The sequence below is a fragment of the Alosa alosa genome, chromosome 8 (genome assembly GCF_017589495.1).
Source record: "Alosa alosa isolate M-15738 ecotype Scorff River chromosome 8, AALO_Geno_1.1, whole genome shotgun sequence".
Lineage (NCBI taxonomy): Eukaryota > Metazoa > Chordata > Actinopteri > Clupeiformes > Clupeidae > Alosa > Alosa alosa.
Window position 1 is genome coordinate 29,202,921 of NC_063196.1, and position 140,000 is coordinate 29,342,920.

The 140,000-nt window shown below is 41.7% G+C and overlaps 2 protein-coding genes and 1 long non-coding RNA gene across 7 annotated transcripts in view; all 3 read left to right on the forward strand.

Annotated features, from left to right (window-relative positions):
• The window catches only part of LOC125298763, a 3,269-nt gene extending 2,651 nt beyond the window's left edge, over positions 1–618 (forward strand). The window contains exon 3 of the long non-coding RNA XR_007194269.1: positions 494–618. This is a non-coding gene — a long non-coding RNA (uncharacterized LOC125298763). The remainder of the gene's footprint in view (positions 1–493) is intronic.
• Positions 619–20,267: 19,649 nt separating this feature from the next.
• Positions 20,268–42,873, forward strand: LOC125299722 (prolyl endopeptidase). Of its 3 annotated transcripts, XR_007194430.1 has the most exons (18): positions 20,268–20,460; positions 21,241–21,315; positions 21,550–21,683; positions 21,784–21,914; positions 22,515–22,724; positions 23,728–23,849; positions 27,127–27,232; positions 27,584–27,775; positions 29,805–30,002; positions 30,331–30,434; positions 31,443–31,579; positions 31,869–31,963; positions 32,267–32,398; positions 32,584–32,740; positions 35,454–35,735; positions 37,380–37,507; positions 37,595–37,713; positions 42,658–42,873. XR_007194430.1 is itself a non-coding variant. In XM_048251126.1 (17 exons), the coding sequence occupies exons 1-17, from the start codon at positions 20,419–20,421 to the stop codon at positions 37,600–37,602; spliced, it is 2,253 nt and encodes a 750-aa protein (XP_048107083.1). In that variant the 5' UTR covers positions 20,268–20,418; the 3' UTR covers positions 37,603–37,760. The 3 variants fall into 3 exon arrangements, 2 of the variants coding, with proteins under 2 accessions (XP_048107083.1, XP_048107084.1); XM_048251126.1 differs by lacking the exon at positions 42,658–42,873 and having other exon boundaries at positions 37,595–37,760; XM_048251127.1 differs by lacking the exons at positions 37,380–37,507; positions 37,595–37,713; positions 42,658–42,873 and having other exon boundaries at positions 35,454–36,871.
• A 1,676-nt stretch (positions 42,874–44,549) lies between these two features.
• Positions 44,550–79,470, forward strand: lin28b (lin-28 homolog B (C. elegans)). Of its 3 annotated transcripts, XM_048250907.1 has the most exons (5): positions 44,550–44,988; positions 47,653–47,703; positions 52,244–52,434; positions 67,840–68,027; positions 77,655–79,470. In XM_048250907.1, the coding sequence occupies exons 2-5, from the start codon at positions 47,682–47,684 to the stop codon at positions 77,938–77,940; spliced, it is 687 nt and encodes a 228-aa protein (XP_048106864.1). In that variant the 5' UTR covers positions 44,550–44,988; positions 47,653–47,681; the 3' UTR covers positions 77,941–79,470. The 3 variants fall into 3 exon arrangements, with proteins under 3 accessions (XP_048106864.1, XP_048106866.1, XP_048106867.1); XM_048250909.1 differs by lacking the exon at positions 44,550–44,988 and having other exon boundaries at positions 47,483–47,703; XM_048250910.1 differs by lacking the exons at positions 44,550–44,988; positions 47,653–47,703 and adding an exon at positions 51,473–51,666.
• The last annotated feature ends 60,530 nt before the right edge of the window (positions 79,471–140,000 follow it).

Sequence of the window (140,000 nt, forward strand, 5' to 3'; positions counted from 1 at the left end):
TCCAGTTACAGCTAGAACGGTGAAGCATTGTGAAGTGCTTATTCTTTCTCTCTCTCTCCTCTCTCCCTAGTTTTTCTGTGTGTGTGTGTGTGTGTGAGAGAGAGAGAGAATGTGTACCTGCCTGAGGCCATAGATATGTAGTTTCCACACTTCCCTCCCTCTCTCTCTCTCTCTCTCTCTCTATCTCTATCTCTCTCGCTCTCATTTATTTATTTATTTTTATTTTGTGGGTTTGCGCTTCTTGACGCTTTTGTATACTGGTATAAAGTAAAATTCTGAAATCTAATCTCTCTCTCTTTCCTTCTCTCTTTCACTGTGTACATGTGTGTGTGTGGGTGGGTGTGTGCGTGTGTGTGTGTGTATGTGTATCTGATTATGACCCATTCAGTTTCTTCATTCTCAAATTCAGTGCATCTCTCTCTCTCTATCTCTCTCTCTCTCTCTCTCTCTCTCTCACTCTCTCTCTGATTTCCTCCTCTCTGAATCTCTTCAGCTGTAGGGGCATCCCCAGAACAGCAAACGTTTCCAGGCATTTCACCTGTGATGACCTACACACCAAGACTGACCTTGCTGCCTCTTAGATGGACCCTGCTGCCTCTTTCTTTTCAGTTATGAGTGCTGTTGTGAAAAATAGCAATCCTTGGGTGCGTCTCATGAAGTGAGGTTAACACCTATGACATTTCTGCACCCTCTGTGCTCATTAACAAAGACAACTTTTTTTTAACAGGCCTTTCTCTGTTTACAGCAGAAGGCTTGCTGTTGGAAATGAAACAACGTTTGTCATGTTTGTGGAAAATTGGTGTGTTTTTTTTGTAAAACTTTCCTTGTGCCCTGTGGAGGAAGAGAAGCACTGTTGTACCATGTACAGTTTTGCATTTGCATTCTGTAACTATTTCGCACAGGAGAGAATGGCGCCACCACCCTTGTGGTCTCAATGCTGTGGTTTACTAGGTCATGGTTCAGGATGAAAGATCACAGGTCACATCAGTATGCATGTCTTCAGTATGGACCCTTTCAAGAGAGTTCCATTATCAGCATCATAGTTGGCCCCACAAGACTTCCGTTTCAACATTCCATATGTTATCTTAATGCAGAGGAAGTAGATTGGGGCCCAAATAGAACGTTCAAGCATTGTTTTTGTTTTTATTGTTGAAAGGGTCTATGGACCCTTTCAAGAGAGTTCCATTATCAGCATCATAGTTGGCCCCACAAGACTTCCGTTTTAACATTCCATATGTTATCTTAATGCAGAGGAAGTAGATTGGGGCCCAAATAGAACGTTCAAGCATTGTTTTTGTTTTTATTGTTGAAAGGGTCTATAGACTGCCTCTGGATTGGGGTCCAATTCTCACTGCCTACTAGAACACGTAGGCTCACGTTTCAGGCTTTGAGGGTTGTGCTGTTTGCCCCATTTCTGTTGCATCCTCACCGACAGGGCATAGCAAACAGGGGTGGAGGGATAATAGGCTGCTGCAGTCATACCAGCCTGTGAAATATGCACTAAATATACACAGTTCAGTTGTGGTCTGGTACAAAATACGCTACAATCAACAAAAAAAAAAAAAAAAACATATTTCACCCCATATTGACTCATGTTAGTTTAGGGAACACATCTTCACCAGTAATGCATTGTTAATATGTGTATGTATTCATGCTCAACAAGGTCTGAATTAGGCATCATTGCTCATCTATCTATCTATTTTTTTTCTTTATCAAAAACATTAATGTAATGTATCAAAGCAAAATTCCAATTCACACAGTCCATTAATGTAGTACATACTGTATGTTAGCACCAAACCAACGTCAGACCAGTTGGGGTATGTAATGATAAGCCACTCTGGAACCCACAGCCTTTTCTATAGAACTGGGCCATTTAGGGGACTTCCAGTCATCCCCATCATGTTCTTCTCCACTAGTTCAGTGGAAAGTGATGAGTACTCCAGCTGACCAATGCTGACGCAGTAGCCTGCATGTTACAGAGGTCCCCTGTACCCTGTGGCCAGCTCAGGCTGTTTCCTTATTCAGGCCTCAGTTACTGTAAGCTTCATGGTTTCATTAGTAAAACCCTCATGTTATAATGCACAGGTTGTGAGGAAATTTGTGGGTCTGTGTGTGTGTGTGTGTGTGTGTGTGTGTGTGTGTGTCTCTGTGTGTGTGTGTGTGTGTGTGTGTGTGTGTATGTGTGTTCATGTGTGTGGGTGTGTGCGTGTGTGTGTGTGTGTGTGTGTCTGTTTGTTGCATGTGTGACATACTTGCCCCTTGTTCTATAGTCACTTGTCAGAGCTGGGTTATGCAAGCTATTCCATACAATGTCATGTAAAAATTGTTAGCTGTCACCACCTTTTTCAACAGAAGACAGAGAAAAGAAGCTATGTGTACAACTTATTTGCTTCATGGTAATTACATGCAGTCTGGACAAATTCTCCATACACACACACACACAGAGGTGTAGCAACCGTTCATAAATGAGCGTGATTGGCTGTCAGAACAGCATTTGAACATCTGCAGCATGGAGCCGCGCGGCGCTGTGACATTTAAAGTGCCTCTCGCTATGACACGACTCCGATTCTCTCTGGCTGTACCTCGGAACCGTCGCGTCTTTCAGGGTCAGCGGCAGGCTGCAGCAATGTCATTACAAACGGCTCAGTGACAAGACAGTCAATCAGCCCTGATGTCATGTTTTCTCTCCCTTTCTCTTTTACTGTTTTCATCCTCCTCTTCATTCATTCTTGCATTTCTCTCTCTCTATCTATCTATCTATCCCTGACATCCGCTCCAGCAGTGACATACCTGTTCTGATTGGCACCAACACACTGGACATGCTTTATGATGAGCACTGTGATCACCACACCTCCAGCCTGACTTCCCCTTTGCCTGGATACACACAGATCTTGAAGATGCTGGAACTTAGAAAGAAACAGCGAACGAGTGGACACCTTGGAACTGTGACGCTTAGAGGGAAAGAGCCCAAAGTAGTCCCCGCTGGAGGGAAAGTTCCTCTAGAGGGTCACGTGAGCACCAGCAATGTCACCGCTGAGAGATGTGCCCTAGTTGAACATCCGACCGCCTCAGCCCTGCCAGGTGGAATCTTTGTGGACACTTGCCTCATCACTTTGCCATCACAGCACCCCTCCAAGCTTCCTGTTTGGGTCAGAAATGAAACAGAGCATGACATCACACTACCTGCGAACTGCGTTATTGCTGAGCTGAGCACCCCTCTTGACATCATTTCCAGTCCTTCTCTGGAATCCAAGCAGCCTGAGACAGTCAAGTGTTGTCAGCTGTCCTACCAGCAGCCATGTTTAGCTGAGACACCTGACTTGAAGTTCGACTTCGGTGAATCTCCAGTACCAGAGTCCTGGAAGAACAGAGTCACACACAGACTGAGGCAGTTCTCTGACGTCTTTGCCCACCACGAGTTGGATTATGGCCATGCAACCAGAGTAAAACACCACCTCAAGCTCAGAGATGAAACACCCTTCAAGCAGCGGTCAAGGCCAATCCATCCCCAAGACTATGAGGCAGTCCGTAAACACCTCCGGACCCTCCTTGACGCAGAAATCATCCGGGAGTCTGAATCTCCCTTTTCCTCTCCCATTGTGGTCGTCAGGAAGAACGTCAGACTGTGTGTCGACTACAGAAAATTGAACAACCAGACCATCAAAGAAGCCTATGCACTGCCTAATGTGGAAGAGACCTTTTCCGCTCTCTCTGGGTCCCAGTGGTTCTCAGTCATGGACCTGAAGTCTGGGTACTACCAGATTGAGATGGAAGAGACTGACAAGCCCAAAACCGCCTTTGTCTGTCCATTAGGTTTCTATGACTTCAATCGTATGCCTCAGGGAATAACAAACGCCCCCTCCACCTTTCAACGGCTGATGGAGAAGTGCATGGGAGACATCAACTTGAAAGAAGTCCTTGTCTTCATTGATGACCTGATTGTGTTTTCCAAGTCTTTGGAAGAGCATGAAACCAGGCTGACCCACGTTTTGACACGGCTCAGAGACAACGGTCTGAAGTTGTCCCCAGACAAGTGTCGGTTCTTCCAGACCTCTGTACGCTACCTTGGACATGTCGTGTCAAGGGATGGAGTTCACACTGATCCAGAGAAAATCAGAGCCTTAACCACCTGGCCAGTGCCCAAGACTCTCAAAGAGCTGCAGTCTTTCCTGGGATTCTCTGGATATTACCGCCGCTTTGTCAGAGACTACTCTAAGATTGTGAAACCCCTGAATGCCCTCACCACCGGTTATCCACCCGCCCGGAAGGGACATAGGAGCAAGACTGGCGTGAAATACTTCCACCCTAAAGAGCCGTTTGCAGACCGCTGGACTCCTGCATGTCAGCAGGCCTTTGAAACCCTCATTGAGAGACTGACAACCTCCCCAGTCCTCGGATTCGCTGATCAACAGCTGCCCTATGTGCTACACAAAGCTCAAGTCTCACCTCAAAGAGAGTTACGAACTGGCTATGAAGAATGCAGAGAAGGTTGCTGTCAGAAACAAAAGACGCTTTGACAAGTCTGTCCGCGCGTCTGCTCTAGCGGAGGGAGACCGTGTCCTCGTTCGACATCTGCGGCTATGGAACAAGCACAAGCTGGCTGACCGGTGGGAGTCAAGTGTTTACAAAGTGATCAAGCAGGTGAATGACTTACCTGTCTATGTTGTCCAACCTGAGGGGACAGATGGTCCAACACGCACTATCCACAGAGACCTGCTGCTGCCTTGTGGAGTGTTGACAGATGAGGAACCTCTAGAGCAATCTGAGAAGGGAACAACACGACGACCGCGAACAAGGAACAATCCTGTTCAACGGTCAGAAAGTGAAGCTTCAGACCCTGAGAGTGATGACTCATCCTGCTCTGAAATTCCCCCGGCTCTCTATGAGACCAGATTCTCCAGAGTCTACAAGATTCCCAAGTGCTGCCATGACTCCCCAGCTGTTCACCCAGCCGGACCTGAGAAGCATGAGGGATACTTACCTGTGGAATCCCTGGATGATGCCTTACCTGTCTGTGCTGCTGCTCCTGAAGGTTCTGTCCATGCTGCCACTGCTAAGGGTCGTGTCCATGGTGCTGCCATTGCCAAGGGTCCTATCCGTGGTGCTGACGCTGCTGGAGGCCCTGTCTATGCTGCTGCTGCTGGAAGCCCTGTCACTGTCGCTGGAAGCCCTGTCTCTGCCGCTAGAAGCCCTGTCTCTGCTGCTGCCACTGGAAGCCCTGTCTCTGTTGCTGCTGCAGAAGCTGAAAGAGCAGCGATCGGTGAGAATTACTTTCCTGAGCCCGTGGGAGAGACATAGCAAATGAGTCTCAAGATGACCCCCTCTTTGGGAACTTGGAGAAAGAGCCCTCGGAAGCACCTGAGGTGCCAGATGATGAAGTGCCTTCTGAAGGTCCTCCCACCAGGAGATCTGAGAGATCACGGAGAGCTCCCAGCCGCTTTCAGTATTCCCAGCTAGGGAACCCCCTTATTTCTTTTGCCCACACCATATTAGATGGTCTTAATAGGGCCATGGTCTCTTTTAATGAGCTAGAAAATCACTCACTCCTGAGGATATAGCTTTCCGAAAGTTAGACCTGTAGACACCCATGAAGGGACTCAGGGTGATTTAAGGGGGGAGGGTGTAACCCACCTTAAAGTTTGGTTACTAAGACCATAACTTTAGTTTTAGAACAGTTTGAGTTCAATAAATATTTTAATATATAAATAGAATAAATATGAATAAATAGCAAGAAGCTGAGTTTACATGATTATATGTATTTCTTTTTTTGGTCTGCTTGAAAGTGCAGGTATTCTAAAATACTTTTATTGTGGTATAGTCATCTCCTAGGTGACGGGTTTTTTTTCACTCTCGAGACTCCACTTGAATGAAATTGATTAGACGTTACTGATAATCCTCTTAAGAAAAATAATACTCTTTATCTAACTCTAATCTAACTTTTTCTAAATCTATCTCTCATATTGAATCATTTTACCTTTCCTTATATCTATTTTTCTACGGATTGTTGAAGACCTGTGTTGTTTGAACCTCGAACTCCGGTGAGTTAAAATACTTCGCTAGCATTCTGCTAGCGAGTGATTAGCACCGTTAGCTGATAGTGCATTCAAGTCAATAGGATGATTAGCATGCTAGAAAACTGAGCTAACTAATTAAAAACCAATCGGAGATGCTTTTACTTTATTGTTCTTTTAAGTGCTGCTATTGTAATAATATTGTCTTTAAGTATGTTTTTGAGTAATAGAGAAGTTGTTAATGAATATATTGAATTACATGATTTTAAATATATGATCGTTGGTAGTAACGAACTCCTAAGAGATAGGAGACGTTAATATTAGAATGTTTAGAGGAGCGCGCACAGTAGTAGCCTGTGTGTGTGTGAGTGAGAACGGCACCTCTTCTCTCTCATTACCAGCGACGCTAACGTCGTAGTTTGTGCCTAGCTAAGTTAATAGGACTTAATTGAACTGGAATTGTAGTTCAATTGGAATTTAATGATATCTTACGGCTTTGATATTGAATATATATCCTTAATTGTATTCTCAAACTGCTGTATGCAGATTGGTTTTTATGTACACTGGAACACTGGATGGCGAGTCAGTCCCCTTGGATCGATTGAATTGTTCTACCCTTTCATACTGGATAACCAACCCCTTGAACTGCCCTTTCACACTGGATAACCAACCCCTTGAACTGCCCTTTCATACTGGATAACCAACCCCTTGGATCTGTTCCCTGGATACAGATAAGCCTTCACACATACACTGACATTGTACACTCACACCACCTTACCCGGGTATTTATTTTCTTTTGGACATTTGAGTTTTTAACTATTGATTTGATACTTTGCATTTTTAAGAGCTCTTTTATTATTTTATAGGGTTTTGTATTTATTTACTATTTATTTTCTATTTACTAATATTTCCTCTTCTTTTCTCATAGAGAAAAGATATTCTTGCATTTAATAAACCTGCATTATTTATTTATAACAGTTTACATACTGGTGTCCTTGTCAATTTACTCCCTCCTTAATGCCGAACCTAGAACTGGCCTAAACTTAACAGTAACTCATAGAAGCACCTCCTTTTACTTTAAAGTGCAATTTATTATTAAGTAGAGTAGAGGGGTGCTACATATCTATCTATACTAATGGACCATAGCTGGACCTCTCTATATGTTTTAATGCCTTAACTATGCTAAACAAATGAGTAAAAACTGATGGAGTCCAACCACTGACTTTGAGCGTTTACTGCTGACTCTTCTTCTGTCATTTCTGTGATCTGACTGGCATAACAAGCATAACGTGAGCCATGAATTACTGATTAAATCTGATTGACATAAACTCGGAAAAGGAATGAAACAATTGCACACTCATAATAGGGTTTTTTGTGTGTGCGTGAATGTGTGTGTGTGTGTGAGAGTGTGTGTGTTGCCGTGCAATGTCTCATCGGAAGAGTGTATGCAGCGGAAGTGTGTTTGGCTGATTTGGCAAGCTGCCAGTAAAGCATGCTGAATCACAGTTTCAGCGCCACAATCCAACACTGCCCCGAGTCTCCAACCCCCCCTTTGCACACTCGCCACGCACCACAAAGGACATAGAGAGAGTTAGCGGTGTGTGTGGGTGTGTGACAGACATGAAAGAGAGAGAAGGGAAACATTTGAAGTGTATTGAGTATTTAAATATGAAGTTGGCCTATATGGTATTTACTACTAAATATGTCATATTTACCTTTTTGACATCTGTTATTGAGTTGATTTGTACTGCATGTATTTGGGACCGTAGAAGCAATTCAAAGCTTCTTCACTTGACTTTGACCTATTTTGGCATTGGCCTTGACCTTTTAGTGATGACCTGCTAGTATTTTGTTAGTTGTGCTCTTTTGGAAGGAAGCGTCACCATGTACTCTAAATGCATTGAGCCTCTTAAACACATTGGATTCCTTTCTATTGCAACTGTCCATTCCTTTCTATTATGACTAGCTTATATGACTAGCTCATATATATATATATGTTGGTACACTGCAGATGTGTATTTGTTTATCATTTATTGCGTATTGTTTATTGCTTATTGTTTATTAGGATCCATATTAGCTAGGATCCTCATTAACTGGGACGTGTGTGTGTGTGTGTGTGTGCTTATGTACATCTATAATTAAATTGATTCTAGAGCTCTATCAGCAGACTCAGATCTAGAATAAGAGCTCTTACCCTGAAGGTGATGATACAGGGGCCAACCACATAACCAATTTGCATGTGTTATGATTGGATGATCATAGAAATATGCCTAGGCCCTACTGATGATTAAAGTTCTTTAGAAAACTAATGTTGGCCAATATCAATTGGAAGGTGCCAGAACCACAATACATTGAAACATTGCCCAGAAACATTGCTCAAAAAGTTGCCTTGTGTATCATCAGCGTAAGGCTAAGGAAAGGCTAGAATGACTAATGACTACACGACCGGAGACCCGAGGAGGACAGACGGACTCCCCTTTTACTGGCAATTTGCATACACACCAGTGGTCCTCCTCCCCGTTGTGTGGCCGGGTGCCTGTTTGTCATATTCTCTTGTCAGTTTGAGGCTGACCGTAGGAGTGAGTTACGTGAGCTAGTCACATGGAACCCCTAACCACACGCAGCTCTCCTGTCCTGTGGTGGCTGAGTAGATGCGGCACCATTCCTTCAGTCAGATCACATTTAGTCATTCTGCAGATACACTAATGCAATGGGGCTCTCCACAGTTGCAGAATGCAGACATATTGAGAAGCCATTCCCAGAGTCAGACAGTGACGATAAAAGTCTGATAAAATCCAAAGTGTGCTTTCACCAGAGTTACCTGGCAGGCACACTGTAGATGCTGAAGACAGATTGGGATAGTATATTTTCAAGTTAATTTAGTTTATTGTTATCATTTAGTTAATTTATGAGTTATGTGTATGTGAACATGAATATTTGAGTAGAAACAAATCCATAACGTGTTATTGAGGCCTGGTGCTCTGTGCTGTTGCACCCAGAGTAGTGTTGGGAGTGGGATATAGAGTGTCAGAGCCTGTGCTGTAATTAATACACCTTGTGTCTTGCTGGTCGGGTGTGTGTTGCAACAGAGGAGCCGGTGAGGTGGGTTGACCTGTGGTTAAGCGTATAGCTTTTGTTATGAGGACACGAACGCGCTCCACACAAACACACACACACACACACATGCAGACAGGAGATGAGCTGTCTTGTCCGGTGACATTTAGGGTTGGTTTCATAATGACACGGTTCAAATTCTCTCTCTCTCTCTCTCTCTCTCTCTCTCTCTCTCTCTCTTAATTCAATTCAATTTAAATATGCTTTATTGGCACGTCAAATCATATGATGCATTGCCAAAGCGTTCACAGGAATAATAATAATTACAAAAAAGTAAACAAACAAACATATACAAACTCTCTCCCTCCTAATTTTATCTTTTCTGTTGTTTCTTAGAGAACATTGTTCAGATTCTCTCTCTCTCTCTCTCTCTGTCTGTTGTTCTATTTTTGTCTCTTTTGCTCCAGGATTCTATTCAAAAAAAGAATTCCAATGGTCATTATCTACCTCTTTTCTCTTCTCGTCTTTCTATCCAAACAAGAGTATTGTTTGAATACACCTGAATGTATTCTTTCTTTCTTTTTACTCTTCAAACTTGTCTTTCTTTGTTGTCTTCCTCACACTCAAATGCATGTCTGTCCCTCCTCATAGAGCGACTCTCACCCATGTCATCACGTCCCACCCTCCTCTCGGCCTCTCTCTCTCTCTCTCTCAGCCTCTGTCTCTCTCGTCCTCTCTCTTGGCCCCTCTCTATCTCTCTGTCTCTCTCGACCTCTCTTGGCCTCTCTCTCTCGGCCTCTGTCTCGTGTTGAGTGCTGGATGATTATTGTTGTTTTTCAGGCTTGAAGGGCAGAGCTGAGGCTCACAAAACAGCTGTTCCTGGAAGAGGCTTCCTGAACCACCCACAGAGAGAGAAAGAGAGAGACAGTCAGAATAAGAGAGAGAGTGAGAGAGAGAGAGAGAGAGAGAGAAGGAGGTGTGAATGAACTACATCTCTATGACCTCGGGCAGGCAGCAGACCTGAGAGAGACACAGATGGAGGAAACTATAATGAGTTGGTTAAGACTGTCTGTGCAGTAGGATTGTGTGGATACGCTTGTGTATGAATGTATGATGAAATGTTCAGTTACAGTAGAATGTAGCCATGCCATGTGTACAGCTACATGTTGAAGTTATTTGGTAATAGCAATCTATACATAGATGGATATATATATGGATATATAGGATTGTGTATTTCTATATGGATATGATATGATATGATATGATATTATACAGTACTGTATGTTTATTTCTGTATATGAAGAGTTTGGTTTTGGTTCCAACATTAAAAAGTAATGTTATTTAATTGTGTATTTCAGGTAATATTGATAGAATTGCAATTCTGATGTTTTGACTGATAATAGATAAATCAAACAATATGCAATTACAGTTCTACTGAAATGTAAAATGTGGAAAACAAAATGTAAAAAAATGATTTATAAAAATGTATTAAAATGGAGGATATAGCGTTTTACCAAACTCTTCATATATTTATATATACTGTATGTTTATGTTGCAGTCAGGTGGTGCTGCCAGAGGCCAGTTGCTCAGAATTAAAGAATATATGGAATTATTCCCCTCATCTTTCCTCTCAAGCTCAATGGGGTGTGTCAGTGACTCAGTGGAAGACTCTCCACGACTCCTAGTTCTAGACTTTAAGGCAGTTATCTTCTCTGTCCTTCTCCTCATTCTCACAGCAGTGACTCCTAATTCACGAGACTTTAAGGCAGTTATCTTCTCTGTCCTTCTCATTCTCACAGCAGTGAACAGCACTGTGGGTGGGAGGGGTGACTTTTCATATTCATCTCATCGGTAACGTTATCTTCAAAGGAAGGTGTCCAGCATTTCACAGTGCCATGAAAAATTCAAGGGCAACTTTATCTGTCAGCCCTATCACTTACTGCACCCCAACAACACAGCCACCCACCCACACACCCACACACACACACACACAGACACAGTTCCAAGCCCTGGCCTTGTGTCCGTCAAATGCCATTGCCAAGGTGACAGGGAATTCATTGGCTGGTTGAGTGATGTTCTAAAATTCTGTCATGAAGTCGTACATTACTAAGATGCTGGTGTCCATGCAGTGGCATGCCTCAGAAACAGATTTGATGTCATACTCTATGCGCTCTCTCTCTCTCTCTCTCTCTCTCTCTCTCTCTCTGTCTCACACTCTCACTGTGTGTGTGTGTGTGTGTGTGTGTCTATTTTAGAATGAACACATTTCTAGATTCTGACTAATTTCTGATGTTCACACACGCTGCACAAGTGTGAAAACAGACATTTCCCAAATGCAAATGCTGCTGTGCATCCCTGTCATTTTGTTTGTAATGATCGTTATACTGTCACCCCAGGGTTATGAGATGAGGATACACAATGTGTTTCCGTCTGTTTCAAGTCAAAAAGCAACAGTCAAGAGCATTGCTACTGCTCTCTTCTTCTACACACAGTGGAAGTATGTCACACAACTTTTTTTTTGTTTTTCATTAAGAATAAAACGTCAACAAGTTGTCTTAACACTCCACAAACTCAACACTCCACAACACTGCTGCAAGCTATCGGACCCAAGGGTAGACAGCCTGTAAGCAGTCATTTTAGCTTGTAATTACAAGGCACGGAGGCAATACACACACACACACACACACACACACACACTCACACACACACAGACGCCCCCCATTTGCATATAGGAGATGTTACATACAGCAACCACAGATGTAAACAGATAACTTACAAACCAGACCCAGTCATGAAATGTATGGCATGTACTTGCAGAAGAGTTTGCATACGCTGACATACAGCAATACAATCTCAAGGCGGCAGGCAGGCAGGCACACACAAGTCAAGTCAAGTCAAGGCATGTCAGGTTTATTTGATTGATTGATTGATTGATTGTGTTTGACCCTTCGTTCGGGGGGGCAGAGCATTTATAAAGCACTTTAAAATGACAGTTGGGCGAAGTGCTATATAATCAAAAGGTCAGTACATACAAACATAATGATCAGACAATTCAAAAGCTATATAATGGAAACATTAAGGCCAGTGAGAGGAGTAAGTACTCAAGCACACACATATACACACAGACGCCCCCCATTTGCATATAGGAGATGTTACATACAGCAACCACAGATGTAAACAGATAACTTACAAACCAGACCCAGTCATGAAATGAATGGCATGTACTTGCAGAAGAGTTTGCATACGCTGACATACAGCAATACAATCTCAAGGCGGCAGGCAGGCAGGCACACACAAGTCAAGTCAAGTCAAGGCATGTCAGGTTTATTTGATTGATTGATTGTATTTGACCCTTCGTTCGGGGGCAGAGCATTTATAAAGCACTTTAAAAATGACAGTTGGCCGAAGTGCTATATAATCAAAAGGTCAGTACATACAAACATAATGATCAGACAATTCAAAAGCTATATAATGGAAACATTAAGGCCAGTGAGAGGAGTAAGTACTCAAGCACACACATATACACACAGACACACACATACACAAGCACACACACACAGACACACACACACATGCACACATATACACACAGACATACACAAGCACACACATACACACAGACACACACAGAGAAGCACACACATATACACACAGACACACACACACATACACACAGACACACACACAAGCACACGCATATACACACAGACACACACAAACACAAGCACACACATATACACTCAGACACACATGCACATGCATACACATACACAAAGGTACACACACATGCATTCACATAAATTCACACAGTTTACCAACTGTTTGGCCTTTGTTTTATATAGCCCCCCAAGTCCACAGACTGCCAAACTTAGACACAAAGAGTCTTTCATAAATACATCAATCAAAAACAGATAATACTTCAAATATTTTTTGTTGTTGTCTTTCTGACATGATGGGATAGTGGAGTGTTTATAGATCTGCTCATCCTCTGTGTGTGGGATTTACTAAGCAGCTATGAGGTCCACAAGCCTGTCATGTTTGGCAGTACACAACCCTTTACTGTCAGAGAGCTACTATTGTGTGACTGCGTGAAAAAAAACAGCATTGTGTAGACGGCCCCACAGAGTGGTCCGCACAGAGAAGAGTCTTGATGCTGTCGGCAGGTGAGGTTGTTGTGGTGCAGTGTTGTCTCCACAGTGACCGATGGGTCATCCACCACTGCAGAAACGGCCTCCACAGGATCAGAGAATGAGGTCTTCATTAGTTCAGTTCATGTTCTCCTGCAGACACACACACACACACACACACATCCACAAGCATACACATGCATTCATACATGCTCCCCCCCACACACAAACACATGCATACACATCTATTCGTACACACCCACATACGTGCACAGGCTAATACACTCGTCCATTGTTCTGTCCCTCTTGACACACAAGGGATATGAACTGGGTGTCAAAGAAAGAGAATCGGACTTGAAACACTAATTAGCTGTACATGATTATACGGTCTCGTGAGCACTAGTTATGATGTCACTCATGTCTGTTGTCAAGGTGATCTACAGTCAACCACACGACGCATGGATAAATCTATTCACAGACAAGAAAGAAAAAAAAGAAAAACATTACCTGATGTCAACAACTGGTATGAGCATATTCAGCAATGAGAATGCGTGAGTGGCGTTAAGTTTCTGTTTGGATGGAACATGACGTCAGACCTTTAGATTAAAAACATCTTGGCCTTTTCCACTTCCACTCCACTTCTCTCGTCTTCTCATCTCCTCGTCATGCTCTTCCTCTCTCTCTTCTCTCTCCTCCTCTTCCTCCCTCAACCCCCAACGCTACTCCACTTCCTCCCTCACTCCCCAACGCTACTCCACTTCCTCTGAGACTGTAATCCCGTCAGCAGGCCTTCCTCCCACCTGCCCTACCTGTCTCCACCTCTGTGACACTCTCAAACACACCTCAGGCACACTCCTTACAGACACACCGACACACACACACACACACATCATCACCCTGCAATGAGCTGTCACCACAGAGGAAGACATTGGATTGAGGGTGTGCATGTGGGGGAGGTGTGTGCTGTGCATATGTCTTAACGTGTGTGTGTGTGTGTGTCTATGTGTGTCGGTCTCTCTCACCAGCTTTACTTGCTTCTTTTACAGTAAAAAACTTAAATTCCCCATGAGTCTTTGTGCATTCTCTCCTTCCATGTCAACACTATCTTTTTACAGGAGACAGCACGCGCGGCTGTGTCTGAGTGTGTCTGAGCTGGTGTTGCGTGTGTGAGAGTGGATAACTGACAGGAGTTAATCTTCTCTTTTCAACTGACATTTGTGCAGTATGCATTTGGGAGACATAAGATGCCAGCAGAAGCACGACCTGGAGGAATAACATGACAGAAATGTGTGTGTGTGTGTGTGTGTGTGTTTTTGTGTGTGTGTGTCCCACTTCCGACAGTATCACCATTTTTATCTGGTTTGATCTCTAATGGTACACAAATACAGACACACCTGCAGCTTCCTTTCCAAAAACACAAACAGTAAATCACACACACACACACACACACACACACAGACACACACACACACATCCTCACATACCACTTACAAGAAACATAGATCATATTCTGTCATATTCTTTGTTCATTTATGCTCTCTATGTCAGACCCATCTCCCTTCCAATCCTCCACAGAGCAGGAAGCTTGAGTCCCTCATATTGTGCGTTCCTTCCCACAGCTGTGAATGAGTCGCCCACTTCCTGAGGGTAGGGTAAATGATATCAGCACCCCTTGGTCATCTATTTCCACATGCTGTAGAGTAGTTTGTGTGTGCGTGCGTGTGGGCTTAAGTCATGACTGACGGGTGCTCTTTCTAATATGGGTTGACAGAAGTCAATAGCTCAGAAACAGAACTGACATTCTTTTCGCCTGCAACCATAAAAAGGTTGGCGCAGTATTTGAAAAAACTTTGTATTGGAGGGGTAATAGTGAAATAAGTGAAAATATAGATAGATAGATACAGTAGATAGATAGATAGATAGATGGATAAATAGATGGATAAATAGATATGAACAGGTCATTATAGAACAATTCTTATCAGAAACTGTTTCTTATTTTCATACACACATCAGGCACACACACACACACACACACATGCACGCACGCATACACACACACAGACACACACAGACACACACACACACACAGAGACACACAGACACACACACACACACACACACACACACACACACACACACACACACACACACGCACAATCTTTCCTATATGCAGGAAGTGGGTTAATGAAGACAGCAGATCTATGACTCATTTGATCAAATAAATCAACAGGAAGTCCCTCATGACAATGTAGCACTAAAGAGGAGGAGGGAAGACCCTTCCAAACAGTGGACAAGAGACGACAGGCCTAGATTTACATGTCTCTTTTCTCTTTTGTCATCTTCACTTTCCCCTCCGGTATTCCTGGGAGGCGCCCTCACAGTTTCTGTTTGTTTTACTCACTGAAACTTTAAAGCTCAGGGTGAAATAAACCTCCCGTGCCTCTCTCTCTCTCTCTCTCTCTCTCTCACTCTCTCTCTCTCCCAGTCACATCGCTGCCATATTTTTAGCTTGCCTCCTGTCTGGCTGGGTGAGAGTAACAGAGAGGAGACAGTGATGTGAGGGCATCTCTCTCTAAGGGGGATGATTCACCGAGGAATGAGGAGCAGCCACATTCTGATCTGTCTGTCTGCTGCTATAAGGAAATTACAAAATATGAGCCTGTATGTGTGAAGGTTCCAAACATACAAATATACACATGCGTGTGCAGGTGCATGCTTGCTAAAATACACACATATTTACACAAAACACCACTGACACCTGATTTAGATCAAAGTCAAAGTCAAAGTCAGCTTTATTGTAAATTTATCCACATGTACTATGCAGAGTACTATCGAAAAAACATTTCTCTCTCTAACCCAGGGGTCTCAAACTCAAATGAGCTGGGGGCCAATTCTGCCAACGTCATCTGATTGGAGGGCCGGCTATTTCTGAAAATGCAATGTTCTTTTTTTCAAATACCACACAAAACTGCAAACAGAAAGTGCAAGTGTTTTTATCTAGTTTTCTAGTAGACACCTGTGCTAGCAACCTTAGCTTATAAATAAAATAATGATAAAATAAATATTAATACAAATTATAAAATAAATGAAAAACATAAAAAACAGGTATGTGTGTGTGTTTCACACCAAATAAAAATATTTCCTCTCATAACTTTTTTAAACTTGGCAAACTAGGCATCAGGGTTAAGAAAGCAACACCATTGGATTTTTATATCAAAATGTAAAAGGCCATGGCTTGAAAGTGGTCAGAGATAAAGTTATACTGTGTAAAAATCTTTGAGTAAAACAAAAGTTTATGAAGGGGGTAAATTTACCCATCTAATTTGTCACTGGATGGCAAGCACCTCAAATTATGCACCTTTCAGTAAAGACTGGATGAACATATGTAAGCAGGTTTACTTTCCTTTTTTCATATTACCCACATAACAAATTAACAGAAAAACACCTAAGATGTTGTGGTTTAGTAATAGATTACTACAATATAGGCCTACAATAAAGTATTCTGGTCAAACAGTTCCTATCTTGGGTAATCTGCAGTACCCAGAAGTTCGTGATCATATTGCGGGTGACTTTGTAGTTCTTTAGAGCCCTATTTCTACTAGCCCTGCTGTCTGTACCACATCCATTACGGACACTATCATCACGATTACCACTGCAACCTCCAAGCTATGTTGGGCAGAGGGTCGAAACAAGCATGGTATGCTTAGTGGACACCGTTGTATACACGCACCTCCATTCACAGACGCACCGTGACTATCACTGTCACAGACGATCGATCATAATCTCCAAAAGGATATTCTCCTTCAGAATTAGAATAGGTGAATAAGCTTACCTAAGACTTCATCACACGTGAACGTTTTTCAACATTTGGTGTATGCCTGGCTATTTCTGCTTAATTTCTGCTTCAATTTCTGCAACACTATGGCCTGCATCGCTTCCGCGTCATTACAAATGCACGTCTTTGTGTTTCTCGCGTGTAATACAAGTATTTCCTGAAAACTTTGCACAGCGATTTTGGGTTTGAATCAAGCTCTGGATGTCTTGCACATAGTGGAGCAGATAGGCCTACAAATGAGATTTGTCCCCGTACCTGGATCTATCGTCTATTTTAATCAGTATCGTTGTTTGTCGCAATTAATAGCCTCAAGGGCCGGATTACATTATTATTTTGTCATACGTCGCGGGCCGGAATTGGGCAGGACGCGGGCCGGGTGTTTGAGACCCCTGCTCTAACCCATGGTGCAAAAAAGATAAAGAAATACATAAGAGATAAAGAAATTACTAAAATATATAAAAATGATTACAAGAAGCAAACATGCATACAGAAACATTAAAAGGTGGTCCCTTCAAGACATTCAAAGAGTAGACAGTCAGGATTATGACAGTTCCCAAGGACTCCAGCTCCTCCTGGTTGTTTGCTGAAGGCACTGAACCACTTTGGCTTGTATTGACGCACAGCGCCCCCTGCAGGCCTCATGAGTTGAAAAGTAGCCTAAGTATAAGTATAAGTATATATACTCTTTTGATCCCGTGAGGGAAATTTGGTCTCTGCATTTATCCCAATCCGTGAATTAGTGAAACACACTCAGCACACAGTGAACACACAGTGAGGTGAAGCACACACTAATCCCGGCGCAGTGAGCTGCCTGCAACAACAAAGTCAAAGTCAAAGTCAAAGTCAAAGTCAGCTTTATTGTCAATTTCTTCACATGTTCCAGACATACAAAGAGATCGAAATTACGTTTCTCACTATCCCACGGTGAAGACAAGACATATTTGACCAATTTTAAGTCCACAGACAAACATAACATTCAAGTAAACAAAAAAGTAAGTAAATAAGTAAATAAGAGGGCACATATAATAATAATGAAAAAATAAGAGCAGCAAAATTTTGTTGAAATTGTGCATAGACAGTCAATAAAATACTAGTGCAAATACTGTAAAATACTATAAAATACTGTTTGACCTAAGTAATAAAGAAAGTGGCATAGTGGTGCAAGTTATGTAAGAGCAGCAGAAGTGTTGTGTTTTCAGGACAACAACACCAAGTTGTAAAGTGTACAAGTGTGCAAGTGTTCAAGTGTGCAGGTGGAGTAGTGCAGGCGGCCATTGTGGGTCCAATGTCCAGGATGTTATGTAGCTGAGGGTGGATGGGGAGAGGAGGGAGAGAGTTCAGCATCCTTACAGCTTGGTGTATGAAGCTGTTAGTGAGTCTGGTAGTGCGGAGCGCAGGCTTCTGTACCTCTTCCCAGAGGGCAGTAGATCAAACAGATTGTGAGCCGGGTGACTTGCATCACTCACAATTTTGGTCGCCTTGGCGGGTGAGGTGGGTGGTGTAAATGTCCTTCAGGGAGGGGAGTGAAGCACCAATGATCCTTCCAGCTGTGTTCACTATGCGCTGCAGGGCTTTCCTGTTGTATTCAGTGCAGCTTCCGCCCCACACAGCGATACAGCTGGCGCTCGGGGAGCAGTGAGGGGTTAGTGAGGTGAGGTGCCTTGCTCAAGGGCACTTTAGCCGTGCCTATTGGTCGGGGTTTGAACCGGCAACCCTCCGGTTACAGGTCCAAAGCGCTAACCAGTAGGCCACAGCTGCCCCAAACAATATAGATCAGGGGTTTTTAACCAGTGGTCCGCAGCCCACTTGTGGTCCGTGAGGGCATTGTTGGTGGTCCCTGACCATGGATTCAGTATTGTAGTTTCAATGTGGGAATCAGTGTTTTTTATTCAGTGGTGGTCCTGGGGTTGCGTAATTAGTCAGAATGGTGGTCCCTGGTTCACAATCAGTTGAAAACCCCTGATATAGATTGTCTTTCAAAGATTTACAATTTTTCTCAATTGCTTTGATGCACTTAATGAAACTTTGATTCAGTTGATCTTCTTAGCAGAGTATAAGTCATCACTTTAACTCATGTGTCACATTCTTTTTCAAATAATTTAACACAGTTTGCATACAAAGACTCCATACTCCATTGGATTAACTCTGTGAAACAAACAGAAAACATGTATTCATAGCTAATATTGCTTGCAAGCTACTTGTAATGTCAATGTGTGAATCTCCTTTGCACAATTCTTCAATTAGCAATCATTCATTGTCCATAAGAGATACCGTGTCTGTTCTGTGTTGCTATTTGTATGGATCTAAGGCACATTTAGAGAAAGTACTGTATTGCCTATTTAGTGAAGAAAACAGTAGGCATATAAAAGCTGACAAGTCTATAGGTGCTTATACTATATGTCTATTTCAATAAAAAAAAAATATGTTGTAGTTGTAGTTGAAGTTGTAGTTCATTGTAGGTCTTACATGTCAATATTGGGAGGAATGAATACCATGATTTTATATTCAATACATTGATACCAGGAAAATTAAAAAGAAATTGCACAGACATAGCAAAAATGAAGGCTGAAACTCCTCGTTTTGAACAGTGTTTTGCATTTCGTTGAGCAGTGTGTAATGATTGATTGAAAGCAAACAGTTATTTGACTACAAGTTGTGTTGTTTTGAAGGCAAACTTCAACTTCAATTTTTGCTGCATGTTTTAAAGTTTTAAATGTTTTGGGAGTGTTAGTCTTTTGCAAGCAAAATGTGTCATTTTGGCCAGAGTGATTTAGACCTGTGTGTTATAGTAGGCTAACTGTTGTCAGATGTCAGAGCTGACACAAGCATTAAAGCGATTGAAGAAAACGGCAACTCAATATTGTACATAATTAGAATTGAGAATCTTAAATTATGTGTAGGCCTATAGGCTATAAAGAGAATTTGGTAGACCAACAAAATGACATAGGACCCAAGGAGCCCCCAAAGGACCATGGGAATTATCTTTCTAGAGGTGGCAAATTTATTTTTAGTGCTTCTTTTGCGTTCCCAAATACGTTTGACTTTGCAAGGAAACGCAAAACTTTTGCGAGGGAACGCAAAAGGAGCTCTAAAAATAACTTTGTAGGCCTACCTCTAAAAAGATAATTCCCACCATGGTCCTTCGGAGGCTCCGTAGGGCCCCCTTCGCATGCAGTAACGATATTTTTCTGTAGAGGGTGCTGTCAACATTACTCCCAGATGATCCTCAAAGATGTTGTCTTTACCTAAAGTCGTTGGCTGGCGAATTCGAACTCTCATCCGTCAAAAATCGATACTGGGAGAATCACGGAGAGAAGTAATATCGAACTGTTACCATATTCCTCAGACTCGGCGTCACTGTCAGAAATCATCCAATCAGTTCCACTTAAAAATGTCTTTCCAGTATCCACAAGTATACCGTGATGAAGCAGTGGTAAGTAGCGACATCTCTTAATGCTAACTAGCCAAACTAACGTTAGCTCAGATGCCTCCATCATCATGCCGGGTATGGGTGGTAGCTATCGTTAGCATTGGTTAGCCTTGTAATGAATGGATGTTAACCCCCGGTCTTTGTCTAGCTTGAAAACATAATGACAGACGCTCACTCACTGTTCTAACGGTTCCTTAACGATTCTGAAAAGCTGACAAATATAAGACCAGCACGTAAAGGCCATTGTCCTAGTCCTGCAATGCCAAAGTTGCCACTCCCTCAATATTTGTGACAATCGTTAGTTACATGTTAACTTATTTATGCTAACGTTAATCTTACATCATATAACTAGACGTCATAGTCTGAGTGTAACACGTTAATACTATGTATTCTTCATTATTGATTTAAGGCTGTAGCGAAGGGGGAAAAAACATGAAGCCTACAGTTGCAGTGCAATGTTCAGCTGCAGTGTTTGAATAAAATGTCAGGGGTAAGCCTACTGTAACTGAAGTATGAGGGGTAGCTGTCATTAGCAAGCTAGTTGCAGTTAGCTGTTGATGATTGCAAGTGAACGTAGCCAGGTTCAGTGAGTTGTGCTGATGTTTTAAGCCAGCCTTTAGAGCCATAGGTTTGTATGATCATAGTATTTATTAATGATGAGTATTTGCCTGACTGTTGACATAAGCTTGGTATTGCCAATCAGTAAGAAAAATATGCAGTTGTCACAGTCAAGTTGATTAAGTGTTGCCCTTTGTAAATTTCCCTTGTCTAAAATCTCGTCAGGTGGATGAGTACCATGGCCAGAAGATCCCTGACCCATACAGCTGGTTGGAGGACCCAGACAGTGAAAAGACACAGGTTGGCTCAGTAGCGCCCTTTTTGGTTTACAAAAGACAGCGTTTGTACAGCAAATGTACTGCAATGCTGCTTCACTTGTGGAGTTAAATGGCGCAGGAAAAACTATTGACCTTTCATTACATCAGACTTGGATGACAGATTATATATATATATTTTACTGTTTCCAAGTATGCAAAGAACATTTTGGCGCCCCCTACTGTTGCAAGATTCTCACTCCTCTGCACGCTTTCTCAGGCCTTTGTGAATGCTCAGAATCAATTGACTGCACCATTCCTGGAGGGTTGCGAAGTCCGTGAGGTCTTCAAAGAGCGCATGACTGAGCTGTATGACTACCCCAAATACAGTTGTCCATTCAAAAGGGGCAGTCGGTAAGGAATCACTGCAAATATTACACTCCGGTGAATCTCTGTCTGGCATGGTGATGTATCCGGGGGTGTTCTAGAATGTTCTTCCTCTGGTGTTCTGCAGATACTTTCATTTCTACAACACTGGGCTCCAGAACCAGAGTGTCATGTACGTTCAGGAGACCCTGGAGGCAGAACCCACAGTGTTTCTAGACCCCAACACGTTCTCTGAGGATGGAACAGTGGCCCTGCGAGGTCAGTGATATCTCTCTCTCTTTCAGTTAAAGTGAGCTTTATTAGCATGACAAATGATTTTTCATTGCCAAAGCAAAGCAGAACATTTATACATAAGGAATAAGACTGCTTGTACAATATATGGCAAATAGATCCAAGATTAACAAACAAACTGTTGAGTGTGTGTGTGTGTGTGTGTGTGTGTCTCTCTCTCTCTCTCTCTCTCTCTCTCTCTCTCTCTCTCTCTCTGTCTCTGTCTCTGTGTAGATGATTAGTCTTTGGCCTATTAGTAGATAAGGTATTGGATAGGCAAACACTGAGGCCGGGTTTTGGTTGCACCAGTGACTGCATGGGTGTCGTCATGACATTACACTCACATTTGATTTGTTCGGACACAAAGAGTATCCTATCAGATCTAGACAAGGGCCTCTGTAGTTTTGGCTTAATGACATGAATGTGTGTGTGTGCAGGGAGGTAATTATGTCAATACATGCATTGTTTTGTGTGTGTGTCGTGTCCAGGTCCTCTGTTGTTTTGACATGGCACATGAATGTATATTTATAGTATGGGGGGTACCTACATATCTATACATGAACCTGTGTGTGCGTCTTTGTCTCTCAGGTTACGCATTCTCGGAGGAAGGTGACATGCTGGCGTACGGGATCAGCGCCAGTGGCTCGGACTGGGTGGAGATCCGCTTCCTGCGCGTGGACGGGGCCAAGCCCCTGGAGGACAAGCTGGAGCAGGTCAAGTTCAGCTGCATGGCCTGGACCCACGACGGCCGTGGCCTCTTCTACAATTCTTACCCCAAGCAGGAGGGCAAGAGCGACGGTGAGGGAGAGCAGCAGCAACCACTGACCTGACCTCTGACCTCAGGATTTTGTGTATTTTCTTGTCCTGGTCTCCTCCATAGATATAGAAAGCTAGAGACCGCATTGACTGTCGAGTTCTATTTGGTGGCATCGTAAATGCGGCCGCCATATTGCTGGGGGCAACACCTTTATTGTAGTGATGGGCAAATGAAGCTTTGGTGAACCACTAAACCACAGCAGTGTGAAGCTAGCAACACTAATGAAAAAATCCAATATGGCTGCCACATCTAGATTTTTCAACATAAAAGTCCTTACCCAAACCAGTATATGTAACCAAAAATATTGGTTTGCTAAGGACTTTTATGTTGAAAAATGTATGTGTGGCGGCCATCTTTTTGCTTTTCAGCTAGTGTCGCTATGTTCACACTCCTGTGGTTCAGTGGTTCACCAAAGCTTCATTTGCCCATCACTACTTTATTGTTTATGGGCAACATTTGCAGGCAATCAGAGACACCTGATTTCCAGTCAGAGTCACATGTTTCTCCATGGGCCTCCAGTGACTGTTGCCCCCACCAAGATGGCGGCGCTATTTACGGACGTTCTGGAGCCCAATGCGGTATCTAGCTTTCTAATATCTATGGTCTCCTCCACATGTTGATCTTCTCCTTTCTCTCTTGTGAAATTGGGTCTTTGTTCCTTTGCCCCACAAAGAATTGTTCAGTGTAAAATAGCTGACACGTTTTGATCTGATCAACAAAATAATAGTCATTTTTTTTTTTTTTTTTTGCAAGAAAATATGTTAATTAGCTTGCTTGCAAATAAAGGTAAGGGCTGTCTCTCTCCCTGTGAGGTGACAAGCAGATGTAAGCAGCATAGTAATACAAAATCCTCATACAGAATTCTCTCTCTCTCTCTCTCTCTCTCTCTCTCTCTCTCTCTCTCTCTCTCTCTCTCTCTCTCTCTCTCTCTCTCTCTCTCTCTCTCTCTCTCTCTCTCTCTCTCGTCCCCCTCCTCTGATGCAGGTACGGAGACATCCACCAACTTGCACCAGAAGCTCTACTACCACGTGCTAGGCACTCCTCAGTCTGAGGACGTGCTGTGTGCGGAGTTCCCTGACCAGCCCAAGTGGATGAGCGGAGTAGAGGTGACGGACTGACCCGCCTACACACACACACACTCAGGCCCAGGCTACACTGAGTCCACAACTGAAGTGCTCCGCTCACGTAGTGTAAAAATGTAGCCTTAGTAGACTGGTCTAATTTTTTTTTAGACCGGACACTCCACGATCACGTCTGGTGTAGCCAATTCCATTGATTATAGTGGGAGCTAATTGTTGCAGCAGACGCTATGCGAAAGGAATGCTTCAGTTTCGTGCCCGGTGTCGCCTCCCTGTTACTCCCAAACACACACCGTGCTTTTCCCCACGCCATATACTCCAGGCACACATGTGCATCAATTCTGACACAAACTATTGACATTCATGTTCTCTGAACTGTTCTTGGAGACCCTAGAGTAAGGAATCCATTGGTGTGCCTGTTGGGTACTTTGTTATGAAATTAAATTTTAGCAGCCCTTAAATGACATTTTAGCACTTCGTTTGGTCCACTAGGTGTCACTCTAATGTGCTATGTGTCAGAGCCGTATATATAGAGAGTTCAGAGAACTCAAATCATGGGCGCCATGTTTAAGACCAACGTCAGATGATTCTACAGTGTAACCTTATGGGACGGACAAATATGCTATGTTGAAATAAATCACTTATTTTCACCATTAACAGGCATATACAGTACATGTTATCAACATTTGTCGATATGGAAAAAGGCTCTTACGGAAATATTCCAGTGTATATTTACCTTCTATATCTTAACTCTTAGAACCCCCAGCTGTTTTTAGGGCATTTTCACTACCTTTATTCATAAGGATTTATTCTGGTCATTGTAAGTGCCACACACACATATTATATATTCATAATAACTCATTTCATGTGTTAGTACTAGCATTGTTAGTGTAGCATTGATTTGTAAAGAATTAAAATATAAAAAGCGTATTATAAAAATTCTTATATTTTGACATGTATCTCACCACAGCAAGCTCATAGCTCTACATGCATTTCATGTAGGGCAGACTGTCCTGAATCGGGCAATATAAATGCCATGTTGGAGGGATACTCCGGGGCTGAGCAATTTACAGAAATATGTGGTGTGTGATTTACTGAAATAAATGCCATTTTTTTATTTAGTGATGAAAAATGACCTTTCTGTGCTCCATATCTGTGACACGAACTGATCTGACCTGACTTGACCGAGGTTGCGTGTTAGCCTGCGTGTCTATGGTGTATGTACTCATAATGATTCTCAACTTTTTACTGCATTGCCATGAACAAAGTAAAGGCAAAAAAGGTGTTTCTTTGTTGAACAAATTGGGATGCAATGCAGGAATTTGCTAGGATCTCAAAACCGAGATTAGCTTTGCCATAGAGAAATACACGATAGCGTTGGATTATAAACATGCTTTGCCACAAGAACAGACAAAAATGTGGGGTAAGTCCAGCTATATGAAGTTATTATTTTGCTGTCACTTCGTCTGTTTTATAACCCAGAAGGATGTTGGTATCAAATGATAGCTCTGAGTCTCCTCTTTCATCTGACATACGTGGCATATCTATCCGATCACGGGTCCGCGAGTATTTCAAACGAGAGTAATGGGTGTGCACCGTTGGTTTGTGTACATGACGTTATTGTTTTGCAGTCACTTCGTCTGTTTTTATAAGCCAGAAGGATCGATAAACATAGTGCCAATGGATAACCCTGTGTCTCCTCCTTAATCTGATATGCTTGCCATATCTATGCGATCACGGGTTCGCGAGTAATTCAAACAAGAGTAATGGGTGCGCAGGTGAACGCAGAGAAGTATAGGCTGTAAATATGATGCAATTTGATTTAATTTCATGATTTTTTCTAATTTTTGTACTTCATCGTACAGACAAGTGTGTAGTCTCTTTGGAAAGCCCCACTTCTGCTCTATCATGCAATAAAGGTTTCATCTCGCTGCGATGAGTTCCGGAGCAATGTAACAGAAGAAAGGGTGTGTTTTTTGACGCACTTTGCGTCAATCGGGTTCTAAGGGTTAAATGGGCCTGTAAAATGCCCATTGTAGTGAGTGACCACGTCGTGTAATAAGTCTCGGAGCAATGTTTTACCTTTCAGGCCAAATGCAGAAGGGCATTCAGTGACTTCCTTGCGCTACAAACACACAATTTCTGTACTTCCAAAAACGTTGTGACAAGCAACTGAACTCTTAACAAAGGCGGTCGTATAGGTTTAGTCAGTTAGTCAGAGTTTTTCCTTCCGGATGTTTGTTTTTTTTCCAGCAATTTTGTGTCAACAATTCCCGGGACTGAAAGACCAGGGTGCATGAAACTCGGTGGGCATGTAGCCCCACAAGGATGACACTGAACCATTGTTTTTCCATTTTGATCTGCCCCCATCCCTCCACACAAACTCACACGCACTTACATACACAGGCACGTACACGTACACACACACAGGCACGCACACAAACACACACATGCTGGCAAGCAGGGACGCGCGCACACACACACACACACACACACACACACACCCCATTACCCCACACACACACACACACACACACTCACAAGCAAAAACAGACACACAGAGAAGCACACATATACACAAAAGCAAACGTGTAGGGGATGGAGTAGGAGATGGAGACAAATTAACAAGCATGATTTTTTTTTTTTTGTGGAGAGAATGTGCAGGACTGAGCGGCAGTCATATTTTGTACCGCTTTGCGGTACATATAGTAATAACTTAGTAGTAACTGAGGCAAAGTTATGTATCAATAATATTTTGTGATCTAAATCAACATAAATTACATGCCTGTGCGGTTTTCACAGTATATTACATCTGAGTTACAGATGACAATTGAAATCAGACAAGCTTAAATTCAAGTCATGACTATGGCTTGGCTAACTTCAAACTTCATTCATTTCTAAAGCAGTGTTAAAGCAGAACATCTGAGGAATGATAGTTTGTGTAGTTTGAATTATCGGACTGTTTGTGGATCCATGGACTCTATGGATTACTGGAACATTGTGAAGGGCCATAAATACCATACCGTCATAACCAAGTCTGAACTTTATTTCATTAGAATACACAAGTAACCACCCCCCCTCCCGTAGCTTTACGTATAGGCTTATTCTCTGCAAACAGAGCTAGCTGTCACCGTCTCCAGCATGCCCCAGGCTACATTAATATACAGCTGGCTTCCATGTGCTCACACAAGAGTTTGCGTCCTCACACGAAAAAGATAAAAAGATTTGCGTTGAGCACCTGAAAGTTTGTCTGGTGTATTCATGCAGTCTGTCTATCTGTGTGTGTGTGTGTGTGTGTGTGTAGGTTTCAGATGATGGCCGATATGTGCTCTTGTCCATCAGAGAGGGCTGTGACCCTGTTAACCGACTGTGGTACTGCGACCTTCAGACTGTACCCCAGGGCATTACAGGTACACACCCCCACTGTCCACTACAATCTGGCCATTCATATCGGTTCCACGTCCTCACCCAGTAGAGCAAGATGTGGGGCTCTATACCTGTTGAGCGCACATGGGCTGCTGATATGTACTGTATATTTGTAAATTGTAAATACATAATTAACATCTGTACTGTAAATGGCTTTGGAATAGACAAATAGCTTGTTATACTTATATTTTCTCTAAATTATGTCCTTAAATGACCCTAAATGAGTAAATCTTAATATAATGTTGATTGAAGCAGGTATTAGGAGTTATATTCCATTGTGATAATCGGTGGTGATGGTCCTAGTGATGTGATGTGACTTGTTTTGGCGTCGTCAGGGCTGTTGCCGTGGGTGAAGCTGATTGACAACTTTGACGCGGAGTACGAATACGTGACCAACGAGGGCACAGTATTCACCTTCAAAACCAACCTGGACGCCCCACGATACCGCCTCATCAACATCGACTTCAGCCAGCCAGCCATGAGCGCATGGAAAGAGCTCATCCCCCAGCACGACAAGGATGTCCTCGGTAAGAGAGAGAGTGTGTGTGTGTGTGTGTGTGTGTGTGTGTGCGCGTATGTGTGTGATGTGTGTGCGTGCGAATGTGTGATGATGCGTGTCTGTGTGCGTATGTGTGCGATGTGTGTGCGTGCGAATGTGTGCTTGTGCGCGTGTGTGTGTGTGTGTGTGTGTGTGCGTGTTTGTGCATATGTGTGCGATGTGTGTGCGTGCGAATGTGTGCTTGTGCATATGTGTGATGCGTGTACGTATGTGCAATGCGGGTGTGTTTGTGTGTGTGCGATGCATGTGGGTGATGCATGTGTGTGATGTATGTGTGTGTGTGATATGTGTGTGCATTACATGCACATTTTTTTTTATTTGCCATAATATTTCATTAATATGGAGCCTCTAAGGGGACATGAGCAAAAAATAAAGTTTAGCTTCATGTGCTCCCACGAAACCTTCATGTGCACTTACAAACATTCATGTGCGCACATTAAAAGGTTTTGTGTGAGCACTTGAAAGTTTCGCGTGAGCACATGAAAAGTAGGCTACTGATGCTTTGCAGGTTTTACATGGGAGACAAATGGGCCTTATTAGTCTATAAAGACTTTGTTTGTAAGTCAACATTATATTATACAGCATCATATAGTAGGCTATTAATTTAAAGCGAATTTAATGGCTCTACTTATGGGTTATGAACAATATGGATTCCTGCGCCGACAATGCGAGTGCTTTGAAACCTATTTCGCACCATTGTGAATAATGCTCCTACTACGCAGAATGCAGCCAGCTACCACAGTCAGCAACAAGCTCCAGTTCATTAGAAAGGAAAGCTGTCTGTGTTTATGAACAATTTGTTATGAGAGCCTTTGTACCACATATAATTAGGCCCTTTCCTTACACCGAGTTCAACACCCCTTGGGTCTAGTTCTCCTTGAATTAAACAAACATCCTCCTCATGTTTAATACATTTATTCTCCTTGCATTTTGTGTACATCCACCTATATGGAGTTGTCCAGATGTTTGTAACTGTTCATAAATGAAAGTAATTGCCCGATCCAAATCGGTGTATCCCATGCACCAGAACAGATTACAAGATAAATTTGTTTTAAATGTCGTATGGAAGCAATATAATGGTGACAACTTGCAAGCAAAGCAGCAATGTCCTTATAACGACGAGCTAGATTAAAATATAGTACAACTAACTCCTGTACTGTAGTCATTTCTCTAGCTGTCACTGTCTCCAGCATGCTACATTAATATACAGCCGGCAGAGTTTTGCGTCCTCACACGTTTTGTGAAAGTTTTGTGTGAGCACATGAAATTAAAAGGGCTCCATAAATTAAAGCAACAATGACAACAATTTACCAATTATGTGCTTATCAGGCAACTAGTTTTGTTATCAGCTACAAATGAATTTTGATGATGGGCCTATATGGTCATGTGAAGGATAAATAAACGCATGTGTCCTGGGTAGGACCACAACGTAAAAATGAAAGAAAACATCTCGCAGCACGACATGTTTTTGCCTTGCCTTGCACCAAGGCCACCTTAACTGCTTTAAGATCACAAAATATAAAGAAAGAAATGCTCACACCTCCAATCTGTCTGCCTGACATTTCCTGGTATGGCCTATGTACAGTTTAGACGGGGTTTAATAAATAAAAAAAAATGTATCTTTTTGATTACAGAAAGATAAAATCCAAAAAGAAAATGGTGAAATTCTTCATGAAGAACACATCTATTGGGATCTGTATCAAAGGATACTAAATAAAACATGTTTGACCCCACAGGATAAAGGACTGCAGACCAAACGACAAAATAAAATTTTGTTGTTTTCTGTAGTCTTTGGTGTGCAGATCCTTGTATATCTGTACTTATATGACCTTGCAAGCAAAAGCGTGCCTGCGTGCGCGCACACGCGTGTGTGTGTGTGTGTGTGTCTATTTGATCGATTCCAAAACATCAATCCAGTAACTTACTGTTGTCCTTGTCTCCCTACACTCTCTCACTCTTGCTCTCTCGCTCTCTCTATCTCTCTCTCTTTTTCTCAGTGTTCGCCACCTGCACCTTCTCCAGCTTCCTGTTTGTGTGTTTCCTGCACGATGTGAAGAACGTGTTGAAGATGTTCCGGCTGGCGTCGGGCGAGGAGGTGCGGACCTTCCCCCTCGATGTGGGCTCGCTCGTGGGCTTCACAGGCCGCAAGAAGGACTCGGAGATCTTTTACTACTTCACCTCTTTCCTCTCGCCAGGTACACACACACACACACACAAGCTAGATAGATAGATAGATAGATACTTTATTGCTCCCCAAGGGGAAATTCAAGGTCTCGGTAGCATACAGACATCACACACAACATGCACGTACAGCAGAAAAAGTAATATAAGTATATAAATATATAAAAAACTTGTTCAAGCTTGATTAGCAATAACAATCTGATGTTTATGCCATAGAATCATGTTCTGATCCACGGACAAGGACAAATCTGTGCACAAAATTTAAATTAAAATATTTTATCTTGTTTCTCTCACGCACACACACACACACACACACTCACACACTCTCTTCTCCTATTCTAGCCATCATCTACCACTGTGATCTCACCAAGGAGCCTCTCCAGCCCCATGTCTTTAGGGAGGTCACTGTCAAGGGCTTCGACCCCTCAGAGTACCAGACTACTCAGGTATCACCACGCACACACACACACACACACACACACACACACACACACACATTCTCACACAGTATTGCACACCTTTGTATTTCTTTTATGTCTTAAGCTGTATGTCGCTGCAATTGTGGGCCCTAATTTTTAAATGCTGGGCAAAGTTCAAAGTCAGTCTATGAGCGAAGTTCCCACACATGAACTAGCGCCATAATGTGGTGTGTGCATGAACAGTGTGCTACACTGGCTACCTATGGCGGCCCGCATCAAATTCAAGGCTCTAACACTTACCTACAAAGTAGTCTCCGGTTCTGCTCCCACCTACTTGAATGCCCTCATACAGACATACGCTAGCTCTAGGACCGGGCAAGCCCTCAGATTTAACGACGCCTAGCTCTACCACCGCACGCTCTGGCCTATCCAAACTTTTCTCATCTGTTGTTCCTCGTTGGTGGAACACACTGCCAGTTCCTACAAGGGCAGGGACATCCCTCTCCATTTTTAAAAAACTCCTGATGACCCAGCTCTTTAGAGAACATCTCCTCTCATAGCACCACTTACAACAAGTCTTTGCTGATCCTAGCACTTACCAGCCGTCTTGAACTGACACTCAACTGTTTAAAAACAGCACTTACTGATGCACTTATTCTTACTGTACTCTACAGTACTCTTACTGTAAAACTGTTACCATGTTGTTAGTCGCTTTGGTTAAAAATGCGTCAGCCAAATGTAATGTAATGAACAAGCGCCGTCATGTGGTGTGTGTGTGTGTGTGTCTGTGAACTAACACCATTGTGTGGTGTGTGCGTGAACTAACGCCATCATATGGCATGAGACAGCTTTTAGCTGAGGATCTTTCTCATGGTAATAAATATGTAAATAGATTTTGCATAGTTATTAAGCAAGCTTTAGTTAGACTTTAGACTTTGCCCAGTGTTTAAATGAGGGCTCTCTCTCTCTCTCTCTCTCTCTCTCCCCCACGCCCCTGTGTGTCTGTGCCCATGTGTCTGTGCCCATGCGTCTCAGGTGTTCTACCCCAGTAAGGATGGCACACAGGTCCCTATGTTCATTGTACATAAGAAGGGCATTAAGCTGGACGGTTCCCACCCTGCTTTCCTGTACGGTTACGGAGGCTTTAACATCTCCATCACACCCAGCTATAGGTGAGAAAGCGCACACACGCGCACACACCAGGTACACGCAGGTCACACATCAATCACACACCCACACGGTAGATCACAAAACTACCCCCTACCCACACCACCATACACACACATACACACACACACATGGAAACAACATAATTCAGAGTTGTTTTTATAATTATATATATTTTTTTAATCTTATAATAAGTGCATTGTTCTGACAATTTGCTATTCTTGGTGCAAGAGTACTAGCTGCCTCTTTCTGTTGCTGTGTGTGTGTGTGTGTGTGTGTGTGTGTGTTTTTCAGTGTGTCTCGGCTGATCTTTGTGCGCCACCTTGGGGGGGTGTTGGCGGTGGCTAACATAAGAGGAGGGGGCGAATATGGAGAGACCTGGCACAAAGGTAACACCACACACTGTATTGTTTGACCGTATGTATGTTTGCACATGCCAAAACACTAACAAAAGGTTTTTTAAATAAAGTGTTACTTTATGTATATAGAATATGGAAACTAATTTAAAACTTGGCCTTCTCCATACTTCTCTCTCCCTCCCTTTCTCTCTCTCCCTCCCTCTCTCTTCCCCTTCCTCTCTTCCTCTCTCTTCTCTCCTATTATCTCTCTCTTTCTTCTCTTTTCTTCCTCTCTCTCTTTTCTCTTCTCTTCTATTCTCTTCTTTTTTCTTCTCTCCCTCCCTCACTTGGTAGCTGGCATGTTGGGGAACAAGCAGAACGTCTTCACAGATTTCCAGTGTGCAGCCGAGTACCTGATTAAAGATGGCTACACCTCCCCCAAAAAGCTCACCATCAACGGAGGCTCCAATGGAGGACTGCTCGTGGGTAAGACAACAGAGTGTGTGTATGTGTGTGTGTGTGTGTATGTCTCTGTCTGTGTGTGGAGACACTGAAGCAACTGCTTCCAAACCGCTTGCTGTGTGTGTATACAAGGGAAATAAATACTGCACCATGGTGTACTCAAATTGCCTGTATCATGTTATTTGTGTGTGTGTGTGTGTGTGTATCAGGTGCGTGTGTGAACCAGCGGCCAGATCTGTTCGGTTGTGCCGTGGCGCAGGTGGGGGTGATGGACATGCTGAAGTTCCACAAGTTCACCATCGGCCATGCCTGGACCACCGACTTCGGCTGCTCTGAGATCAAGGAGCAGTTTGATTGGCTCATCAAGTCAGTGCAGCGCGGTGTTGGCGTACTGCGCCTAAAACTCTCGTATTTATAGAATAGATTGAATGAATAGCTTTACGTTCATCCATCCAAATTGGTTGTTTTTGGACCACACAAATATAGCCTGTGTTATGTTTAGGGCCTGAGTGCTGAAAGTGCAAGAGCCCTGTTGTTTTTGAACAGATGATCGTGTCTTCTAAGATATACTTAGAAGACTTTTTTATAATTGTATTATTATTATTATTATTATTATTATTATTATTATTATTATTATTATTATTATTAGAGTGCATGAAAATGCAATTTACTGTTATCCGATTTCTTCTTATTACAGTGCATGAAAATGCACTGTACTGTTCTTCCTAGGCTTCTTCTTCTTATTATTCTTTTTCTAACGCAATTAATGCAGCTTCAACGTTTAACGTAGAAACTTCATTAAAACTATGTTACGTAGGTCTTACTTAGGACATCTGGGCTTAACTTTTATACTTTTTAAACTATTTATTAAAAACTCCTCAAAATTTCCCTATAGACTTAACATTGGGCTGATGACCTCACAATGGGCTAATTAACTTGATTTGCACCTGTATCAACTTCCAGCTGCTCATCTAGGCCCCATCAAAGAGCCAGTTCAACTGATTAATTGATTGATTGATTGATTAAACTATTAATTAAAAACTATTAGGCCTTTATGACATCACAGCAATTAGAATCTGTGCCAGGTGGCCAGGCCACCTGCATCAACTGTCAGTTTCTTAGGCTTTAAGCATACAGTCTCCTTCTCTTAAGACTAGCCTACACATCCTGTTCAACTGTTCAGTCATTCCAACTATATTAAACCTCATCTACCTAGCAAATAATTTTACCATTTAAACTATCCACCTATATTAAACCTCATCTACCTAGCAAATAATTTAACCATTTAAACTATCCACCTATTTAACTGTTCAGTCATTCCAACTATATTAAAACTCATACCTAGCAAATAATTTAACCATTTAAACTATCCACCTATTTAACTGTTCAGTCATTCTAACTATAGTAAACCTCATCTACCTAGCAACCAATATAGTTTGTTTTTACTCTGTATGATATTTTACATCATATTTTTTGCATTTTCATGCACTGTATTTCCTTCAGGAAATGCTTTTCTAGTTATTATTCTTCTTCTAACATTTTTTCTGCGTTTAATGCGGCTTCAACCGTTTAATGTAGAAACTTCATACAAACTGCGTTACGTAGGTCTTACTTAGGACAAGTGTGGAAGGTATTTTTCATATTTGTAACTTTTATACTTTTTGAACTATTAATTAAAAACTATTAATTTTTAATAGCTAACTAAAATTTTAACTAAAATTTTCTCCATAGACTTAACATTGCCAATTATGGCATCACAATAGGGCACTTAGAATCCTATGCCAAGTGTTCCAGCCAGAGCCATATGGTTCCGGCCACCTCCAGCAACTGTCTGTCTCAGGCTTTAAGCATACAATCTGGCTCTCAGACTACAGATCCTGTTCAACTGTTTCCTCTGCCCACAACTGTTTCAAAATAAAAGTCTCCACTACAATAATTCCCTATTAAATAATTTAACCATTTAAACTATCCAACTATTTAACTGTTCAACTATTCCAACTGTCAGTTATCATCAACTATGCCTCTAACCTACTATATTAAACCACCACCTACCTAGCAACTAATTTAGCAACCATTGAAATTAAGCATCTATGTCAGTTTCCGTAGCAACCAAGATGATTATACCAGCAAACCACTGTAGTAATCCTTTATTTCTGATAGTAGCCACCATGGACACCCTAGCAACAACCTAGCAACGACTTCAAGTACCCTAGCAACAGCCTAGCAACCACATTCCATTAAATCCTAGCAACCAGCATAGCAACCACCATAACTACTCTAGCAACAGTCAGTTGTCATCAACTTTGACTCCAGTCAACTGTTTCCTCTCCCTACAACTGTTTCAAAATAAAAGTCTTCACTGCTATAATCCCCTATTAAATTATTTAACCATTTAAACTATCCAACTTTTTAACTGTTCAACTATTCCAACTGTCAGTTGTCATATCAACTATGACTCCCGTCAACTGTTTTCTCTGCCCAAAGCTGTTTCAAAATAAAAGTCCTCACTACAATAATTCCCTATGAAATATTTGAACCATTTAAACTATCCAACTATTTAACTGTTCAGCCAATCCGACTGTCGTCATCAGCTATGACTCCCGCCAATTGTGTCCTCTGCCCACAACTGTTTGGCAGCCTGGGCTTTTCAGTCAACTAGTGAGATCAACTCCCAATCTACATTCAACTTTTAAACTGGCTACTTTTAAACTATTATTAAGCTGTGCAACCACCATGTCTGTCCTAGCGTCATTTTCATGCACTCGTAATTCCCTGGAATTACATTCTCTAGTTATTATTATTATTATTATTATTATTATTATTATTATTATTATTATATAGTTATAGATAAAGAGAGTCTTTGTTGTCCACAGGGGAAATTGTAATAACCGTTGTGCAAAAGCCTCACAAGAATACATACATACATATAACAGACACATCAACTAGAATGTGTGTGTGTGTGTGTGTGTGTGTGTGTGTGTGTGCACCTGTATGTGTGAATGCACCTGTATGTGCGCGTGCGTGTGTGTGTGTGTATGTGTGTGTGTGCACCTGTATGTGTGCGTGTTTGCACTTGCAGGTACTCTCCGCTGCACAACATCCACATCCCAGAGGGCGAGGGCGTTCAGTACCCATCAGTGCTGCTGCTGACCGGTGACCACGACGACCGCGTGGTGCCGCTGCACTCACTAAAGTACATCGCCACGCTGCAGCACACCGTGGGCCGCTGGCCGGGCCAGAGCAACCCGCTGCTCATCCACGTGGACACCAAGTCCGGCCACGGCGCCGGCAAGCCCACCAGCAAGGTCATCCAGGAGGTGGCGGACACCTACGCCTTCATCGCCCGCTGCCTGGACCTCAAGTGGGTCAAGTGAGATGCCAGGGAGGTTTCTTGCTCTCCCATTCTCTTTTTCTCTCTCTCTCTCTCTCTCCCTCCCTCACTCTCTCCCTCCTTAGCTCACTCGCTTGGTGTCACCTTGTCTCGAGTTTGAGCTTCTTTCTCTCTCTGTGTCTCTCTGTGTCTCTCTCTGTGTCTCTCTCTCTCTCTCTCTCTCTCTCTCCCTCCCTCCCTCCCTCTCTCTCTCCCTCTCTCCCTCCTTAGCTCACCTGCTTGTGTTTCTCTCATTCACACGTCACAATTTTCGGGAGATTTCCTGAGATTGTGGTGCTGTTGTTTTTTTACTCTTTTCTCTTCATGTAGCTCTTCTCTTCTCTTCTTCACTTCTCTTCACTTTTTTAAAGAGATGTCTATGATGGTTCATCACCATTCTAGCGCATCTCTATTTCCTTCCCTCTCTCTCTCTCTCTCTCTCTCTCTCTCTCTCTCTCTCTCTCTCTCTCTCTCTCTCTCTCTCTCTCTCCCTCTCTGTTTCTCTTGCTCCTTGTGAGAGGATTTCTGGACACACTACTAATTGCTGGGATCCCCAGACGAACCCTGCACTCAGGCTGCCACATTCAAATGGTCAAACACTCATCTCACACACACACACACACACACACACACACACACAATCACAATCACAATCCTTGGCTGACTTCAGATGTCACAGCCATGGACCATGGATAACTCCCCTCATAGAACACACTGACACAAAGACAGACATAAAGACATACACCCTTCAGGTTTTTATTTCCCCTGTAGAAAAGGCTTTGATTCCCCAGCTGAGAAAGACAGCAGATTCTTCAGTGTTTCCCCTGCCCAGTGTGTAAGAGGACAGCATGTGCTTTCAGATTGTGTGGACAATGGCAGAGTTGCCAGTTACACGTGTGTGTGTGTGTGTGTGTGTGTGTGTGTGCGCGTGCATGTATGTGCGCGCACGTGTGTGTGTGTGTGTGATGGGAGAGAATGCGATTATTAAGTATTTGTCATATCTATACAAGGCCGATATTCATTTCTACCTCCAGTTCCGTAACACACAGATTGTTTACCTCTGAAGGGATCTTCGGTTTTTTGAACACCATGGTACCAATAAACCAGAGAAAAGTTTTTGAACAGCACCAGTCCGTGTCCAGATGTGATTATTTGACACCCGGAAAGTGTTTCATCGACATTGGCTGGGAAACATGTACATGTGACCTGCAATTGAACTTTTAGTACTCAAAATGTTTAATAATAGAAAACAAATGTATAAATCAGCTGTTGCATAGCTTTTCTTTAAAAAAAAAAAAAAAAACATCTATGGTAAAACATTTTAAAATTCATAAGTCAGTTCACCTTTTAATGTACACTACCAGTCAAAAGTTTGGAGACACTTAGACATTTCCATTCCACTCCATTATAGACATAATACCAGCTGAGATCTTTGTATTGTTTTTTTTAATCAGGGCAGCAGTTTTCAGATTACATTATGTGCTTACATAATTGCAAAAGGGCTCTCGACTGTTGTAGAAAGAAATGGCTGATCTTTAATGCAATATTAGCACCCAGTCATGCCCAATATTAGCACCCATTCATCCAATGTTGTAAAGGCACATTCTGTTTACTAATTTAATATCATTTCAAAAGGCTCACTCTGTTTCTGTTGACTGTGGCTCAACTGACTACGGCGTCCGTGAGACCCGTGGGGACCCGATTCGAGTCTGACCCGGGTCATTTCCTGATCCCGTCCCAGCTCTCTCTCCCACTTGCTTCCGGTCAGTCTTCACTGTCCTCTGTCAATAAAAAAAAGGGCAAAAAGGCCAAAACATTTGCAAGAATCTAACCTGTAGTTATTTGTTTAGGTTTCTAATAGCATGGACCAGGATCATTGGAGAAGAACCTTTGATGAAAGAATGATCAATGTTCTTTTGGGTTCCCAAGGTCATGGAAATCCTGGAAAGTTGAAATCCTATTTTTCCAGGTCTGGAAAAGTCATGAAATTCGTAATTGAGTTTTGTTCATCATTCGATTTTGTCATTTATTTATTTATTTATTTATTTATTTATTTATTTATTTATTTATTTATTTGCTTGCTTATTTGGTAGGGATAATGCTATTTAAATTGACTGACAAAATGCTGTAAATTAGCCAGAGTTAGCTGTGTGTGCTAATTTCCATCCGTTGTGCCTGGCCAGTTAGACATTTCATTCAATGTCCTTGAAAAGTATATGGAAAACTTTTCAAATGTGGTCAATGCAAATGAGTGGAAACCCTGTTTCAAGAAAAAAGTATGAGCTGAGGCGCACTTTACTGAAGACCATATCTTTCATATGGATACGGTTCCACATAGATCTTGATTCTTCAGTACCTCAAAACATTTGTTCGAATTCAAGGGTTGCCTATATAGACAGGGCAAAACCCAGAACGATCTGATTTAAGGTTACTATCAAACATTTCTCAATACATTTTTATATCACGCATAGTTAATGAGATCATTTGCATATTTGAATACATTAGCAAATATAAATGCATAATAAAGAAATGTACTGATAATATGACTGTAAATAGATAAGTTAATGGCTTTAGGCCCAAATAATATTCAAATTGTATCAAATATAACAAATGATCATACAAAAATGTGTTTTTAGATAGGATATTGCAGTTACATTAAGCAAATTAGGTAATTGTTTACCTTTTTCGTTCATGTGTGACTTCACCTTTACAAGAACATCATGGCAAAGCAATTATGGATGTTTTTACTTAATTAGTGTAAATATACACTCTATGCATTATTTTGTGAGGGCTAATTTGCATATGGGTATCATTTTATCAACTAATTTGCATGCAAGGATGGGTCTGTGAAGAAATAGGTTCTAGTTTTGAGGCTGTATTGTAACTGATCTTCCACTGTAGTCCACTGATTTTAGTAATAATAAATAGTATATAGAAATAGTATGCAGTAATATTCAAATAAGAAAAACAACATTTTACTATTCAATGTGAATTGGTAATCAACATAAATTTCTACGAAATGTACCTTTCAACCAGTATTGCCATCAGCATAATTTGCTAGCTAACGTAACGTTTGCATAGTAGGAGGCAATGGTTTACATGTCAAAGAAATCTTATGACAATTTAAAGGTTTTTGGTCATATGTGTGACTTTGTACACTGGCGCTTGTTTCATTCCTATTTTGCATTCGAGCGGCACGTTCCGGCACAAACGTTCCCTGGTGCTATTTTGGTATGGTTTTGCTTGGCAATAATGTAGTGTGTGCACAATTTGTTTAAGATGCGCTTGCTCATAATTCTTCTATTGTCTGAGATGTACGTCTTCGGACAGAGAATTAGATGCGGGAGGGACAGGGTCTGCCGACCCAGACAGACCTATCCTTCCCTCAGTGAGGAGGAATGTAGGCGTAAGCTACGGCTGACCCATCAGGCTGTGACAGATGTCTGCCATCTCCTGGCAATGCTATTTAATCGAAAACACACACAAACACGCAGTGTAATTGAACGAACATTCGGTATACTGAAGATGCACTTCAGGTGTTCGGATAGGTCAGGAGGCACTTTACTAGCCTGGAAAATCATGACCCTGGTAATCTAGAAAGATTAAGGGTCTGGCCACGAATAATGAAAATGGTCCAACTCGAGGGCCGGCACTAAGCATGCATTTGAAAATCTCACTACATGATTGGTTCCTCGCGATGCAAGGGGTAAAAGTAACATGCATCATTAATCATTGCCAGAGTGTCTCGCAGAGACAATTCAGATTGTGCTTTTGCGAGAACTCTGGATTTCCAGGGTAGCACTTTACAGTACAGTCCGAAAAAAGTCGCAGCATTCTTTGTGGCATGTTGTGTTTTCACAATGTGTTTCCATTAACCCATTTTACCCCATCGGTCACAATTGTGATGAAAAATGTACTTTATAAGCCTCTAAAACTGTAACTGGGGAATATCCCAATACTCTTTCAGTAAATATTGAAACAATAGAGTGTTTCAATGAAATGTGTGCAGTGTCATGTTTTGAGTAAATTGTCACATGACCAGAGCTGTTTACTTCCTGGTTGCACCTTGAGAAGAGGATGACGGCCTAACAGCTCCCAAATAAAAGGTTTTTAAAGTATGTTAAAATAAACATAGGACAAATATTTTTTGTACACATGGTCTTTAAGGTGTCTAGTTATGATATATACATTTATAATTATTCAAATGTCTTTGGTGTGTTTGCAGAATGAGGAAACATGTTAACGGTCACAATAGTGACCGGTGGGATAGAATGTTGTATCTAGATGCACACATACTTCTACACCTACAAACACACACACATACTCATACATACACACATACAGAGACATACACACACACTCACACACAGACACACACATACACACAGATATACACACATACACATATTCACACACACTCAGACATACACACATGCACACACACTCAGACACACACATGCACACACACACACATATTCACACACACACAAATATACACACTCACACACACAAATATACACACTCACATATATATGTATATGTGTGTGTATGTGTGTGTGTGCATGTGTGAGTGTATTTGTGTGTGTGTGTGTATCTGTGTGTGTGAGTGTGTATATCTCTGTGTGTGTGAGTGTTTGTGTCTGTGTGTGTGTTTGTGGCTGTGTGTTTATTTACCAGGAGCTTCGGCTTGTTAAAATAGAACCCTGAATGTTTATGTCTGTGCGTGCGTATATGTATACAAACATCTACACACACACATATATATATATATATATATATATATATATATATATATATATATATATATATATATACACACACACACACACATATATATATATATATATATATATATATATATATATATATATATATATATGTGTGTGTGTGTGTAGATGTTTGTATACATATACGCACGCACAGACATAAACATTCAGGGTTCTATTTTATCGAGCCGAAGCTCCTGGTAAATAAACAATGTTTACATATTTGTCATATTTATTATTGCCATTGGTCTCAGTGTTCATATCAGTTTGAAAAGTCCTGTCAGAATACCTTTATTTTAACAAAAAAGCAATTTGAGCAACCTTTAATTGAGCATACGCTTATTATCCCACTGGTCACAATTGTGACCGGTAATAAAACTCACTTTTTCATCTACTTTTCTACATTTAAAAAAAAAAAAAATTATTGATTACTTCAAAGGGTTGCTAATAACACATGATTTGCATATTTGCATGTCTGGGAAAAATTTGGGCTTAAATGGGATAATCATGGATGTACTGATGGCATAAATGAGCAAATATTAGAGGACTTAAGGAGACGTGATGTTGAACTGCATGTGCCAATGCCATTTAACCCAAATGCCCCAGCAGCAGCACGGAAGAGGAGAGCTTACCTGACAGAAGAGATGCATTGTCTATAGTGAGGTATAGTGAAACAAAGTAAACTCGGTCTAATGTTAGACTACATTGCAAAACTATCACCATGCATTCATAACCTTGTGATTCAGTGAGAGTGAGCTCAAAATATCGGAAAGTATGTCTTTGTGACATTTCTTTATTTACATGTACAAAGAAAAATGCCAGCCATGGAAACAATTGTGCCAATTTCCTCCCATGCCTATTTAACCAAACTAATTTGGGTGGTATTCTCCCATCCCCATACAATGCCACTTCTCTGTCTTTTACGGCCCTGACAAGAACGTCGGTCTCATCGGCTGTGAACCACTCCTGGTGCACCTGGCAAATCAGCCATTATAATAGCAATCCGCCATGGGACAAGTGCGCCTGTTTTTAAAGGGAATGTGAGAAGACGCTCTGATTGGTTTATTGCATGTGACGCCCAAACCACACCTATGAGTAATGCCAACCCATTTTAGATTTGCGTCGGGCACAAGAGTAATTTATCCTGGCGGTATAATATAAAATCTTGTTTTATTTCTCTAACATTTTACCACTTCCTGTATTTCCAACAGCTAAATAAGACATTTATAAAAAGTAAAATATTAATCTTATATAAGAACATCATATTTAGCATTATACTATTAAGCCTATCCCCTTTAATGGGATATTTTCTCAAGGACAATACCTGCTTTTCCTGATTTCAAAAATCATGTGGAACATATTGCTTGTTTGGATGACAGTTCTGGATTCCAATAGAGGTGGATCAGGGCTTTGACTGGGAACTATACTGTTTTTGAGCCATTCCAGCATATTGCCTTCTGCCTCAATGTGCCATTAATCCCTCTCCCAAGACAAAGTTTTACAACTCAGGAAAAAATTGCATTTTAATTCTGCTTTAATTCCAAAGAGTTTCCACCATTCCTGCAGTTGAGAAATATAACCAGCGCATGAGTTTTCCATCCATATTTCATTATGCAGAAGTTTCTTGAGACATTGGCAAGGTTAGATTTACGGGTTTTGAGAATGGGCCAGAACTCTTATTTTGGTCTCATATGACCATAAAGACCCTTACACACATCATGGGAAAACTCAAAACAATCTTTATTTACCACCTGCTGTATGGTCCAATTTTATGGATAGCTCTTAAGGGTGTGGATTTCTTCTATCACCCCAGAACATCACCCATTTTGTGAGCTGATGTGATCAGTGACAGCCCTTACTAGGATCTTCCTCAGGTTCTTGGTTTCGCTTTTCTCCGATGCATCTGAGTGCTGTGAGGCAACTGTTCATTTGGCTCAGCGGTGCAACTGATTATGGCAGAGAGAGCTTTGGCCATAAGTCCCAAACCAAGGAACTTGTTACAACTTCCTCTGTGTATAAAAACATTATTATTAATGTTCACTTTAAATCACTTATTTTGCTTTCCAAAATGTATTACACCATAAATATAACAATAAAACACTGATTGGATGTCCTTTTGTAACTGAAAATTGTGATTTTTCTTTCAGGGGGATCGAGAAGCGGCTCTATTCCTATAGCATCTTTAAAAAAACTAAAGCAAGAAATAACCATTTGAAAACAATTTCACAATTACCACTCATGCTCTGTGTTCTTTTTTAATCAGCCAAGAAATGTATCATTTATGTACTGCTCTGTTATATTTGGTTTTGGTCTGACTATAGCAGTCCAAGATGGGAAAGACAAAGTAAAACAGACAAACCTTTTATTCTCTTTATTTATTAACACTGCACAGCACAATGCAGAACTATAACTATACAATCAAGGCAATATGAGGTCTCAAATATTTTACAGTAACGGATAGGAATCAAGCCCAAACCTTTCTCCTAGCCATCCTGAAATAGCTAAACAATTACAGCCATAGGCAACAGAAACCAGTCAATCACAAAGAATACAAAAATGGCAGAAGCTCTTGTGGCAATTATAGGTAAAATACAAATAAAGGCAATTTTAGACATTAATTATAAACAATTATATTTACATTTTTCTGACATGAAATTGAAACATTGATGAGGAGAAAGAAAGTGAACTGCTGATTGAATGAAATTACAAAAGTCAGTAAGATTAGTAGAGAAAATTAAGCTCACAGAGACATGGAAATGTTAAATATATTTTGTTAAAAAGTACCTAGCACAGATTACTATAGGAAAAAGTAACGAACAACAACACTGTAGACTGTTAATTTACACATTTAAAATGGTTTTATATTGTTACTGGCAAGTGCATGGGGTCATTTAACTTTAATACATTGTAGGGTCATTCATTTCCTATTTTAATAAAAAAAAAACTGAGAAAGACAAATTGAGTGCAATTCCAAAATGCTAAAACTTTTCCTCTTGAAAATACTTTTCAGTTCAACAACAGGTAGATCTTAATCAAAAGGGGGCAAACAACCTAAATATTTAGAACAGAAAACGTATTTTAAATGAACAAAACCAAGTATGTTGAGTAAAGCAAAATAGCTATCATTTTGGTATGCTAATAATACAATATCAATTTATAAGAACCTTTAGGAACCATGAAATAAGAGGCTGATCTAATAACCCTAAAGCTTTCAGTCACTGTTGCTTACAGTAGGTTATGCATATAATTTGTGGATGTATTGACATGTATTGACAATTCTTTGTTATGTAAAGATATGTCTGAATTGGTTGATATTGTTCCACGTGGAAGCTTGTTGAAGGAGACTGATAAATGGATAATTTCTATAGGCTAGATTGAGGTGGCAGAAGACATTTGATTAGTATTCCAATTTTAAGTATTGTGACAAGACAGGTGTTATAGGCCATTGACTATTTTCTGGAAATAAAAGTGAAGGAATATTGTACATATTAAAGGAAAGTTTTATTTAAAACCTGAAGAGTATATTTCGACGGTTGCTTCTCCTCATCACCTCTAATTAAGTGTGCAAAAGTCCTCATTCATAAATAGCAATTAAAAAGAATGAAAACATTAGAAACATTTTATACAATCTCTATTTGAATGGTATAATCGGTTTGGTTGGAAGACCAATAAAGCACGAACAATACAACATATTGTTTAAGTAAATTATGGAAAAGTAGGCTATGACTAGCCATTACTATTCGGTAGGTTGACGTTGCAACCTCAGATTTGACCCGACGCTTTTGTTGCACTTGCCGTCATTTTTGTCAGAAACAGATGAGGATGTTGTTTATGAAAGATGACAACAGGCAAAAGATAACTTGTAACACCGAAAAATCACCAAAACCAAGTCTAGACACCTTAAGGTTTCTTTGTACTTTCATATAATTGAATTTAAACGGACTGGTTATCCACGTCCTCGCCTTTTATGAGCTAGGCCTACTATTTATTTCGTCAGATTTTCTTTAAACAAGGTTATACCAAACCCACAAAAGATTCACAACACTCTTGCGAAACTGTCACTCTCTGAGCCGTCTCTGATATGGCCAGGGGATGGCGCTGAAGAAGTGGATGGGGGAGGAGAGTGTGTAATGGGGGGCGTATTTTCATCTCATCTGATGTCATTAATGTTAAGCGCAGATTTTTGTAAAGAAAATTATATGGACGACGTCGGCAAAAATATCATCAACATTAGGCCCTACTAAAACAACACAAATTATTATTATCATTAGTGGTACTATTATTATAATTAGTATTAATAATAATAGTAGTAGTATCATTAAGTTGCTGCGTGAAAGCATTGCGCATGGCAACATGTGGCTGCATTGCGTTCATGCGGATGTTGCTGAAAAAAGGCCTGAAACCACAAGGCGTCTTTCTGAAAACCCAACTGTCTGAAACCGTCTTAACAACCATCTCCAAGTGATGGCGAACAGAAGGTAGGACCACTGGACCCTACAGTAGCCTATTGCCAACACCACGTAAAACAATCGCCGAGAGACCGAGGCGAAGACATTTTAAACGTCAGTCTCTGAGTTTCAGGAAACACTAGGATGAGGAGAACCTCAAAATATAAAACATTAAAGTGGGCAACAGGTCTTTACCGGGTTATTATATTTATGCTGCTTGTTTAAGAAGAAGGAAACCGCCTATTAGATGACAGATACCTTCTCCAGAAATCAGGAGATCTCATCATGGGCTTCCCCAAGCCCCAATGAAATTTCTTCTAGGCTGCTCCTGTATTTGGGTGAATTCGTTTTATATTGATAATAACGGTTTATAGAGAATGGCTTTTCTGATCCACTATGTCATAGCAACGCAGTTTAACCCCAAATATAGGCTAAACTGAACCGTACACCCTGCATCCGCTAAAATCAGTGCAGAGCCTAATCGGTGCGCGCACGGACAGCACGATTAAGAAATGGTAATACCAGATCTACCAGTCTTCCCTCTGTCGTTAAACATCTGTCGACTGATGATCATGCTACACGATCTCTCCTGTTCTTTAGTAAGACACCCCATCTAACCGAAATTGTTGGCTAGTCTCTTTGGTAATGTAGGAATTAATAAAATACATGTTGATATATGTGCCTATTATGATTTCGATTTGTTTAAAATATTTTTGAGCACTAGATAGATATAAGAAGATTTTTTGCACATAGGTAGAGACAGAGGACGGACGAGACAGAGGTATGTTGATTGTTGATAAACAAATTAGTTTACTAATATGCTTGCAGCTCTTGCATATGATAAGTCTGATTGACTGCTGATTAATTTGGGATATGAATTTGGACAGGCTTCGTGTAGGCTATTGGAAGTTGACTTCAGTTGGGTTTTGTAGTTTGCCTACCTGCAGAATATGACGTTTGTACCTAAAACAAGTCGAGCAAAATAATGTCTGTTGAAATGCATGTTGTCATACAGATGAATATATCCTTTATACTATAGCAGAAGACAGGAGTTGCTTCAGTTTCAGCAGCAGTATGGCAGAGCAGTAAGCAAGGGAACTCCATGCGCACATTGTATTGCACATTCCATGCATGCAGCAGGCATTCAAGAACAAAAAGTGTGATTTGTGTAATGGGGGCCTGCGACCCTGCAGAGCTTTGGCTAGAGATTTAGCTGACACTTTTATCCAAAGCGACTTACAAAAATGAGGAATTGAATTCAAGCTACGATGCAGAGGAGCAATAATACTACAACAGTCAATCCTAAGCTTTGGGCTACGTCTTCCCGTTAAGCAATGACTGCGAATCAGCAGCTGTTGCCATAGCCTAAACCTTTTGCAATTCAAAAGTTAGTGCTAGTATGTAAACTGTCGTTCTGATTCAAGCTCATGATGTCCACCACCAGATGGCTCTGTTTTGCAAAAGCCTGACCAGTGCAACAAAATGCAGCCCCATCATTGCATGTCTGTCATTTGAGACGCTGCGCTGCTCCTCTGGAAGTTTGGACGCTGATTTGTTACTTCGTATCAGATCTTTTCTTTCAGCGCCAGGAAACCCATGCTGTCATGGGATTAAGTGTCAGGTTGTCCGAGGGCATCATTGCGCCATCATTGCGTGTCATATTTCCTAAGCTTTCATGGTTCCAGAAGGTTAATATAAATTGATATGTAGGCCTATTTAAATTGTTGACAGACTAGCCCCAATGTATGCCAATGTCATGTTATTCTTTTATTGCATTACTGAGACACATATTCCCCTATGCTAATAGCACATTTTAATCACTCAATATCCATTCAAAACCATGAATTAAGGAATGTTACCCTACTTTTATCGAATGGGATTCTGAACAAACCCTTTGGTTAAACAAATTAAAATATATAAAATCGCAGGCAAGTAATATTCATGGCATCTGAACGTGTCAAAAGACTTAAAAACTTCAAACAAATGGACATAGCCTATGTTGTTGTCTTTTATGTCCACTGGATAGATGACATTCAACCCTTTAGTAGTCCTCTGATTAACCTTTCGTGATGATTAGCCATCTTTTCTTGATAGGTCACACAATTAAAAATGTTATGAAACTAGATGCTATATCTTCTGAGTAAGTTCTGTTGATATGTTATGCCAATTTTATATCAGCCGTGACAAAGTTTATGTCTACATATTTGTTATAGGCTACACTTAACAGCCTAGGATAAGATCACTGCTTCATCATACCATTTGACCAAATCTCTTTCATGGTCTATATGTTTGCATTTTTAAATGATATATCATCATACTTGAATTATGTTGGTCTACCCTGGTAGGTCCTGGCTTCCACTTGCCAATGTTTTTTTTTCTTCCTTAACGGTCCTTACATGAACTGTTGCGTGCCATCACCTTGCAATTTCCCACACTCACCGCTCTTGGATTACTAAACCCTAATAAAATATTAATGTTCGGAAAATTCCCTGAATCAACACTGAATAAGACCTGTATTCTGACCTTTGGGCGTCAAAAGCAGAAAAATGTCTTGAGCGCGACGTTAAAGCGCTTTGGCGCGACTCATTTCAGGTTTGTCCTGCCTACGCGTTTGTCAAATACGTCAAGCTATTTGCTTTAGCAATTTGAGTGCTGTGTCTGATGTTGACTTTGCTCTCTACATTTCAATCATAGCCTGTGGTCTGTCGGATGGATTCCTGAGGATGGCCGTCCACGTAAACGCAGGTAAATGCATTCTCTAATCATACTTTTCAATAAGCTACTTGCGATAAGTTGCACTGATGCCTCTGTCTGTAGGCTATAAAAGCAGGTCATAATAAATGAAGATCAGCTAACAGAAAAGTGCTTGTTGACTGCAGGTCTGATGAAGAGCAACAGATGAAGTACAAGGTGTCCAAGTCTAAGACTTAGACAATAACCAGTTTAAATATTTTTCTTAAACAGCAAAGTGAAATGGGAATATTATAAGGGACGGAATCGAAGATTTAAAGTATACCCTAAAAGATAATTTGACGTAGGCTAACCTGTGCGGCGGATTTGTTATTATTTAGCCGGCGTGGTTTCACTGACCACTTGCGTCTGACGTCACGAAAAAAGTGTAGCGTTCCTTGACGTCAGACAATATACAAGTATTTACTGTTTGACCTGTTGGATTTAAATAAATTAGGCTACTTTAGCTAATACATGGAAATCGATTTTATAGAGGCTTTATAGCAACGTTGCTGAACTATTTTTGTCAATCGGCGTTCGGAAACAATTATAAAGACACTGAATTGAACAGGCTTACTGATAATGTTGCAATTTCAAATACCCTGTCATTTTGTGTTTAATTAAATATAAGAAGATCAAAACTCCTTGGTTGCGTTCATTTCGTTTTCTTTTCATCTTGGGGGTTTATTTAAGGCATAATTAACCGTATGCTATGTTTTAAGAGTTAATGCAGGCTTGCAGATCAAACAGACAGAGGAGTGAATGAATATGCAACGCGGGAAACCACTCTTTGTTTGCAAGAGGCCGCATGATAACGGCATAGTCGTGTCGTTTTTCAACTTTCACTCCAGTGTCTACCACCATGTCATGATTTTCATTTCTTCTAATTAAAATTTCTAATCAGAACCATGTTTTATTGTCACCCACATCATAGCTGAATGTAGACTAATATTCTCTCAAGTAGACGTATTCATTGGTTATTTACACTTCTAAAAGTAGTTATAGATGTGGAATCATGTCTCAGTCGTGTAATCAAACGATTCAATAACATTATTAATTGAATGTATTCGTTCAAATACCTTATCTTTACAAGTCATATATCATGCAATCTCCTTTCAACCATAACCATTTGTGATTCTAGATGCAAATAAGTTATAGGCTACATTGATATAGAAAAAAAAATATTTGTACAGCCTGGCAATACCATTTTGATCATCTTAATTCATTGTTATTCTGAACATAACACAGAACCCCTCAACCAGACCTAAAACAAACTGTTGTGTCTACATAGAGGCTGCATCTCCAAAAGGGATATTGTTACATTTACATTACATTTGTAATGTAATGTTGATACATTTTCTTGTTAGTAAAAGTTAGATAATGAAACCTTTCTTAATAACTGTCTATAGACATTTTAAGAACAGTGTGAGAGAATGAAAAAATAAGGTTAATAACAATTCATTCAAAGGCTTGACAGCACCTCAAACAAAAAGCCTTCAAATCGACCTAAAATGCCAGAAGTAAAACTGAACAGAAAATTCATCAGGCCTCATTACTCATAATAACAATAACAATATAACCAATCAGCATTCCCAGACAACTAGTTAACCCCCTGCCACAAATTAAATATATGAGTTTGTTTACAATTTAAAAATGGATACAACTAATGTCTGGAATGCATGACTATAAAGCAAACGAACCTACTCACCTCAGGACACACACATTCACAGAGAGAAAGAGAGAGAGTGTCAGTGAACTCTCAGTGAAACACTGAAGGCAACAGGGTGCAGGATGCATATATCCCCCGGGGAACCCAGGGAAGTTGCATGGGGGGTTGGGAAGGTGAACTGGGGTAAGGGAGTGCACACCAAGGTTCAATAACATGGTTCCTTTCTTTCACTTTGGATGTGTAGAGTGGCCTGTAAATGTTGCTTTTGATTGCGGTTACACGGGCAGAGAGGGGAAAAACATTGCTATTGAGGCTATATATTCTCTCACATAATGATTAGCCTACCAGTAACAATTTGCACCCCAGATGGATTCTAACTCTGTTGGCTAATGCAACAAAGGGAATTGGATGTAGGCGACAATCTTTCAATCCGCGGAATGGACTGAAAATCAGACCACTCGTTGTGATTGACTGTTAATTCCCACCAATCAATTGATACACAAACACACAAATTAAGACCGTTTTAAATGAAAAGCAGTCTTGCGTATCATCACGGTGTTTTTAGGTCTATTTAAGTCTTACTGGTGTATCATATGTGAGTAACACATTCCCTCAGATTTTTTATTATTATAAAGAAAACATTTGAGGGGTCGCCTATTGGCCGCACCAGCGTACCCAGAGTCCATGCTGCTGCAGGGATCAAACAAGGACACTTGAGTGAGCGCGTGCTTAATTCCATATTGCGCTTTTCAGGGGTTTCTTGGTAGTGGCTTTGAGGTGTATTTTCAGTTTATAGTTTCGCATGGAATGCATGAATAGATAACATCTGACATAAGTGACCGGTAACCGAGCCCCGGATTCCACTTCTGCGTTAGGATAGAGTAGGGGCTATCCCCCACCCCTTTTTGCGCTCCATCTTCAAAAACAGTCCGATGGCTAGCGCGGGGGGTGGGTAGGGTTGCTGAGGGGGCATGGGGTGCTCATGAATTCCGGAGTGTGGGAGGTGGAGGCGGGGGGCTAGTAGATTCCTCCCCAACGAGTTTTCCCCCCACCGCAGATACACAAATAGGCTAAACCCCGATAGAAAGTAGCCAAACCATTACAACGAAAATTTGCCTACATGACTACGGTTTTGTCGTTAAAGCACGTGCGTGCGTGTATGCAGCAGGGTCCACTCAGGGCATGTGTTTGAACGCGTGTGGAGATGTAAAATAGGCAACGTCTTTGTGTAATGGCCAACTATTATAATGTAATTGCCCACTTTGTGAACTATTTGTCATATCTCTCCTGATTCACCGTTTTTCCAACTCTCACATGGGCCAGCCATCTCTATAGTTTTCAGTATACATTTGATGAGTTTTATCTCATATTACACATTTTGCTTACCATAGTTGAACAAGTGAAGTGGATTAATTTTGAGAGGTTTTCTTTACGCAAGCCTTTTGCAAACACACAGTTATATTTTACATCAACATGCAACATAATAATTCTAACTGATTGTTTCAAGGGTGATTTGTATCATTTAGAAAGGGTTTCACTGGAAAAGAAACACAATGTTGACTTTTCAGCATCAATGTTTTATGAGGATGTTTGTATCTCCATTACATGTTAATTGAGACACTTATGCAGTGATTTTCTCCGGAAAATTAGGTTTATGCTGAGTTGTATCGTGAACTATTTAATTATAAAGAATTGATTGTCCAAATGAACTTGCACTTTGTTCCACTGTTCAGTTTTGTAATGGAGAATGGAAAAATCTGTGATTGTTTGTTTTTTAAGATACCTTTGGAGTTCAGCTAGAGCTTCTACAAGACATTATATATGGAGGGTAATTAAAATGCAAAGGTGATTATGTTATGATGTGTGGAGTAGTGCCATCTCAAGGTGGTTGGACTTGGTTCCGTCGCTCCGGTACTCTGTTGAAGTAAGCCCAGTAGACCAGCAGAAAGAGAGCATGTCTTTGACAGAGTCACGTGTGCTATTCTGTGAACGAATGAGAGGGAAGGAGAGCGAGAGAGAGGGAGGGAGAGAAAGAAAGAGAGAGAAAGAAAGAGAGCGCACAAGGGGGAAAGGGGAGAGTGAGAGAGTGTGCCTATTGCGAGTGAGGGAGGGAGGGAATGAGTGAGGGAGAAGGAGAGAGATGACAAAATATCAAAGGAGAGAAAGCACGCAGTACCATGCGAGCTAAATTTGTGCCCGCTGGAAATCCTGATGTCGGATTTATGGTGAACAGCAGAAGCTCTTTTCGCATAGGAAGCGATTCTACTGGAACTTTGCAAGAGAGGGTCGGCGGGGAAACATGGCCGAAGGTTATTTTGCTTTTATTTGTATTTTTGAGGGTTCACTGTTCAAATCAGTTGGCACGGGAGGGGTTTATGACCGTTATTGTGTAATGCATTCATTGTTGTTTACAATCCTTGGTGATGACTCCGTGAGGGGATGTGACAGGCTGTTGTTCACGATGCTGATTCGTGGTGTAGATGAGTTAAACGTGAGCTGGGGAACGCTGCATACACCTGCCCTTTGGCTCCATAGAAAGCGGGCTAACTATGCAAGGCCATTCTAGAAGTTACACCATGGGATGTCTTTGCTTGCATGAGTAGAGCGATCAGAATAGGCGAACAAGACCAATGACTTAGTCTGAGGAACTTTATCCGCTTCATTGATATTTCATTCAGTTCTTCAACTCGCTTCTTCAAAGCATATCCATCCGATCATTCAGTCTCAAATGAACATCTGTGTTAGACAGATGCACAAGGTGGTCCGATCAACCAGTAATAAGATACCAGAGTTAGTTAGCCTACTTTTTAACATAACCGTTAGGAAAACACCTTGCAGTAAAAAAAACAGTCCCAAACTAACCGTAATCCGTTCTATGGTGTGCAGGAGGGGCGAGTAGAGGTGGCGGAGAAGTCCCTGCTACGTCGCCCGAGCAGGAAGACCGGAGCCCGGCTCCGGTCCTGACAGGATCGGGTCATTGCAAATGGTTCAACGTTCGGATGGGCTTTGGATTTATATCTATGACCAGCAGCGAAGAAGGTCCCGTTGACCCTCCGATGGATGTGTTCGTTCACCAAGTAAGTGATGTTTGGAGCAACTTCAAAAAGTATGTAGCTTACTATCCCGCGAGCTCTACCATTTGTTGGTGTGGTCGTGGTTACGTTTCATTGTAACGCGCCAAGCCTTTGAGATGGTAAATGTGAGCCTCCATTTGTTGCTATTTTAAGACTTAGGTTAGGCTACATCTTTACTAGTGGAGCCAATGACGAGGTCAATCATGTGTTAATTTGTAACATGTATTAGGCCTATCCCCATGCAGAAGTTGGTGTTTCAGTATTTCACGACATTATCTTGCACAAATTAAAGAAAACCCAAACATCTCTTCGACTGGCAGCTTGAATATGTCGAGTACCCTCGAAGCGGCACGAACACTCTTACAAGTTCCAGCGCCTTGTCTTATTCCTAGCCTACAACTGAAGTATGACAGTGTTCGTTGAGTACTTTTCTGTGCCCTCACGTACAGGGGAAGATGGCTGATGGCTGATGTTGGCAACCTCTCTCTCTCTCTCCCCCCTCCCCTCTCTCTCTCGCGCGCACACACACACACATAGGCCTACGCTACACACGTCGTAGTTATGTTCAGTTGAGATGGTTGTGAGTGAATTCACTTCTCAGCACCGTAGTCATGCAGCCGCTATAGAGTAGGCTATATCGTTTGCTGTTAGCTGAGCGATGACAGACACCCTCATGTGCATACACTAGTGTCCACGACAAGCCAGAGTTAAGTTTTTGATTATTTTTAAGCAGGCCGAATGCTAGTCATCGAGTATGGCTGGGACTAACATCTTCGTCTACTCGTAGGCCTGGAGTAGGCCTACGCTATCCCCACGAGATGTTCCGAATTCGCATTTTCTAAGAAGAAAACAAAGAGGACTACTTGTCCGTCCAACCTCTCACTGCATGTCTCTAAATCGCCATTTTTACGGTCTCATAAAGCAGCCTTTTAAGACTCATGGAAGGAGACTGAGAGGAGAGTAGGCCTACTTGAAGGCTGGCCCAATTTTCACTTTGCCTGTTTTGTTTCAACAGCATATGTGCTATAAAATCATGGACATTTTAACAAACAAGCTGCCTTCGGTACGGGGTTCCAGTATTACGCATCCGTTCCTGTGTTTCTAGACGTAAAGGAGAAGATTCCGTGAGGTAGAGAACAAGAGATCTGACAGGGCGACTGTCTGATTCGTCATAAACCAAAAATGTGGAAAAATGGAAAATTACGCGTAGGCTACTGGGTGGTCAGAAACGACATAGTAGGCCCCATGGCTTAAGGACAGAAGTTGGTAAAAGTACAACTAACGTTTCACAAGAATAATCTACAACCTTTATTTTCACGATTTTATACGTTTTCTGTGTGGTTCTGAAGTAGTATTTCAAAGTAGGTTGGCTATTTGGCAGTAACATTTAAGTAACAGATGTAGGCCTAAATATTTAACCTAAAAATGTAACTGTGGCTTTGGATAAGCACAGTAGCCTACCAGTGAAGAACTTCAGAGCAGAAGTGCAGTTGATGCGCATGCTTTTGTAAAAACACATATTGTTGTTAATGAGTTTCACATTAGGCCACTCTAATGGATTTTTTATGTGTTTTTGTACTGTAGGTGCTTTTATCCAGAAGAGTTCATTACACGAGTAATCTCATAATCTTCTGTAGGCTACAATTTCATTTAGAACCTTTGACAAAAAAGCATTTCCTGCCAGCTTCAACACAGCAGCTGGGTTGTCCCACTGTGGGTCTTCATAGCAACACACACACACACACACACACACAGATACACCTTCCAAGGAACAGTCAAAGGGTCACTCACACACATGTAGGCACAGAGCCACACGTGGAGGCGTTGTGGGCCGTCTTGGCTGGCTGGGGGAGATTGTGCGACCCTGTGCGGTGGCAGTTGGCCTGCAGATAAAGCAGTGCACTGCTGAGTGAGTTAGCATTTGTGTGTGAGAGACTGATTGGGTGTGATCCCCAGCTCAGTAAACCGGAATGTTGCTGAGCAAGAGAGAGAGAGAGAGAAAGAGTGAGTGAGATAAAGAGTGTGTGAGAGAAAGAGAGGGATAGAGACACAGGGTGAAAAAGCAATGAACAAAAAGATATATGGAGAGAGACTAAGATGGAGTGATGGAGAGAATGAGTTGACGAGGGCGAGAGCTTAAGCTTGGCTGTGTACAGTTTTCTGTGCCGTTTGCTCCACCACCAACATGAGGATGATATATGGCAGGAATACATCCCCAGTGGAATGAGGGAAGAGTAGGAAAATAGAGGTGAAGAAACAGGAGCAGAAACAGAGGGATGATGGGTTAACAATAGCGATAGTATAAGTTAAAAGATGTCAGAAGTAGACATAATAAAGGTGAGGGAGAGAGAATGAGAGAGAGAGAGAGAGAGCAATGAGGAAAAAGAAAAGTAACAAAGGCATGAGAGAGAAAAAACTGTGTGTGTGTGTGTTTTCACATGCGGAACCTAGCCTATGTGCATGAATTTTTCACCATCTTCTTCACAGTAACAAGAAATACCAACATCCTATCCATTACATGAAGTCTGAAACAATCCAAGACCAAACCAAGCCTCCCTGGTTCCAAAGCTTCTGCCAGCCTTGTTTGTGCATTCTCTTCCTTGTCCAGACCTTCCATGTTTGAGGCATGGATTGGCACATTCTGAGCAGGCCGCATACGGCACGTGGTGGTTGGTTGGTTGGTTGAGCAGCTTGTGCCCTGACTGAGAAAGCAGTGACAGATGACAAGGAGAACATGTGACTCTATGAATATGGAGATGCATTGTGTGGAGCCAGTGGCTGAGGCTAGGCAGGCTAACGGCTATGTGTATGTAGTGTTTGTCAGGCAAGCAAAGGGAGACATGGAACCCCCCAGCTGCCCCAGGTTCCTGGAGCTCATCCTTCCCCACTACTCTTTGGTGTGTGTGTGTGTGTGTAGAATGTATATGTGGAGTGACAGAGAGACTTTGTTTGTGCATGTTTGGGTCAACCTTCCTGTAAGATAAAGATAAAGTATACTTTATTGTTCCCCTGGGTTGGGGTCATCTTGGGCTACAGTCACTGCATCACAAACTTGCAACATACCACATAAAATATACACACAAACAAACAAAGAGTGCTTGTGTGTGTGTGTGTCTGTGTGTGTGTGTGTGTGTGTCTGTGTCTGTTTGTTTGTTTCCCTTGTTGAGTGATAAAGGTAAGAGGTGTGTGTGTGTGTGTGTGTGTGTGTGTGTGTGAATATGATGGAGATGGAGAGACTGAGGGAGGCAGAGTGAGAGAAGAAGGAGAGTGACAGTTGGCCACTAATTCTTTATGATGGTTGTTTGTGTTTTCTGTATTGGTTCTAGTTGTAATCTTCTGTTGGGCAGTGTCTTCTGTTTGTGTGTCTATTTCTGTTCATTTTTTTTGTTACATGATGTGTACACACACACACACACACACACACTTTGCTTGAATGTGTTTCTGTTGCAACATGTCATCTGTGTCTCTCAGTGTATGTGGATGTGTGTGAAAGGTTCAAATGAGTGTGTTTTGTGTGAGGCTAAGGTGTGTGCCTTTTATGTGTAAGCGAGTGTGTGTTTTACAAGTGTAACTTGTTTTGAGCTTGTGTGTGTGTGTGTGTGTATACATGTGTGTGTGAGAGAGAGAGAGAGTGTGTGTGTGTGTGTCTGTGTGCGTACTTGAGAGAGAGAGAGAGAGAGAGTGTGTGTGTGTGTGTGTGTGTGTGTGTGTGTGTGTGTGTGTGTGTGTGTGTGTGTGTGTGTGTGTGTGTGTGTGTGCGCACACACGTCACTGTGTGTTGTGAGGTTAAAGTGGGCCCCTAGTGAGATTAACCTCTGGGCTGTTTCACCGTTTGGCATGTGGGCTCCTCCCCTCGCTGCCTACAGATAGCCCAGTATCTGGCTTTGTCTCAGCCACATCAGGACTCCTCCTCTCTCGCCTCTCCCTGCCTGCCTCACCAGAGTGTGGGTAAGTTTGTGTGTGTGTGTGTGTGTGTGTGTGTGAGTGCAGGTAAATATAGGTAAATATAGGTGAGTGTGTGTGAGTCTGGGTGTGTGTATGTGTGAGTGTGTGTGAGAGAGAGTGTGTGTGAGTCTGGGTGTGTGTATGTGTGAGTGTGTGTGAGAGAGAGTGTGTGTGAGTGTGATTGTATGTGTGTGTGTGTGAAAGAGAGTGTGTGTGAGTGTGTGAGAGGGGTGTGGGTAAGTGTGTGTGTGTGTGTGAGTGCATGTAAGTATAGGTAAGTGTGAGTGTGTGTGAGTCTGGGTGTGTGTGTGTGTGTGTGTGTGTGTGTGTGTGAGTGTGAGTGTGTGAGAGAGAGAGAGAGAGTGAGTGTGAGTGTATGTGTGTGTGTGTGTGAAAGAGAGTGTGTGAGTGTGTGAGAGGGGTGTGTGATATAGACAAAAACAAGATAATATTTTCAGGGATTTTGTTGATTATTAGGTGGAATTGAATCCTTAACAAATAAAGTATCATATTAATCAGTTTTAATCAATGATATTAGTAGAAACAGCATATTTAGGAACACAACCAGAGGTCTCAATTTTTTTTTTCAAACTGAAGCACTCAAGTAAAATAAAAAGGCTTTTACTCAAGTAAAATTAAAAACACTTTAAAACCAGTGCAAGTATTTACCAAGGGTTAACACCTGCCTTCTGAATTGTATGTGCATACATGTGACCAAAAGTTATGAGCGCACCTAGAAAAGTTAATGTAACATGGCCTTTTTCCCCTATTCGTATTCTTTGTATTTCTTTATTATTTATTATTTACTATATTTTTTTTTTATGGGAGATGGTGCTTATGACATATGAGATATGGCCTATGAGATTGGTGACCATGAATGCTAAGAATAAACAACGTTAACAACAAAGCCTTATAATGGATGAGAGAACAATATTTAAGATAACATTCATGCTTATGAGGTTTTTATTTTCTAATTAGTAAGTGATACATTTGGTCATTATTGATCGCTATTTTAAAACATTAAGTATAAGTATAAGTATACACAATATAAGTATTATGAATCTTTCACATTATGAATGCAGACTCCAAGCAGACTCTAGAAAGTGAATGTCACTACGGGCTCATGTTGGCAATGTTAGCATTATCGTAACTTTATCATAGAAGATATATATTGCATACCCATAGTATGTGTGTGAGAGAGGGAAAGAGAGAGAGAGAGAGAGAGCAAAACAAGAAAGTCCATGGTCAGCCATGTGACTTCACAATAATAGTCAGTCAGTCATTATCAATCAAAAAAAGAGAAGCCCATATAAGGAAAAAGATAGTGTGTAATTGGGAGGTGAAGGAGCTATTTGTGAAGGTGCCTGAAAATGAGCTGGAGGCATTGGATGACTTTACTGCGTGGAGGGGGAGGGACCTCGTCTTTCACAGCGTCTCATTGGTTGGAGGCAGGTTCTCACAGAGGTGAGTGTGTGTGTGTGTGTGTGTGTGTGTGTGTGTTTGTCATTAGACTTGGGAAGGGTCTGTGTTTTTTTATTTCTGTTCTGAGAAGGCTGTAAGATTTGATGGCCTCACTCAGAATGGCATAAGTGTGTGTGGTTGTGAGAAAGTGGTTTAAAATAATCACTACTCGTAAACATTAGAAAGAGCTGTGCATTAGTTAAACAATCCCTCTGCGTTATGCGCATAAATGAGCTTAAACTTAATGTTTGTTTTTTATATTTTATTTAAGAGTAAAACTATGCTGTTCCTGTTTCTCTAATCAATTTGTTTTGATTTAAATACACCTTTTGGTTTCTGTCTGACATAAGCATTTACATAATTTACTCTTTCCATGATCAAAACATATTACTGTGGTTTGTGTAGTTAACTGTTTTTTAACACATATTTTTAAGAAACATTTAGAAAACAGGTAAAGTTTAAATCGTTAAATAATGCAAGCATATAGAAGTATCTATAATCTGTGGTACTGTGGTACTTATTTACTCATTAGTTTATATTTTCATATATTTTATACAGCATTTATATTTTGCATTTTATTGTGGACTGTCTAGTAAACAATTATTTTCAATTTGTTTAGTGAAGAATTTATACAAATTAAGTATGTAGGGTTTTGTCTTAGTAGTTAAAGATGAATGATTCATATGAATATTAAAAAGGACCATTCCCCGTTAAAATAATCCATTAAAAATGTGAGGTAAATCCACTTGTTAAAATCCACTAGTAATACTCCATAAAAGGCTTATTTAATGCATTATAATAAATTAACACATTTTTAAATCCAAATATGAATCCATCTTATTTTTCTATTCTTAAATTATTTTTTTGTTTTTATTTTACAGCAGGCGTGTGTGTGTGTGTGAGAGTGTGAGTGTGAGTGTGAGTGTGTGGCTTGTAATTGTAGAGGTTTAGCATGATGTAGTATGTCCTGGCAGATCAAATGCAGTGGCTGTCAGGTAATGACAGGCCGTGTGTGTGTGCTGTTGATTTGGAGGCACGGGGACAGGAAGTTGTCCTGGAAGCCAGGAAGCGTGTGAGGAGGGGGTGGCGTGATGGAGCGGCTCAGAAGGGCAGCTGAGCCTGAGACGGTACTACAGCATGGCGTTTGGCACTGATTTGTTCTCATGCAGACATTAAAGAACAGAAAATGTGTTATTGATTTGAGAACTAATAGGAGAACGTTGTGTGTGTGTGTGTGTGTGTGTGTGTGTTGGAGGAAGTGTGAAGCTTCTTAAAGGAGAATTCCGGTGTGATATTGACCTAAAGTGTGTTGAAACATGATACCGAGTGTGAACGTATGTCTCATAGCTCACCTCGGCTTGTCCCCTGCACTCAGAAATCTGGCGCTAGTTAGCCAATGCTACCAACACAGTGTTTCGTTGTGGTGCCTCGGGCATCGGCCTAGCCGTAGCAGCAACTGGAATCCATGCATTTTCACGGAATTATTTTTGGAATCTGATCCCTTATCATACCTGTTCGTTCGTACTCATCGCTCGACTTATCGTGACTAAATTCAAGATGGCGTCTAACGGTAACGGCCTTAAGGTACTGTCTGTATAAATCGTCTTGTAAATAAACTACCAGTGCTTTTTTCAAAAGTTGTCTATGTCTTTTTTTAAATGGCAAGGCCCTCGAAGTCTACCAATGAAGTATGGAGCTACTTTGAGCCCTCGTAAATGGTGTAAAACAGTGATTTATTTGCATGGCTAGGCCGATGCCCGAGGCACCACAACGAAACACTGTGTTGGTAGCATTGGCTAACTAGCACCAGATTTCTGAGTGCAGGGGACAAGCCGAGGTGAGCTATGAGACATACATTCACACTCGTTTTCATGTTTCAACACACTTTAGGTCAAAATCACACCGGAATTATCCTTTAAGCGTTTGATGGGGGCAGCGAGGTGAGAGGTCACTTTGCATAATGAAAATGTGTTGTGGAGGGGGGCTTGGGTGTCACGCGACGCCACTACTGCTGGTGGATCCTTTTTTCCTCCCTCTCTCTCCTCTTTCTTTCCCTCTCTCTCTTCTTTCTTTTTGTCTTTCTCGTTACTACCATCTCTCTCTCTCTCATTTGCTGTCCAATTTCAATTCTTTCTCACATGCTCATCCTCTTTTATCTTTAAGCTTAAAAGCTTTGGCAGACACATGTATCCCTGAAGCTAGTAAAGAGATAGAGCATGAGTGTGTGTGTGGGTGGGTGATGTAGGGTCTATGTCCTCTCGTCTAGTGAATTGCGGTTCCCTGTTACCAGCCATGGCCAGTGAAGAGTTTGAGAATGGGAGGTTGCCACTCTTCGAATGAGTCAAGCCTCATGCACCAGTGACTCACACACACATACTCATTCACATATTCATAGACATGGACATGCACGCACACACACACACACAGATCCAGTTGTTACATTTTTTAGTCTACATGGAGACAAGCCTAATATGTATGAGAGGGAAGTTTATGTGTGTGTGTGTGGGTATTCCACTTCTGACCCCAGGGTTGTGTGGTTGACCTGGCAAGACCTCACATCAAATGAAGGTTTTGTTCCTCAGTGTTGATCAGTAGAGAATGCTCTGTCTCTCTCTCTCTCTCTCTCTCTGTCTCAAATTCTCCTTCCCCCTGCTGGCTTTGTCATTCCCTCTATGTCTCTCTCTCTCCCTCCCTTTCCTCTCTTCCTCCTTTTTCTCTCTCCCTCCATTCCCTCCTTCTCTCCTCCTCTATTACATTCTCTCCCTTGTTCTTTTCCTCCATCTTTGTCTGCTCCTCACCATTCACTTCATCTTCTGTGGTTCCCTCCCACTTCATGCCATTTATTTGGATATTTGTGTCACTCTTCATCTTTTTGTTTCTTTCCCTCCATCCTTACTCCTTTCTTTCTTTCTTTTTTCTTTCTTTCTTTCTTTCTTTCTTTCTTTCTTATCCTTCTTTCTTTCTGTCCTCCATCTCTGATACCTGCATTATTCTAGTTATTCCGATGTCCTGATAGCCCCTCCATGTAGACTCCCTCCCCCCCTGGCAAGCAGGCAGGGTGAGGTGTGTGTATGTGTGTGTGTGTGTGTGTGTGTGTGTGTGTGTCCGTGTTATTTACTCTCTGTATCTCTCCGTCTCTCTGACCTGCCGTAACCTCAGGCAGGACATCCGTTGGGTCACAGGGACAACATGCGCCTGCCACTCCAGCTTCTGATTCACACACATGCACACACACACACACACAAAAGCAAAAGCATACGCTTTCTCTCTCTCTCACTCCTCTCTCTCTCTCTCTCTCTCTCAATCTCTCTCTCAATGCCACACACATGCACATGCTCTCTCTCGCTCTGTCTTTCTCTCTTTCTATCTCTCTCTCAGGCCATCCTTAAAAATATTTTTGTTTGCAGTAACAGCCAAAAAAAAATTAAAAATGGGGTAGGTAGGTCAATATTTTTTTTTTTTCAAGATTCAAAGTAAAAAAAAAGTAAAATTTTGGTCATGGTGATTACGTGGGAATGAATTTACACAAATGTGCATATCATTGACGTAACTGACTGGGTCTTCAACCTGTGCCTTCAGGCGCACCATTGCAAACCTCATTCTGATGCAGGTTATATAGACCAGCCTTTCTCAAACTTCTTTGACCTGAGGCCCGGTCATGGCAGACTTTTGGGTCATAGGGCTCATCTACATATCCCCAGAAAGAAGGCTACAATAGCTCTTGGCCACGTTATATTGAAATTTGACTATGCAATACTCAATGCTATACAGTGTATTATACAGTCTCTGCTCTGTTTCTAAGGAAGTTCCAAAAAAACAACGTCGTTCTATTAAGTTTCGTTAAATAAATAAATAGCCTTCCAACAGGTTGAAGCGGAGCTTTGATACCAACGTTATCGATTAGTTTCAGTTTCTCTCGCGCAGACGCGCATTGAATGAATGCTCATACCACCACTTAATTGTAGGGCTCCATGTTTAATGACATCGATAGCAGAAACGTTTGTTTTTCTTTTTTCGTCGATCCGCGGTTTCTTGATCAACTACGCAGCAAATTATCAGATGAAGCACCGGGGCTAATTTCACTCCACGACTCCGCGGACCAGCAGTCTCCATGTTGCGGAACCATATTTTGAGAGAATGCTGAATAGACCACAACCTATTTCAATACTCCGACACGGTCACCGTTAGTCTAGGGGAGGAGGGATGAGAAAAAGATCTGGCCACAGTTCTTCCAGAACTTCGTGCCAAGTAAAAGCGTTATCAGTTTGTGTGAATGAAACGAAGCGTAGGCCATAGTGTGACATGCGTAAAACCAATGGTGTAGAGATGACGCCACAGGTTTTTTTTTAAGTGAGCCACGTTTGCATGTAGGCAATTTATATTCACAATACTTGGGCCTACTAAAATAAATATTATTTTATTGCATTTGTATTGGTTGTTTAGAGTAAAAAAAAAAAAAAACAATCGGTCGGTATTAACGCAAGTTTTACAACCGGCAAGTCGGTCGGACTAAAAGGGGAAAAAAATAAATATTTGGGTCGGTTCTAAATTGACAGGGTCGGTCGGGTTACGGCAAACGAAAATATTTTTAAGGATGGCCTCGCTCACACATATTTTCACAAGCAGCCAGCCCATATTACTCCTTAAACCTGTATCCCTTTGCCTTCTTAAGAAGCCCTCATTCTTTTGATGGGCGCTGTGATGGGTTGTTCTCTTTCTTCTTGTTCGTTCCATCATGGAGACCTGGAGTGCTGGTTTTAATTTGAAGCGAGTGGGGGGAATCTCTCTCCCTCTCTCTCCACTCTCTCTCTCTTTCTCTCTGCTCTCTCTCTCTTTCTCTCTCTTTCTGCTCTCTCTCTCTCCGCACTCTCTCTCTCTCTCTGCTCTCTCTCTCCCTCTCTCCTCTCTCTCTCCACTCTCTCTCTCTCTCTCTCTGCTCTCTCTCTCTCCGCTCTCTCTCTCAATCTGTCTCTCGGCTGCAGCGTGGCAAAGGAGTTTCAGCTCCGCGCACACAGTACAACCGCACGAGGAGAGCGAGAGAGAGAGAAAGAAAGGGGAGGGGCCTGGAGGAGGGGCCAGGGAGACGAGCCCCTCTGACCTTTGACCTGGTAAAGGCAAGCGGCTGCTGTCACGGAGCGATGACGCGTCTGCTCAGGAACTTCCTGTGGACTAGTAAGAGGCCCTCTTAAGCCTGCTCCTAGATCAGTGATTAGGAGCAGGAACCCAAGATCCATTCAGATCCATGGAAATGTTCAGATCTATTCAGATCCATGGAAATGTTCAGATCTATTCAGATCCATGGGAAACATTCAGATCTATTCAGATCCATGGGAACTTTCAGATCCCTCCTGAAACATATTCTCAGTCTGACTGCTGAGAATTGTACCTTTTACTGAAGCAACTCTCAGCAGAGACAAACCGGATCAGCCAGCATTGGTTTCATTTGGTTTGGATCACTGGATTCATAATCATACTGCAAAATCTATTAATCACTATATGTGTTCCTACGAGCTTTATAATACTCTGAAACGTGTGTGTACTGTGTATCCAATTATGGCTCAATTGTTCCATAGTCATCTAATTGGTCCCAAATGTCTGGAAAGTTAGAAGGTTCTAGAAACAGAAAACGTTTTGTTTTGTGCTGCTGTGTAACCCTTTCCCCTTTTGTATCCACCAGCTCTATATGAGAGAAAGAGTTCTAGGACATGTGTGATTGTGTGGAAGTGTCTATTGGGAACTTTGCTCAGCCAGTGCAGTGTTTCCCACAAAATTCTATTTGTGGTGGTAGGTTTGCAGAGTTAACTTAAATGCAACAGTTTTTAACAAATTAGCGCAGTGTGGTTATGATGCAGATTTAAGCACAATTTATCCAGTCGACTTTTATGCGAACAATTGCAGGATTGTTAATGTTTTCTTGAAACATACATGTAGGTTTGTTGAGAGACAAGAGAGAAGGAGAGGCTGTGCAAAGGTGCACATAGCTCTACAATTAATGAATTCCATCCAATTTAAATAGTACAACATGGAAAATCATTGTGTGGTGGTCAGTGTTGATATTGTGGTGGGCTGCCACAAATAAGTCAATGTATGGGAAACACTGCAGTATGAATTTACTGTTGTATTAAATCTTAAAATGTCATTATCACTGTAATGGATATCTGTTAAGATATATGTGCTGTACAAAATGTGCTATATGGTTTGGTACAAAATATATTTGAATAAAATAGTGTTATAATTATATTGTAATCAACATTGAAGGTATATGTTAAGGTATTATATTGCTCACAATTTGTGTTTTATATTTTATATAGAAGTAGAAAGTGTGAGTTAAATTAAAGAAAAGTTTCTGAAATGAAAAATGAAAAAAATTCTGAGACATTCGCAACATTTGCCTCTCTGGTGAGAAGACAATAAGAGATCTCGTGTAGTTGGTGATGATCGTCATCATCACAGGTATGTCTAAAATGGTCTGTCGATAGGTTGATGTAACAGCCATAACTTTGTCTTTAAACTTTGTCAAAATCACCTCTTATGAACCACATTAGGTTGAATTTCGATTGAATGAAAGAAAATACATTTTAAAGCATTGAAGCATTATGCAGATTTTGTGAACAGAGCTCTTGTCGAGTCCTCCTGTGGTTTACTTTCATGGTTCACTTCCTCAGTCACTGTGCTGCCCTGTGATTGGCAGAGAGGAAAGGTTCTGTCCTTCCCCACCCCCTGCCCATCCCAAACCAAAACATCCAACATGGCTGTTGCCAAGCCCCCAGTCACAGTGGGCAGGGAAGTGAATGGGCAACATCTCCACAAGTTACTCAGTGTAAACACGAGGGAGATGTTAAGGGTTTTGGTGTTTAGTTTTTAAATTTCACCCCAAACTGGAATTATTTCAAAAGATGTGTCACAAGTTTGTTTGGACAGAAAGCTGAAAAGGCTTATGCTGCAGGGTATGCACTCGGGTTGTTTGAAGTTATGTTGCGTAACTCTTAGTGTAGCTTGTGTAATTTTAGCCCTGTGTAGATTTAGTTCAGGTTTTGCAGCATGTGACTTAAAAAGCTTGAGAAGAGTGTCAACATGTTTGATTTGAACTTCTGAGTATAGTTCAAAGACCTCCTAATTTATTTAATTGAGCAACACATTATTGTTTTTGAAAGGAAATAATTTGTTTTGAAAATATTGTACATATAAATTAATTGTTCAACAGATTGTAGAGCTTTGTTAGTTTGTTATGCTTTTCTTTTTTCAATCATTAGCTCAGATTCCCCCACAAACAAACAAACAATCAAAGAAAAGTAAATATAAAAATTGTTTTCATAGAAACGAAATTAGCTCATTTAAATTGGAGATGAAAAAGGAATTATAGATGGAAGGTATCAGTGTTGATGATATTAAGTTATTTAGGTCTGGAAATTAGCTATAATTTTGATAAGAAAAAGAATCGATAGAAATACATGATGGCTTGTGAAAGTGATAATTGGTGGTGAATTGGTGGATTAGCCTCTGCAGCTTTCTGTGTTTTTAAATGAGCTGAGTGTGTTGTTGGGCAACTCTCAAGAGACTAAAACATCACTTGTTGCACAATGTAATGTTTTTTGTGCATTCTAAATATGAATACAATTTCATCTATTTTAACAAATAGATGTGTGAATGAATCAATGAAATATTATTTCTTCAGAAATTAAATATTGATCTCCCATTTGTGTAGAATGGAAAAGGTCTTGGTGATGCGGCATTGTGTTGTTCATCTATATTTTCTGGCACATTTCATGTGATTACGTTTATAATCTTGTAATTTCATCTTTCTTATGTCATTATGCCTTTCATTATGTCCCTATGCCCTTGTCATTCACATAATCACAGAAAACACAGAATTATGGTGTTTGAATTGTTCTAATTTTTTCCATAATTGTGAAATTTAGAGGAATTATACATCAGAGAGGCTTGACTAAAAATATCAATTCAAACATCTTAAGTTCATCTTTGTAGTTTTTTTTTCTGAAGGATAATGCTGACGTTTATTCGGGTGAAAGCTACTGTTAGTTGTTCTTTTTTTGTCTTCGACTTCATTGCTTGTGTGTTTTTCTTTTTCGTTATTTTTTTTTACCTTTGTGTCTCATCTGAGCTCACAATGTGTGCTTCCATTGTTGCGTCTATTCTTGAGATCTAAAGAATGGAAGACAACGACCCACTCTCCTCCCTGTGACTCCTGGAAACCACTTCCTCTAGCTCTTTCTTTTTTCTTTAGTTTTGTTCTCTTTTCCTCCCCCTCTATCTCTTGTCTCTCGTTCCATGGATTCTTCTTTTTCTCCTTTTTACTTGCTCTTTCTTTCGCTCTCTGAATGCATACTTCTGAGAAAATAGTTTTTCCAATTCCAAATTCATACGCCTCTCACTGCTCATAGCTTCCTGTATTTGAACATGTGTGTCTAAGAGCTAACTGCTGAATAGTAAATTGTTTTTTACTGGTGGTCAATCTTAAATGCCACTTTTTAAAATGTATCTAATGGGCATAGTAAAGTCGTCTTGTGTTTTTGCAAAAATATCATAAATCATAGTCTTCCTTGAGCCTGTAGTGTGTTTGCTTTGTTCAACTGAAAATCAATGATGTTTAAACTGCAGATGATTCTGATTTGATGCTGGGGCTGACAGGAAGTGACATGTATTGGGTGTGACAAAGAGAGGTCCCTGGGCTGGGACTGATGTGTGAATGAATTGCTGAAGCATGTCATTAGCAAATTTGAACGATTATGAAAAACATTGAATCAACCAGTAATTTCCAACTGCAGTCACCGATAGTCAACATTTTTCAAGCTGGTGATGGTTATTGTCTCTGTCTCCTGCACATCTTCGGCTCTATCTTGATCCATTTGGTATCAGATATACTGGATCAGATATACTGTAAATAGCTGTACTGTCTGGCACTGCAGCCCCTATTGGCTGGGCTTTGAGTGAACTACTGGGGTCCCAATGCACTCATTGTAACTTAGATATCCTTATGGAGATACATATCATCCTTATGTACCTATAGATATATATCCTCCTTATGTACCTATAGATATATATCCTCCTTATGTACCTGATATGATCCTTATGTACCTATGGAGATAGATATCCTCCTTATATACTTATAGATAGATATCCTCCTTATGTACCTATGTAGATAGATATGATCTTTATGTACTGGTACCTATGGAGCTAGATATGATCCTTATGTACCTATGGAGATAGATGGTCATGGGATTTGGCAGACACCTTTGTCCAAAGCGATAGATGTCCTCCTTATGACCATTAGAAACTAGATTGTTTAGTTAATATCAGAAACACCAGAAATAGCAAGGTATACATGCGACCTGCAACAGCATATTAACAATGTCCATAGCCTCCACTACCTCCTCTTCTTCTTTTTCTAATAATAATAATAATAATAATAATAGCAATTCTAATAATATGATCGGAAACATTTCTTTAACTTTTGATAAGCAATCTGATGTGTTTTCTTGATGCTAATCAAAGTTAACGCCTGGTTTCTGACTGATTGGTCATAATTAAATGTTAATTTATTGTTTGGTTTTATTAGCTTTTGTTTGTGAAACAGCTATTCAGATTTTTCAAAACGATTCATTCTTTGAAGTCCTGTGTCTTGTGTGAACCTTTGATATATGTGTTGTTTGACGTATATGAAATTATGTTACATTGTATCCACTACACCAATATCAAAAGAGCTTATTACATGATTATCATCATTTGTATGTAAAACATAGGCCTATCAATTAGAGTGAGCTAATTGAAACAGAAAACACAGTTATTACTGTGTACATTAAATCATTTTTTTTCTTTCTTTCTTTCTTTCTTTCTTACTTTCAGAAGACCTCCATTGTATACATTTATTATTTATGTCTCAGCCTTAGAAAAGTATGATTTTTATATTTAAATTATTTTAAATTATTATTTTTTAACCCCTGATGCCAACACGTGTGTGTGTGTGTGTGTGTGTGTCTCCAGAGCAAGCTGGTCATGGAGGGTTTCCGCAGCCTGCGTGAGGGGGAGCCGGTGGAGTTCACCTTCCAGAGGTCCAGCAAGGGTCTGGAGGCGCTACGGGTCACTGGACCTGGGGGCGGGCCCTGCGCTGGCAGCGAGAGGCGGCCAAAAGGCAAGGCCCCTCCCCTCAAACGCAAACCAAAGGGAGACCGGTGAGTGGTGGTGGTGGATAGTGTGTGCGGGTTGCGTGTGGGTGAATGTAGAGGGAGATTTTGGTTGTGGCAAATGGGTTTTAAGGGTGTCTTTGTTGTGTTAGTTGAAATGTTTTGTGTGACTTTAAAAATACATTAGGAGATAGGGAAGGGAATTATCAAAAATGTGACTTTGATACTATTGCGATATTTGTGCCACGATACAATATTACGATTCTTAACATAGTGTGATACAACAATATATTCTGCGATATATTGCGATTCATGTCTACCATTTTATTCCAAGGCATTACAAAAATTAAGGAAAATTAAGTATGTGAACAAAAACTAAGGACGTTTAAGTATGTGAACATTATTTTCTACACTTTAACCGAAACGTTGTCATGGCATGGTGCATGTCAAGGTCCTTACTATTATTTTTTTTTTTATTTTTTTTTTTTGGGGGGGGATTTTTATGTCTTTAATGACAGGACAGTGGAGAGTGACAGGAAGCGAATGGGAGAGAGAGCAGGGGTGGGATCTGGAAAGGACCACAGGGTGAGAATCGAACCCGGGTCGCCGGTGTACGGTGCAGGTGCCCCAGCCAGTTGCGCCACAGCTGGGGCCACTATTAGTTTTTTGTTGAAAACCAAAATACACCCACACTTTCAATGTGAAAGAAGACAAAGCGTTGTGTGTAACAGGTTGTGATTGTGAAGGCATTTTCATTTGATATTGCCGTTGAATGCACAACAACGCCACAACACGCCACAACAAGCGCCACCTTGTGGGCGTAATTAACCAATTTAATGTTATTAAAGTAAACCCTGAGTAAACCCGATGCAAATAAAAGTAAAATAGATAATTCAATTATATATTTACATATTGTGATACTTTGCGCTAGTGTATCGATATAATTGCATGCAGAAAATATCGCGATACTGAACAGAATAATTTTTTAATTCTTGAATTTCCCCTGGGGATCAATAAAGGATCTATCTATCTTTTTTCCCCCACAACTATGTGAGGTGTTACATTGTGTTACATTTTTTATTATTATTCGTTTTAAAATGGGTTGAGAGTTTGTGATGGTGTAGCATTTGACTGTTACCATGGTAATGATAGTTATGACTAAGTTATTGTTGTTGGGACTGCCGCTGTATAGTATTTAATCATGTTTTAAACTTGCCAAATCTGCTTAGCTAGATAGATGACTATTCATTCCCAAGGGGAGATCGTGGTGTTGCAGCGGCAGTAGTTTACTTAGAATGAAACAAACACACAGCTCTGAAGATTCTGGATGCAAAAAAAATCTTTTTGGATGAATAAACTATCTATATATCTAAAAGGTTTGTATGTTGGGTTTAAACAGTTGTTGTAAATGTGGGTGGGAGTTATTCCAAAAAATATGTTGACAAAATAACAGAAATAACAGTGTACTAAGAGGGCCTGAGTACTTTTGGGGGTGAATGAAGGTGAATAAATTTGCTATATAGCTGCTCTGTCAATGAAATGCTGATAGGCTCCGTTTACATGCTCCAGCTTCCACAAAGGAACGAATTGAATTCTTTTGTGACCACTTGTATATTTTCTCACTAATTTTGCAAATGGGGGTTTTTATCTTCAGGGTGTTTGATGTGTGAAATGGAAGTTTGACACCCTTCAGCACTCAGCAGCTGGAACAAAAGGCTATTTAAAAATGTGTTCTTTTTTAGATTAACACATCATTACTGTCTTTAATGTCAAATTATACACCTTGTAATGAAGTCATCATGAAGATGACAAGTGTTGTTCGCGGTGTGTGTGTTTGTGTGTGACGTGTCTATGTTTGTGTATCGTCGAGTTGTGTGTTTGAATCAGGGCTGAAGCTGGATGGTGTGTGAGTGTGTGTCAGGGTGGGTGGGCGTCAGGACAGTGGTGTGTGTGTCTGTGTGTGTGTGTGTGTGTGAATGTTTGATCTGGATGGTGATATGTATATGTCTCTGTGTGTATATCTGTCCATTGGTGAATGTTTGATCTGGATGATGATGTGTGTCTATGTGCATGTGTGAATGCTTGATCTGGATGATGATATGTGCGTACTTGTGCATATTAAGAGGCTGCTCTGACTGACAGGAATGTGCCACATCAGTGCTCGTTGGAATCATGTCGCCACGCAATAATGTGCCCTCTGTTTGGAGCGGGAGAGCGTTTCCACGGCGGCATTGATTGAGGCAATCACTTCACGCTAGCACATGGCTGTTGCCATGGTTATGAGGCCAGCTGATTGCGGCACAGAGTGGAGGCTTTTTGCACCCGCTGCATTTGTGCTATATTTAAAAGCTCCATTTATTTAAAATGAAGCTCAGCTCATATTCTAGGGTTGAACGTGCCTGAGAGGTGGGATAGAAAAAGAGAATTGAAAGATGTAGTTCTTCAGGAATACATTTACACTGTCATTGAAATGTGTTCTTTCATCCCAGGCCTGTTTCTTCCATTCTTGCTGTTGATGCATGTCATCGTATTTGTGACCTTAGAATGATTGATCCGTCCACAAAGAGGTGACATTCTAGAACATTCTATGTGCAGAAGCTGTTCGATTGAAACAATGGAAGGACCGATGGTCCCAATGGAAGCTCAAAGTTTTTTACTTTGAAACAGTATTTGGTAACATCCCATTTAGCCACAGTGAAAGGCTTTGTTGCTGCTTGAAGTGGATACATTTGATTCAGATATGTGGAATGTATCAAACTATAACCATAACCCTCAATAGAGTAGCACAGTTGTATCACAGAACAATAGAACAACTTTTGATCATTGATCATTGGATAATGCAGATATGAGAGAAGAGGAAAAGAGTCCCATGCAGAGTATGAAGTTGTAGTTTTTAAATGTCCAAAAGTACATTTGTGTCTCCAACCTAACATGGTAGTGAGAATACAATCCACATTCAGACAGGATATAACCTAGATTGCACAATAGCTATTTATCACGGGGGAAAATCCCAACTCCCATGAATTAACATCCAAGTCACAAACTTCCACTTGAATGTTATAATGATGAAGATTTGTTCAACCTGAAGGGCTCGCAAGGAAACAAAGATGCTAAATTGATCAGTTTAGCAGAAGTGGGAATGTGTCTCCTCTCATGCATTAATAGTGGCACACCCTACCTGTAGTTTGAAATTTTTAAACACATTGCAGTCTTTTAAATTTGAAAAAGGATGTATTGCTGCATGAGTCAATATCAGCCTTCAGGGTTGCGAGTATTTCTTTATTTCATGATCAATTATGAATTATGGAGACAATTTTACAGCTCAAACATAAAATAATAATTATAGAATGTAAAATGCAATATGAACACGTATAGATACTGAACTGAATAACATTACATCTGCTGGATAAAGCAGAATATTGAAAGTTGAATGTAAAGGGGACCTATTCTCCATCAAGACGAGAGTAGACTAGACACTTATAGACAACTATAGTTCTTGCCCTGAAACCTGCTCTCCAACAAGACGAGAGTAGAATCTCATTGACAACTGTAGTTCTCGGCCTGGAACCTGTTCTCCATCAAGACGAGAGTAGACCCTCATAGACGACTGTAGTTCTCGGCCTGGCCTTGTGTACTTACGTACATGTGCGTATGCAAAGAGAGAGTAGACCCTCGTAGACGACTGTAGTTCTCGGCCTGGCCTTGAGTACTTATGTAGGCGCGTATGCAAAGAGAGTGTGGGAAATGGACATTGGTCTTTGCTCGAAGGTGAACACGTTACAACCCTGCATCTGACTACACAGCCCAGGCTTTTGATCTTTTATTAAAGGTGCTCTAAGCGATGCTGGGTAACATCACTTCTGTTGACTTTCAAACAAAACAGAGAGCTAGCTCGCTACTTCCTCCCCCTCCCGTGCTGCTCCCGTGCAATTAAAACTCTCCTAAATGCGCATCTCGTCTGTAATTTGCTGGAACTGGTTTTGTTGGTTTGTTATGTTTTTATGGGCTAGGTTTGCCCAGGTTGTTTTTGTTGCCGTTTTTGAAGCCTGGGCTGTCCACAGAGATCACGTTTTTTTACAGTGTATTCAGGACACAGACAGCTAGCGGTTGGTTAGGTGATGTTTGCAGTAAGTGACAGTAATGTTTTAGCCTAAAAAACGCGTGGCATCGCTTAGAGCACCTTTAAACCTACAGTATGCAATCACTGGGAGGGAATGCGTTAGGACAGTATGTGAGCAATGCTCAGGATTTGTGCATACTGTGTGTGTACCGATATGTGCTATACATCAGATTATTCATGTATAGTACAGTGATGTCACATCAGTCTTACATCTATGCGTATCAACAGAAAGCCTGTGAAAGGGCCTGTGCCTATAGCCTGTGAAATTGTCTATAGACATTTGTGGATGCAGCAATGTGGGCTTCGTGTGATGCACAAACACTATCTGGTAGAAAAGGGGGAAGATGGCCTTGGAAGAGGCATGAAATGGGTATTTGGAATGTGTGTGTTTACCCCTCTCTTTCACTCTTCCATTAGCTTCTGTTGTTGTGGTAGTTGGTGGAGTGCATTATGGGAGTGTGCATTAAACAACCTCAATGCATCCCTTGGCATTTCTCTTCATACCTATCTTGATCTCAAACGGTAACTAGAGGCTAAGCAGCCTGCAGCCAGGACCTTACAGTGACATCTGTAACATCCTTGTTTAAAAATGGAAATTAATATTATTTGACATTTAGATTCAGACAATGCTACACTGCCACAGACTAGAAAGTGTTGGATTTAGCACGTGAAGCTGTTTGAGCCACAACTGAAATCTGCATCCCCAAATGAACAGCTCAGATCTGATGATGTGAGCCCATTTTTACCACATCTTTCCTCCCTTTCCTTCCAAACAACATTTAAAAACTCTTGCAATTAATGGTGGTCGATCATGTGTTCATAAAAAATATTTGGGTTGAGTGTTACTTGTACACTATGAATGACAGATGAGTTACAGAAAGGGAACAGAAATGTGAGGTTAAGTGGAAAATGTACCGTGTAGTCATGTCTTTGAACTGGGATAGAGCCAGCATACCCAGCACTGATGGGAGGGAGTGGTGTCAAGACACTGAAAAAGAGTCTATGGTCCGGGCAGCAGGACGGGCTGAAAGGGTTCTGAGTGGTAGGGGTTGGTCTGGTCTTTCATCTCCCATCGTCCCTCATCTGGGTTAATTCATTTGAGGTGTGCCATCGGAAAAAGGTAGGAAAAAAAGGTCACATATTTGACCCTTTTGTAATAGTTTCTTGAGGTCTTAATAAAAGATCTGTTTGTTTGTTTATTGTTTAGTTGCGGATCTCCATTAGTTGACGCAGAAGTGGCAGACTAGTCTTCCTGGGGTCCAATTAAAAATCAGAACATACAAATAATAAATTATCAATCACATATTGTACATTCAAATACAGTAAGAGTAGCAGTGACATCAGATAAAAACACAAAATACAATACAGTGAGTGCCAAGTCAGAGTCCAGAGTTTGTAATTAACATGCATAAAAATAGGATTCCTGTGTCATATGTTATACCAAAAGGAAAAAGCACAACGTCATCAAGTTCAACTCTGTGTGAAGTGCCCTGTTCAAAGCATCCAGTTTGTCTGCATGGTTCTTAAGGAACAGTAAAGTAAAGTAAAGTAAATGACACGATTGATTTATTTTGACATTTAGGTAACAAATCCCAAGCTTACAGGATAAAAGTTTTGTTCTTCAGTTGTGAGTGGTGACTTGGTCCAGATAGATAAAACTCAACATATTACTTATTCAAAAAGTTTCCGTAATGTAGAGAAAAGTTCTGAATGGCTCATTCTCATCGCATCTCACTAAATCACGTTTCCAGATGCATGCAGCTCACAAACAAACATCTCATCATTTCTGCATTGTTAGCCATCCCAGATTAGCCTGGCTCCGCCCTCCTACGTACTTGCGCTCAATTTTCTTTCCCCTTCAGTACGTCGTCTGGGTCTGCGGTATATTCGTGGCTTTTCTCCTGCAAAAATCTACAGGTCCAATCAGCGAACAGAGGGAGTGGCTAAGAACGATGACGTTGAGGTTGTGCGCTAGTATGAGCATGACATACGTCACGACCAAACGTTAGCGATTGGTTATGGCAGATCCAGAGTGGCTCTGGGCAGATCCAATAGTTTTACACTTCAACAGAGTACTTGCCTTCAAGGAAGTTAACGCTTGGCAATGGAAAGTGGCCAGACTCTGGTAGGACCAGGCTAATCCCAGATACTTATGTGTAAAGGCACTGAAGAAGTGAAAATTTCATAATATGCGAGTGTGATCTTGAATGACTCACAATCTGTGTATGTGATGATCTAGAGTCAGGCTTGTGAATAGAGTTCAGCAGTTTGGACTCATGTAAGCTGTTCCCAGGTCAGAACACTTCCATTTACTTCTGCAAATCAGCCGACATCACTGCTGCGTTGCTCACCAGTGCCACCTAACGTTCAGTCACTTTACTGGTCATAACACTAGTGGCAGTAACAATCTTTTTCCAATGTTTGGAGAAGAGCTTGAGGCTGGTCCTTATAGTGCAGATGTGTGAGAGTATGTGTTTGTGTGTTAGTGTGTGTTGGTGTCCCGGTGTCCTTGGTCCCCATTCTGAATCAAGAGGAATTTTTTTTGGGATCTGAGGGGTATCCACACAATTGTATCCACACACTTTCTCCCACAAAATATGCCAAGAATTTACAGACTCTCAGGTGTGTGTGTGTGTGTGTGTGTGTGTGTGTGTGTGCGTGCATCATTTGAAGCCTATGTGTATGTCATATTATGTCATCTTCTTGCTTGCCTGTTAGCTTGCAGCTACTGCATGTAGCACCGAGAAGCTAATGCTGCTGTGAAGGAGATTGGATGATGTACAATCCAATTTAAATGTACAATGTTAAACACACAAACTCACACACATACACAATGATACATGATTGTGTGTGTCCCACGTGTCAGGGAGAAACTAGACCCTCTATATTTAGGAACAACCTAATGTCATCCCACCAGTCTGTTGCTTCCAGACCCACAGGTCACCATGGCAACGGCCAGCTCCTTGGTTACCCACAAGGTCTCTTCATAAGCCTGGCGCAAAGCTAATTAATGAAATGAAGATATTGTCACCAGAAGGCTGTTGACAGCTTGAAAGCATCTTACATAATTGAGGGAACATTTCAATCCAGTGGCAGAAGCTTAAAAGTGACCATGCCAGCCTTTCCCTGTCCAGATTTCTTCACTGTGGCAGGGCACAGTATTCTGAATCAAGAGGCCACTGGCATCAGGAAATACCATTGCCATGAAAGTCCATTACCATTGCAATGATCAAAGTGATCATGTGATTGCCAAAACCCAAGGCTACCCAGTAGGACATTACCTGGAGGATTTTAACTATTGTAATGTTCAAGGCTGCCCAGTAGGACATTACCTGGAACATTTTAACTATTGTAATGTGTTTAAGGCTACCCAGTAGGACATTACCTGGAGCATTTTAACTATTGTAATGTTCAAGGCTACCCAGTAGGACATTACCTGGAGCATTTTAACTATTGTAATGTTCATATTCTGTAAATGTCTGCGAAATACGATCACCATATCCATTAGGGATGTAACAATACGCTCAACTCACAATTCGGTATGATTCACAATTTTACCTTCACTATACGATTTTCTCATGATTTTTTTTATCAGAATAACCTGCAGACAAATTATGACTGGAAAATATTCCTTCATTTATATAAACTGAGAAACTGAGTCTGAACTCATTGACTGCTAAGTGTCCCAGTCCCATGCCTATTATCCAGCGCCCTGATGAGGTTGGTTTAAATTAGAATAATCTTTTGACCAATCTATCTGACTCCCAATTTTACTATTGTTGTCTGTGTTTTATCACTACGAACAACCAACCAACAACTGAATGTTTACTGATGTCTGACGTCGAACAAGTGAAATCAAAAGCAGATAATGGCCGATTTTTTTTTATCTCAACTGGTTGTGATCTTGTATCACACTTGTATCAATTTTTAGCCGATTCACGGTGTATCGCTACATCCCATAATAACCATAGCATCCCACTGCATCCACTAGCAGGTCATCTTCCCATAATGCACCCTTCTGCCATGGCACTCCCAGAGAAATGGTGCACAAGCAACTGGCCAACCACATGGTGGTGGTGGTGGTGGTGGCGGCGGACAGGTGCTTGCCATGGGCACTCTGACTGGTGGTGGTGGTGGTTGGGATGGCGTTCTGGGGTGTTGATGGACATGTGGTAGGTACTCTGGGCACTCTGACTGGTCTGTAGCTACTAGCCATATCAATGAGCCTTGAGCGCCCATAAAATAATATTTTCTGAGACGGTTGTCATACTGTATAAATCTCATACAGTTGGTAGATAACTAGACTACCCCAGTCCTGTAGCCATTACAATCTGGCCCTATTCAATCCGTTGATATTCGATCCCTGCTGATTAGTCATGCTTCCAACACTTAAGCGTGATGAAATGACTGTTCACATGCAGTTTAATATATCCCACTCCTTGACTGGTGCCATTGTAACAGGGTTGTCTGATCACTTCACCGGTCAGTGGTTGTAATGTTGTGGCTGATCAGTGTACTTTTGCTTGAAGAAGACCCTGTCGGGTCGAAACATCGCTGTTATTAAACATTTGAGAGCTACTTCGGCATGTGGACATTCTCTCCTGTTTTACTTTGTCCTGCACATGGCCCAAAGATAGGTGGGATATATACTTTGTCCTGCACCTGGCCCAAAGATAGGTGGGATATATACTGTCCTGCACCTGGCCCAAAGATAGGTGCGATATATACTTTGTCCTGCACCTGGCCCAAAGATAGGTGGGATATATACTGTCCTGCACCTGGCCCAAAGATAGGTGGGATGTGCACCCACTCTGCCAAAGTTTCTGATCAGTGTATTGCACACAAGCTGACCATGGCCTTTGTGTTACGGGTGGAAGTCATGGTCATGCAGGCCTGATTAAAGTGTGGAGGTGTACGCACATCACACATCTATACCGGTTCTACAGGTGCTGGATACTAGAAATACTGAGTAAAACAAAAGAAAAGATATCCGCACACTGTGTCTAAAGCTCCCAGTATAATGGTGGGTGATACACGTTTCGACCACTCACGGTGTAAAAAAACACCTGACGAAGACCTGAGTGGTCGAAACGTTGTGTATCACCCACCATTAAACTGGGAGCTTTAGAAACAGTGTGCGGATATCTTTTCTTTTGTTTTATTCATGCAGGCCTGAGTGCCTGCTGTATACATCCCACACCACAGTGATGTGTCAGTCCTGAGGAGATGAGGGTCTCCTCCGTCTGTCCAAGCGGCTTTGGATGATGTGTAGGAGCAATCTATAGAGACATGCATCTCACCCCCTTCTTATGCGCATCATCACCAGTCTCTAGCTTCAGCTCCTGGTTTCTACTTATGTTGTACTGCCACCTAGTGGATTAGCATGGAAAAGGATGCCAACGATTGCATTTCTTTGAGACAGCATAGTATTCTGCATTATGCAAGATAATGGTCTATGTAATATAAAATAATACAATATAATATGTACTTATCAAGTCGAATGATGTATGTGGAGTTTCATGATCTAATTATATGCTAACATGTCATTCCTGCAGATGTTACAACTGTGGAGGTCTTGATCACCACGCCAAGGAGTGCGGCCTGCCTCCCCAGCCAAAGAAATGCCACTACTGCCAGAGCATCACCCACATGGTGGCCCAGTGCCCCCACAAGACCTCGTCCAGCTCGCAGGACCCGCAGACCTCCCCAGAGTCCCAGGGGGGGTCCCACGAGGAAGGCGGCCGCAGCAGCTCCTCTCCCCAGGAAGGGAGCTCCTCGGCCGGGGACGAGCCGCCACACCGCGGGCCGTCCTCCTCTCAGCACCGCCGGAGGAAGCCCTGAAGTGCTGCGGGGAGGCCTGGCCTTTGACTGGCAGCACACCACAAAGGGTTAAACCTCAAACCTCTCCCCCCACCTTAATCATCCTTTCCTCTTGCTCTTTCCTCTGTTTTCCCACCCCCTTCCCCACCCACCCATCCTGAAGTCTGGACCAGCAGAATCTACCTCACAGTCTCATTCAGGGGGGGATGCTCCTTGACAGCCAGTGCAGCTATTGGCTCCCCCCACTTTTTGGGGGGAGACTCCTCCCCCTTTCCTTCATTCCATTGTGTTCACTTGGCATCGTCATGGTAACTTGTTGTCAGGGTAACCGGCTGGCCGTTAAAGGCGTCATGTATAAGGCTAAGTGCAGCTCTCATTGACTCCAATGCTTAAATGGAAGTGTAATGTTTGAGTATAGAAAAAGGAAATAGGTCTTTAAAATGCGTGTGGTGGGCTGACTTGAATCAAAACCAAACTGTTAATCTTTAAAGTCTGCCTCACCCCACGAGCTCTTTCAGGAAAAATCACCTCAACCGCTTCTCTGTCTCAGAGGGAATGCTTTATGTCCTCAGTCTAGCAGTCAACTGCAAAATTATTGCCATCACATGTCATACTGACTCCTTCCAAAAAATGCCCCTCTCATCTACAAATAGACAATGTGGCAAACTCATGGCAACAACCAAAATCCCCACAATCAATAGTGTCATTATATTACAGGCATTACAACATACTGGATGTACGCATTCTGTCACCATGCATTCATGGCTGTGACTCTGTGGCTCTGTGTGTTTCAGACATGAGTTCAGAAACAATGTCTTGAGCGACAAATCCTTTGGCTGTAGAAAGTAGACCATGGTTACTGATGAACAGGTGGGAATCTTCAAAGGTCCCAAATCCTTTCAACCCCAAGTAGGAAATAGAGATGACCGTAGATGCCACTGAATGCCTCAGAAAATCAAAAATGGATCCATTCATGATCTAGTATTAGCAGATTTTGTTGCATATTATCCTGATGATATATGAATCTGGGAATTAAGACTGGGACTACAGGAAATATCTGATTACACCAGCCAAAGAAGGAAAATATGTATTGTTGTTAGTAGATCAGTTATGGTATCAAAATCATAGCACATAGTAATGGCCTCAGTGATAGCGTGGTGTAATAGTGTATTTGTTTTGCATTTATCCAGGGTGCCACTGTTGCATATGACTGCAGCTTCCGTGATTATTCCATTCGTGTTGGCCACTTCTGTGCCTCCAACTTTGCTTGTTCTTATCAGCCTCTTGGGAAAACAAAAACAAGCGTGAGATCCAATCAACAAGCCCAAAGCAGTGTGTGCTGCAACCTGACAACGTTTATCTTTTAAGCCTGGTGCCAAGGTTTCCTGGCACACCAGGGTCTGTGAAGCTGATGTGAGGCAAAACTGTCCCTGGATCAGTTTACGAAGACAGAACGATAAGGGCTGGACGTCAGGTGCTTAATGTGTTTATGTGTTCGACATGACGTGACACCAAGAATGTTTTTCACAAGTGCGGTTTTGTGCATGTGTGTGGGGGTAGAAATACATACCCCCTATTTCCATTTTCCGAAGCAGCCCTGATCTGTGAATAACTGACAGCTTAACCACTTCTAAGTGTTAGCCTCACTGTTTTAATATAGTCTTAGAGAGACCTGAAATGAAGATGTATATTATCCAGTTAGAGCTGAAAAAAATTAACCACAGACACAGTTACTGCTTTATTATTATTATTATTATTATTTTTCTAAAGAAGTGATTGCATCTTTATCTAGGTTTGGGTTTGTTGGCTTTTTTATGTAGTCGCAGGCAGTGCCACAGTTGAAAGTTATAATATAAGTCTTTAATATATGTGTATGAAAATAGCATATTATGAAAAAAAAATATTATCAAGTATAAGAAAAAAAAAGATGTTTTTCATTGTAGGCAGTTAGAAAAATGCACTGACTGGTGCAAACTGTAGGATTCTTTATTGTCGAGCTGACAGAATCAAGTCCTCTCTCTTTTTCCCCTGCAGTAATCTACTCAGTCCTTTTATTGATCAAAATCACCATCGCTGCTCTCTCTCTCTTTCTGTCTCCCTCTATCTTTATCTATCTATCTATCTATCTATCTATCTATCTATCTATCTATCTATCTATCTACTGTATCTATCTATCTATCTATCTATCTATCTATCTATCTATCTATCTATCTATCTACTGTATCTATCTGTGTCTATGTGTCTCACTGAGTGTTTAACGCTGTAGTTCTCTCAAGACAGCACCCAGTTGTGTGACTTTCCTTGCCTAGACCCATGGTGTCCATCTCCTTTAGATATCAGACTTGCAACTTCCATGTCCATCTCTACCCATCATGCTCTGCACCTCTTACACCACTCTACATCTCTTCTTCACAGCATAAAGAGTGATCATTTCTGTGATGGTCAGGTTCTTTTGTAATTCCTCGAAAATAACTTGGCAGTATGGATGTGACAGTTTTGAGCGGAACTGCCCTGGAGCAACAGTCATGTTGCCGTCTGACAATCGGTCGACCAGGGTTCCAGTCATGCTGTTGCGAGTTTGTGTTGCTTTGGACAAAAGCACCTGCTAAATATATTTTACTTTAACTTTAGAAATCACAATAAAAATCAGGCTCTCACCATGGGTCTTTAGTCAGCGTCGAGTAGGGACCTACAGTCCAACGACTTTTATTCACCACCTCTAGTGTCCAGCTATTGGCTACTGTTATATATTCAGTGTCCTCACTATTATAATCCCATGTTTTACTTTTAGTGTTTCAGAGAAGTTAGTTTGATTGTATTTTATTTGAAAAGAGAGGGAGAATCAAGGAGACCAAGCTGCTTTGCGTTAAGACTTGAATCTGCGTGAGACTTCCTCAAGAGGTTACTATTGATGTGACAACTCTTCTCTGACGATATTGAATGTGAAAACGACGTTAAAAAAAAGAACGCAGTTAAACAAAATGAGAGAGAGCGCTTATATAGAGGCTAAAGCACACATGCTGTAGGGGATCGTTCGCCTCTGTGGAGTCCGACAGTGTGTTGACAAATCATAAGAAAAATGCCTTGTAACGATTTCACGCCTGGTCGGTTGTCCGAGAGTGAGTTTTGGAGTAGTTTTGTTTATTTGGTATACATTTCACACACCAAAGATGATGGTTGTGTCAAAGGCTTTGGCATGGAGATTAGTTTGTGAACCCCCTCCCCTGCTTTTCTTACCCAACTGCAGGGGGAATCATTGCTAAAAGTGAAACACTGAGTTGAGAAGATGTATATTTTTTAAAGTGTTGTTCTCTGAATGCGCTTGTGCCTGTGCGTATGTGTATGCAGGGCCTTTTCTTTTTATCGGACAAAGAAAGAAAAAAAAAAACACAAATGGGAGAGGAGGACGTTTTTGAAAGACCAAACTGTAAAGAGCACAAATTAATCTATCTGTCAATGGATTCAGCTATATATCAATCAATCAATCAATCAATCAATCAATCAAGCAGTGATTAGTCTTATCATGTACCTCATCCAGGGCCAGTTTTTTATGAAGCATTTTTTAAAGGATACAAATGATCATTTATACCCACAATTCTCTCAGGATGAAGTTCTCTCAGGGAATGAACCAAAACAGAGTGTAGTCTTGTCTGGGAGTCATCTGACAACCTCCTGTGAAATTGAAGCTTCTCTCTTGAAACATCCTCATGTACTGATGTCAGGAACTACCTCCTGAGTTATACATAGTTGTGCCGCTTCTTTTGTTATTGTTTCTTTTTAAAAAAAAAAAATATTATAACAATTATTTTTGTATTTTGAGTTTTCTTTTAAAAGAATGACCATATCTAGACCATGCATTTGATGTTCCTGATAGACATCAGCTTTCCTCAAACTTTCCTCATACTCAAAACACTTTTTTGCTGCTTTGTTTACAGCACACACCTACCTCATTTCCCTCTTAATTGTCAGTTGTCAGTACTCTTCTCCTTGTGTTTTGTCATAGTACAATGCAGTGTGGTATTGACTTCTAAACACACACACACACACACACACACTTCCACCTTATTAAGTGCTGTGACAGGGATATCTATTGAGGATTGAGGTGTAGAAGAACTTACTGCACCCATATCACAATGAGGATCTGGAGGAATGAGGAAGTGTGCAGTGTGTTAGTGTATGCATATCCCTTCAAAACAAAGTTGCTGATATACAGCTGCAAGCATGGTTGACACTCTCTGGTGTGTTTACGTATATGCATTGCTCTTTCCACTACTCTTGTTCCAGATGACCATAGTTTTTACTTTTCCACATTTAATTCGTTTGTTATAGTTTGTATTCTATTTTTGTTTAATATTTGACAGTAAATCTTTATAAAAAAAATATTAGGACAAAGATCTAGGCCATGACTGCTCCTCACCCAGGTTGCCATAGTAACGTCAGATGATCAGATGTTTGTCTAACTGGCAGCCATTTTGAAACATTTTAAATCAGGATCAGCACCATATTTTACACATTTTATTGTTGTAATCTTATATTTGTATGTGTACGTACGAGTAGTCTGTTGAAGTCCATGTTTGTTGAAGATTAATTTCAAATATTTGAAGAAAAATCTATTTTAATTTTGATTGAGCCAGTATAAAAATAGACCATAATAGTTGGTGGAAATTCTATATAGGCCTGTATTGCAGTACTCCCAGTACTACCACTACTACTACCAGTATTTTCAAACCACCAGGGGAATTAAATATTATAGGTCTTATTTCCAAACTCCTCTTCCTCTTCAGCAATGGCAAATAATAATTTGGTTTCCCAGTAATACGTCCCAGCACTGCCATTCAATAGCTGTACCCAATGAAATCACTGATTCTTCACAGCAGTGACCAATCAAAGCACTGATTCTGTTCATGGCAGTAACCAATCAAAGCACTGATTCCTCATGTAATGTAATGTAATGTAATGAAAGAAAGCACTGACTCTCCAGTGGAGAACAATCCACACTAAACAAGACAACACATGCCTCTGCCGAGATTATCATATGTCTAGTACACTATGTGTCTTTTCAACAGTGAACAACCAACACACCGACATGAGAAAAAAAAAGTTTTTGTAACTAGCCGGCGCGCACTTCATGTCTCTTTTTATCCTGTCATAGAACATTAAGTGAAAAGAAAATGACTGTTTACTCACTTGACAATAATGTGGCCTTGATTTTCCTCACCATATAGACTTCAAATGTGTTACAAATGATGTTATTCTTGCTGTCTCTAAAGGCACCTCCAGGGCTTAGGAATGTGGTCCTCACTAGCCCATGTGACATGACAGAAGTAGATGGTTGGAAAAGCTGACGTCAGAAGTTGTGTTGCGATGTCCTTCATGCTGTTAATGGCTCTCAACGCCCTCTGCACAATTAACGAATCAAACTTGAGATGTTCACGATAACTAGTCTTGACATACCTCAGTATCTGTGCTGGATGTTGTGGTTAACTATGCTGTATGACAAACGTCTGCTCAACAGGTAGCCTACAGTGATCATGTCTTACATTGTGTGTGTCTGACTAATGAAAGTGAGGTCAATTTGGTTTGAAAAGGAGCAGGGTTAAACTTTTCGTTTTGTTTTTTTCTCACAATCCTCATTATTATTATTATTAATATCATGTTCATATTAAACCCTACCTCCCACAAAACTGTTCAAAAACAATTTTGTTTAAAAGTTGTTTGTACCTCTGCCTCCAGTCAATGATTGTTTTCAGACGAAGCACTGATCGCTTTGTATGTTTATGTTCTGTTGGTTTTGTTAACCATAATACTCCCTGTCAGTCTGTATAAATAAATGTTCTGCCTTTTGATGGGATCAGCAGAGTTTTTACATTTTAAATACCTCTTACATGTTTAAAATTGATGGACATTAAACATATTGTATCAGCATTTTACACGTCTGTGTCCTGTCTTCCACTGTTGAAAAGTCTACAAAAGGCATACACATCCAAGTGGTTTAACTTTAGGGGTGCTGGACCAAAGCAAAGGTCACAGCAATAACGATAAAGTCCGCACACCCGTAACTCAAGAGTCAAATATTTAATTATGTGATGTTTCAGGGCAAGCCTTTCCTCAGATGGGACTTTATTGTTATTGCTGTCTTCCATTGTTAAAGGTATGACCAGTTTCCCATACATGAATTAAGCCTAGTGCAAGATTTTTTTTATTTTTTTTCATTGCAGCTATCTTTTGGTCTAGGATTAGGCTTCCTCCATGTAGGAAACCAGCCTATATACACAGTAGTACTATGGATAAGTCCACTGGTTAATTAAGTTCAATCATTTCCATAACACAACCCTAATAATAGATTGATGCTGTATCTGGATTACATGAGCTGAGCCTGATATCATATGAAATATTATTCAAAATGTCCTATTGGGATGCCATTCATTCATCCATCTGCTCAGTTAATTCTGCCATTCAGGCGGTAATTAAATCTATAAGGTTAGTAGGCCATCTCACAGCAGGACTCCTGACATCTCGGCGATTTAAAAAGAATGGTTAGGGAAAAGTGACAAGGCCAGAAACAAAGCCTTGTTTGAAGAACTTGTTCTAAATGTACAAATGTACTAATGAAATGCTTATCCACAAAAAAGTATATTAATTTTGTAGTCCATAATAGGCAATTGCCTGCTTGTATATTTTCAAAGAAGAGTTTACAATAGTGTAAGAATTTGTGTGTCAGTGTGTGTTTACAATAGTTGGTACATAATAGGTTGTACATATTTGTGTGTCAGTGTAGGCTACTTTTTGTTAAGCATTTTATACTTATATAGTAATATATTTAAAAAATATTTTTGTGAACGTAATTTCGTTCATTTTAAATATAATCAAATAAAATTTTCTTTGCAAGGAGTTCAAACACTTCATGCCAAAATACCCTGCGCTCAGGTGGCAATCCCAGCTTGTTGTCATGGGAAAACCTCTACAAGTGCCCCCCGAAATTGCACCTCCGATTCTCCTTGCTCCACTTGTCTGAAGTCTCAGGTGGTGTTTAGACAACAACGATGCAAACGGTGATATTGTTCTGCGTTTGACCGTCATTTAGGGTTGGTGTAAATGAAAACTTTTCTGAAAACTGACATGTGTGCACAATGTTATTTTTGAAAAACGGAGAGGGTGAAATGTCCGTTTATAAAAATATCTGGCCACTTGTAAATGTAGCCTCAGTCAAACTGGATGGGTGATAACTTATTTTCTGTAGAACTTAAATAATCATTAAACAAATAGCCATCATCAAATCAGAATAAATTGAACTGGTTATATGGTTTCCCAGCAACATTGCTAAAAAAATCTTGCCACATGTATCCAGCAAAAGTCAATCAAAATATCCATGGGCTGAACTGGCTGACTTCCTTTTCATGCAGAGAGGCATCTCCATGGCATGCATGGGCAAAAACACATGAAAATGTATGTTAAAATAAAATACCAAACACCCAGAATTTTGAATCAAAATAAACTACAAAATGCCGTAGCCATTCCATGTATCAAAATATATTAGACATTAAATAATTAAAATAATCTAAATACTTTTTTTCATGGAAGCATGAAATCACCTTGTAAATCTCAAACACTTAAATCTCCAATAAGGTTACTTAAAGACTAACACATATCTGAAATTCCAAACTCAAAAGTTCTATCAAAAACAGGCAAACTTATGAGTGTGGGTGAGCAAGCAACTGGGATTGAGTCACTGTGATATTTTTCATCACATATCACAGAAAGTATTTTGCTGTACGTTTAAAATACAAAAATGCACACCTAGAAATGATTTTGAATCCAATAAAATATAAATAAAAAAGAGAAATAAAATATGGTATTTGAAATATATGTATCCGAAATATTGCCCATCCCTGCACATGATGCTACCACAATAATGTATGAATTTAGCAGGTATTGAATATTTTTGCGTTTTAGCTGTTTTGGGCTGTGGTGTTAGAGGAGTCATTTTTTCAACATTTCTCATTGGTGTGTTTCATGACGGTAGTTGGATAATTTAGTTTACAGCTGAAAAATAATTTTTTGTTGTGTGCACAATGTCTATTTATTTATATAGGCCAATACATTTGGATTCAGGCAGTCACATGCAAATGTAACATCCTATTATCATCCTATACATTTAGTAATCAATTAGGCTGCTTAGTTGAACACCATTTACAATCCATTGGTACATTGAACAATTGGGAGGCCAATAATTATGCCATGATCAGTATGTTCTATAATTTTAAAAGTAACGGAAACATCTTAATAAGGTAGGAACTTCGCAAGTGGTACAAACCTGCCCATGCTCTAAACCGATTGAGAGGATTTAGGGACCATAAACTGAAAAAAGAATGGTACAATATACCAACCAAAGATTTCAGAGCAGCTACAGAGCGTTCAAAAATCTTTTTTTTTTTTTTTTTAGAGTTTTTTAGAGTTTCTAAAATGTTATCGCCCAATGAAACACAACGGGTAAAATTACACATCTAGGTAAGACACAGTTCCCAAATAACCTGATTCTCGCCAGATGAATTTCGTGCCGCCTAGCTCCACTCATCCATCTGGGATCGATCCATTGGAGTGGTGCTTCAGAAGGCTGGGCCTTATTAAAAAAATCCTTGCATAAGATTGGATAAGCCACTTGTCCGTCATCTATTGACGTGCTACTTCAACCACTCACATCAAAGCCAACCCGTGACGCTGAGAACAGCCGCTTCTACGCTACGTCGCATCTATGAAACTCCCGCCTTGTGTCCTGATTGGCTCTACCATACAATCTCGTGCTGAATTCACTCTCAATGGAAGCGATCCCAGATGGATGTGAGTGGAGCTAGGCGGAACAAAATTTATCTGGCAAGAGTCAGGTTAGTCCCCAAACGCCCCAAAACAAATTGTTTTATTGATATTGGAATATTGTTTGTATGAACTTACATTTTCAGAAAACTTGTGATAGCCTACAAAACAAAATTGTCTCAACATAAGTAATCAACTAAAGAAGTTGCCACCTAAAGATGTTGCCTGTAGAGGTCTGTGTTAGGCCTAACATGCTATTTAGACTACTATTTCGGGATAACTAAACTACATGTATGTTGTTTCACCTATTATTATGGCCTTCTTGACTACCTGTTCATGTTCTCACCTGTTTCAAAAGATTCTGACTTTTCAAGAATTAAATGAAAATGCGGAGCGGCTGGTTGTATAGTGGGAATTTGATACATGCATTCAATTTTTAAACTATCTACATACTTTACCATTTGTTGATGTGTTTGTGTGGGTAAAGATAAAAATGTTCAAAATCATTATTCTGTATCTCTCCCTACCTAAATAAACGTGAATAATAATTGTTATTTAAGCCTATGAGCTTAATGCACACAGTTGTGATTAGGCTACCAATTGTATCCATTTTTTATAAAAGCATAACAAGAATCCTTGATTATCCCACCAAGTTCCGCTGACATAGGCCTACAATCCCCCGCTAAATCAGCCATTTCGACGGATAAGAGTCTAATATCTCCCTAAATCTATGATGTATAACATTAATGACTAAGGATAAACAATGATCAACTTTTCTCCAAAAATGAGTCGATGTAAACTAATCAATAAACTGAGAAGAGGTGTCTCACAACATTGTGTCTCAGCTTTTTTGACCTATTAAGGGACCTCTAAATGCCCTCTAAAAGGGATTTAATATGCATTGGGACATGAACCACCTTCCTCCATGCCACGGGCAGTACAGTATTTCTGTATCACATTTACACAGTAGGCCTACTGAATCACATTGGTTTTCCTGCATTTTATTTCTTCAGAGCAGAGTAGGAGAAATAGGAGTTAGAAACAGACCTTTTTAATTAAAAGGTGAGGGATCCTTTCTTTTTTTATAGCCACCCTTGAACTCCTCCTCAGAATAAAGTAAGCATCTACTCATACACTTTGACCGCTGAACAATGCATTTTACTTTTGTTTGTTTGTAAGTTTGTTTTTTGTTAAGGATATGACCAGATATTTTGGCCCTTGCAATGCCACCAAAAAAACAATTATGGATTTAGCAGAAGCTTGTGTCCAAAGCGACTTACAGATAAAAATGACTTTAAAATGTGGTTAAGACTATGTAAAGGAAAAAATATCAGCTTACAAACTTGAGGATTGAACTTTTATTGGGATTTGGCTAAAGGAGACTTTATAAGATCCAGGACCAGACGGTTAGAAACGTAACTACCGGTAAGTGTACTGCCCCTAATTGAATTTCTAAATGTCGCAGCATTTTACAAAAAAAGTTTAAACCACAATAGTTGCAACATATTCAATTGCTGACAATTCCCTCAATTTTGATTTTTTCTTTTTCTTTAAAAAAACAAAAAAAACTGCACCTCACTACACCTCAGGTCTTTCAAAAAAGTCTGAGCGAATTAGGGTTGAAGGTGGAAGTAAATACAGCAAAAGGATATTTGGTATCAATCGAACCGTAATTTCATGTAGATTAAGAATTCCCGGTGCCTACAGTGCATATTTGTACCAGAAAAAAGATATACAGCTTTGAATGGACCATGGTATAATGATTATTGGGCCAAAATCGTATATTATCACATATAGATATTAGCTGATATCTCCCAAACTTGGTGTACTTACTTACCATAAGTTCTTGATAAAATTAGTAGGTGTTTAATGTCTTGGGGTCAAAGGTCAAGGTCATGTGAGGTCATACTTGACATGCAATGTTTGTTTTATACCTCTTAAGCAGATTGAAGAATCCTCATTAAACCCAACACAGCTAATTAAGCCTAAATTAACTGATAAGGCATTAAAGATCATGGGGTCACAGGTAGAGGTTAAAGGTCATGAGGCTATAGCTGGCTGAGGCATAGAATCAACTATCTGAATTGACATTAAAAAAGATTAAGACATTTATTAAAGCAAAACAAACTTTATTTTCTGTATAAAAAAAGTTGTTTCAACCTCCATATCTTATTTTAGTATTGTAGTAGTAGCCCCTCTGAAACCAGGGGAAAACAAAATAATTTGCTGTTTTAAAAATGCAAACATCTGTGTGAATACCTGTTTTAAAATAACCGTTACAGTTGATAAATGATATTGGAGTAAAAAACAAAGTACTATTCCATAGCATTCAGTACATCAATAAGCTGAATAGCAGAAGTTTTAGATTAAATCCAAACCATTTCTGTCAAACATCTGATAAACATTGTCATCTTGAGCTATTTCCTTCAACTTAAATTATAACGACAGACAATCGATGTAAATGTCTATGTTGATAGAATCGTGTTAGAAATAAAAACTACCCTTGCATCGCATTGCAATAGTTACAGTACACTTTGTTCCCTGAAGTTGGTAGTAGGCATATAAGCAACAGCAGCAGCGGACTGATATTACCTAGGCTACTACTAGGTATTATGGTGGGTTTTCAGTATGTGAAGGGATGTAATCATGGGTTTCGTAAGGGTTTATACTATTGCATGGGAGGGGGAGGTTTGGGGGTCCTCCCCCAGACATTTTTTAATTTGTTTGATGTGATTTCCTGTATTCTGGTGCATTTTGGGGATGGCCAATACTAAATTCAATCAGATTCATAGCCTACATCCTGATTTGTTGATATTGAGGCAATGATTCCATGCAAAGGCTTGGGCTTCAGGGCCCCCTGACCCCTTGGGCCCCTGGGCCCGGGCCCGGTAGGCCCGTGCAGTAATCCATCCCTGGATAACACTAGACCAATGTTTACTCTGAATGATTCCGGACTTCAACACAATTGGATAACACTATGACCAATGTTTACTGACCTCCAACGTTGCAGCGCTGTCGTCATCAGTTTATATATCAGATACGCCGATTTGATTGGTTCCCTGGGATACAAGGGGTAAAAGTAACGTGCATCATTGCTCATTCCATTGTGCTCTCGCGAGAACTCTGGATTTCCAGGGTAGACATTTTCCACGACAGGGGAAAATATTGCTTCTTACGACAGTCTCATTTTGTGTCCCTTAATGTGCTTTGTAAGAAATTATAAGGTGGCTTGTAACTCATACAAGTAAATCCCATTTTTTAAGAGATTGACAAATTCATATTTAATTATATTATTGATATCTACCGTCAAAATCTTCCAAAATATTTAGATATTATTTTTTGCCCACCCCTAACTTCAACTGAACAGATAACAACGGACATGCCACATTACTAACATCAAAACTGGAAGACAATGCTGGTCTTCAGGGTCACAGAAATTGCCAGGAGAAAGTGGACAACGCCTTGTCCATGAAGGGAAAAATAGCAAGGACCACAGTTAGCAGTCATACTAACTTATGGAAAGTCACAACAGCACAGAAAGCTATAATTTACAGCTGGAAGTAGCACTGCTTGTACTGTGGAAAGGACTGCATGGGCAATATTGAAAGAGATATTGGTCAGGTCATGACTATGCTAGTGGAAGTATTTCACTGTTATGTAACTGCTAAGCACATTTTCCTACAGTAATTGCAATCAGATTCTTGATTCTTACATACAAAGGAGGGGTTTTAAACTCATTGTGCTGAAGATAGGGACTCCCCATGTCAAAAACAACCAAGTCTATGTTGTGCAACATAAAAAAACACTATATTTAAAGTAATTGAATTGAACATGGCATGTTAATTAGCATGTCTCCGCCGTCTATAACCTTGTATGTCAGGGGATGAAACTGACCTTAACCTTTGACCCCATGGCCCTGAGTCCCTAAGTTCATCTAACTTGTATAGATAATGAAAATGTACTAGAGTTAATGAAGATCCATTAGTCTGCTTTGGAGATATGAACCAAATACTGCATGTCAGTTATTTATTAGGCTTATAGCCCCTTGCAGGGGGCTCCACGGTAGCTGCTTGATGGGGGTAAAATATTGTGTTCGGGGTATGACTGGCTTATTTTAACTCTCATATTGAACTTTACCCGCAAATGTACAAAATTGGATATTGGTCTCCACAGGCGCCAATGAGAGCCCCTCCCATTTTCTAATTGGAGTAAGTCCCACCATGATACATTTGATAATGGGTAAGGTGTATGAAGGGACTAATGAATGGCCTCTGAAAGTAGCCTAACCTAGGCCACAAGGCTGTGGAGGAGTTAAGATCATGCAAATCCCGGTTTTTTTTCAATCATTTTCATCAGAGCCAATGCTACATCTCGCTTCATATTTGGGACGCCTACAATAAATTAATTGAACGAATTAGGCTTATAGGTTGCCCCATTCTACAGAATACAGACTACAGAATACAGTAAAACAAACTTTCTGTCTTTCTGAAGTTTATTTTTGTATTCCGGGGTACAGTAACTGTTGTGTTGTTCAATAAAACAAGCGTGAGATTCTTTTACTGCAAAAAACCTTGCATTGCATTACCACCCTAAACTAACCTAGAGAGTCTCCCTCTAGTGTCCAGGCGACATATTGCCCGTGAACTCATCAGGTCCAAACCATAACCATATTACATTACACCACATCCCCCTTACTGAAAGTTGAAGAGAACATTAGCTGTGGCTCCTTAAAGGTTCCTCTTAACATAAGGTTATCACACTCCATCCATTGTCACAATCACATCACAATCACATCCATATATTCATTAAACCTCTACTCTTTTCTTTTGCATATCCAAATAGCCACATAACATTCCATAACAGTGTGGTCTCTTATTTAAACAAAACATTCAAACATCTAAACACAATATAACCCTGGAATTTTACATCATTCAAATTTGTTTTTTTGTTTGTTTCTCACAGGTTTAGTCTGTCTGGTTTCTTTATTTCTCTGCCTGACCTCGATCTCATGATGTCAGGTGTGTTTACAGACTCTGTGGCTGGTGGAGGAGTCTATGCCACTGTCTGCTTCAGGTGGCTGTTCGGGTTGTTGCTCACACTCTGACCCCGACTCCGGCATTGGAATTAGGTGGCAACGATTCCGCCGCAGTGTCCCTTGTGGTCCCATGACCAGGTATGATCGTGGACTGCTGTGTACGGATGTCACTTTACCTTGTTCCGCTGCATCAGTAATCCAGACGTTGTCTCCAGGTCACAGCTTACCCAGATCTCGTGCCCTGTGTCTGCTGTTGAAGCATTTCGCATCTGCCCATCTCTTCTCCCTCTCTGTCTGCCGAAGCACTTGAAGGTCTGGAAGCGCCGGCTGCAACCTCTCTGGCAGGATAGGCAGTGTGGTGCGCAGGCGTCGTCCCATGAGCAATTCGGCAGGGCTGTAACCGTTACTCAGGGGTGTCGCTCTGTATGCTAGCAGTGCTCGATAGGGGTCACTGGCCTTCTTAAGCAAGTTTTTGACTGTTTGAATGGCACGTTTGGCCTCGCCGTTGCTCTGTGGATATTTAGGACTGCTCGTTATGTGCTCAAAGCAGTAGTCCGTTGAAAATGCTTTCATCTCATGTCCCCGGAACTGTGGGCCATTGTCACTTATAAAGGTCTCTGGGATACCGTGGCATGCGAACATTGACTTGAGATGAACAATAACGTCTATAGATCTTGTAGGGCTGAGCTGGGCTATCTCTATGTATCGAGAGAAGTAGTCAACCACTAAAAGATAAGTCTTTTCTCTCAACATGAAAAGGTCTGCACCTAGTTTTTGCCAAGGCCTATCTGGAAGTTTGGTTGGCATTAGGGGCTCTTTTGGGTTAACTCTCTCCTTGATGCATTCCCTGCATTTAAGTACCAGCTCCCTAATCTGATTACTCAACCCAGGCCACCATACAGTCTGACTAGCCCTCTCCCTGCATTTCACTACCCCCTGATGGCCTTCATGTACTTTCTCAAGCACGTCATTTCTCATGTCAGCAGGTATGACTAACCTTGAGTCAAGCAGGAGTAGTCCATTATGTATGCTCAGGGCTGCTCTCTCGTGCCAGTAGTGTTTGACCGGTCCTTGTAGCTGCTTTCTGTCTGGCCAGCCGTCCACACAATATCTCATGACCTGTGCACAGACGCTATCGTCCCGTAGCCGTTCACGTAGCTCTGTCAGGTATCTGTCGCTGGTCGGGAGGTTCTCCAGCAAAGACTCCACATAGATATTTGTGTCCTCCATTAACTCATTATCACTTCTGGTCACTGCATTTTTCAGAGGGGAACGTGAGAGAGTATCAGCTGAAGTAAGGCTTTTCCCAGGTATGTGAAAGATGGAGTAGGAGTACCTCATTAGGCGCATCCTGAACCTCTGTATCCGTGGAGGCAAAGCATCCAGAGCCTGACCTCCAAGCAAGCTCACCAGAGGTTTATGGTCAGTTTCAAGTTCAAAGTGTAGTCCTAGAATGAAATCGTTAAATCTTTCACAGGCCCATGTCAAAGCTAGCGCTTCTTTCTCTAGCTGGGCGTTTCGCTGTTCTGTTTCAGTCAGCGACCTGGAAGCATACGCAACTGGTAACCACATCTCTGCCTTCTTTTGCAGCAACACTGCCCCTAGCCCATAGGATGAGGCATCTGCTGATATCTTAAGTGGACTGTTGGGATTGTACAGTTGGAGAACTGGCGCAGAGGTGAGCTCGAGTTTGAGACTGCAGAACGCCCTCTGCTGGTCGTGACCCCAGCACCACATGTTCTTCTTCAGACAGGAGTTCTCTTAGAGGTTTGTCCTTCTCAGACAGGTTAGGGATGAACTTCCCAAGCTGGTTCACCATTCCAAGGAAGCTCCTCAGCTCACTTATGTTCGTTGGCTCTCTCATGTCCTGTACAGCTTTTGTTTTTCCAGGGTCAGGTTTCACCCCGTCCGCTGAGATGATGTGCCCTAAAAACTTCACCTCTCGTTTCCCAAACTCGCACTTTGACATGTTGAGCGTGACACCCGCCTTTTCTGCTCGCTCCAGGACTGCATGAACTCTAGCGTCGTGCTGCTCCATCATAGCTCCCCAGATGAGGATGTCGTCCACATGGCAGACCACACCGTCCATATGGCAGACCACACCGTCCACATGGCAGACTACACCTTCCAAGCCTGCTGGGACTTCTGATGTCATCCTATTCTGGAAATGCTCGGGGGCGGAGCTTATTCCGAAGGGTAGCCTGTTAAAGTGGTAACGCCCAAATGGCGTAATAAAGGTGGTATAGCGAGCTGATTCTTTGGACAGTGGTATCTGCCAAAAGCCCATGTTTGCGTCGAGCTTTGAGAAGTACCGGGCCCCTGTGAGCATGCCTAGGGTGTGTTCAACAGACGGCAAAATGAACTTTTCCCTGCACACCGACTGGTTCAAAGGTGCCATGTCCACACAGATTCGGACTTCATCTTTATTCTTTTTGGGAGCTACAACCATGCCGCAACACCACTCCGTTGGTGCCTCGACATGGCTGATGACACCAAGTTTTTCCATTCTCTTTAACTCCTGCTTCACCTTCTCCATGAGAGGCAGTGGTACTCGCCGTGGTACTTTAAGAGAGAAAGGTTTGGCATCCGGCTTGAGTTTTATAGTGTAGGGCTTCTGGACCAGCCCAAGTCCATCGCAGAGTTTAGGATATGTCATCCTTACCGTCTCTTGGTCTATAGTGTCAACTCTGACTACCAGTTTAAGTCTCACTGAAGCTGGCCTGCTCAATAGACCCATGTGCAGATCTTTGACAATATAGATTTTCTCTGTGATGCTCCTCTCTTTATAAGTGAGTGTTTCGGTGGCTGACCCCAGGACCGTCAGTTTCGCACCACCAGGACCATAAAGTTGTTTCGGGGTTCAGCTTTTCATCTCCGTGCCGGAGAGTTTTATATACTTGCTCGGGTATGGCTGTTACATCGGCACCAGTATCTATTTTAAAAGTTACTTTGCTGCCTCTTAGGTCTATATCAGCCATCCATGGCTCATCGCCAGAAGACACCACTCCGAGGAAAAATCCATCCATGTCCTCTGCAAGCTCATTCACTGTGTTGGCCAGTCTACACACTCTCCCATAGTGTCCTCTTTTGCCACAGTTGTGGCATTCAGCACTTTTTGCCGGACACTGAACAGCAGAATGAGGTGGCGATTTTCCACATTTGTGACATGTTTTGTGGTCTGTTGCACTCTGCACCATTTTCTTAAATTTTGGATTTCCCTGTGTCTGTCCTTTTGGTTTAAATTGCTTTGCGTTCGACGGCTTTCCTCTGGTCTTGTTCAGTGCATCTACAGCTACTTTACTAGCAGCGCTCAACTCTCCCCTCAAGTCAGTCTGCTGCCGCTTTACTTCCTCTGACTGCCTAGCCATGGTGATCGCTTTCGTGAGAGTGAGTTCCCGGTCGAGCTGCATTCTCTCTGACAGTTTCGAATCTTTAAGTCCAACCACCTAAACCTAAACGGGCAGCCGTGGCCCACTGGCCCACTCTGGACTTGCCGGTTCGAGCCCCGACCAGTGGGCCGCGGCTGAAGTATAGTATAGTATAGTATTAAGTATATATACTCTTTTGATCCCGTGAGGGAAATTTGGTCTCTGCATTTATCCCAATCCGTGAATTAGTGAAACACACACAGCACACAGTGAACACACAGTGAGGTGAAGCACACACTAATCCCGGCGCAGTGAGCTGCCTGCAACAACAGCGGCGCTCGGAGAGCAGTGAGGGGTTAGGTGCCTTGCTCAAAGGCACTTCAGCAGTGCCTACTGGTCGGGGTTCGAACCGGCAACCCTCCGGTTACAGGTCCGAAGTGCTAACCAGTAGCCATGGCTGCCCCTTGAGCAAGGCACCTAACTCCGTAAATGGTAAATGGGATGCGTCTCCAGCAATGCAACGCACGCAGCTGTGTGTAGGAGCCGTAAGACCCGCTGTTGCGGGCATGTGTATATTGTAAAATTATGTTATGATGAGTTTAATAAAGGGCCCGGTCATGTGCCCCGCCCCCGGCCCAGCTCTGACTTGTTCCGCCACTGACCCCTTGTAACCTTGACCTTTGACCTCAAGACCTAAATTGTCTTGCCAGATCTTTGACAACTTATAGTGGGTAAGTAGACCAAGTTTTGATGAATATCTTTCAACTGGCTTAAGAGATATCAGCTAATATCAAGATGTACTAACATACGTTTTTGGCCCAAAAATCATTGTGCCATGCTCCATTCAAAGCCATTTATATTTTTTTCGGTACAAATCTGCGCTGTAGGCACCACAAATTCTTAATCTACAGAAAATTACGATTCAAATTATACCAAATATGCTTTTGCTGTATTTACTTCCACCTTTGACCTTTTTCTAGGCTAATTCGCTCAGACTAAAACCATATCACATTGTCATAACACGTCCATCCATCCAGCCATCATATGATCTGATAAGGTTTGAACCAGTTACACACTAATGTAGGCTACTCAATGTCCTACACATATGTAAAAATGGTTTCCCCTAGGATATAGTGTACGAGTCTCAGTCTGGTCCAGGATCCGAGGATCCAGGTTCTACAGTATGTTTCCTGTTCCTTGTCATGCCGTGTTGGTCATGTGTACTAGGCCCCTCTGTCCACGCTATGTTGTGTCCTGTTACTGCACTTCCTGGCTTTCTGTTGAGTCCTGCATCCCTGTTCTAAGTTACTCAATCACCCTGACTATCTCTGTCACCCTGACTATCTCTGTCTTGTTTCTGTGTCTTTTCTGACTTATTTTCTAAATGTTTCAGCCCTGTTGTTCCGCATCACATGACTTTTCAAAATTATTATTGATTATTATTTTTGTCTTGCCTCTGTTTCCTCTGTATTGAACCCGACTACCGCTATTTACCTACCATTTTGTGCTGCTGACTAACCTTAACATTCTAAACTTATATCCATTTCCCATCTCCATTTTACACCCCTGCAGTATGCCTCATAGTAACCTAATAGTAATCTAACCGGTATGCTATAGTAACCTAATATTTTTGCGAAGGATTAGAGGATAATTTAGAGTACATAGAGAATATACTGCCCAAACATGCCGCATAAGACCCTACCTCTACATTGCAGACTTTTTTTCTCTTCACATGATGAAGTACACCAAATACATCTATCCAGTTCCAAATTTGATCTGGAAATTCAGAAATTCTGGAAATACTATGTTGGTAAAAGAGCAGTGTTTGGTAGTAGGGTCAAACAAAAAAGATAGAAAGCGGACATATGTTACAGTACGTGGCTCGACCCAATCTACACAAGCAATGTTGCTCAAATCTCATCTGATAAATACGTGTGGTCCTTGTCTTTCTTCACATGTGCCTACAGTTATCTCTTCCTCAGTGCTATATTGCCTTCGTTTTCTGTTGTTGACTAGGGCTCGACTGTTGCCCTGTGTTGAGGCCTGATTGTTGTGTTGACAGTTATGCAGCTAGGTGTCTTTACACCTTATCATTGTGTTTGATCAATTGGGTTCTGGTGGTAGTATTTTGGAAGTATTTTGGAAAATATATGATTTCTACATCACAGAAGTAGAGAGATATGTTTAGTGTTTTGTAAATCAATGTTTGTAACGAAGTCATATTATTGTAACATTACATAAAACAGTCTAGTTTTGAATGAAACACCAACGTATGGCCTTCAGCTAGTCATTCCAATTGAGCATTCCAGTTAGTGATCCATGGTATTACGTTGAACTGATATATTTTACCTCAATGAATTTATCTGACAGCATCATGTGTAAGTGCAGCTAAGTACTGAACCAGGCAAGCAAATGATCATATGGCAAGTTTTGGTGTCGCCGTTTCATGGTGTTCCCATGAGCCTTTTGCCAGAATACATGGGTTTTTATAAAGACAGTTATGCTAAGAGAACAGTAGAATTTGATGCAGGATTGTGTCTTATGTTATGCTTTAAGAAGTTTGTTGAGAAGTTTTGTTCCTCGACAGTATAATGGAAGTGAATAAGTGAATGCTGAGGCCTGACCTATTCATGTGGTTTGTCAAGGCTTCAAGACAGTTTTGTCTTTGTCTATTTTGTCTCTGAAAAACAAATATATTTTACCTTGCCATAGTAAATACTTTTCAAGGCTTTTCAATACTTTTCAGCCAAATAGCAAGACTGGTTTTCTGCCTGAGAGACACTGCCCTCTATGCTAAGTGCACAATATTCCCTATTACAATTTGTTTGCCTGAATGTCTATCCTCAGTAGGCCTATATCCTATAAACTTAATTTTCATGGGATTTAAATGAAGTAAATCCTATTTTTTAGTGAAGCTAACAATGTGGTCATAGTAGTGCAAATATGTGCTGATGTTTTGCTCCTTGAGTTTAAGGTTTCGCTAACTGTGGAATATTTTTGATGCTAGTCTTCAAGCAATAGATATAGCTAGATATACTGTGGGGGGAAAAAACCCTCCGTGCCATGAAAAAGGAAAGGATATATTGAAAAGGATATATTGGGTGTGAAGCAGAAGGAAGTGTGCGGATGAAACTGGAAAATTGTAATTATTTCACTCACTCCAAACTCCTAAATGTTATTATTGATTATAAAATGTTTCTTTTAGTTTATCTCATGATATCCTATTAGAGACACAATCTGACTATGAAAAAATCTGCATATAACAATAATATAATCTGACCCAGTACAGGCAAACCCTCAACTTACTTGGCTTTGGTGCCTCTTTTGTTGATATAATTGACTTTCTCATTTGGTATACCCCGCCCTCTCTTTATTTATTAATGATAAAACAGTAAAAAAAATATTCATTAACCTCACAAACTTAAAAGGAGGTGGTTTTTTGAGTGCAAAGCTCATATGAAGTTACAATATGAGTGTTAAATGAATTCCAGTGACCGGTCTACAGATCATTGGATGGATAATTAGATTGATCAATAGCTCCACCACGTTCCTACAGTACAGCAAGTCTCCCCCACCAATCTTCATTCATAAACACACACACAGACACCCATCCTTCAGCATAAAGTACCTATACATAGACCCTCTCTCTCTTTTCTCTCCCCCTCTCCACACACACACGCACGCACACACACACTTGCAACCTTCAGGGCCCTGGAGCCATGGCGTTAGACGCGCTTACCCCAGAACATTACATTTATGATTTATTTTTTATTCTAGTTCACAGAAATATGAAAGAAACCTTTTTTATTATTTAGGTGCTTGACATGATCATATCCTTGATACATTAAGTTTAATAACCCTAAAAACATAAACATGACTAAACATTTCAGCCTCTCTTTTTCTCACTCTCAAGCACACACACACAACCTACTCCCTCAGGGCCCTGGAGCCATGACATTAGACATGCATGCCCCTGAACCTTAAATGTATGATTTATTTTTTATTTTAGTTCACAGGCATAGTAAAGACACTTTTTAGGCTCTTGGCGTCATCACATCCTTGATTCTTTTATTCAGGTTATCACTAAAACTTTAAGCATACATAGTCATACAAACCCCTCCTCTTTCCCCCTCTCTCACACACACGCACCTACGCACACAGACCTTTGACCCCCTACCCTCTCTCCACCGCTCTGCTGTCTGATACATTTTATTCTTTTCAATGACTTGATGAAAATCTTGGTGAATTTGAATTTAAAACTCTGTTGATGCCAACCTTTTTTTTGTTTATACAAACATATTTTTTGGATCATTAGATATTTGGATAATTTTTTGATTTTTGATAATTGTCTAGGCATAACACTCCCATGATCACCTCATGACACACCACACATCCCCTGCACATGAGACACCCACACGTACACACACATCCGTACACCCACACACCCACACACACACGCACCCATGTACACCCCACACGCACACAGACGCCCCCCCAAACACATGAATCATACAAAAGCACCCCCGCACTCCCACCTGTTCCCCGTCTTGTTAAGTCTCTCTGTTAATTAGTTTGTATATTTCTACCCCCCTTTTCCTCTGTCCGTCTCTCTGTTATCCTGTCTGAGTCTTGTCTGTAAGTAAGTTTGTTAGGGATGGGCAGAACAAAGCTTTGTGAAACACTGAAATGTTCAAAGCAATTGTGCCGAATAGTGATGGGCAGAACAAAGCTTTGTGAAACACTGAAACGTTCAAAGCAATTGTGCCGAATAGTGATGGGCAAATTAAGCTTTGGTGAAGCACTGAACCACTTTGAACAATTGATTCAAAAATGGGTTCATTACTCGCAGCTTCAGTAACAGCGACCTCTCCTGGTGAAAAGCCAAGACTGCATCTAAATTATCCCGGATAGATAGTGGACAGGAAGCTTTACTAGTGAAATAAATCTAGTGCACGGCACGCACCTAACCACCCGACCCCCACACATACGTAGTGCACATGAATAAGAATGGGATATCATTCTTTATACAAATAAAGATTAATCAGGAGCCATCAGAATAAAAGTTTTCCCCAGTATCTCTTACTAATAAAAATAAATCGATATGAACAAACTATGCTTGTCACAGTAGAGGCTATGAACCAAACGCAATGTTTTGCATTGCCTAAAGTGTTTATGCTTTGAGCACACTACAATTCAGACTAGAAACGAGGCCGTGCCAGTTGCAGTGGCAGCACGATTGGTTCACGAGGCGGTGGTGCTGCGAACCACTCAGGTGATTCTTTCAGAGAATGAAGCAGTTTCTGCTTCGGACGTCATATGTCACGTGATTTTCCATAGCAAAGCAAGATTCGGAGCAGTGGTTCAAATGGAATTGTAGTTACTGGTTTGAAGCACGTATCGAAGCTTCAGTGTCAGACTGCCATCACTAGTGCCGTAATAGCTTTCAAAAACAAACCTCTCAGGGTGAAACAAATCTGTCAAATGCTTCGTATCGGACATGTAGTTTTTAAAGTCCATGGCTCGCTGTGTTAGACCTACCTGTGTTCATAGGTCAAAAGCTAAGCAGTGAAGCCCTTGGTCAATTGCTGGATGGGAGACCTCATGAAGTGACAAAGACAATTTTATTGCTGCCGCTAGTGTTCTCGAAATCACTTTCTTATAAAAACTCTCGATGTTGCAATGTGTTTGCTTTTTGACCATTCTGTTGAAACTGTGTGGTTAATGATGAAGTAAGAAAACATTAAACAGATATGATCTGAAACAATAGCCTACCTTACAAACCAAACGGGGATCGAACCACATTTAAGCAACTGGGGCTACAGTGCAAAAGCACCCTTACTAACCACTACACCTATCCTGGGTGCCATTCCGAACTTAGTCCCGCCCACAAAATTTGAGATCGGGAAGTTCGGTCTGGCATTGCTCCATTGTGGAGCAAGTATGCTTGCCCTAGATCGGGCAGACCAATCAAATTTGGTTTTACGATGATGGACAGGTGAGCAACAGCGTCTGGTCTATCACGTCATCTGAGCACGCTTAGATTAGGCTCATGTTTAAAACAAAAACGCTGTGGCTAGAAGGATAGGGTACATGGCTTTTAAGACCCCATATGGAAAATGCATATTATTTAATGAGGTTTTAGCACTGAAAACGATTATTTCTGAAAACTTTGGCCAAAGTTTCGCTAATAAGTGTTGTAGGCTAGGAGTTATTGACAGCACTAACGTTTACAAAAGACCAGAAAACAATGTTAAGGCATTTGTGGAGAAGAAGGATGGTTTGTGTGTTTTCCTCCTACACCTCACAGTAAGCTATTTCGTTGCTCTGATTGGTTAGGTCTATCCAATTGAGTGCAGAGGCATTTCCCCCCTGTATCGGTTGAAACACACCCTATAATTATGTCCCAATGGAGCAGTATCAGACTCATATTCTGACTAGAATTGAGTATGACTACGTCAGGCTACACTACACCATCATGGTTATTGCAAAAGAAGTGTCTCCACTACTGTTAACTGAACGCACGGGTACGCCTGTCGATATGGGTGAAATGCACCGAAGCTTCACTTTGGTCACATGACATATAGATTTTGAACGATGTTTCGAAGCAGTGGTCACATGACATGGCTGTTTTGAACCACGTTTCGAAGTAGTGTTTCGAAACACCTGTGGTTCGAAGCCACTTGGTGAGTTGCACAGTTTTAAAAATGAACGTTAAGGGTTGTTTTAGGGACATGTTTGTGCATGCCCATACCCAGCCAGTCAACGGTAATTCAAAACGATTCAAGTCGAGACAGGACCCATCATCAAAATTTCGGTGTCCACCACTCTAGTTCATCCAAAACAAACCAGAAAAGGGACTCAAAGTGCTAAATACCGGAATTATCCTTTAATTATATCAATCAACATGATATGACATGTATGGTCAATTCTAGTACTGTTATTGCAACCTACCTAATTGCACAGTTGGCTCCCGTGTTGCATTTGACATTTTTTCATTAAGCTTGAACTGCAGCATCCTGTACAGTGGGATCAGCTTTGACGCTGACACCCTTTGTTCCTCTGACATCACCACAGTTGCCAGTTTATAGGGCTGGAGAACAGATAAGGAGGTCAAATTCAAAACTGTTCAAAGGAGTAACAACACTGTTCAAGTTGGCAAGGGCGGCAGCTACGACTTCACGCTGATCTTTCAGTCTCTGTAGCATGTTGAATGTACTGTTCCACCTGGTTTCCACCTCCTGAGTCAGTTTTAGGCCTGCCCATCATGGTCTGAATCTCAACGAGTTTGTCCTTTGCTTTGCAGCTGGATCGGAATAATCCAGCTTTTTTCCTTGCTTTGTTGCGGATGTCCTGAAGTTCAGGTGTTTGGTCCAGGGCCTTTTTTACTATAATATGTGGGGCAAAACATGGCAGATGGCGGATATGTTGCAGCTGGACACTCAGGACCATGTTTGCTGTATTGTCTGTTACCATGCACTGGACCTTAGACATAATGCCCCACTCAGCCATGAAAACAGTGTTGGCCTCCATAATGTGCTGGGTGATGTGGGTTCCCACAAATCTGGTGACACCAAGTAAAGGCCCATTCACACCAAGAACGATAACGATAACTGTAACCATAACGATAAAAGCGTTCACACTGAACAACGATAAACAAAGTCTCTCCTTGTGTTAATGAATGTGACAGTTAAAGGAGAATTCCGGTGTGATATTGACCTAAAGTGTGTTGAAACATGATACCGAGTGTGAACGTATGTCTCATAGCCCATCTCGGCTTGTCCCCTACACTCCAAAATCTGGCTTAGTTAGCGATGCTACCAACAGCTTTTTTCAATAGTGGTGCTTGACATCGGGCTAGCCATGCAAATAAATCACTGTTTTACACCCATTTACGAGGCTCAATGTATCTCCACACTTCATTGGTAGACTTCCGAGGGCCCTGACATTTAAAACGAGACATTGAGAACTTTGAAAAAGCACTGGTAGTTTACTTACAAGACGATTTATACAGACAGTATCTTCACGAAGTTTAGCGTTTGCAGCCAACTTGAATTTAGTCACGATAAGTCGAGCAACGAGTAAGAATGAACAGGTATGATAAGGAATCAGATTCAAAAAATAATTCAGTGGAAATGCATGGATTCCAGTTTCTCAAGAAAGTGATCCCCAACGCTATTGTTCTTCATGTCGTTATCGTTATATTTTATGTGTGAACGTCGTCATTCATATTAACGAGAACGATATTTATTTATAGTTATCGTTAACGTTCTTGGTGTGAATGAGCCTTAACACTGTTGCCTTTTTTGCCTCAGGTGTGACATAATGGCACGTCACACCAAAGAAGCCATCCATATTGATGGATGACCACATGTCAGCCTTCTGCAAATCATACTTGACTTGCTCCTTGGTGCGGTTGTACTTGTCATCCACCATCTTTGTCAGCGCCTTCCTGGATGGGAGGATGTAGTTGGGGTCCAGCTTAGTCACAAAGACCCTGAAGCCTTGGTCCTCGACAATGGTGAATGGCTGCATGTCTTTCACAACCATATTCACCAAAGCCTCATCAAACTCCCTCTGCCTGCCTTTAAAAAAACAGAAAACTCACTTTTAGACATTATTACTTAGGCCTACATTGAGAAAATACAGGTAGCTTAATGCTGTTCTAAGCAAATCATTTATTAGGTTAATAAATTGGATTTACAGCAGCATTACAACAGTTTATAAAACATTCTGTTTAGTATTTTAGGTGTACAAGTTGTTGCTTTTGTGTTTTGTATATTTAAACAGTCACTGCCATTGAAAGCGTGGTGGCGCAGTGGTAGCGTTACTGACTGAGAATCAGACACCCTGGGTTAATTTCCCACCGTTACTGTGTTGCTTTGACTGAGATTAAGGGCGTAGCAATTGACTGTTATGTGTTTTAGATTATCTAATTTTGGGCATTCTCTGCTCATTTCAACACACTGGGATTTTATTTCTATTTTTAAACATACCTCTATTCAGTGGCCCAGCAGCAGCAGGTCTATGTGCAGGGGCATCACCTTCCTCCTCATTCTGAAAAACTACAGGGTGACTACTCCTCAGATGGCGCATCATGGAGGATGTATTATTGCAATAGGCAAGGAACCTGTCGCAAATGATACACCTCACCTTAATAGGGGTTTCTAGATGGAAATGCTCCCACACCACAGATTGTGTTCTCTTACAGTACGTGGCATCTCCATGCTTATCCTATCTATCCTAACCAAACACTACAACTATCTGTAACCTTGCCTACCTCACGCTAATCTGCTACTATCTAAAATATTACCGTCACTAGACTATATATATCTAAACTATCGCTCACTGTCTGTCTCTAGCCTGTCAATTAATCTATATCACTAACCTTAAGAATGCACTATCAATCGCTATGTCTCTATATGTCGCTATCTCTCAAAATCTCTCTCCTATCTCAAAACCTCTCTCCTCACAAAAAACCCTCGAAGATAGGATGTGTTTGAATGACTTTTAAGCATTTTGGGACTTTGTGTTTTAGATCAAACAGATGTTTACTCGGGTAATTGGCTTGCGGCAAGTGTGCCACCTGTTGAAACACCACAAAGCCTCACGTGACATGGGCGTTTCGAAACCCTTTTTCAAAACATTTGCGTTTCGGAAGCTCAACACTGTTTTGAAACATCAGCTTCGAGTGTCACATCCCTAATGTTTGTTAGTTAATAAAGTGTGTTTTCCCACAATTCTGCCTGCAACGACTTTTGCGCTTGGGTCCTCCTGCTGTTCCCTGACAGTACGAACCGACCATCAATGGATCCAGCAGACTCTGATCGCATGGGGGAGATCCGTCAACGCATGCCAGTGGGTGTCTCCATGTAGTGGTTATCACGTTCGCCTAACACGCGAAAGGTCCCCAGTTCGCAACTGGGTGGAAACAAATTCTTGTTCCTACAAGGGCAGGGACATCCCTCTCCATTTTCAAAAAACTCCTGAAGACCCAGCTCTTTAGAGAACATCTCTCATAGCACTACTTACAACAAGTCTTGCACTCACCAGCCATCTTGAACTGACATGTAACTGTTAAAAACAGCACTCACTGAATATAGCCTCTGCCCTTAAAGAGCTTCTTTAAATATTTTAGTCAATATGAGTTAGCTGCCAGTATTTGTTAAGTGTGTTGTGTTCTGTGTGTTTTTATTTTACTTTATTTCATTTAAATGTTATTTTTATTCTCATCCGAATGCTCTCTCTGTTTGTTTATTGATTGAAAAAAAAATCATAATCAAAAAAAAAACAGCACTCACTGATGCACTTATTCTTACTGTACTCTACCGTGTCCTAAAATTGTTGAGAATTGCTTTAAAACTTAAACTGTTTATCATGTTGTTAGTCGCTTTGGTTAAAAATGCGTCAGCCAAATGTAATGTAATGTAATGTAATGTAATGTTCCCGACGGTAGCTATGCAAATGACTTGAAGTATAACTGAAATTTGATTGGTTGGTGCCGTCCGTCGATTGATTGGCCGGTGCCGTCTGTCGGTGCAGCAACAGCTGAACTTCTCAACGCGAGCGACGGGAAACGCGACGCAACGGACCCACAATTCAGTTCGGCAACGGATGACGTGAGCCTATGTAAAGTGAATGGGATGCGTCTCAAGCACTGCAATGCACGCAACTGTGTGTAGGAGCCGTAAGTAAGGTGGAATACACCCTAAGCAGGCTCAACTCGGAGCTTGTCAAGTCTACCGATCTGGAGCACCGGCAAGCTATTTGTTTCATGATGGAGAGGACAATTTCTTCACAGCCCTGGCTGAGGGAGGTTCCAGGTATGGCTACCCTGGTAGACCAACTTTCAGGTCTGCAATCTGTCTTTGGTCCCTCCTGTGATCCTGTTGGTGAGAATGCTAGCCTCCAGCCTGACCCTGTCGGCTTCGGGCCAGTGGGCCAGTGTGCCAGGCGTTTAGGGTGGGTCAGCTGAGCCTCCAACCAGCTGATCCTTCTCCGGATCTTCAGCCTGCTGAGGTGCAGTTCTCCCTATACACTGAGGTCTCGCAGGAGTCGCCATTCTGGGCGTCGGCCAGTCCAGTTGCCCGACGCCACAGCTCCTGTGGCCAGCCCTGAAGTGCCTGCTCCAGTGCCCACAGCCGAGGCTGCTCCTGTGCCCGCAGCCGAGTCCTTCACTACCGCCTCCGCCTGTCTGTTTGGCCCTGCCAACCTCTGTCTGTCCTGCCCCGCATCTGCACGAGCCGGGCCCACCTCCGGCCGAGCCCATCTCTGTCCCCGTCGCCCCTGTCTTGTCCGATCACGTCTCTGTTCCAGTCACCGTGCCCAAAAGTTAGGACACACATGGCATCGGGGTAATATTAGTGGGTAATAACATTAGAAAAGAAATAATTTCTATAGAAGGCACCTAGTTATTTTAACATAATTTACTATACAGTAGTAACATTTGTTGTTTTTTTTGTTCTTTTTTCACATTATTCACACAATTTCTATTTCCAACATTCCCATACAAAGCAGCAACTATTTATTATAATAACATATAACATTAGTTCTGTGTGTGTGTGTTTTTGTTTTTTACACTTTAGTCAACAAACCCACCTTCATGATGCAATAACTTTTTAGTCACTTAATAACTTAGTGAGCTCTGCAATTGTGGTTGCTGCTGGAGCAAATAACGATGCCACATAGGATTTCCCGGCAGATCTGGCTTCTTTTTAGTATAGTAGTATAGTATAGTATATATACTCTTTTGATCCCGTGAGGGAAATTTGGTCTCTGCATTTAACCCAATCCGTGAATTAGTGAAACACAGCACACAGTGAGGTGAAGCACACACTAATCCCGGCGCAGTGAGCTGCCTGCAACCACAGCGGCGCTCGGGGAGCAGTGAGGGGTTAGGTGCCTTGCTCAAGGGCACTTCAGCTGTGGCCCACTGGTCGGGGCTCGAACCGGCAACCCTCCGGTTACAGGTCCAGAGTGCTAACCAGTGGGCCACAGTTATTTGTGCCTATCTGTGAGAGCGTGCCTTTCTAAGGTACTCCCTGGAGCTGACATCAACGTCTGTTTCACAATTTACAAAATGCATGGTATGCATCTGTCCAGCTTTTGGTAGCAAAGTGGTGTTCAGCATACCATGCAGAGTTGTAAGACATCTTTCGCCTACTGCCGCAACGGCATTCATTCATTCAATCATGAGGTGAGTTGTCACATCGACTACTTCGCGAAAAGGAAATCGGTTCAGTTTTGTGATGTCCCGTGCTACAGTGGTGGCGGAGGGTTAGAAATGATGACATGTAACATGCCTTGGAATGAGGTGTAGCCTATGTCATGAAATGCGGACAGATAACCACTATGCCAAAGATCCAGACAAATGTCCAAAATGGAGGACACTCTCTCTCTGTCCGGCTCAAAAACCGGACTGTCCAGACGAAATCCGGATGGATGGCCACCCTAGTCCTAGATGGGCGAGGGGGGTGACTTTGTATGCATTAGCTATGTTTGTTTAGATATGGTCTAAAATCTTTTCTCCTCTTGTAGGGCATTATACATTTGGATAGAATTTAGACAGTACAGTCGAGTGGTTGAAGTCACCCGCGACAATGTAGGCTGCCTCGGGGTGCAGAGTTTGTTGTTTACTGATAGCAAAATGCAGTTCTTTCATGGCAAGCTTAGCATTAGCATCTGGTGGTATATAGGCAGCTGTTACTATAGAGTTGATGTAAACTCTCTGGGCAGAAGACACCTCTGGTCTTACTGGAGTCAATAGCTGTTCTGTCAGCACGGAGAAGTCAGTGTCCAGCTAGCTCGATAGCGCTGTTGGGTATTTCGCTGTTAAATTTCTGTGAAAATCATGATGTTGCAGTCCATAATAATTCTGTGTGTGGTCAGCAGTCGCAGTTCATCCATTTTGTTCACCAGGGAGTGAACATTGGCGATGTGGAGTTAGCTTTAAGGCACCTACATACTCGCCATTCCCGAACTGTAGCGTGACAATGTGACGTCACGGGAGCGCCGTAACCATTTATACTCGCGTGTGGTGGTCGCACCATTAGTTGCAATATTCTCTTGAACAGAGGTGTCGCTGTTGTGATAAGGCTATCGCTACCTAATTTACACTGTAGAAGAAGCAATGAAGACGCAATCTGAGCTGTCAGTAGCATTGGCGTCAATGGCAGTAAAAACTACCCTCTGTGATGATACTTTAGACTTTGGTTGCTGCTATTCACTACTACCATCATCTACCATTTATTACCAAGGTGTGTGCAGCTAGATAGATAGATACTTTATTCATCCCAAGGGAAATTTTAGCTAGCTGGCTGGCGCTGAGAGATGAGTTTGTGTAATTTCCTAAAGTGGAAAGAGATTTTTTTTTTCAGGTCTTAGCAGATATCCAATGCAATAAATGGGCTTTTGGAGCCAAATGTTGGAGTTAGAATAAATACCTCTGTGCCAATTGCTTGATCATTTTACAGCCATGTCATTTTCGTTATGCATTATTTGTTTTGGTTGTTTAAAAATGCAAAAACAAATTATTCGATCGATAAAGTGCTAGATTAATCGATTACAAAAAGAATCGATAGCTGCAGCCCTAATCAGGATTAGTGTGTGGTTCACCTCACTGTGTGCTGAGTGTGTTTCACTAATTCATGGATTGGGATAAATGCAGAAACCAAATTTCCCTCACAGGATCAAAAGAGTAAATACTTATTATATACTTAAACACGCAAATATTGTCTCAAAAGGATCCTGTTCATGTTGCACTTTTTAATGAAATTTTGAGTCTGTTAACTCATTGAATGCCAAGCTGTTTTCGGAAGCTTTGTCCTAGAGTGCCAGCAATCTAGACCATTGTTGATGATTTTTGTACAGCCACAGCATATTCTGTCTTATAGCTATAACACATACAATGGCTCGTTTAAAAGGTGAGACTTTAAGCTCTCAGTGGGTGCAAACCGTGTATTTCTACACGCCTCTCTGTTCTCTGTTTTTTTCTAGAAATGGAGATATAACGTCTTTCATGAATTCATGAAAGTCCTGTCATGTATTCCTTCTCTGTGCACGGGTGAGATCACTAATTAACTAATCTACCTGGCTGCTAATTAGGATCAGGTGGTTTACTAAACAGCTGAATCAAATATTTGGCAGGATTTATTTTCTTTAATTTTTTCTACTGACAGTACTAACAACAGGGCCCTATGTTGTAATTGGCTTAAACGCTTTGCAAAGTACAGCAAACATATCTTTCTTGTTAAAGAAGGGTTTCTAATGCAGTTGCTTACTAGCCTAGAAATCTAGACTCACCCTAGCGTAGTCTAGCAACTCTCCGTTGGCTTGTGAGCTCGAAAAATTAAACTTCTATCAGGCCAATCAAATCGTGTATAGAGTCGTTAGGCGGGCTTAACATAATGATTGATGGCAGAGTTGCAACGGTTTGGCTTGAATTCCCTGCTACTTGAAAACAAATAAGATGGATGTTGCTGTTGGCGAACGGTGTGACACGAGTTAAGCTTTTATTAAGTTGGCAAAAGTTTGAACTAGCCAACTAGCTTCGCTGGTGGGAAACGCATGGGACTCATAACGCTGTCCTATTGCGTGCAGAGGGAATTTGAAAGACAACCGATTATCCCGCCCCTCGGACTGAGCACTGTGAACGGTGAGTGCCCATACCCTACATTTTAATGTGGGTCTGGCTCGTCAGGCTAGTTGCTTACTCCATTACAAAGAAAATCCCTGTCATTTAAAATTGATGCCTTCAGCATAGCCAAGTCCTCCTCTGCTTGTCACTGGACAAAGCCCATCTGTTACGGACCCAGAGTTTCCTTATAGGTACCTTTATGATGTTTGGCACACCTTTCTGGGTGTGAGTAGAGGTGTTATGCCTTGTGCAGATTACACAATTTCAGCCTGATTTTGCTTCAATTTTGTTGTTCCACGACTAAAACTCTAGCATGTCAGAGTGTTTGGGGAATCTCCTACAACTCCCGTGTTGACACTGACACTATGTCGACACACAACAAGTAGGCTATGATTGGCCACATTACAAGATCATGTAGCCTATCGCCCATGGCAAGAATTTATGGTTTTCTGATCGCCTAGTCTGACATGGTCAATTGTAAAAGACCATCGTGGAAGACAAACAAATCGTCTAATCTGCACAGGCCATTACCTTCTTCCTTTTGTGTCTGTTCTTAATTATTTACTTCAGTTAACTGGGATGTGGTACACCTGGCCCGACACTTTAAAGTCTCATCCCGTTCCTGGTCCAGCATTTCCTGGGAGTTTTGTCTGCTGATTGCCACTGCATCACTTGAATCTAACTTTTGAGCTTTTTGAAACCTTGAGCGTTTCCGACCTGTTTTGAGAAGTTTTGAGACTTTTTTTAATTAACTGTGAAAATAAAACCCCTATTCAAGCCTTACTCCCGTATTTTCTCCAATTTATGGGACGTGATTTATTTTGAAATCTGTAACACTGCCCCAAACCAGATAACCGATTTTAGTCCTTTGGTATGACCCAGGCTCGCATGGACCATAAACATGAATGGTTGACGAAGATCACATGAAATTTTAGCAAATACTTTTACCCACCAAACACATACCCTTTAGGGAACGTTCCCTAAAGGTTCTCTGAAGGTAATACCTTTAGGGAACGTTCTGGGAAGGTTCCCTAAAGGTATTACCTTCAGAGAACCTATCAAGAATTCAACGGCACACCTGCATGGGCGTCACAGCATCATCGAAGGGTGTCGCAGCACCCACTTTGAGATTGAGGGCCCTATTTAACAATCTGAAGTAAGTAGCTTTGTGGGTGGATATTGGGCGCTGTTGCTATTATACCGGCGGGACAAATCTAAAATGGGTTGGTCTGAAGTAGCTACATTACTCATAGGTGTGGTCTGGGCGTAACATGCAATAAACCAATCAGAGCGTCATCTCAAATTCCTTTTAAAAGCAAGCGCACTTGTTCCATGGCAGATTGCTATTATAATGGTGGATTTGCCAGGCGCACGCCAAGAGCGGTTCACAGCTGAGGAGACTGACGTTCTCGTCAGGGCTGTAAAAAAACAGAGAAGGGCCATTGAATGGGGATGGGAGAAACCCACCCAAATTAGCTTCGGTTAAACCGGTGTGGGAGAAAATTGCAACAATTGTTTCCACGGCTGGCATTCCCAGGACAACGCACCAGTGCTGCAAGAGCTAAAACAATGTCAGAAGATGGGGGAAGTCCAAGTTTGCTGGCAACAATCAAACACGCTGTATAACTGGAGGAGGATCTGCCTCTACTCAGGACCTGACGCCAGCAGAGGACATCGCTGCGTCCACCCTGACCGCTGAAAGCGTTGAGGAATTTGGGGGCTTGGAAGTCGGCACCCAACCCGATACAGTAGCTGTCCAACCCCAAGGTACACTTACTAATCAAGTTCACATACATAGAGATTTCTCATGAAAATCTTTCATCATTATCGACATGAAATAAATCAAAACGATGTAACGCAGCTTTACAGGAAGAAGACCCTGGCCTCAGGAGCAGTGCGCACGGGCCAGCTGAGGAGGGAGCAGCACAACCACCAAGGTGCAGAGGATCCAGACCCACTACACGCCGTGGCATCATCGTCAGACCGGAGGACCACCCGTTCCTGCAGCTCCAGCATACCGGGTTTGACATTCTGGAGCAGGAGCTAAGTATAAATGCCCGTCTTAACCAGGTCGCCCCTTGGGCGCATCTCATCAAGTCTGGAGAGGATTAGATAGATAGATAGATACTTTATTGCATACATACAAGACAATCACATTCTTTAACAGTAGAAGAGTAATTAAAGTATATAATATAAAAACACAACTAAGCAGTAAGGACAGTAGAAGATAAAGAATATGTTAAATATACTAAAATACAAATTATACTAACACTTAATACAATATATAAAAATATACTAAAATACAAATAACAAAATAACAAATTATACTAACACTTAATCGAAATCAATTCTAAAAACAGTATCTACATAGTGGTGATTAATAAATCAGAGGCGCTTGCAATGACTGAGGCAGTAGCCATGGAGAGTGGGCCTCCAAACGCACCACCTGTTCCTGTTGTGCCCCTTCCTCCTTCCTCCACTCCATCTCTGTCCACCCGCTCCACCAGGACCCTCATGTGTCCAATGCCGCTGTGGCGCGCATCGCATTGTTTAAATCTTTCAACTTTTCATTTTCCGTTTTTGTTCAGTAATGAACAGTTTGCTATTGATTTTTCTGTTTGAGAAAATGGAACTAAATTAGGGCTGTTAGCGTTAACGTGTTAATCGCGATATGATTAAGGGCCGAGCATAACACATATTTTTTAAAATCACATTAATCGCATGCCGCCATTTATTTATTTATTTATTTATTTATTTTACACTTCACTCAGCTTCGCATTGTGCCTAACAATGCCCCTTAGCTGTTCTAAAATCACTAGAATATATGGCCTCTTGGGGCTAATATTTTGACCCTTTGCCGCATCTTTACTTATCATCAAGCTGCCATACTTCCTTGTAACACGTACATCCTACTGCTGCAGGCATGATGGAGAAAGACAGCAGCAACACAATTCTGATTGACTCTTTATTTTCCAAAACTCCCGGACGGCTTAGTAGACAAGCCGAAAGCCATGTGCACATCGTGTAAATTTAAATTAAAATATCACCAAAGCATGTCAAGCTTGAGCTACCACCTACGAGCTAAGCATAGTACAGTTAACGTGACTCAGGTTGATGCTAGAGGGTCCCGTGGTACGGGAGCGGGATGGAGCCGGAGATTAAATTGGAAAAAAAATGACGCTGCAATGCAGTGAGTGCGCCCAAAGATTGCAAGGCATTTCGTTTTAGAAAAGATAACCACTTACAACTCACAATACGTTTGTTAAATTGGCTACTGCTAGCCGCAGAGAAGCCTATCAGAGCAAGACAAAGCAGCTGCCCTGTTCACAAGCCAATCAATCAGCGTCAGCAACTACACCGCAAATGCATTTTCTATTGCCATATCAATGTGAGCTAATCGTTAACGTCAGCTGAGATGCTAGTTTTTGTAATGGCAGAAATAGACACACGTAACACAAAGAATCGAAAGATGTCTAGCTTTACTCAACACATTAACACTATGATACAGTGTAATTGTCAAGTTGTATGGCTCACTGTTCAAAGTCCTAAATTTCCAAGGCAACCTCAGTGATTTGACTGTGATTAACCAAACATGCTACGGGGGGAAACAGAGTCTGATAACGTTAGACAACATAGGGACAACGGGAGCGGGACAGGATTCGGGAGTCTTTCTCTCGGGATTTTGCAGGACAGGATCGGGATATGACGTGAGTATTTTTGTGGGCTCGGGATGGGATGGGAGCGACCATTGATTTCCGTGTCATCCTCTAGTTGATGCTAGCAGACTCAGGCAAAGCACTATTTTGGAGAGTGCTAGTTGCCGACCTGTGGATGAAACCAAATCCGAAAAAATTACTAAAGCTCTTGCTTAATGGGTGACGACTACCTGCAGACATGTCAACATCGTAGAAGACTCAGGTATTAAAGACGTATGGTTGGCATGTTCTGACCCGTTTTATACATTGCCGTTGAGGAGGACCATAGTTGCACGCATACATAGCCTGTACGACGCGAAGAAAGCAGCCAAACTTGGCTCACTTCCATGTGTGCATCCATCCATGTAAACCTATAAACATGGTCGCAAGATTATACCTGGATACAATTCTATTTTTGATTGGCTGGTGAGTGGCTAGATATTTAAACGAAGCAGGAAATCCACTCGTATGTGTCCATTAATAGACCAATTTCAGTGTCCAGGTGTCCGGCCTCATTGATGTTAATGATACCTTAATTGGCAGGGTAAAATGTCTTCCTGTTTCTGTCTTTCCTGTGGACTTTTCTTTTGCTGTCTATGGGACAGTGCTCTTCCACAGGAAGTTAATTTACACAGTGACCCCATCTTGTGAAATGGGCTAATTAGATATTCTGGATTATACAAAGTGTGGTGTGTGAACTGGTTGAAATGCATGTGTCTTACGCACATTGCGTGAGACTTGAGAACCCTGCAGACACAAACAAATTGCTCACCACCTTCCTGCCGAAAGTCCACAACCACTCCTGGATTTGTGTAGATGGTGTAGGAGAGAAGTTGGAGGGGCAGTGACAAAAACAACATGGGGAGGATGCGAAATGTGCTGGTGGTGATGGTGACACTGTGACTGTAGGGAGAGGAGCAACCCAAAACATTAAAAAAAAGTTCTGGATCACGTCACGGCGGGCCTCAAAACCAGCCATGTAGTGCTGAGGTTGGTCGTCCGGATCACTGCCCCCCTCATCTGGCGCGCCATCAGCCTCCTCCTCCTCGTCTGGCCCATCCGGCTGAAGCCCTGCCCGCACTACAATGTTGTGCAACATTGCCGTAACACAAATCACAGCGCAGGCCTTCACCGGAGTGAAGAGGAGTCCCCCGGCCGATTTGTGGACATACCGGAAGCGCAACTTCCACCACCCGATGGTGCGTTCCACCACACTTCTGGCCAGACGGTGGGCCTCATTGTATGCACTGGTGGTTGTCCTCAGGGTTGGCCACAGGTGTGAAGAGGTATGGCCGGGGGGGGGGGACTCCCTGAACACAAACGAGTCGTGCGTGCTGCCAGGCCATCTTGCCACGATGTCGAGGATGATGCCCTGGTGGTCACACACCAGCTTGCAATAGATGGCTGCATACCCCTTCCTGTAGATGTAGATGTGACCATCGTGGGGTGTCAGTATGGGCACTAATGTGCCATCCAAGACTCTGGCCACCTGAGGAATGTGGTGTACACAGAAAAAATCGCCGTCATCTCCTCTGGTGGGGAAGCCAAGGTGTTGAGGCACCAGTCGCAGCAGGCAGCCCTGCACGGCCCGTGATATGGACGCCTTGGACAAGCCATACCCATCGCCGACAACCTACGGAAGCTCCCCGTTGAGGGCGGCCAGGAGTTGCGTTTGCGCTATGAGCGCAAAGTTCCTCCTGGTTGTGCGCCTCAGGTCCTCGGTGGTGGCCTCAAGGAGCTGCCGGATGACCTCCCTCGGCAGCCTGTACAGGATCTTTCAATGATTGCCCGATCATTGTAGACCTCGAAGGGATCGTAGTTCTCCCGAAGTGCGGTGTTAATTAGCACAAGGCCACTCTGGGGATGCCTCTGCCTCTCTCTCTCTCTCTCTCTCTCTCTCTGTCTCTGTCTCTCTGTCTGTCTCTCTTGCACACGGAGCGTGAGCACTCGCTGTGTCCCAGCCATGGTTTGCTCTGCCAGCCTACATTGACTCTAAGTATTGTAACGTTTAGCAGGTCAGGAGCCAGAGCTTTGTTCAAAGCAAGCAAGCTTTAATGTCTGGTACGAGGGGAGGGACACAGACCACGAATACAGCACACACTAGGTAGGTCAAGCGCACACACACACACACACACACACACACACACTACACATACAGGGGTGGACGCAGCCACCCACACAAAAAGGATCACACACAAGGAAGAACTAAACGGGAAACACGCTACACTGAAAACACTGACACTAAAACAGTAAATAAAGACAATTACAGACATAAAACCCCTAAAGTTCGCCCCCGCATCCCAGCATGCCCTGCGTCAGAGTCCTGCGTCTTCTCTCATGGCGCCCCCAACATGCGCCCAAAAGTCACTCTAGAGGGCCCCCACCCTCTGCCCCACCCAAAAGTCAGCCCGCTGTTCAGGGTCCCAGTCAGGCACAAACCAGGCGCGTCCGCTCAGGCTGCCACTCCACCTTATCTCCACCTAGATCGTCCCGGCAGTAAAAGGGCCCCGCCTCGGGCAGACCAGCAACCACCTGGAAAGAGATGAAAAGTATGCATGTGAAATTACATTCACAAAGTAAAGACCAATCACTCCAAACAGTTTGTTTATGTCTGATTTGTGTCATTCACACATTCCCAACACATTACATAATATCGTATCACCTTGCTGCTCAGGGAGGATGATCGGCACAGAGATGGTGGGCCGAGCCAACTTGTCCTCCTCCAGGGCCACCTGGCGAGCCAGCAGGCTCAACTTGGCCCTCTTGATGTACAGGACCTGCTCCTGCTCTGCGTCCCTCTTTGACGCCTCTCTTGTCAGGCCACACAGCTCCTTCAGCAGGCCCAGCTCCCCCCCTCTCCAGCTGCACCAGGTCCTGGCAGCTGGTAGCAGGAGGAGCAGCAGGAGTTACTGTAATGAGGGGGCTCCTGGGATGAGGGAGGTGGCTGTGTCCAGGTCCCTGGCTGTTTTTCGTTGATGCCCCCCATCACATCGACACCCCCCCCAGGGATGCCCAATGATGCAGTTGTCCTCAGGGGTAAGGGGAGGTGCAGAGATGCTGCATCCACCTGTTGCCACTATTTGCTGCCTGATAGTGGCTGCCTTTTTTTTTTTGCTAGACTGGCAAAGTCCTGCCACTTTTTCCTTAGAGCAGCTCCAGATCGCATGGTCCCCGTCACAGTGGCCATCTTCTCAGCTATATTTGTGCCCACACCTTCTGTTTTTGCAGGTTGGTGTGGGCACCTTTGAACCTGTCAAAGATAACTGCTTTGTGCGCCTCAATGAGGAGGCACACCTCCTCGGGCCTGAAACTTTGCTTATGTTTTCTCTCTATTTCTACCTGTTCTTACTTTCCAACACCCGTCCGTGTTGATTGTGGCCATTATATAGACAAGTCATTCAATTAAATCACCTACATTTCATCCCAAAATAATATTTTAATTTACCATGCTGTTGTGAAAGGACATGTGATAAAGGAGAAATGCATGAATTTCAGAAGGAATTTACTGTTTTATTTAAAACACTTTCTTCCGTAAACATGTCTTCCGCCTATGAACAGAGTCGCGATATATTCAGAACTGCTTCGGTGGACAGTTCCCCTTAAGAGCGTCTTAAGAGCAGTGCACGCGCATTCATGCTACGAGCATGTTCGGGAAACAGTCGGAAAAAACAAACGAACGATCGTAAGATGAATCGTAGAAAACCCTCGTAAGAGTGTGTCTCCGTCGTTATCGGGAAACTGGGCCCAGGCATCACACAAATCACAGACATAGGCCTACTAGACAACTGTCAAAGCCAGCAAACAGTTTGACAGGACAAAACTTCCAAATTGTGATCCAGGCAAAAGTGAAAAATAAAATGTCTCCTATCACACTCTGCTTTCCCTCATTGTAAACTTCTTTGGACAAAAGCTTCAGCTAAATGAAATGTTAATGTAGATCAGCGTTTCTCAAACTGTGGGTCGCGGAGACATACCAGGTGGGGCGCGAACTGACGTGAAAAACACCTTTTTATTTATTTATTTTTTATCTGTAGCCTGGGCCCAGGTAGCACCCGATGCGCAATGGACACACTGTGTTATTCACAGGGAAGCGCTCGTGTCAAGGCAGCTTAGTTAGTCCCGACCTACATGAGATTTTGTTGTTGTGAGAGTGGTGAATTTCATCAAAACCTGGCCCTTAAAAGCGCGTCTATTCTCCGCACTTTGCGAAGAGATGGTAGCTGACCAAAAAGCTGTACTGTTTCACAGCGAGGCAAGGTGGCTTTTCCGAGGTAAAGTGCTGTCGCGCGTGTTTGAGCTCCGAGTCACCTCTTCTTGGAGGAAGAGCGCATGTTTGAATCTGCAAGCACGTTCACTAATGAACATTTCTTGACGAAGCTGGCCTATCTTAGTGATATATTTGATATATCTTAGCGATACATTTGAGTTAAATGTCCAGTTACAAGGCAAAGACAAGCACCTACCTCACCTAGCAAATAAGATTACTGCATTCACCAAAAACTTGAGTATGGGACAGGCGCCTCGATCGCGACAGTATTATGCCTTTGAGATTTCTGAGTGAAATCGCTGAAACGTCTGATTGGGAGGCACTCTTGTGATCCCATGTATTAAACAGTAGGCCTACATCACATCCCTGCAAGTTTATTTCAAAAATATTTCCCAACCAGCAGTGCTCAGTATGACTGGATTATGGATCCATTTAATGCAGCATGTTTATTGTACATATATTGTACAATGCTGTAAAATGGCCTATGCTTCCTAATATGTTGCTGGAAAACAGAAATATGTGTTATGTATTTATTTATTATTATATCTGCAGCACCAGCTGATTTTAACTCTGTTGAAGAGGATATATGTAGAACTTGTCATTATTTCAATAAATTTGACAATTTTAAGCTTGACCTACCACTTTCTTAGAGCGATGAGGGACAGGTGGGGCTCGAGAATGCCCCCTTGATGAAGTGGGGAATGAAAGAAAAAGTTTGAGAACCACTAATCTAGTTTGTTAACTACCACAGTCACAAGTTGGGTCGCGATAGTCTGTCATTTTTAAAAAGTGGGTCCCCAGAAAAAAAGTTTGAGAAACACTGATGTAGATTGATACTTTTTTGACTAGCAAATGTTGTCATGGTTAGCCACCTGTTGTTGATGAGCTATGAGTTATGAGCTATCATTAGCCAGCTGCATGTGACATTTAAAGAGTAAAGAAATACCTAAAGTAGCAGTAACTTAAGTTACCCATGATCCATTATAATCTCTTAGTATCACTTCTAGTTAAAAGTTACAGCAAACACATGTACAGCTGGGAAAATAAGTATTGAACACGTCAACATTTTTTTTCAGTAAGTGTACTTCCAGTGAGGCTATTTTCACCAGACATTAGTATTAACTTGGGTAATCCACACATATAAAAAAATCCAAACATTAATGTCCATAAGTAGAGTTATGAGTAAAAAAGTGGAATGCCACAGGTAAAAAGTATTGAACACCTACTGAAATGTCTTAAATACTTTGTGGAAAAGCCATTATTTGTAATGAGAGCTTCAACACATTTCCTGTATGACTAAACTAATCAGTTGCAGTATTCAGGTGTGATTTTGGCCCATTCTTTTAAACAGATAGTCTTTTAATATTGAAGATTCCAGGGGTCCCTCTTGTAAATCCTGATCTTTAGTTAACTTCCAAAATTTTTCAATTGGATTAAAGTCAGGGCCTTGATTTCCTTTCTCTGAAACCAATTGAGAGTTTCCTTTGCTGAATGCTTTGGATCATTGTCCTTCTGGAAGGTCTAGGCACGTCTCATACTCATCGTCCTGGTGGATGGCAAGATTCTCTCAGGAAAAATCGCTCCTTCAACTGTGTGAAGTCTGCCAGTACTATGAGATGAAAAACAGCCCCACACCTTGATGCCTCCACCTCCAAAACTCATTGTTGGTATGGTATTTTTAGAGTGATGCACAGTGCCATTTCTCCTCCAAATATGGTGTGTAGTATGACATCCAAAAAGTTAACATTTTCTCTCGCCTGACCAGAATACATTCTCTCAGTATTTAATAGGCTTGTCCAAATGTTGTGTAGCAAACTTTCAATGAGTTTCGACATGTTTTTCTTCAGTAATAGTCATGCGGGGTGAGTGTGTATAGAGGCCATGGCGGTGGAGTGCATTACCTATGATTTTCTCTGTAACAATTGAACCTGCTGCCTCCAAGTCTTTCTGGAGCTTTCTCCAAGTGGTCCTTGGCTCTTAGGCTACACTTCTGACTATCCTTCTGACTTCCTGGTCAGAAATCTTGTGAGGAGATCCTGTGCATGGCCGACTGATGATGCAGTGATGTTCCTTCCACTTGCAGATAATGGCTCCAATACTGCTTACTGGATGATTCTTAAGCTTTGAAATGCATCTGTAACCAGTTCCATTGATATGTTTTGCAACAATAATGTTGCAAAGGTCTTGGAAGAGCTCTTTGCTTTTACCCATTATGAAATGTTTCTTGTGTGACACCTTGGTAATGAAAAACCTTTGTATAGCTCATTATTATGTACTAATCCATTTTATATTAATTTGCACAGATATGAGGGATAATTACTCTCTAACTATGTATAGATTCCAGCTCGTTCCTGGCCATTCCTTGCCTTTGTGTACTGCTTTTTCTTAGCGTGTTCAATACTTTTTCCCTGTGCCATTCCACTTTTTTACTCATAACTCTACTTATGGACATTAATGTTTGGATTTTTTAATATGTGTGGATTATCTAAGTTAATACTAATGTCTGAAGAAAATGTCATGTGAATAGCCTCACTGGAAGTATGATGTTGACGTGTTCAATACTTATTTTCCCCGCTGTATTTGAGGTGGCTAAATTGTTAGTTAGCTTACTACTGATCGACCTACAGTACCATGTGCAGACATCTTGGAAGCATAGGTCAAGGTAGGCATTCCACTTACTGACAGTTTATGAAAAAAGTTATCTACAGTCATCATCCGTCTATTGATCCATCTACATCTTGATGGTAATAATTTTAGGGTTTCAAGACTAGTTTTTAGTTAGCCATGTGGCCCCTCTTGGCATTTAACTAAGACACCCTCCCCTCCCCCAACTAAATGCTAATGTACTGGTTCTAAGGGCAGATCAGATCCACAAGACAAAGGATGTTACCTTGCTATACTGAATCCATGTCATGAAATGTAAATGTATTCATGTTTGGTATCATTGTAATAGTCTCAGTACAAGGATTGTAATGATTTCATTGTAAGAATGTTTGGAACGTTCTATAAGTGATATTTCTGATGTATAGGATATCTCTCCTCATGCTGATCAGATAAGAATGGGTAGGTGTGAGTAGGTGTGTCTGATGCCATCTGCAGAACCAACCACGTGGCTTGTTTTGCCGCCAATTCTTTCTTTGTTTAACCCATACAAAAGTGACTAACTTGCATTGTTTATTTGAAGAACGAGAACTATGGAGAACTGAAGAAGAGAGAGAGAGGTTGATCCAACAGAGGCCATGGCCTACATAGACCATAGACCATTTTTTGTACCCTCTCTGCTTGTAACAGAATAAACCTGATTCCTGAGTTTTCCTGAAGTTTGCCAGTCTAAGATTAATATTAAGTAATTATTCACCACAATTACTTTCAATCTACATGCACATTTTATTTAGCTGACACTTTTGTTCAAAGCGATAAAAGCTCCAGACATTTGAGAGAACAGGATGGATAGGTTTGGTTCAGATTTTAGTGTAGGTCTTGCCATTTTGAATCTGATCCAGAGGGATAGGTGAATTTTATTTTATCTATCTGAGGTGCAGTCAGGGATTTTATGCGGTTTCCTTGGTTAAAATACAGGCTAACATACCTTTTTGCACAAAAGCGTCAGCTAAGAATGTCAAGTGTAAAGAAGTCCCTTGATGCTAGTCGCACTCAAGGAGGAAAAGAGTGCTCCTTCAGTTTGTTTGACAACCTCTAGAGGGCGACACATTCCAGGAAATGTCTAGCAGTACAGCCATCACTTGCATGTGCACCCTCAATGTGTGCTGAATCCAACTTCTGTGGTGTTCTGGAAGTGTAGTTTTTTAGTCACCACATCACAATGTCTGAAGAAGTCCCATAGACAAGTGTAGACAGTGGTAGATGTGGGCAGATGTGCGATCTGGATGTCAAGGCAAGTGGATGGTGTTGTATTCTGAGTGTGAGCGCATTGCCCACTTCATCGAGCAAACTATTCACATTGAAGATGCAATGGAGGAAGTTTAAGTGTAGAAGAATGGTAGCAGAAACAAGGCAACAGGCATAAGGATGCGCCCAAGGTTGTTGGAAATTGGAAATTGTTGGAAATGTTTTTCTAATGTGGCTCTTTAGTTGGCCGTTTGGGCTACTGGTAGCACATGCTGTACCATAAGAGAGGGCCTTCACGGATCAACGGGCCACAGCATGTTTTGTGACTGCTGCTAGGGATTTAGCACAAGGGATTTAACACCTCTCCTGTTTTTATCTGGAATGAAAGGTTAGAGTTGTCACCAGTGATTTTATCCTTTCATCCATCTAAAGATGATTGTAAAGAATAACCTACTTACTTCATGAGCAGACGGTCTGTAATTGGTAAGTTGACATGAGTGGTTCTGCAGGGTTCTAGATGTCTGTTAGACTAACTTGTTTTGTGTCATTGTTTCTTTTTTTAAACAAAAACAGATCTTTCACATTTAATAGTAGGCTTTCACGAACATGAATTGTTGCTGCAAAATTCAGGTAAGATGCAGTTGTATTCCAGCAAAAGTAAAATAAAATAATCACGTCTGCAGTGTGATCTGAATATTTACATGATGGGCTATTTGCATTTTGCAATTTTTAGTCACCTTGAACAACAGCCAACAGTATAGTGTATAACAGTAACCTTTCTCATTCAAAACCTAAACATGACCTAAACTTGATATCTATTTAACATGTTTGCGATTTTTTTATTTTATTTACAAGATATTTAACTGTCACCATACGGACACCATACAACAAAGGGGTAAAATGGGATAAGCCGCCACTGACATTTAACTATTTTATGCATGTTTTATGTTATTATAGATGCTCAATAAAATGTATGTGGCAGCCTTGTTACAGTGACAAAATATTCACTGCTGATAAAGACACAACTCATTTAAAGGTAAACTATGCAGTATTGGCAATTCTCTTACTGTTTTCTCGGTTTTTGCTTCTTTTTCGCTGGCTCTGTCATGACGAATGTCTGAGAAACTCCATCGCTACCTTTTTCTAGCCGGTGCCTGGCGTGTATGTGTATTTGAATGCAGCAAAAGCAAATCGTTACACTCGTTATACTTCCTGACACTGAGGCCGTCGGCCCGCCGGCCCACAGTTGCAAGGGTGTTTTTTCCCGCTCACAGGTGCTAGGGGGAAGTGAGACGGCCACCAATCAACCCGAAAAAAGTCATATAACCATTCCAATGACTCTGAAGCTGTTAAATGAAGGTAAATTAAGCTAAAAAACTTGCATATTAAGCTAAAAAACCTGCATAGTGTACCTTTAAGCCCAACATATATTCTAGCTAATTCGTACTGCATTCATGCAGTCCTTGTGTAAAAGGCAAAAAGCAAATAGCATCTGAATGTATGTGTTCAGTTGTCATTCAAAGGCATAAATGGTAATTTTGTACAATCATTTATGGTGATGTATTTAGGTAGCCTGACGAGCCAGACCCACATTAAAATGTAGGGTCTGGGCACTCACCGTTCGCAGTGCTCAGTCTGAGGGGCGGGATAATCAATTGTCTTTCAAATTCCCTCTGCACACAATAGGACAACGGCAGCGCTATGAGTCCCATGCGTTTCCCACCAGCGGAGCTAGTTGGCTAGTTCAAACGTTTGCCAACTTAATAAAAGCTTAACTCGTGTTACACTGTTCGCCAGCAGCAACATCCATCTTATTTGTTTTCAAATAGCAGGGAATTCAAGCCAAACCGTTGCAACTCTGCCATCAATCATTATGTTAAGCCCACCTAACGACTCTATACACGATTTCATTGGCCTGATTGAGTTTCGATTTCTGGAGCTCACAAGCCAACCGAGAGTTGCTAGACTAGCCTTGCCAGCAAATGTAATTTGCTGCCGCTAGGGGCACGTCTAGATTTCTAGGCTAGTATTTAGGGTGTATTTTTACTCAATATATGCTGATTTAAATCATTTTTTATCAAATAGAACAGATAAATTGCAGGTTAAGACTTAACTGATAGTCTGATACCTATGTTAGATGATGTCCACATATGGGAACAGTTTTTTGTTGTAAAATAACTTTTAATTAAAAAATGACTATTTTTTTCCCCTAAACTGGCCTACTGGAATAAAAGTTTTTCACAGATATACCTGAAGCGTTTTGCACATATAGCTATTCTCCTCAGCCATCTTGGGTTGATGATGTCATCAAACCCTTAATATTTGTAATAAAAGACTGTAACTGCAGTTACAACATTGCTATGCATCTATTGATGCTGCCCACATGAAGTTTGGAGAAAATAACCATGATTAACCAACCCAAAAGTGGAGTTAAATAAATGTCCACAAATGTGGCCACCATGCATGAAAGGGTTAACTCGACTAGAAATATCTGAACTTTAGCATTAGTGGAGTGAAAATCCAGAGCCTGTCTCCTGAATGCCACACATGTCTCCATGTCTCCCTCTGGGTAGTAGGCCAGTGAAGAGAAGGAGACCACTCAGAGATTCCAAACAGGGACCACTGAAGATGGCCTAAGCCCAGAGTGTTTCTCAGTGTCTGTTGCACGTCACGTTTTAATTTGCTAGCTCATTCTGCCTTTTGGCTCTCATGAAAACAGATCAGCAGGCTGGTAAATTTTCACATTTCAATTTTCAGACACACGATGCTGCAAAAAGACGTCTCCTCTTCCCACAAATTTTGTGTGATATCTGTGTGAAAAGGGCTAGTGTCTGTCCATGTATGGTACTGCACACTCTTTCAGCCTTATTAATACATTGTTTATTAAGCATTAGCCTCTGATTGCTTGTTCTTCACCTACATGATCTGATTTGGGATTCTGTGGAAAACACCTTTACATATACTGACTTGAACATAAGGTCAAGTACAGTCAGTTTATTTCTATAGCACATTTATCACAACACGGTTGAAGTGCTTTACAAATGATTAAATAACTATAATAATAATACAATCCAAAATGTGGAGACTCCACCCTTGAACTGTCTCCCTCAGGATAGACATTTTGCCGCTCTGCCATCCTTCAAAAGTCTGACCACTAGAGGTCAGTCTTCACCTACTTCCTCACAGACCAGCAATGCAACAGTGACAACTCAAGTTAAAGTGGATGAAAGGGGCTAAGTGACCAGTGGTCTCTACTCCTGCCCATTTCACACACACACACACACACACACACGCACACACAGAGAGAGAGAGACCCTGAAGCAGTCATTCAAATGGCAGTATAAGGGAAATGCTACTACAGTGGAATGACTACTGTACAGACAGTCAGTCTGAATGTGTGGCCAGTATGCCACACTGCTTTCTATGTGAGATAGATAGATAGATAGATAGATAGATACTTTATTGATCCCCAAGGGAAATATGTGGTATATGATAAGTGGTATATGTACGCTAAATTAGAACATGAAAAAAACAGAATCATATACGCTATATGACAAAACCAATAACATGCTGTATGCAGCACAAATCACACAGAGCAGTTCAGTTTAACTATAGCTAGCTGGGATGTACAACTTCATACAGTGGTTAAACCTCAGACTTCAGATCCAACTGTAACAGTTAGTGAAAAGGTGCTGCTGAACGTGCAACAGGAGCCTCAAATCCACAAGGAGGGGGGGACTCAATAAAAAAGCAAAACAACAAAAACGAAGAAAAAAAAAACTAAGCAGCAGGAAGACAAACAAGTCCAGCAAAAGAAACCAAATCAGAGAAATGTTGCTTCTTTGACGGATGGTCGTTGGCAGTGGCCAGAAGCTAATGGCGGTCGATGATTAATACCGGCAGAAATAATTGCATTTCATTAAGATTGATGAGACTCCATTTAACCTCGCTCTCTCTTTCTTTTTCTCTCTCTTTCTCTTTCTCTCTCTCTCTCTCTCTCTCTCTCTCTCTATTTTTCTCTCCCTCTCTCATCCCCTACAGCTTCCAATCCACTGCCACTCTTGAAGCATCTCTATAGCAACGGCAGGCAGTGATGAAGTGTGTGTTTGCGGAGCAGCCAATCACGGTGAGCGTTACTGTCAGGCACTTTGACAGACAGAAGGCACCTATTACCCATCTCTCAGAAATAGGGAAGGGCCCACACACACACATCAACCAATGTAATGAGGCCATCAGGGGTCTATAGACAATCGCGCCACGTTAGAATGACTAACACCTCCACAAAATACTGACATGTTGTCATCATAGGTTGCTGCCTCGCAATAGTGTGCTAAGGTGATAAGTTAGGAAAAAGAATTGCCCATTTGTCACTCTTTGTGTGTGTGTGTGTTTGTGTTTGTTTGTGTCTGTGTATGTGTGTGTGTCTGCTTGTGTGTATGTGTGTGCACATCTGTTTTTATGTTAGTTTTGGGGGACGGTGTGTATACTTATGTGTTTTCATACAGTATGAGTATTTTATATGGACCTGTGTGCTAGTGTTAATTTCGTCAGACGAGACGAGAGGAAATATGTTCGTCAACGACCTTTTTTTTCATGACTAAGACGAGACGATGACGAGACGTCAGTAATGTCCTGAAACACTGACTAAGACTATCTTAAGATGCATTATTGTTGATGAAAAAAGACGAGACTAAAATGTTAAGATAAAATCTCCCTTCATGTTCGTCTACAAAATGAGAAGACAGAATATCTAGCTGTTACGTTTTCAAAATATTCCGAATGAGTTCATACGCAACAGCTTTCCTGTAGGCTAGTCTACGTGCTGCTGCTGCAACCCTGTGGCTGCAACACCTAAACTACATGGAACAAGAACACTGGAGATTTCTGCCAGAGTTAGCAAGCTAACTACCTAAGCTTTATGCCACTGCTACATACCCAGAAGTTGACGCTTCTCTCATACAAATTAACATCCCCCAGAATGTCCATACGAAAATGTTCAGCATGTAATGTCAACTATTCATCTAGTTAGACTGATGATACAAAGTTTGCTAGCAAGTAAGCTAATATAGAAAGTTAAGCTAGCAAGTTAGCTATGGCTAAGATGGAGAGTCTGTTTGGGGAATGTGTTGTGTTTGGATATCGCCATCTAGTGAGGCGGAGTAAAAACATTAATACATTGGCCTACGACAGTGTTTCTCAAACTATTTCAGTTTCAGGACCACTTAACTAACCCTAGCTAAAAAAAAAAAAAAAAAGATTAGACCTACTTCAACAGTAGCCTATAATTAGTCTATAGGCCTACTCACTGAACCACCTTGCTTATTGTCTTTGCACTGCTTATTGTGTCAGAGGATTCATTCTGTATGATTTAAACTGGCATATCTTACATAGACAGTGTTGCAGAACTGTTTGGATTTAACTACAAGTTATTTGGCAAACAACTCATCTATATTATATTTTACCACGTCTGCTCGCGGACCACGTAGTGATCCCCGGACCACACTTTGAGAAACACTGGTCTACTTAATATGACAGTGGTCCAGTCAAATCTTTTACTGTCTATGGTCAAATCCCAGCCGAGCTATAACTGTAGCTCGACTTACCTGTGCATGTAAACATACGGACTGACAAAAAATCAGAATGAGTAATTATAACAGACAAGTAGCCCTGTGGACACACAATATTGTTGGAAAATTGAGATGTGTGAAACACTATTTGACTCAAATGGTAATCAGAAATAATTTGTTTTAAAAAAAAGACTAAAATGTGTTGACTAAAACTGACTAAGACTAAGATACCTTTAGTTTTCTTTTGACTAAAACTAGACTAAAATGTGAGACTTTTAGTCGACTAAAACTTGACTAACAAAAATGATATTTGAATGACTAAATATGACAAAGACTAAAAAGGACATTTCGTCACAAGACTAAGACTATGACTAAATTAAAAATAGGTGACAAAATGAACACTACTGTGTGCATGTGTGTTTGTCTATCATACCCCAGAAAGGTGTTGTTGACCGTACTGGTCTGAGTTCAATGGTAATCGGTTGAGATCAAACACCACACATCCATATGATTTTCCACACGTTTACCTCACAGGAAACTGATGACCAGAAATCTGTTCTGCCCAAGTGCTGCTTTGATAACCGATTTCACGGTGTGACTGATAAAGTCCTGAGTGTATTTTACACACACACACACACACAGAGTAATATCTGCACACAGGGGTTTAAGGGCAGCGAGACATATAATCCTGTTTACATCAGTGGCCCAATTGTATCTATTACTTTTTATTCTGAGCCATTGCTTCTCTCTCTCTCTCTCTCTTGTGCTCTGTGTTTTTGTGTGTGAGTGTGTGTGTGTGTGTGTGTGCAACACACCAAAGTGAAGCCCCGTAAATCTGTTCACCTCCAATGCCTCACTGGAAATCAAAGGCAAGCAGGGGACTTTATCGCAGATTAGGGTTGTGTGTGGGGAGGGGGGAGGGATGGAGGGGGGGTGAGGTTGCAGATGCTCTCTCTCTCTCTTTCTTTCCCTCTCTCTCTCTCTCTCTCTCTCTCTCTCCCTACCCATGCTGCGCCTCTGCAGAAAAAAGTAAGATGGCCAAGGTTATTAAAAAAAGAGAGAGAGAAGAGAGGATATAGTAAAGCAAGATGGCGGTGGCCTGACCGGAGGGGCTTGTGGGAGATAAATGGTTGACCCCGCGTGTGTCAGGTTAGGATTGATGCCACTATCAGGCCGGCGTTCGCCCAGTGATTTTCCCAGCGCTCTGATAGAGTATGTTATCTAGTTACTGGCATGAGGGGCCTGCCCTCAGGCCACAGGGAAGGTCAATCTCGGAGGACAATCTTTGTTGGACTAAATGAGAAAAAAAAGAGAGGCAGTGCTCCAGAGGAGTGTGTGTGAGAGAGAGAGAGAGAGAGAGAGGGAGAGGGAGAGAAATAGTGTGTGTGTGTGTGTGTGTGTGTGTGTGTGGTGTGAGAAAAGTGTGTGTGTGTGTGTGAGAGAGAGAGAGAGAGAGAGAGAGAGAGAGAGAGAGAGAGAGAGAGGAAAGAGATAGAGATGGTGAGTTTGTATGTCTATGTGAGAGAGAAAGAGAGAGTGAGTTTGTGTGAATGCAAGAGAGAGAGAGAGAGGGAGTGTGTATAGATGTGTGTGTGTGTGTGTGTGTGGGAGAGCAAGAAAAAAGCCACCAGAATAAAAAAGCAGTAGTGAGGGGTTGGTTGGATAAGATAAGCTAAATTACTTCTCTTTAGTAGGATACCCCTCAGGCTAAGTTGACAAATTTTGGGGTGTGGTGTCTGTGTGTGAGTGTGTGTGTGCGTGTGTGTGTGTGTGCGTGTATGTGTGTGTGTCTGTGTATGTGTGATGAGGAAACAAGAGTAGAGGAGGACGAAAGGAGAGGCTACAGACTGCCCACTCAAAGTCGAGCTGCTGGAGATGGCTACCTGGGACCCAGGGTCTTCCCTTAGAGAGCTCTCTCTGCCTGGTTGGACAGAATCAGAGAGCGAGGGAGGGAGGGAGAGAGAGAGAGAGAGAGAGAGGAGTGTTTTACTGCATCACTACTCACTTATCTTACAAATGCTAAATTGGCTGAGTGGGGAAGAAATGTGTGAGGATTTAGTTATGCTGGTGGCGAATCAGAGGAATATGGGGCGGAATGAACTAAGGAGCAGTTTGGAGCAGGTCCTTCGAGCAGGAGTGTTTGTGCAGATAGAGGAGCTGTGTCCAGGGCTGAGCTCTGGCGATGTGCAGGTTTACCTCCAGAGGAGATCAACTGGACAGAAGCCCTCCAAGCAGGACAAGACCCTTCAGCACCACAGCCCCCCAAAACTCCATCAAGCCAAGCCATTTTGGCCCATGGCACTCTCTCTCTCTCTCTCTCTCTCTCTCTTTTGCTCTTTCTCTCTCGATCTCTCTCTATCCCTCTTCCCCCTCTTATTCACCTGCTCCTCCCCTCTCTTTCACCTGTCTTATTCACTGTATCTGTTCATGTCTCTCTCTCTCCTCTTCCCTCTGTCTTTCACTCTACCAATACACACTACCCATATATCTCTTTCCCTCCTTCCCTCTCTCTCTCTCTGACCCTCTCTCGCCCTCTATCTCTCCTTTTTCTTATCTTTCACTCTACCAATACACACTATCCATCTCTCTCTCTCTCTCTCTCTCTCTCTCTCTCTCTCTCTCTCTCTCTCTCTCTCCTGTATGGCATTGTTCTGAAGATGTGGCCTTTCCTAGGGAAGCCTCTGAGGTAGACAAATGACCCGAACCTCCTTGCTATGTCATAACACATGGCACCACTAGATGGCAATGATGTCCTTGAGAGCGGCTAAACTTTGGGGTCACACGTTTGTCTCTCTCGCCTGCTCTTTCTCTCACTCCCTCTCCATTTAGCGGCCCCATTCACCTGCTCGAGCTCTCACTACTGTGCTTAAGTGATCATTAACACCTGCTAATTTTATTGATGTAATTCATGCTCTCTCTTTTCAAGTGGGATTCTGCTAACCCTGCCTGCGCAGAAATGGTTGAACGGATCGTGTTGAAATTCTGAATGTTCATCACATAAAAACCATAGTGCATTTAAGCATTTAACCCTTGTCTGTGGGACCCGTTTTGAATATTTCCTAATTTATTATTTTTTCTAACTTAAACTCAATGGCCTTGGCTCATTTTCTGTGAAAAACTAACTTAAAAAAATAACTTATTTTCAATGACTGCACCCCCCAACCACATTACTATATTACTATTACATAAGAGGTGTTTGGGTCTACTGGACCCAAGTGTAATAATTGTTGGTGTTATGTACCTTAACTGTGTCTTCCTCCTAACTGGGCCTGCTGTGTGTGTGTGTGTGTGTGTCTGTGTGCAGGAATATTGTCTTTCTGCACAAAAGTGTTACATTTTAAGCACTTTCACCTGTTCTGATTAAGTTCTAAGATATAAAAAATGATCAAAAAACGTGTTTCTATTTTTTAAAAATCTTTTTTATATTGTAAATGTGCTAATTACCAATCATTTCATTCGAAAATTCTTAAAACAACAATGTTTTTTAATACTGCCTTTTACTGCCTGAAATATCTGAATCCGAGTAAATGTAGAATATTCTATGCTTCATCTTTTACATACCATTTTTTAGTTGCCCTGACTTGCACCCACACACACACCTGTATAATAGGCTGCATCCTAAACAGTTACCATGGCAGAGTTCTGTTACTCTCCCTGCCCACATCCTTCGACTCAATTCAATTCAATGGCCAATTGTTGCCAAATCACAAAAACAAACAGCACAACAACTTCTACAATAACGTTGCCACATTGAGGGGAAAGTAAAAAAGAGGTGTAGGATGAATGGTAATAGTAACATCCTTCTACCCCATCCATGCGTCATTAGCCTCTATTTAGTAGTGAGTGACCCCCTGGTCAGTAATCCGACTGGATCCTGCAGCCTGTCTTTATTGGAACCCCTCACTAGAGTGCAGACAGTCTGGGAGCGCTAAGGAGTTTGACTGGGGCTGGCACACGGAGGCCAAGCGCTGTATACACACACAAGACATCATTTCCTGTGCTAAGGCTGCTTTTAATACGGATGGTCAGAAGAATGGTCTGCAGTGCAGACAAGCAAGTGTGTGTTTGTGTGTGTGTGTGTGTAAGTGTGTGTGTGTGTGAGTGTGTGCGTGGGAGCAGAATGCAATTTCCCCCTCCAGACGATCTGGACAGAGCAAGGTTTAATTTTTTGTTTATTCCTGCTACTGTTATTTGGGGACAGCAAATATGAAGGCAGCGCCAAACCAGCTGTGCAAGCCTCCCCCAGTCGGCCTATCAGAATCTACAGAAATGCAGCTAAATGAATGGCTTTGTTTTTGTTTAGAAATGATCACTCATTTAATTTTTTAGCATGCTGATATTGTAACATTTGAAATTAAATTAAATCTGAAAACGTTTTACTGCGGATTATGTACATATGTGATATCATAGCTGCTGTGAATAAATGGATTTTAAACAACCATGACTGAAATTCAACAGCTTTGAGAGAGTGACAGTAATACTTTTATGAAAAAATATTTAATATTTTATGAAAACTTATTAAAGACTTTAGAGACTCATGTTTGTTGCATGCATGTAAATTGAGGTAATGAATAGTTTACTCCACGTTCAAGAAGCATATGTGTTGAACCGAATATAGTTTGTCACCAGTTGTCCTTGAAGCAATAAATATGTCTGGCGCCGTCCATACAGTGCAGTCTTCCGCGCAGACATTTCATGACACTTAAAAATATCTCCATGGAAACTCAGAGGTAATTAAAGTGCAGCCTGCTTTTAAGAAGAGTAAGAAACTAATTAAAAGTGACCTTGTTTAAGGAAGACATGCTGTCATGTGTGGAGCACACTGACGAGGCCTAACGGAAAAGGATTGTGGGAGTCGGGAGGAAGGACAGGAGGACTGGAGATGGAGGGATGAGCAGTACATCCATTGCGATACATTTAGATAGCAGAGCTCTATCGAGATGACTGGCATCATATGTTATGGGTCATCATAAAGTTAGGAACGTTTATTTAGGATTTTGGTGACTTAAGACATTTCTGTTATTCACCTTTCCTATCTGAAGTTAGGAAAACACTGACTTTGGAGCGGCTGTTCTGTAATGACTTTCTAAACTAGTTACCATAGTTACCAAACAGATAAGGATTTGCGAGTTTCTCCATATGATACAGCGGCCACTGCCGCATATCGTCTACCCACTGCCGTAGGGGTGAATAGCCTTGGGTAGCGAAGTACAATATTGCAATCTGACCTCCTGATGGCATTTGTCGTTTTCCTCCCAAGTTAGCCTCTCTATCCTCTTCTGCCGTGTTATCCCAATGAAGCTAACTAGCCTCTCTATCCTCTTCTGCCGTGTTATCCCAATGAAGCTAACTAGCCTCTCTATCCTCTTCTGCCGTGTTATCCCAATGAAGCTAACTAGACGTAGCTAGCCGACCGGAAGTTTAAAGACAACGTGGAATTTAAAAAAATGGGCGGAACTGAATGAGGTGAATACTGTACGTGTATATATATATATATATATATATATATATATATAGTGTGTGTGTGTGTGTGTGTGTGTGGCAACTGTTCACAGTTGTTATGAGATCTGGTCATGGGATGAAACTCAGAGCTGGTGTTCTGACTCTGGAATATCCATTCTGTGGTTTCAGATTTAGTGATTGGGCTGACAGGTCATTAGCTTGGCCTCAGCACCTCTTTTCACACACATGTGATGCACACTTGGGTCTGTACATTAACTTCTTGTACAGCCAAGCACACTTTTTTCACTATTGATTATTCACCATTCTCACTGGCTCGCTCACTCACTCACTCACTCACTCACTCACTCTGCTCTGCTCGCTCACTCTCTCACTCACTCTCTCACTCACTCACTCACTCTGCTCTGCTCGCTCACTCTCTCACTCACTCACTCACTCGCTCACTCACTCACTCTGCTCACTCTGCTCTGTGTGTAGACATGTCGATGGTCTACGTAAACACTAGTCAAACACTCGGGAACTTGGACTACTTCAGCCAATGGGTGGGTTGTGTTTCCCATAGAGCAATTTGGCCCTGACAGATCAGAGGACTCCCTTGATCTCGCCACCCTCCATTTATTTACCCTGCAATCAAGAGATGTGTGTTAACGATATGACATCAGTGCAGATGCACCAGTGAGTGAGAGCGGCACCGTAGTGTGTCTCCGTTAATCACGTCTGATGCATGAGAACGGGAAACACTATTTATACAGTCAATCCAAGTGACAGTTAATTGGCATGCATTATGTATTAAACTGGTAGTACAGAGACTCTGTATTGTATTAATAACAGTGTATTAGTCCCTGTTTTATAGCTAACTCTGTTAATAGATTACTCTTTCAATAGGGAGTATCTAAAGGTTGGCATGCCATGAACCTAGCAGATGACAGAGTTAGATATGGTACGAGTAAGGTGCGTTTACAGCAGAGAGAAGGAATATGGAGAGATGAGAGAAGGAGAGAGACAGGATGAGTTGCAGAAAAACAAGAAGTTGCATGAAGAAGATGTTGGCTGAGCCAGCACCAATGCCTGCGGTGAGCTGAGCGTTTGTGTGTGTGTGTGTGTGTGTGTGTGTGTGTTTGTTTGTGTGTGTGAGTGTGTGTTTGTGCTTGTGCTTGTGCGTATGTGTGTGTTCTTCTGCTGGTCAGATGGTGAGTGGCCTCTGTGCAGTCCCACATCTCCTTGTCAGCGAGCTCAGCAGCTTAGACGTGACGTGAGGGGGCAATGGCTTTTAGGGGTCACCGTGTTCCTTTGACAATGGTGTGTGTGTGTGTGTGTGTGTGCGTAAAAGGAAAAGTTTGTTTATATATTTGTATGAAAAAGTGTGTGTACATGAGAAAGAACTAGAGACTAAATGTGTCTGTGTGTGAGAGAGTGTGTGTGTGTATGGGGGGGTAGGAAGAGTGAGTGAGTGTCAGGACTCCTGATGTTTGCTAATAAACCTCTCAGTCTGGCTGCAGAAATCCATTTCCTGTAAGCCGACAGAGACGTTTAAGCAACTGTACAAGAGTGACTTGGGTCAGAACGACCGTTTGAGCTTGTGTGTGTGTGTGTGCCTGTATGTTTGTATGACTACTTATTTGTGTCAGTGTTAGTGTGTGTGTGTGTGTGTGTGTGTGTGCTTGCATGCTTGCTAATGTGTCAGTGTGTTATGTTTGTGTGTTTGCATGTGTACCTGTGTGCGTGAATGTCTGTGTCAGTCCATAAGTGTGTGTTGGTGTGTGTGGGCGTGTGTGTGTGTGTGCAAACTGTGCATGCGTGCATGTATATCTGTGTGCGTGAATGTTTGTGTCAGCCCATAAGTGTGTGTTGATGTGTGTGAGCGTGCTTGACGGCTAGTCTGGACATTGATAAATTCCCCTCACCAACCGATCGATAAACGTCCGTTATGGCGGACCGCTGGTTCCCCGCGGCAACCCGTCATAATTACACTGTCACACGCCGCGCCCTGTGTCCCTGACAACACACACACACACACACACTTCTGCGGCACAGGCCCAGTGATTGACAGCTGGACAGCCTGAAGCCGAGGGCAGCCACCCGCCCACCCAGAGCCTGATGGGATACGCCGTCACATGACCAGTCAGATTGACAACTTAACAGGAAAACACACACACACACAAACACACACACACACATCCTCACTTGGAAGGGCTTTTAACACACACATGAACCGTAGAGGACAAGCGTGCCTCTGAGAACTTTCTGAAATCCGGCCACACACGGGGCATGCCACCTGAGTACACACACACACACACACACACACACACACAGAAACACACACACATAATAGCATTATCATGCACATATAATCACATCCTGGTACATTCATCAGTATAACACTTCCATGTGCAAACACACTTGTCTTGATAACTATCAGCACAACATGACTATATACACACACACACACACACACACACACACACATACATACTCAGGCACATTTGGCCTGCTACACACCACACGCACACACACATGAACACTGACACACACGCACACATATACACTGACACACACACACACTGCGGCTAAGAATAACAGGTGGTGTTTGTGTAGCGTGGTGGAACACTTCCTCCGTGCTTGTTTAATGATGAGTGCGGGCGATAGAGGCTCAGGAATAACACAGCACTCCGCTCAGACTGACTGCTCCTCTTATTGGGCCTGAGAGGGGAGATCACATGGCTGCCTCTGCCACTGATTGGGAGGGTCGTGTGTGTGTGTTTATATGTGTTTGCGTGTGTGTGTCTTTGTGTGTGTCTGTGTGTGTATGTGTATGTTTGTGTGTGTGCATGTGTGTGTGTGCGTGTGTGTCTGTCTGTGTGTGTGTGTATCAGCAGCCTACACTGCTGATTGGGAGGTCTCTTATCTGCAATCATCAGAACTCGCTTCAGTGGCAGCCTGATTGACAAAATGAATCGTTTCCACTTGCAAGAGGAAAAATATCTTTTTTTTTTCACATGTAGAAATCGGCCCAAAATTGAAATATGTGTTTGTGTATGTTCTTCAGTATGTTCTTCAGTTAGTGACTGAGTGTGTTTGTACGTACTGTATGTTTATGTGTGTATAAGGTTTTATGTGTGTGTGTGTGTGTGTGTGTGTCTGCGTTACAATCTAGTCTGTGGACACATAGGCTGAAACTATTTCACACGTCACAACACGTTAGCTCTTAGTCCTCCAGAAACACGCCGACACTTTCATGTACTGACCCACTGGAGTAACACGCTAATGTAAATAATGAACTTGCTGTGCTGTTGTGCCGTAGTGATCTGTCCTCTATAGACATGTCCAGAGAAGACAAAGCACTCCGAAGGAACCCCAAATACAATCACATTTCTGGAGCCAAATGAGCCGATCCATCATGTCTAAGACATGTAACGTTTGATATATAGACTCATATGGCGTGGCGTTATTGTGATGTAAAGAAAGCACGTGCTAATTTGCATTGCTGTCATCCATAACGCCACTGAAGGGGATTGTGTGCCAGTCACTCATGTGAGGTCTTTTTTTTTGCTGTTGTTACACACACACACACACACACACACACACACACACACACACACACACACACACACACACACACAAATGTACAGACACATGCATACACACACTAACTTCCACATCCACACATGCACACACACACATACACAGATACACACATCCACACACAGTCCCTCCGTTCCTGTGCTAGCCCCTGACAGAAGGACCTCCTCCCGTGTGTGCGGTCAGAGGTCGTATCCAGAGCTCAGGCACCTGCAGCTACTCCTTAGAAGCGCAGCCACCCCCGTCTGAAACCTTTAGCTAACCCTGACCCCGTGACGCATGGCCACCCTCCCTGACCTGGGACCAGGGACCTGGCCACTGCCCGCCGCAGGTGAAGTAGTGCTCACCTGACCCAGACCCCCTCTGCACCTCCTAATGGGGCCTGAGCACAGTGAGTGGGCAGCTGAAGGCCATTACGGTGCACCATGGGACAGGAGGCATAAAGAGAGAGAGAGAGAGAAAGAGAGAGGAGAAAGGGAGAGAGAGACAGAGGGGGGAGAAAGAGAGAGATAGAGGGGAGGGGGAGAGAGGAGAAAGGGAGAGAAAGAGACAGAGGGGGGAGAGAGAGAGGGAAAGATCGAGGGAGAGGGGAGAGAGAGAGAAACAGAGAAAGATAGACAGAGAGTGAGAGGTAGGGAGAGAGAGAGACAGACAGAGCACTTAGATTAGCATGTCAGCTAACATGGCATCTACTTCCAAAGGAGACTGTTTTAAAATGTGATAGGTAGTGGTAATATAAAATAGTATGCAGTTTATCATTGTAATACAAGTGGAGACCAAATCAGTATATCTCTAATCAACTTTTCTGCATGTGTGACGGAAGGCTGATTTTGCCTGGTGGAGGATGTCCGTTTCAAAGATGAAAATTTTATTCAATTGAATCATATTTTAATCTTTATTTTAAATGCAGTGACATTCAAAATGAAACACTTCCAGGGTTTTTATATTAGACAGTAACACAAAGCAGTAAATAAACCTCTCTTCATATCTGATACAAACTTTAAAAACAGTGGCAATTAAACAATGTATCCAATCTGTGCATTATAGCCCAGAGATCTGTGTGTGTATACTATATGTGTGAGAGTGTCTTAGTGTGTTTCTGTGTGTGGGCGGGAGTATTGGTGCATGTGCCTGGCTGTCCTGTGCAGGCTTAGAGTCCCACTTTTGTTTGTTTAGGAAAGTCCTGCTGGGAGATAAATGATTATTGGTTATTGATTGGATTTCTGGAGTTGAGACTCTTTCATGGCCTGGCAGCTGAATTGGTGTGCAAGGGGGGACAAGCATGAATGCCTAAATCCTTCTCACACACATAAACACACACACACACACACACACACACACACACACACACACACACACACACACACACACACACACACACACACACACAACCTGACCCCAAAAGAGTTTCACACACACAGGCAGCTGGATGGACACCCTGCGGGGTCCTCGCAATGGGGCCACTGCCAGAAAGAATAAAGTCTCTTCGCAGACGCGGGCAGCTGCCTTCTCCCCGGCCCTATTGTCACGACGACCACCTCCCAGCATGCCGCACACAACGGCCCCATTGTACCGGCCGAGTCGCACATTTCACGCTTAGGCTGTTTGAGGTGCAGCTGCCTGACAACAGACACGTGTGTGTGTGTGTGTGTGTGTGTGTGTGTGTGAGTGTGTGAGAGAGAGAGAGAGAGAGAATGTGTGTGTGTGTGTATCTGTGTGTAGAACAGAGAGTCTCTTTCTTCAAGTATAATTGACTTTCATTGATATGAAGTTACTTAAATAGGCTACTCTAAATGGGATTGAATTAGTAGTTCCAATTAAACCAAGAAATTGACACTTTACTGAAACCAATGGCCACTAAACCATCCATCATGCCTTAAGAAGTGATCCCAGATTGAAGTGCATGCGCTGTGGCTCCTGGAGAAAAGCTGTATTGTTTTTACAACTATTTATTTCATTCTGTAAGTAATAAATCTCTTGTTGTATCTGTATATTTCATGGGAGAAAGCCTCAAATCAGATCATATGAACTAATGTACATAAATGACCAACCCAGCCTTCATGCCTGTCCTGTCCGTGGGGATCCACCTGGCACTGATCTGGGACCTGTCTCGATTCCTAAAGTAAGATTTTCTCAGCCACTACACACAGCAGCGAGTTAGCGATACAAAAATTGTGGCAGGGAGTTAGCGATACGAAAATTGGTTGACTTTGGGAGCGATGAGGCCTGCAGGGCACACACACACACACACACACACACACTGTCTCTCTCTCTCTATGGAGTGGCCCAACATTAGCGTAATCTGTCATAATGCGGCAGTAATGGCGAAGGTTCCCCGTAATTGAACAGGCTCCAGAGACACTGGAGGTCCCAATGGGAGAGCGTTCCTTAAGCTAATGACAGCCGTCATCACTCATTGGCCGCCCCTTCGCTCAGGACGTCAGGAGCTCTCTTCGCAGTCGGGGTGTCTGTTGTGTGTGTGAGTGTGCGTGTCTGTCAGGAGTGTGTGTGTGTACATGTATGTTGTCCATGTGTTTGATATGTGTGAGAATGTTTCATATGCGACAAGTGAATCTCATAAATTGATGGCTTTTAGTGTGGCATCCATTGTCAGACAACGATGCTGGTGTTTATTCTAGTGAGTTGATCAAGTCAAAGCAGCAACAACAGACTCCAAACTCAATGACTCTAAGATATGATGTTAATGCAGGAGCTCACAGGGATATGAATGATGTACAGTAAATGCAGGAAGTCACAAGGAGATACGCTCACTGACCAGCCCATTCTCTGATCAATAACCTGCATGCGTAATCGGACGATCACTCGAGTGTGGAATCTGTGGAATCACAGATGTGAATCCCTGAAAACAAAGCATAAATATTCTTCTCCATGACATGTTATTCACATACACAGACACACTCTCTCACAAACACACACACACACATGCAGAGATGGAGAGAGGGATAGCCAACTCTATGAGTGCTTGGCTCATTAGTGGCTGTTCTAAGGAAACTCTTGGAGGGAGGAAGAATCAAACACAAGAGCTAGAACTTCAGAGAGCTGCAAAACATGTGAATTATTTAAAGGAGGTTTAATGTAGGAATAAAAACAGCTAAACCACAACGCCTCATCTCATTTTCTAAGCTTCTCTCTTTCTTTCTCTCTCTCTCTCCCTCTTTAAATGCACTATACAATTTTTGCATACACTAATGATTATACTGTAAGTTACCATAAAACGGCAAAATGTGGAAATACAGAGTGTTGAAAAATATACCAGCTATCAGTGATAAGCCCTTGCTGAGTAGGAAGTGAGACAGATTTCTGGCAACTGTGGAAATTCTGTAACAAACATACTGTAAATGTCACTTCTCAGCAAATATTATTTCCTACTGCAAAAATACAAACAAACACACTCACACAGTTACACACACACACACAATATATATATATATATATATATATATATATATATATATATATATATATATATATATATATATATATTATTTTATATATATAGTATTTAATATTATAGACAGACAATGTGAAATTGTGAGATTTCTGACATATTTATGTATTTTTATGTGTTATTATTCTGACAGGAAATTAGGTCTCTGTGGGGGTTTCCATAAAGACTGCAGACACTAGCAGTTGTGGACACACACACACACACACACACATACACACTCACCAGAGTAAAAGTAGCAATGTGATGACATGCATGTCTTTTCCATTTGAGGGTATGACACTTAAAAAAAACTAACCACTATACCCTTAAAGATACACACACACACACACACACACACACATACACACAC

Bases quoted from the DNA above. Each gene is read 5' to 3' on its own strand.
- lin28b (XM_048250907.1), top strand. From the start codon at position 47,682: ATGGCCGTCCACGTAAACGCAG. The intron at 47,704-52,243 runs GTAAATGCATTC...TATGGTGTGCAG, and splicing joins GGCCGTCCACGTAAACGCAG to GAGGGGCGAGTAGAGGTGGC. The intron at 68,028-77,654 runs GTGAGTGGTGGT...TCATTCCTGCAG, and splicing joins CGCAAACCAAAGGGAGACCG to ATGTTACAACTGTGGAGGTC.
- LOC125299722 (XM_048251126.1), top strand. From the start codon at position 20,419: ATGTCTTTCCAGTATCCACAAGTATACCGTGATGAAGCAGTG. The intron at 21,684-21,783 runs GTAAGGAATCAC...GGTGTTCTGCAG, and splicing joins CCATTCAAAAGGGGCAGTCG to ATACTTTCATTTCTACAACA. The intron at 22,725-23,727 runs GTGAGGGAGAGC...CCTCTGATGCAG, and splicing joins GCAGGAGGGCAAGAGCGACG to GTACGGAGACATCCACCAAC.